The sequence below is a fragment of the Camelus ferus genome, chromosome 29 (assembly GCF_009834535.1).
Source record: "Camelus ferus isolate YT-003-E chromosome 29, BCGSAC_Cfer_1.0, whole genome shotgun sequence".
Lineage (NCBI taxonomy): Eukaryota > Metazoa > Chordata > Mammalia > Artiodactyla > Camelidae > Camelus > Camelus ferus.
Genome location: NC_045724.1, coordinates 8,927,774 through 9,071,952, shown reverse-complemented (window position 1 = coordinate 9,071,952; position 144,179 = coordinate 8,927,774).

Below are 144,179 nucleotides of genomic sequence, written 5' to 3'. Positions count from 1 at the left end.
ATCCAGCAATCCCACTTCTGTGCATATACCAGGAGAAAAATATAATTCAAAAAGACATATGCACCCAAATGTTCATAGCAGCACTATTCACAATAGACAACACATGGAAACAACTCAAATGTTCATCAATAGATGACTGGATAATGAAGATATATATATATATAGATATATATATATATAGATATATATATATATGCTATATAATAATAGAATGGAATGGAATGCTATATAATAATGGGATATATATGTTATATATTATTCAATACTACTCAGCCATAAAATTCAATACTACTCAGCCATAAAAAAGAATAAAATAATGTCATTGCAGCAACATGGATAGCCCTGGAGATCATCATCAGAAAGAAAAATGCCATATGATATTGCTTCTATATGGAATCTAAAAAAAAAAGGGACACAAATGAACACATCTACAAAATAGAAACAGACTCACAGACAGTGAGAACAAATGTATGGTTACCAGGGAGTAAAGGGGGAGGAAGGGATAAATTGGGAATTAGAAAATTGCACCTCTTGGGCAGTGATGGAAATATTAGCTATCTTGATTGTGACAGTGGTTTCATTGGTGTATACATTCATCAAAATTCATCAAATTGTACATTTGAAATATATATACTTGACTGTACAGAAACCGTACCACAATAAAGGTGCTAGAAATAATAAACACTAGGAATGTTAATGAGGGGAATTTTAGTAGCTGATAAATACAGCTGCAGAGTTGCACGTGAAGGATTTTACTCTTCATTCAGTTTCTTACTCATATTTTTATCATGCCTTTTTCTTGCTATCTGTGAAATACTAATGCCAAATAATTTTTAATTAAATAAACGTTAACAGATTTGTTTTATGTTAATCACAGATTAAAAAAAAAAAGAGTTTGCTGGCAAAGAGTTTGTAATTCACTATTGGTGTTTCAATTATTTCTCTCTGCCTTACAAACCTCCCAAAACTTAGTGCGCAAAACAACTGTTGTTTATTTGCTCATAATTTTGCAGTTTGGCAGAGCCTGTCTGGGCCTCTCCTCTGTGTGGTTTGGTTTAGGGAGTTAAACTAGGGTGGATGATCCACATGGCTTCATTCACATGTGTGGGGTCTCAGATAGGATGCCCACCAGGGCCAGCGGTTGGCTGGCTTCTTATTCCCCCCCTTTGTAATTGCTCATTCTCTTCACATGGCTCTCCCCAGCAAGGCGGTTGGACTTCTTTTCATGACGGCCCTTGTCCATGGTGAGAAAAGTGTACACTGGCAGGTTTCTTAGGTCTAGGCCTAGAACTGGCAAAATATGACTTCCAAGGTATTCTATTGGTCAAAACAAATCACAGGAACAGCCAAGATCCAAGGGGAGGGGAAACAGAGCCCACCCCGTGTGGGAGAGCACCGTCTGCACACAGGGATGGGGGCAGTTTTTTGGCAGCCATGTTGGCACAAGTTCCATCATAATTTGTTAAGAAATAAGTTCATATTCTTTTTCTGTCACCTGTTAGTGGAATGGTTTTGGGTAAATTACTTCACCTTTCTAAACTTCAGAACCTCAACTGCAAAAAGAGCCTACTGTTGATCTTTATTTTGCAATGTTGCTGCAAAAATTAAATGAGATTATGTATATACAACATTAAACACATGACCAGTCACATTGTCCATTTCAGTAAATAGGAATTATTATAAAAAGCATAATGTGCAATTCCCATTAATCTCAAACTCTTTTAATATAATACAGATTGATAGAATTCACTGATTTCAGAAAATAGTTTGGACAAGTAAGATTTAACTAAATCAAAAGTTTTTATTTTTAGCCCTGAAAAAGTCTGTTTACATAATGAATTCCCTCTACATTTTATGTAATATCAATAATAGTAGGGTTTAAAATTGCAGCGTGGAGTTGGCAGAGATATAACTGCTTAAAAATACTTGCCTACATAGTGCTTGACCAGCATAATTGCTAAGTATTAAATTCAACCACAAAACTTTTTTAGATGGGTAACTATAAATAGAAGAGTTAAGAAGACTTTTTTAAAGGATCTCCAGACACTATTGTAAAACAGCATATCAGAGATTATCCTAACACTTTCTTAAACCAACTACTTCTTAATAAACGAAGGTATACAAAGGATATGAAAATTTCCTTCTTACTAGATGTACATTACATTGGAACACTGATGTCCAATAAAGTCAACATGGAAGGATAATCTACTAAAATATACATTTATGTTTTAATCTCAGGAGTTTCTGCTGTTTTTCCCCCAATCGAGAAACCAGACCTTTGTTATTTCTCCTTTGCTCAAGGAAAGTCAAATTAAAAACAAAATCTGCTTCAAAATAATTTCTGTATCTCTGACTGCTAAAAGTCACTTTTATTAAGAATTTTATGTCATATGTCTTGAATGGGATGAGAGAGAAGAGAATAATAGAGTAACATGGGAGAGAGGAAATTTTTAGCCCAGATTGGGAAACAAATGATATCTGGGTTCTTTTCACACTTGCACAGAAACCAAGGAGCAGCCTAAGAGAAGAACTAAGAGATCATGATCCTGACATCATGTAGGTCTGAGTTTTTAGAATATCTGTGATAATCTAAGATGAACTACGCTGTATTATATGAATGAAAAATAACACCAAGTTCCCTTTCGATGAGAATTCACCCTGAAGGAAAAGGGACTGGCTTAGTGATGAGTAAAAATGCATGACTTATATGGTATTAGGGAAACATTGATTCTGGTCCAGTACAGCTGCAGTGTGAAGCACCCTCTAAGCCTGGGGTTGTGTGTTTTGGAATACCAGCCGGGTGTGTGACTGCAGAAGGGAAGATGGGATCTCGGGTTGGAGCACCTTTCAGCTTGTGCAGGGAAATATACCAGAAGAGCGTTACTGTAACGAAAGGCAACACCGAATAGGATTGTGTTGGGCACGTCGCAGCAGAAATATTCAGTGTCTGATCACATTCTCTTTTTCTTTCTGTAGTCTTTCAGAACAGGACCTAAGCCTTAGCACCAAATAAACCAGCTCATTTTTAATATTTTATATTGAATGTATGATTCTGTCAAAACAAAATAACGACTTGATACTAATATGGGCAAGTGGATTCGGAAGCATTACATTGACCATATCAGCTGGCTATGATATACTAATGAAATATAATAATAAAAGTATAATCTAAAATAGGATTATCATATTAAGTGTAACTATTAATTCTTAGACCTATTGATATGCACTAATTTTTATTTTCATTTGAAAGTTGAAGACACAGATACCAAAGTAGTTAGGACGTTACCTCAAGGGAACACACAATGTAGCAAAGTTAAAATGAGAAGCCAGATTTTCAAAACATCACCGTCTATTCACATAGCCACCTTGTAACACTTATTAGAAATTGTATCTGATAATGCTTAGATTTGGAAAAAAATGCTTGATGGCATGTAAAGTGAAAAATGAACAAAGTTTTATATTTTACATTGTCTAAAATAAGTAAATATATATTTACATATGTGTATGCAGTAAGAGTCCAAGCATCTTTTCTATTAGAATCACCTCTTTATCCTTAGGCAGTGGTACATAATAGGCATTCAATAAATATTTAAGTTGTTAAATTATTGTGTGCATGCAATTTTACATTACATATAAATAAATACCCTTCTGGCAGACTGTCAGGAAATATGCAAACATGTTCTTACGAGCGTTTATACTTGGGTTATAGGATTGTGGAAATGTGTTGTTTCCATTTAATTTTGAAAAATTTCTTCAGTGGGTATACCTTTATTTTATCATAAAAATAAATAATTTAAAATATAAATAAAAATACAAATATAACTGATAATAAAATTATCTTATGGAAAGAAAATATTCCTGCAATGCCACTTAAATGACTGATTCTCACTATGCTTAATACTAGAATAACTTACAGTGGCTATGAAATTCTACACGTCTAGTCTGAAATCCCTATTGAAGCATATTCTTAATTAAACAATATTAGGCAAATATTTTAGCCTGTCCATGAAAGATTCTTCACCTGTAAAATGGGAACACTAATGTTGACTGTGCAGGATCTGGGGGAGGATTAGCGCTGTTTGTTTAAAAGGCTGGTTACATTGTCTAGTACAGAGCTAGCACTCAGTAAGTGTTGCCGATTACTGTTATTTAAGACAAAAGGTAACTCTTTATACATATTTGTGTATGTATACATTTACAATCATAATAGATTTGAAGACCTCCATGAAATGTCCCTAGTACTGAGCAAAAGAGCTAATTTTTCATTTCTTTAAATATTGACCCATATGTTATTTCTAAATGTGTGCTAATTACTGATTCAATTTGAAAAAACCACTCAGTGATGAGAGTATAGGAAGAAATCATACTACTTTTTGCTGTAAAATGCCATTAGAAAAATAGATTCCAATTCAAAAGCCAGAAATAAATATTTACAAGAAGGCATGGTCTGTTTGCATCATCACACATGGAACTCAGTGTCTCTATTTCAGTAATTAAAGAGTCAAGTAGCTTCATATGCTTATTTGAATGTTTAGTGCACTTATCTAACTGTGTTATGATTTAAATCAGCTCGTGTGGTGAAATGGTTTATTTTACAAGTGCTTATTTAATTGATTCTGACATTTCACATTCCTATGTATGTAATGCATTGGCTTGGACTATGCGATTAATAAAATGTATCTACTCTTTGCTCTATTTCCTATTCTGTTTTTTAAGGCAGAAAAGGAAATTAAATCCCTCCAAACCTTTTCACCTTTGTGATTTTGCAACTTATGCTTTAGTAAATTTTCTTTTCTTTGTGTTTTAAGTTTAACCTTAGTTTCTAAACTACACGTATCAGCTGCAGCTCATGTATGTGTTAAGGAGTAGAGTGATGTGCTACAGATTAACCAAATGCATATGGAAGGTTCCTGTTTGGGTAGTTCTAAATTGTGAGCGGCAATGCTCTGATTTTGAACTTTTAGATTTCAGGTCCCCAAATTGCAGGGTTCTGTTGCTCTTTTAGTTCAAGCTTCAGAAATAATCAGAGATAATTATATCATAAAAAGAAGACATTCTCTGCTAACAACATTACCAAATTTTGAACAGATCTTATTCATGTCTATACTCTCATGTCCTTGAATACTTACTTAAATTAATGGAATGTTAAAGCAGTTACTTGCTCTTTATATGTGTTTTGATTTCTATAAAGGTCCCTGTAAAGAGTGGCATCTTGATCAGTAACAAGAAGGATCAGATAAGCTCAGTTGGCAGGTGATTCAATTGATGAACTTCAACTGATTAAGAAGCAAATAAATAAACCACAACAGTGACAAAAATCCACAGCAACTAAATATAGTCAATCACAGTTAAACACATGGAAGCAAACACTGAAACGTTAATCTGTTTTGGATAGATGTCCCAATAAAAAGTATATTCTCCAGACAATTGTGTACTATTATGAACATCAAAAGACATCTTGGATTTCTGAAAATGAATCCCTGCTGAGAATAATTTTATTAATTGTGGTTTATAGGATGGGTGATGAAAAATTGATTTCACATGTACCACAGCCACTTCATAAGATTTCAGAATGGTCCAGGCATAGTTAACCAGCTTTACTAGGTGATGAATTCCATCTTACTGGGTTTCCTTGTCTGGTTGTTTCATCATCCTATTCTTCATCCTTCTTGTTAAAATTACTCTACATCTGCAGGGTTTTCCTCAATTATACTAACATTTGACCACTTCTTCTGGAATTTTTTAACTTTTATTACACACATGCTGTCTGGCATATTGTTCAGACTCTATGTTTCCTGAAGTGAAAATGAACAAATACGCTTTTGGAATATAGGAAGAAAGTTATGTTTTGCAAAGTGATAATGTGGCCTTGCTCCATAACTATTGATAACTGTCATGTGACACTTATAACGGGCACTTGAAAAAACCCAATGTCAGTTTTGCAGTTTTTCTACCAAAAATGCATGCCTCAAATCTAACGATGAAAAATCTCAGACAAATGAAAATTGAGGAACATTCTAGGAAATAAATGGCTTTACTCTTCAAAATGGTCAATGTCATGAAAGACAAAATGCACAGATTAATGGAAAAACTAAGAAACTCTATCAGATTAAAGAATGTTAATGAGACTTGAAAATTAAATGTATCTAATGCCTCTGGACTGAAGCACAGATCAGAAAAACAAATTTTTTTTCTAGAGAGAAAAATGGAGACTGATACTTGAATAATGTACATCACTTAGACAACAGCATTATGTCAATGCCAATTTCCTGACTTTATTTATTATAATGTGGTTCCATAAGAGAATATCACAGTTTTTATAAACAAGCATTGAAGGATTTAGGGATAAAGACTCATCACATATACAATTTAGTCTCAAATTGTTCAGGAAAAAAGTGTCAGGGTGGAGAGTGTGTAGAAATAGAGACAGTGACAGAGACAAAGAGAGTTTGTTAACTTTGAGATCTGGGTAGAGGGTATATATGAATACTTTAAATGAGTTTTTCAATTTTCACCAAGCTTAAAATTAAATAAACAAATTTAAGTAAACATTGGTAAAAGCAAGCTGTTTTCTATTCCGCTTTCCTACTTAACAGATATGACAAAGACATAAATTTTTCTTAAGCCATCTTGACCACTGTGATGTCAGTCCTCCACTGTACCCACCCACAGTCACGTTTACAAAGAAAGGATAAAGAAAAGAAGGGGAATGATTGATTTCACACAAGTAAGGCAGACATTTAAAGGGTCAAAGACAATTCCAGCCTTCAGAAGAGAAATCATGAATGAAGGGTGTTTGGCAGTCTACCTTGGGTTCCTGTTGAATTGGTCAGTACATCCATTCTTTTACCACCTAGTGATACTCACTGAGGGACCCCACAGGCTGGGCTCTGTGTGTGCACTGGTATTTGTCAATTTTGACATGATTTTATGTCTGTCACCAAGTTGTTCAATTTGAGTGTCATTGTATAAAACACGGTATTTAATGCTGTGTGATGATGATTATTGCTTCAAGGCACAGGTTGGATATCTTCTAGAAACCTATATTGCTTAAAGGAAGATTATCTTTGATTTGGTTCAGTAGATCTAGCTCAATACTGGCTGCTCTTCTAATGGCTAGGACACCTTTGATTTAATATTTGTTTACAAGGAAGTATAGATTTCTATATTTCCTAAAAGCATGTAAGCAAACATCATTCAATCAAGGAGCCCTTTAAGATTTTAAGGGCTAATATTGCACAGAAATTTTATTTTTGGAATATTTAATTTTTATGTTGTCGATTTTTTTAAAACCTGCATTTTGAATAGCTTTGTCTTTTTACATAGATATATTTTCAATAATAGGTTTCATGTATTAGTTGCCACTTGGGATAAATACAACATTTTAATCTCAAGTAACCTATTTTAATTATTGTCCAGATTTTTATTTCTGCACCTCTCCAGTTTTTCTAGATACAATGTAAAACTCATAACAAAATGTTGGCAAAATCCACCTTATAGTATATTCTCATTTTAAAAAGATCAATCTTTGAAAAGAATTCTTCTTACAACGTTTAAAAGAACTCACTTCCCAAAGCCACAGTCTTACAGTGGATAAGATTCAGAAGTGCAAGTTCTTCAAACACATAAACTTAGTAAACACTTAATAATCTTAATAAACACCACTGATTTTCATTTGAACAGTTCATATGATTTGATTTTATAAAGCCTTTGTTTCCATAATAATTTCCTTTTAGAATATGAAATAAATTCTACCTGCTGAATAAATTCGTTTGTTTGGAGGGATCAGAATAATGGAGAATATTCAACTATTTCACCCCCAAATTATTCAAGAAATAGTTATGGCAGGACCACCTGTAACACTAGGGGTAAAGCAGTGAATAAAACAGCCAAACACCTCTGCCACTGTAACATTTACATCCCTGTGGGGGGAAAAAAAAACAAATAAAGAAATTAATGATAAATAACCATGTTGAGTGGAGAACAATGATATAAAAGTTTGGAGGAAAAAGTGAGAAGTTCAGTTTTGGTCATTTTAATATTGAAAGAATTAGATACCCACATAGGGACATCAAGTAGGCAATTAGTTACAACTCAAGAGATAATCACACCCTGGATATAAGTTTGAGAGTTTTCAGGTCTCCAATTACTTAAAGTGATGAGGCAAAATGAGACCACCAATTAATTAACAGATAAAATAGCGAATAAGGCAAAGGACTCAAATCCTGGAGCATTCCAGTACAGAGTGAGAAACCAGTTAAGCAGTCTGAGTAGAAAACAAGAAGAAAACCTGAAACTGAAGGCTGCCCCAAAACCAATGGAATAAAACGTTTCTAGGAAAGGAGTATGCTAAACCTAATGGTAAAAGTCAGAAATGAGAGTTGTCCATTTAACAACATGAACATCACTGATGACCTTGTCAGAACAATCTGGGTGCAGGGTTAGGGGAGACCTGGAGAATGGGAAAGAATGGGAAGGGAGGAAATGAGGACAGGGAGTGTTAAAAATGTATTCTAAAACATTTTCCTGTGAATGGAAACAAACGGGCCTGGATAAATCAATAAACCTGTGTGTGTTTATTAGCGGCTGAAATTGAACATGTTGGTTTCCCAGAGTTAAGCTGGAGACAAAGTCGTATATGGCATTGCTTTATTAGACAGAACAGTCCTGGAAAGGTAAAGTGGGGAAAATCAGAACTGAGCAGGGATGGAGGGAAATTGGGGTAGCTGTTGACTTGACAACCTCTTGGGATCAAACATGACTCACAGCTTAATTCCTTGGTACTTTCCTTCCAGAAGCCAAATGAACTGCTATTTCTCAGGGCTTTCTACTCAGGGGAGCAAGGAAGATTTTATCTGCCAGTTCCTTTTTTCCATTAGTAAAATTGTCTCTGAGGTGTTAATTTCTCTGTCTTGTGTTGTTAGTGCTTAGTATTTAGAGTATCTTATGGTGTCCCACATGTCAGCTTATAAAGGGACAACCTGGAGTGAGGGGGGTAGTGTTATGTGGAAGATGAAGTTGGTTGTAATCCATGCAGCTTGTGAACCCAGTGGCAGCTGAAATAGGAATGAATAGCCAAAATCTTGAGATGGTAGAAGCCAAGAGTATCTAGCACATAAGATAATGTTAGTTTAATTAGTATCATAAATAATATTCTTATGCGATTTGTATCCTGATAGCAAGGAATCCTCTAACAAGGAGACATTTGAAGATGCAAAAGAAAGTGGGGGAAATTGTTGGAGTTATGTGTGTGGAATGATGGAACACTTGAGAGAATGAGAAGTGAGTAATTTGAATAGCTCCTAATGGGAACATAGAAACTCGCTCAGAATGTATAGGCCAAAATGCAGTTAGGGAAGTGGATATAATTTTGAGAGTATTGGCTTTAACCTTCTGGTTGCTTGCATCTTCTTTCTGAAGACACTTTTAACCACTAAATCATGATAAAAGTGTTTTTGTATTTTCCATATTTCATCTCCTAGAATTAGATGAAATGTTGCCAGGAATCATATTTATCTTTTTCATAAAATATCTTAATCTTTTAAAGTTTCTAGGGCCCTTAGAAGTTTGTGCTACTCTAGAAAGTAAGTCTGTATTTTTTAAATCCAATGGAGCGATGAAACATCTCTCCAGAAATTATGCAAAATTTAATTCAAACAATTCTGCCCCTTAATTAAGATTCAAACATGTTGGTAGAAAAAATTAGGTAGACAGATAAAATCAATCTTAGCTATACCACCACTTTTAAAAATTTGACTGTCTAGTCATAGGACATGTTATTATGAAAGTGTTTAATATTTCTCTCCGGATTATGCCTTCAATAGGTTCACTGTATCCTCTTGACTTAGTATTGGTGGCTCTGATTCCATCTTCTCTCCTAATAATATACGTGGTGCATAAAACATTTCTAACACAGAAGGGTGAAGTGGAAAATTAAAGCTGTGATCTAGAGTGTTTTGATCAAAATTTTCTAACTACCTAAATTATCTAGATAAGTGAGGCAAATAATCTCTTCTTCTATTTTCTTCTTAACTAAAATTCTGCTCCTATTGGTATTGTCCCTTCAGTAAAGAGTACACATGATGGGGGCTGGGCCAGGCTGGCAGAGTAGTAGGACGCCTAGCTCATCCTGTCCACAAATACAGCAAAATCTACATCTGCATACGGACACATCACACAGAATACCTGCTCAACTTTGGCCAAATATCTCTTACATCAGAAATGCAAGGAAATCGCCACAAAACTGGTAGGAACAAAAAAAAAAAAGAAAAAGAAAAGAATAATGACAACTTTTATTGTCCTATGCTTCTAATCTGGTTACCAAAACTATTTCCTAATAATTAAACTATTTTGTATTTGCATTCTACAGCAATAGATAATTAAGTTTTACTTGCTTCAATAAAGATACTATTAAATAAGTGCACATGAGTTCCAGGGACACTAAACCCACCTAAGCTCATTGATGATCTGTATTCTGTATTTTTGACATAGTATGGGCTAACATTTTAGTTGCATCTTTAATAAAAGTATATTAACAGAAGGAAATATATAAAGCTACATGTCTGTCATTATACATTATATAATCAATCTTTGCTCTCCTCTTTTGCCAGGATTCATGAGGAAATAATCCTCTCCTATTGTCTTTCTAAGGCGTGATAACTCAGACTACATCAATCTCAAGGTAACTTGACAGAACCAGAGAAGCAAGAATTTCTTCTTGATTTTTCATTCATCAATTTGAGATAGCTTCCTCTGCAGTGTTTTAAATGTATATTCACCTTAGAATTATTTGTTACTTTTCAATATTTTTTTCATACATTCCCCCTCTCAATTTTTATAGCTTGAAGGCCTCAATGGTTTTATGGTTAATGGTTCATGTAACTGGAAATACAGGTATTTTTGTTTCCCTAGGATTTTTTTTACATTTAATAGTGTCCTTTAATCTTCCCTTGTTTGGATAATATTATAGCTGAAACAGTACTTAAAGTTATAGGACAGAGTTTCAAATTTTAAAACAAAATTATCTATGAAAATTCAAAGTTTATGATTCATAGTTAACATTGTTACATTTCATATGCCCATTAAGTTGAACATTTAAAAAAATTACTATAAAATTAAAATAAAATGATAAAATACAAGTCAATATTACTTATAATAAAGGTTTTAATTTAATATAATAAAATATAATAAAGTATACATTATATAGCTACCTGGCTAATATTTTATTGCTAGATGTTATATGTATATTGTGATATTTAAAATTGGATTTAGATGCATTCACACACAGACACAGACACATTACAATATACATATGCTGTAAATGAGATGACTTCAATTTTTAGACTTGCTATAAACAAAAGACTTCAATCTCTGTATTAAAATTAAACAGAAAATGTATCCAAGCACTCGTAACTCTATCCAACTTCTGCTTTTTCTTAATAATATGTGTTCTCATCAATTTAAATTTTATGAAGTTAACCAAAAGGAAATTATGTCTTGATTGTATTAAAATAATTAGAAGAAGAACAAGATGGTGCACCTCTCTCCCGTGGAAACACAAACTTGACAATAATACATGGAACAATCCTCTTTGTGAGGAATCTAGACACCAGTTTAGGGACTCTTGCACCCAACACAAGCATAAAACCAGCTGCATCAAAGCTGGTAGGAGAATTTGTCCTTCCCACTGGCATAATACCACCTAATTCAGAGGAAACTCCCAGCTTGCCCCTGGAGAGAAAGAGAAGATCAGACAAAATGTCCAACATTCTAACATTTTGGGGGCTACCTGAGAGGCTGGTTTCTGTCCCACGTGTCTCAGAGGACTCTCTAGATGGCTGGGGGCTGCTGAGAACAGAAGAGCCCAGAGGCACGCTGCCCCACAGGGTGTGCAGTGTGGTAGATGGAGCTGATGCAGCTCAGTGGCCTCTCACTCAGAAAGAAAGAGGAAAGCAGAGCATACATCCAACTTTCCAGTTTTTCAGGGGTCTGTTCGTGGGGCTGGCTTCTGTCTTGCTTGTCTCCAAGTGCAGAGAGGATGCTGCGTGCTCTAGATGCTTGAAAGACGATGCTATAGACTCAATGTTTGTATATCCCCAAAGTTCATAGATTGAAACCTAATCCACGTGGTGATGATATTTGGAGGTGGGGCCTTTGGGAGGTGATTAGGTAGTGAAGGTAGAGCTCTCATGAATGCCATTAGTGCCCTTACAAAAGATCCTCAGAAAGATTCCTCACACCTTCCTCCATGTGAGGATATAGCAAGTAGATGGCCATCAGTGAACCATCAGCAGATACAAAATCTGCCAGTGCCTCAATCTGGGACTTCCCAGCCTCCAGAACTGTGAAAAATAAATTTTATTGTACAAGCCACCCAATCTCTGGTAGTTTTGTTATAGCAACTTGAATGGACTAAACGGTGCTGAGGACAAAAGATAAGCTGGATGGCATGCTGCTGCTTCAGAGGATCTGTGGTATAGCACGCAGTCACGATGGAAACAAGAGATTACAAGCTCCTGGAAAAAAGAAACTGGCAAATCTCTCTAAATATCAATCTACAAAGAATAAGAATATACTGCCATAGGAAAGTTTGGGAGGGCCCCCAAATGCCTAGCCAGGCTGACTTTTGAAGGTCTTTCCCTGCATAAAAACAGTCTATAAAGACTGGAAGAGCTGGTTGTTTTTTTTTCCCAAATGTATGAATACTAACACAAAACCAGAGGAATACAAAAACAAGAAAAACCCAGTTAAAGGAACAAAATAAATCTCTAGTAACTGGTTCAAAAGAAATAGAGGTATATGACTTACCTGAAAAAATTATTCAAAATAAAAGTCAAAAAAATAATCAATCAGCTCATGAAATTAATGCATAAATAAAGTTAAGAATTTCAACAAAGAGTTAGAAAATATTTAAAGGAACCAAATGGAAATTTGGGGGCTGAAGGCTGCAAGAACTGAACTACAAAAGGTCACTAGAGGCATTCTACAACACATGTTACCAAGTAAAAGAAATCAGCAAATCTGAAGACAGTCATTTGAAATTATCCAGGAAGAGGAGCAAAAAGAAAAAAAAAATGAAAAAGAAGAAGAATTATGGGAGTCACAATGGGAGAAGAGAGATAAAGGAGAAGAAAGTATATTTAAAGAAATAATGGCTAAGATTTCCCAAGTTTTGGGATGAAAAAAAAATCTAGATTCAAAAAGCCTAGTATCCATTGAATAGGAAAAAAACAAGTCCACACTGAGATATATACAAGGAAATTTTCAAATGTCAAAAACAGAGAAAAAATTTTAAAAGCAACAAGAGGAAAAGTGACTCATAGTACATGAAAGAACTGTCCTCCCCACCCTCCTCCACTGTGCCCCTTTAAGACTATCAGTGGAATTCTCAGCAGAAACTTTGCAGGCCAAGATGAAGTGAGATGATATGTACAAAATGCTTAAAGAAAGAAAAAACTGCCAACCAAGAATATTATTTCCAGTAACTATCCTTCAAAAATGAAGGTGAGATAAAGACTTTCCCAGATATACAAGATATAAAAGAATTTACCACTAGACCTGCCTTATAAGAAATGCTAAAGAGAGCACTTTAAATTGAAACAGAAATATGTTAAACAGCAGCACAAAAGCCTGTGAAAATATAAAGCTTGCTTTTAAAAGCAATTATATAGATAGATACAGAATACTGTGGTACCGTTAAGGAAAATTTGTAAATCACTTTTAATCCTGGTATAGAAGTTAAAAAATAAAAGTATAAATGTAACTATAACTATAAAAATTCGTTAATGGATGTACAATATAAAAAGATACAATTTGTGATGTCAATACCATAAAGTGTATCAGGGAGAGAAGCAGTAGTTTTTATAGGTAACTGAACTTAAGTTGTTATCGGCTTAAAATAAATTGTTACAAGTATACGATGTTTTATTTAAGCCCATGGTAACCAAAAAGAAAATACTTACAATTGATATACAAATCGAAAACAAAATAAAAAGAAATCAAAGCACTTCACTACATAATAATCAATGAAACACAAAGAAGACAGCAAGAGAGGGAAAAAGACAAAAAAGCTACTAGAGAGGCAGAAAACAACTAATAAAATGGTCATAGTGAGTCACTGCCTATCAATAATTACTTTAAATGTAAATGGATTAAACTTAGCAATGGAAAGACAGAGTGGCTGAATAGATTTACAAAAAAAAAAAAGGAAAAATGTTCCAACTATATGCTCTCTACAAGAGACCTACTTTAGGTTTAAGGATATACAAGGGCTGGAAGTGGAAAGATATTCCACACAAATGGTAATCAGAAGAGCAAGGATGGCCATACTCATATTAGATAAAATAAGCTCTAAGTCAAACACTGCCACAAGACAAAAAAGGACATTATATAATGATAAAAGGGTCAATTCACCTGCAAGAAAAAATGGTTATATAAATACATGCACCTCAAATTAGAAAGCCCCCAAATATATGAAAGAAACATTAGTAGAACTGAAGGAGAAAAAGAGATGGCAACACAATAATGGGACATTTCAATACCCCCTTTCAAAATGGATAGAACTTCTAGATGGAAGGTAATGATATAGAGGAATTAAATAATAGACTAAATGATTCTAACCGATATATACATGATATTCTACCCAAGAGCAGCAGAATAGATACTATTCTCAAGTACATAGAGAATATTCTCCAGCATAGATCACATGTTAGGTAACAAACAAATGTTGACAAATTTAGGAATATTGAAATCATACCAAGTATCTTCCCAACCACAATGGAATAAAACTAGAAACCAGTTAATAGATGGAAAGCTAGATAATTCATAAATATGTGAACAAAAACCCAACATACTTTTGAATAATTAATGGGACAAAGAAAAATCAAAAGCTTAATTATAAGATATCCTAAGACAAATGAAAATAAAAACAGTATAGCAAAACTTATAGGATGCAGTAAAAGCAGTAGCACTAAGAGGGAAGTTTATAGCAATAAATGTCTACATTAATAAAGAAGAAAGATCTCAAATAAACAACCCAAAAATACACCTCAAGGAACAAGAAGAAGAACAACAAAGTAAGCCCTTAGTCAGCAGAAGGAAGGGAATAATAAATATTACAGTATAAATCAATGAAACAAAGAATAGAAAAACAATAGATAAAAACATAAAACTGAGTTGAATTTTTGGAAAGGTCAAAAAATTGGCAAAACTTTAGCTAGACTAACTAAGGAAAAATATACGGATCAAATTTAAAAAAATCAGAAATTAAAGAGGAGACAATACAACTAATGCTACAGAAATTTTAAAATAATCAAATAATTATGAACAATTATATGCCAATAAATTGCATAACTTAGAAGAAATGGAGAAATTTCTAGAGACATACAACCTAATAAGACCATATCATGAAGAAAGAGAAAATATTTGCAAACCATATATCTGATAAGGAGTCAATACCCCAAATATATAAGAAATTCATACAACTCAATAGCAAAAACAAAATAAAATAACAATAAATACATGCAAAAAAGCAAATAATTAAAAAGTGGGCAAAGAACTTAAATTGACATTTCTCAAAAGAAGTCATACAAATGGCCAACAGTTTTATGAAAAGATGCTCAACATCTCTAATTATCAGGGAAATGTAAATCAAAACTGTAATATATCATGTTACATTTTTAGGAAAATCCATTATAAAAACAAAGAAAAACAAAACAAAAAACTGAAAATATCAACTGTTGGTTAAGATGTTAAGAAGATGAAACCATTGTGCACTGTTGGTGGGAATGTAAAATGGTGCAGTTACTATGGAAAAGAATACAGAGGCCCCTCAAAAATAGAGTTACTATATGGTCCCCACAATCCTACATCTGGGTATTTATCCAAAGGAACTGAAATCAGAATCTCGAAGAGATATTTTCACTCTCATGTTCATTGTAGTATCATTCACAATGGTTAAGATGTGAAAACAACCTAAGTGTTCATCTATGGATGAATGAATTAAAAATGTGTTATATCAGGCAATGGAATATTATTCAGCCTAAAAAAGAAGGAAATTTTGTCATTTGCTACAACATAAATGAACCTTGAGTTGTGTTAAGTGAAATAAGACAGACACAAAAGGACAAATATTACATAGTTCCACTTAAATGGGGTATTTAAAATAGTCAAACTCATCAAAGCAGAAATTAGAACTGTGGTTGCCAGGTGTCAGAGATTTACGGAAATTGTGCGTTGGTATTCCACGGGTGACAGTTTCATCATGCAAGATGAAAAAGTTCTGGAGATCTGTTGTATAACTTTGTGCTTATAGTTAACAATACTGCACTAGTCACTTCAAAATTTGTTAAGAAGGTGATCTCATTTTATGTGTTCTTTTCCACAATTAAAAAAAAAAAAACACGTTAATTAGTTGTCAGCAGATAGGTTAGTTGTTGGTCATGTTTTGGAAAGAATAAGATTGAAAGGTGAGTGATGAGGAAGTCCAGGGGAGAGGATTTTGAATAATCATCTCAGAATGGCAATAAAAGTAATTAGAAGGAAATAAGTTACACAAATTATGACAACTACATCAAGTATAAATGAATCTTTCCATGGTGCTTGCAAATCTTTGATGTTCAAAATTCTTCATAGTATCATCCCAATATCATTGTTAATCAACCTAAATAGAAAATTGTTCCAAATAAATATACATGAAGAATTAGAACATTATATCTGTCATTGAATTGAGCATCTTACCTTTTAAAAATACTCTTTAATGTCACTATGATACTGTCCTCTCAAAAAGGAGATTGGCATAATGCATGTCTAGTTTGGAACCCAATTTGCAGGCTTTAAAAAAAGGCATCAACAGAAACTCATTTTAACATAATCTACACATAAAATAACTTTGTAGAATAGAACTTCCGAATATTGGTGCTGACAATCATGGTTCTGGTTGGTCTCAGTAAATGCTTGTCCTCTCTATTAAAGTAAGAACCAGTTTACAGTATATGAGAATCACTGCCCCGAGTCAGGTGACCACGTTGCCAGTATCTTTTCCCTTATCCCTGCTCCTTCTCCTCCTGCATGGGCTTCACCTCTTCTCTCCCACCGCTTCACCCTTATGAAACAGGAATAGAGAAGCCCTTGGGCTTGTTGTCACTGCCTCTGATGGAGGCAATGGTGAATCCACAGCTTCCCTAACCACATTTCCATTCCTAGTTCTCTAGTCTTGTTGTTCAGTCATATTCCAACCACTTTCGCCCCCTCTCCTAACCTGAGACTACTCTCATAGCCAAAGTGGAGCTGTTGCTTGAACCATATAATTTAAGTTTCCTTAGCACTTTGTGTATTGCCATAATCACCATTTGCATCAAGTTATAACTTACCTTTCCCCCAGATCTCCAGTGGAAGAAATCAGCTTTTAGTGTGCTGTGTGTGTGTGTGTGTGTATTGTGCACGTGTCTAATGGGAGAAGTAGGGCTGGCACTTATGTCTTAATAAATTATACCATGCTAGTCTCAAACTCCTAAATATTTTGCTCCTTTCACATAAGGATTTGTAAAACATTTCTAATGCTCTTAATGAAAATCAAAATGTTTTTCATTCAGAGTTTATTCCTTAAAGTTTTAAGAACTAAGAACTGATTTATAGCTTTTAGTAAGGACTGAAAATTTTGGCACAATCATACGAGGCAATGATTTCATCAGAAATAGGCACCATTTGCATTATGAAAGCTGGGTTTGGAGTGACCTGGAAAGCCTTTCTTCTCGTTATATTCCCTGGAAACTGCCAGATCTGTTCAGGGTATGTCACTGGACATGGAAATAGGAAACCTACCACTTCTAGCTCCTTGAGAAGGTAAAAATACAGTAACGGACATTGTATTTTTCAGTAGGAAAGTTGTATAATTCAATACAAGTAATTCCAAATAACTTTGATTTCAGCATCTGAATGAGTTTGTGTGGGAACAGTGATCTACGTGAGCTACACATGAGAAAATCACGCTGGGAAAAGGTAGGGTGGCCCTCCTGACAACACAGTCAGGGAAATGAGACTTTTTTAAAACTTTTTATCTGTTCTGAAAATATTAACATTAGAATCAGCTTAGAAAGCCAGCAAAGGGTTATTGCTTTTCTTCAAGGGCAGGAGAATACTGTGTGAAAGTATTCTCTGTCTCAATAATCCAAACAGAAGAAAAATCCTGATTGAAAGTAATTATCTGATAGAAAAAAGGGAAGAATCAATCCTTAGTCTGATTAAAAATGATTGAAAAGGAGGGAATGCAAATATGAAAATATCTCTCAGTTAAGTGGGGATAATGATAACAGAGTTTGAGATGGTCCACACATTAATACTGAATATTGAATACTTCACATTGAAAAAAAATTCTATAGGTACTTATATGAGGCAACTACAAATACAGGAATAAATACCAATTGGCACATTAAGGTTCTTTAATTAAAAGAAAGCTGTGTTTTTTGGCTAAATTTGGAGATGTTTTAATTCCTCCCAACTGGAAAGACTCTGTTTATCAGTTGCCAGCAGGCAGTGTCACAGGCAAAGCAATTCATTGCAAAGAATTTATTACACACACACAGGCTGTGTGTTCTCTGCAATAGTTTAGATAACAGTGGATAGTGAGAAACTTCATTTTTACTGATAAACCACAAAATACCTAAGCTTGTATGTGTGCTAAGGAAAAACACAATTTGATGATCCACAGTTTATAAGTATAGGAAGATATCTGATGATGAAATTTGCATGTTACAAACCATCTTGTTTCTGTATCAATTACACATAGATTTTCTTTGAGCTCCGTTCTCAGTTCTCATCCCTCCTAGTCACGATCCATGTTGTACTCAAATGCTACTTAAATACAAGTTTTAATTTCCTTATTAACACATTCTTGGTACATTCTCTGTGCACCATATGCCTACAGGGAGTCCCTATTGTCTTTTACCATCTGGGCTGCTGAATTTCAGAGTCTCTGCTCTCCTTTCTTTTTAAGAAACTATAAACTATCTTTTAAAAGCAATGGACTTAGAATATCACTGGGTACGCTACCAGCTGCTTTGTTTCCACTTTGGGCTTTTGCCCTATGTGAGGCTTGCTCATTGTTAAAGCACTGTTTATGACAAAGCATGCATTAAACCTATTCCTGGTGATTTTGAGAAAATTGGAATTTTAAAACCTGTATTAAAACTCAAAGTAAAATTTAAGAATTGAAGCTAGTTATATGGCATATACTGCTTTATGGGGGGAAAAAAAGCCTCAAACATTTTTATATGGTCAGTGTGCCTTCTACAGTTCTTCTTCCTCAGCCTCTTGGTACGTCCATCAAAATATTTAGAAGGTGTGGTGAGACAGCCTGCCAAAACATGCCCTAGGATGATGCTGAAATTAACCACCCAAATGGTGCTTCTAGTCTAGACCAGGTTTTACAAGTCATTGGCTAGAGGCAGGCTATGCTAACTGAGGTCCCATCATTGCTGTGATTTAAAAATCAAATCAAAAAACAGCACAACACAACACACATGCACACACAAAACCTTTATCAGCTCAAATCTGATATGAATATCAGAATATTATGAATATCAAAAATCTTAAGGTCCCGTGAATTGCTGCTAACCAAGCTAAGGCATTCTGTGTTTTGAGAAGGAAAGACTGAACTTCTCCAACTGATATTAGAAAGAAGCCTCCAGTGCTCACAGCAGGCAACTGTCCAAGCTATTGTGGTTTTAGCAAGGACGTGTAGCAGCCCCACCTCTCTCACTGCTGTTTGAAAAATGCAGGGTGACAACTATACCTTCTCCACCCATTTTGAATCACTTTAAAAAAAAGCATTTTGTGAACTTTTACATTTTTTAACGTTGCTTCTTCTAAACCCACACTCTTCACAACTCCCAAGGTAGAGTATTTCTTATTTCTATACCTCTGCATACCTAACTGATACTGTATATCTTTGCTTAGAAGCTATGGCTTCTATTAAATTTAATTACTTACCCCTGTGGCTTTAAATTGAGGGTGGCTATAAAACAAAGACGGCTTCTATTAAATTTAATTACTTTCCCCTGCGGCTTGCATAGGAAGGGTGGCTTCTATTAAAAACTGCATGGTATAGGTGTGGCTGATAATCAAGGATGCTTCTAAATGAAGATATACGGTCTGTGTAATAATTAATCAAAGGAGAGGATGTTAGGTATTGAAACAGGATTGCATGATAGATGCCAATTCTGAAACTTATTAAAGTAACCTTAGGTCTAAAAGACTTTTTCGTTATTTATGTTGTTCTGATTTTCTTAATAAAAAAATATAGGTTACATCTGCACATATTATATAGGATATATTAATGCTCTATTGAGGAAGGTAAATATTTTTAAACATCGCACACTATCAGATAAAGAGTAGGGCTCTGTGATGCTTTTAACCGATTTTTCCCCTTTTGATAGTAGCTGAATAAAGAAAATGGCTTACAGATTTAGCTATGTATATAGTTTGAAAGTAACAACTGAAAAATGATGTTCATAATCTGAATTGCAATGAAACCAATTATCTGTACTGTGGTTGTTCACATGGGAATTCTCCTAAAGGTTTAGTATTTCTTAAAAGAAATTAAAAACAGCTGTAAAAATACCATAAAACAAAAATAGCAGCTGCAAAAGAGATTAACATTCCTAAATTTCATTTGAACCTGATATGTTATTTTTCCAACAGCAACGTATATATTCTGATTTTTAAATCTATCTTTATGAAATTTTACCTTAATAAAAAAAACAGGACAGGACTACTGAATACATCCTTGATATTACCAGTGTTTAATATTCACATGAATTTTATACATTTTATCCCTTAAGTTCTTGTTGTTATAATTCTTTTTCAGTAATCCTCAAGTACGAACTCTGTAAAATAATCTGAAGTCATTTAAGATTTAAACAATACTGAGTAAACAAATTACAGCAAACTCTGTGCCGCTCCCTCTCTCTCTCTCTTTTATTTTTTTCATTATTTAAAGCTGTCAACTGCCTCTCATACTGAACCAAGAAGACCAAGGGCCTTTTTAAAATTTTATATAGTGTCTGCTTTCAAATTAAGCAATCATAAATAATAGTATAGCTGATTTTTTTTAATATACATATCTACATATAGCTACATACATCTATGCATATATATTAAAACAAAATACAATTTATAAAACAAATCTGGCAGTGGTGACAGTATAAAACAGTTAGTTTTGCTGTGCTGTTCAAAACATATGGCAACAACTTTTCTAGACTTGTGCCAGATGGAGGGAGGCCTTTAATCGATCCGGTCTGTTATACCGTATGTTCTTTCTCCATTAAGAGGGGTTCCTCCTTCCCAATTTAGAAATAAATCGCTAAATTTTTAAGTGTGAGAAGCAGCACTTTGCAACTTAGAAACAAGAAACTGAGAATCTTTATTTATTTAAAAGACAACAAAATAATCAGATCAAAAATCATCTGAACATCATATTTGCATTCTTTTAGCAAAATTTTTGTCAGCTGCTCAGATGTAACACACATTCAGCATACTGTGTGTATCTTATTTGTTTGGGTTTTGTTGGTTTAGTAGCCAAATACTTTCAGACAAGAGCATCACACTTGACTAAGCCTCTAGTAAATATTGCCAGTATTACCGGCATCAGTGAAATCCTTAAACTTGGTAAAACTTCAGTAATTACTTTGAGTTTTCACAGGTAAAAGTCACTTTTCAATTGGATTTCATATTAAAAGTTTTCCGAATTTTCTATACAATTTAAAATCATTTTCCCCAAATGAATATTTACATCAGCCTCATCGCCACTTAAAAAAAAATATGAAGAAACACTGACCCAGGTATAAGGTAAAAAGATTTTATGTGTATTAATACGTGAAAGGTAAATTTAAAAGAAAGATACTGTTGTCACAACAGACAAATAATTATAGTTTCTTTTATCTTGAATATGTTAGTAGAGCTAACTCGCACCCACATGTGTAATTTAAAAAACATGTGAGGAGCTGAGAAATAAGAATGTAACATTTTGGAATAGTTTACTGCTATTGTTCTTTTGTTATAAGTATCATTTGTGACATAGGTTCAGATTTTGAAGTAAACTAAGATGTATGCATAACAGAAATCAAATGAAAGCAACTCGTCTCTAGAGAAATATGCAATCCTTTTTTAGAACCCAGCTTTAATGTAGACCAGTACTTAACATATTCACAGCTTATAACAACTTATGAAATGGGTGAATGTTGAAACAAAATATCAACCAGATCTATTCTCTTTAGCATGTTTATTTATGACTACTTTCTTTTGAAAGAAACCAGGAGTATGATAATGGTCGCACACAGACTAAATAGGCTGTGTTTTCATGAGCAGTAATCCCATACAAGCACAAGAGAGAAAAGCCGTATTTTTCCAATATAATACTACAAGGGCAAATGACAGCCTTACCTGATGTCTGATATCTTTTATAGTACAACTGTGACATATTTTATGCATCACAAAGAATGATCAAAGATGTCCCTGGAGGCTCTCTGTCATGGAATGTGGCCCCACAGCCCCTGTCTGCCTTTAAATCAGCCAATAATGCACCTTTAAAATAAGTCGGGCATGCTTTTCAGAGGGATGCTTACTTTGGAATATATGTGAGCGTGATTTTGATTTCTCTTTCAGTGATGTGATTTCTAAAATTATATGCATGTTTCATTTGGTTGTGAAATGAAAAGTGACTAAAATAAACAGGAGACTGTATATTTTTAAAAGTCCATGTTTAACATAGAGTTCTGCTTGTTTTTACTGCTTTTGTGATATAATGTAGTTTGGAGAAGAAAATGCAATTCAGAAACTCACATAACCATGCCCACTTGTTTCCTATTAAAACATATTAATAAAATAACGTCAGTGTACTTTTGTTCTTAGGTAGAAAATGTTGCATTGCAGCTGTTTTTTAAATCAAACTTAAATGACTATTTTGATTTTTCTCTACAAATTGAAAATAAAATGGACAATCATGGCCATCACCCATTTAATTTTAGTACACACACATACCGATCTCATAATTCCTGGATAATTTCCAAAAATATTGTTTTCCTAAATATCTTGAAAGGTTTTGACAAAAACATCTTGTTACTCTGACTCCTCTAGATAATTAAATTCTCTTCTGTCTTTGGAGTTTGTCTCCACAAATAACCAAAGACCAAAAAAAGAGATGTTTCAATTATATTAAACCCTGCTAGATATTCATAGTATTTTGCCAGGATTGGATTCTTTTCAACAAATCAACAAATAAATAATGTCTTATTATGATTATTGGTTAATGATCTTTTTTAATGAGAAAGGCCATCAGCTGCAAAAATCAGCCAACTGCATTTTGTGGTGCTGGTAGACTTATATTTGCAAAGAAACGTCACTGGCCACATGACAGTACTTTCATTGAGACTTTCATTTAATGATAGCTCTTGGGTGCTGAAAAATTTTAAGTCTGTGTTCAATGGCTCTTTGACATCTCTTCAAAACAATACGGGGCCAGCTAAGAGATCATAAGCTCAGTTAATCATTCTTATTGGCAAAACCACCTAAAACATTTGCCCTACAGAGAGTGAATATTTAAAGACAGTTTTTTTTCCCTAACAAACACTTATACACAACTGTAAGTGGGCTTTGTAGTCTATTTCTAGCTGAAGTGTTATTTATCATATTACTTTTGTTGCCTTCAAGAACGATTTATAATTACAGTAAAATTAAAATTATATTCACTCAGCTCAGTTAGATATACAGTACACATTTAAATTTGTTGTCATGTTTGTTGGCATATTTCTAATCTTATATAAAGGTAGTTTTCTTAAAAGTAATTATTTATGAAATAAATATGAAAATGAACTGTAATTTTCAATATTATATACTTTTTAACTATTCCCCACTGCACCTGAAACCAATAAAATGCCATAAAAAAAGGTAATAGCAAAAATGTATTTTTGAAAGAAATGTTATTCCTTTGGCTTTTCAGAGTCATGAAATGTACATAGGTTCTTGATTTTGTAAGATTATCAGCTTAAGTGTCCTGACTTTTCTGAGATTTAACTTATTTTAAAGTTAATATTTATAACTTAATGTTTTATTTTGAACAGATCAGTAATATGCCATTATTTACAGTATAACTAAAATGCTTTGAAACTATAAAAATTAAAGATATATATAATTATTTGCATTCAGCTATCATAAAAATACTCTCTTACACACACATACAACTAATACTTCAGCACTGTATAACATCTTTTTCCTGGTCATCTTTCAAAGTTCTATTAAAATGAAAAAAGCTCAAAATAATAATTATAAAATGCTGGCTTGCAAAGTGAACATTTTCAGAATCAATTTTTTTTTTTTAAAATTACATCATAGATGTTCTGTTTACAAAGAGTCCAGAAGAACATTATAGAAAAATGGTAAAATATTTTTAGCAAAGTTTTAGGCTTCAAACTCTTTTTAAGGGCAAGGCAAAGAAGACAAAATAATTTACTTCTAGGATCTTCTTGGCCATTAGCTAGTGTACATATAATTTGATATCTGTTGTTTCCATAATTTGTATATCTTTAGATGTAACAAATGTTATCATATAACACTTATGAAATTAAATTTGATAAAATATTTGTGTGATCTTTTCCAGCTCTAGAATTGGGAGGGCTTTAATTTAAGAAGGAAATCTAGAGTTCACTTAGCCTTTAACATCTCAAACAATACAGTAGTCCCCTTATCAAAATAGAAAAATATTATATTTATGCATATTTACAGATCACAAAATTTTTTAACATGTATTAACTTAGATCATTCATACAATAGCTCCCTATCCCCTCACCAAAAAAATAAGGTCCTATTATAAGACAATGACAGAACTTCAACTTAATGAATCACTTTTCTCTTAAACAATCACCAGGAAGTGCCCAAGCAGGGAAATAGAAGCCAAATATATTTCAAATGTTATATTCTGTGTTGCCTTCTATAGGATTACTTAAATACTCTTGAAAAGTAATAATTCATCATCTGAAAGACAAGGAGCTCATTACAGTATAAGTCAGCCTATTTTTTAAGACCGTCTTGTAGTAAAATGATATAATAGTTAATAATGACTTAATGTTGATCCCAGTATAGCTCCTTGCCATCTGCAGCCGCTATTCTGCTTCTATAACTGCAGATCGTACTGTGATCTTCTTGGAGGAGGGTTCGTGATTTGTGTCTCTGCACTTTCAGCCACAAGCACAGTGATTGCAACATAGTAGATGCTCGATACATATTTGCTGAATATATTGCTCCAGATTTTTGAAAGTGATCTTGTTCAAAAACTGTTATAAATTTGTGAACTTTATATGTGTGCAGGTGAAACTTTTCCAGCCATTTCCACATAGATTCAAACAGCTTTGTTCACAGATATGTCATCAACATCGAGAACAGTATCTGAACATAGTTGGCAAGCAACTATATACACGCACTATATAAAGGCGGGAAATAAATAAACCATAACTAATAAAACTGTTTTCAGACAATTTGTCACATTAGATCACTCTTCTCAGAGTACATTCAAACTTGTTAGTCCTGTTGAAAACATGCCATGCAATACTAAACATATGAATCACCATGTGTCATACAACCTCTCTAAGAATCGCTGAAGGAAGTGATTTTACTTGGTACATGAATTTTGATTCTCGGTGGTCTAGTCAGAAAGTATGTTTACTTATGAAACCCATCTACATAAATTCAGGACAAGTCTATGTAAGAATATGATCAAATAAATTTGTAATCGAACAAAAACCACTAGGAAACACAGGAATTTGACAATTAAAAACAAATTAATTAAGAGAATAGATATATATGTATATTTAGTGCATATACTTTTGTTTTAATTGTGCTGAAGTTTCAAAGTAGCAATCAAAATAATTTTATTTGGTTAATTAAATGACATATAATCTAAGAGGTTAAAGTTCAAAGTAATAACACTATTCAATGTCACACAATAATTCATCTGATTCATACCTACTTTCTTTAAAATTCTTGTATATGAAATTATTATAGTAATTTTACTTTAACATTATACTTGGAATTAGCCTGCTTAGTTAAATTTTTTCTAATAATGGATATATTATTCTCATTTCACTGTCAAAGTAAAATATTTCCCACTCAGTGGCTGATATCAAAAATAAATACTTCTCTCTTAGTCTTATAATAGGCCTATAAATGCACTTTTACATAATTTGTTTCTAAAAATTCAAAAATATCTATTCATAATATGGAATAGTAGCCCTTAAGGAGTCTTTTTAACCATAGAATCAATGCTTAAAAGAAACAGGAAATCCTAAATAAATCCAAAATTAATACTTAAAGGCAAATTCAAACTACTCCTTTTAAATAGTGAATCAAAATATTATAGCATCATCAACAATTCCTACATTTAAGATCATTAAAAGGTAGAACTGAAGAATTAAAAAGAAGTTTTAAAGTTAAGAAGAAAAAGTAAACCTTAAATATTAGGTGTAACTATTGCAAAACTCTGAGTCCAAGTACTTAAATCAAGGCTCAGAATTATGGTCACCTGTGCTGGAAAGAAGAGTCTAAATTTAATTTTTCCTACCTGAAACTTTCCCTGTGTTTAGCCAAGTCAAATGAGAAATGGAGACAATTGGCAAGGTAATTCAATAAAAAGCAAGCAAGTAAACAACTATATAAAATTGTGTTGAAATAGTTACAAAATTTAGGAGGAATCTATTTTGTCCTTGTGTTTAAAAGAGCATGTTTGCATTCAGTAAAATAAAACAGACTATAGGGATGCACACATAAAAGAGGTGAAGGAGAAAAATTTATAAAAAGAAATACAGATTGGCTTTACAAACTGTATTCAAATTAGTGTTTGAGGATATATTTTTTTGGTCTTCTTACAGTAATTTTTCCAGACTCAGTGGTCCAAGTTGAGTGATTAGCATCAGAGACAAGCATCTTGTCTTTACCCTGACAACCCTTCTGACACCTTCCCTAGAGAAGTCATGTGTGCATATATATGTATGGATATATGTATTTTTATAAAATTTTAACAAAAACAGAAGAATGATGCTTACCCATAATATTTGTTTTTTTAGTATCATACAGATGACTGTAAACAAATAGAAGAAAAAACAAGTCAAATTTGACAAAATGCTCAACTAGTGAGACTTCAGAGAAACAGGAACTTGCATGTATTGCTAATGAGCTACAGTAATTTGAGTGGATATCAAAGATGCTATGCTGTGAAAAAGAGGCCAATTTCAAAAGGTTATGTATTGTGTAACTTCATTCATAGGACATTCTTAAAAGATAAACTTATAGTTTGGGAATACAGAGCAATAATTTTCAGGCGTTAGAGATAGAGAATCGGAGTGCACAGGAGTAGCCTGAAGGTTCTTGTGGGTGATGTGACTCAGTTGTATTCTGAATTTGGAGGTGGCTTCACAAATTTACACTTCTGTTAAAACTTACAGAACTTTACAGCTAAAAATGTTAAACTGTACTGGTTTTCAATAAGAATATATTTATGTTGTTCTCTATCTAGTCACATGTTTATATATTCTTTATTTAAACGTGGAAAAGGCAAGATGCTATATCAGAAACTAATGACATTAATAAGCCTTGGTAGGTGGGAATCATTTGGATCAAGACAGGAGACAAACTGAAAATCTTAATTTCTATCTTTTAGTATTGCTTTGATTTTGAGTCGTGTGATTGAATTACCAATTTGTAAAATACAGTTCAATTCCAAATAAAAAAAAAAGCAGATCCTTGGTACGTTGCTTCTGTTTTTTTCCCTCAAGGGTCATCAATTATTTGCTTAATACTTTTTTAATTCAGTAGGTGCAGTAAAAGGTAAATGTAGACACACTCCATTGGATTCATTTCTTGAACAACAGTTTTCTTTCTGCCCTTTGGGTAGAACCTCTGGCTCGTAGGTATTCACAGATCTTTCTACTAGAAACAATTCCTTTCATGATTGACTTAGCTGTTTTGAAATAAAACTTGGAAAACAAATGGGAATCTATTTCTTTATTGAAACACTAACAGCCACGATCATATGTTTTAGATTATTCTGTAATTGAATTTCTATTTGTTCTTTTGTAAATTCTTCTGTGTTTTGTAGTATGTGATGCTAACAGGTTACAGAATGCAATGATAGCAATTAAGCTGCTGTATCTAGACAATGGGAAATAACTGGTTATTTTCTACTCACTGGACCTAGTTGATTGCTTTAGGCTTGCCGAAACTATCCACATGTGAAACTTAAAAGAACCTGTTCATTTCCATTGGCATTCATCTTTTGGTGTCTTCACTGAGAATTAAATAAGCTAACATCAGAACTCAGACCATGAAGAACTTAAGTTTCCCTATATACATTCATAATTGACACCACTAACTGTATACATATTATTACTTGCTCCTTCAATTGTTAAAACACAAAATTTTTGATTGATTTTTTTAGCCAAGGTATTGTTTGAAAGGACCTGTTGATTTCCATTGTCAATCTTTTTTTTTTTTTTTTTTTTTTTGGTCCCAATTCCTTCTGGAGGAGGAACAACCTTTCTCTCCATTTTGAAGGAAGACTGTCCATTCTTTCAAATAACAATGTAAAAGCAAAGGAGATCAGAGACCTGAACTACAATTTCCAATTTTGAGGACTGTGGTACTTCAAATAAAGAACAACTTAGTTAAGGAAATCAGTTAAGTTTACTGATTTCCATAAAGCTAATTGCTTGAGGGCTGCAGCTACATTATTATTTTAGGTTTTGTTCTTCAAGCTTTCCAAAAATACTCTGAAAAAAAATCCAGTTTGGGACCATGGCTTTTCTCTTGCATACTGAAGATTTGTAAAAATCAACACAACACAACTGATGCCCCTCTGGAGAGGAAAAAAAGGTGTGAATCCAGTTGCCAGAGTCCAAATTTGCTGCCACTTAAAATCATGTTTGAAGGCCCTCCTCAAAAAACAAGTACAATCTTAAATAAACAACCTAACCTACCACCTAAAAGAATTAAAATCATGTTTTCAAAACATGTTATATTAATTTATCCTTCATCATCTTAGACAAACAACTCCCACAATACTCTTCATGACTGAGAACAGAGAGCTGTGGAATTTTTGCTATGATTTTGCACTCTGTGGCATTGTCTTAATTAATAGCAATCCCTTCAACATATTAACAAATCAGAGGAGGCAAAGAGAACACTAAAAGAGTGATAGGCAAATAACTCATCAGTATTTTATTAGACCAGATCTTGACTCATAAAGCCCATGCTGTCTTTCTCCCTAGGCAGAAAGATAGCCATGTGCTAGATTGTGTATGAGGTCTTATTACAGAGATGTCAGTTTTAGTTTGAAACATAAATATATTTTTATTCCTACATTACTACTTATAGTGATCAATGATAGTGTATCTAGTATACTAGAATTTGTTTTTGATCAGTAGAAAAGCAATTATTCATAAAACTCAAAATAGAGGCAAAGTTGTGAAAGAAAAGGAAAGAATTATAGGTTCCTTACCGAGAAGGTAATTTTAATATAGACGAGATTGGTCCAAGTTCTGCCATTTGGATTGATAGATCTATCATTTCAATAATCTCAATGACAGTAGAGCACTGGATACCTGGTACAGTATTATAAATTAAATTTACTGCAAATGTTATTGCAGAGAATATGGAAAGAGATCTATTATTTGTGTTTGTGAAAGTTTAGATAGGAAAAAATTTAAGATTCTTTGACAAATCATAACCAAATTGATCTATATGATAAGGCTATATTGCCAGTTGTCAGAAATTTCACTTTAGCCATTACTTCTTCATCAGGATCCTTGAATTATAGTGACATGATTCCACTTGTGAGAAAAAAAATATTATATTAATCAAGTTGAATGTTACCCCTGTAAGGTGGTGCTTTGCAGTGTTTGGCAATGTTGGATACAGTTAACATTTTAGAGAAATGTATTAGCTTTTATTTATTTTTTCTAATATTGAGAACCTGTAGTTGGTACAACATAAGATTGTTGGTAATCCCTGCTGTAATATAAGACTGTAATTATACTGATAGAATTTATTGTATTATAACAGTGTAATTATAGCAGATGGAATTTATTATATCAATGCTTAGCAATTTTAACATGGGTGCATATATATTAACTTATCAAATACTCTTTTCATATCTCAAAAACTACCTGTAATATAACTGAAATATAATTTTATATCTATTTATCTATCAATCATCTATCATCAGTCTTCATTCTTGATTACCTAATTAACTTTATCTACAATAAAATTAGAATCAATGTGTATTTTTCTGGTTTAATTTTTGCCATGAAAACATTCATCTGATATCATCATTATTAAATTCTATCTATCTTATCTGCTGGTCTGTAAGTCCCATAAGAGGCAAGTACCCTGAGAATGCAACACACTGAAACACAAGGGAATAAATCAGAGATTGTCAAACTATCAATTTCACCTCCCTCTGCACCTCCTATTGGATGTTTTGGCACATCCCCGTCACAAACCATCTTTTCTGCTAGGTACTGAAGCAGCAAAAGGCCACAACCACACCACAGCAAATGCTAAGTTCTCATCATGTTGAGAACCTATGACATGCCTGGCCCTCTTTCAAGAGCGTTCATCTTTTTAACAACCCTATTGGTAGATACTGTGTTAAAATGAGGAAACTGAGACACAGAGACTAAAAAATGTATCCCGGTTAACCTAGCTAGCTAGATGAGTCAGTATTCAAAAACTGAATTTTGAAGGGATAAGCTGGGAAAGTTGAGAGTTAACTCTTTGCATCTTAGTTTCTAAGCATATGAAAGCAAACAGATGTCAGGCCATAACATCCTTAGGACCTCTCCCAGGTGTTGCTTCTGAGAATTGGCTGTGTGTGTGTGCACATTATTGATGCTACAAAATGGTTTTCTAGTAGCTGCTAATATATCTGACATTTTAAGATGCTGTGTACTTAAATCCTATGGTAGACTTCAAAACTTAGAACCCTCCAAATATATCAGAGCCATCACACTGGAAGGTTATTTCAGTCAAATCTTCCTTTTATCATTGTGATGTTTTCAGATGTCAGGCTTTTACTCCTAAATGAGTTGTCTCCAAGCTTATTAAACTTCTTAAATTTTCAGGGCTTTATCTTTGAATTGTGATGCTGTATAATTTTCCTTTGATAACCTGCCTTAATTCAATCACCTATGAATCAACTTGAGTCTTTTAACTTTATAATTTTCATGTGTATACGTTCTTTGGATCAACCCTTAAAAATTACTACATTTGCTAAGAATTCCTTTTATTCCTTTTATCATGAATTACACCCCTTCTCATTTTTGGGTGCTAATAAATGGATTCATACATTGTTCTCATCTTTGAGAATTTTACAGACTTCCACTCTCTTTCCATCTAATCTTAATCTTTTCAGGAAGGACTACCTACAACCAGCATCAGACTAGAGACCAAGCTATCTTAAATTAAAAAGTGACATTTGGAGGAAGCAACTATATTACTCAGGTTCCTAATAATAGTGGAATCATAAAAAGGAAAAAAATGATGAAAATCTTCAAAACAATTACAGTTTTACATTATTTTTATTAAATTATTCTATCCCCACCAGATATTTTAATTATACTTTTGATATACATTTTATGCTTTTGATAAATGGTCACTATAAACCATTTTCTAATTTTCTAAACTTCAATTTAAATTTGAACTTAATGTTCACATATTCATGTATGTGTGTGTGTTTGTGTTCGTGTGTGTGTGTTCTTATCTAATAGTGCTGAAAAAGATGAGCATGATTAGAGTGATAAATTTTATAATTTCTGGAGCTTACAATTTGATTATGAATTAAAATTTCCCATTTCTTTTAATAAAAAATTTTAAGGAGGTGTTTTCTATTGTTTACCTAAAAATGAAAAACTTCATTCATCCTTCCTACCCTGAACACCTAAACATAGCTCTTGTCTATCTCAGTTCTTCAACAGCATATGTTTGGGGTCAGTGCCCAACTAAACAGATGAAATCATACAAGTAAGACTTTGGACCTCAATATACTTATAAACTAGTGTAAGGGATGATTAAACAACAATGTCCATTTAAATAACTTAGCAATTTATATCATATGAAAGTTAATATACATCAATTTCCAAGAACATTTCTCATGTGTAAAAGAACATATTTGCAGCATAAATTAAGATAAACATGATAAATCATATGCTCTTTGACTGTGTAACATGTACAGAGAAGGAACATACAGATCATTATTTCTTAACTCTGACTTTATTATAGATCTTTGAGTATCCAACTATCTCAAGACTTGTAAAATCTCCAAAAATATCTTTGTAAACACATTTCAATTAGAAAAAGATTTATGTTCTAATGAGTAACATGTGGAGATGACATGACATATCACATGAAGATAAAGAAGTGTTAAAACTCCCTAAATATTAGTCACTAGCTTGGACATCACTCTAATTCATAAAATTGGATAGAAAATACATTGTTTAATAAAACGCCAAATAGTTTTATACATAGTGCTCCCACTGTGGATATTAAAATATAACTTGATAGACAAATAATAGAATTTAATTTAGAAAAAAAACCAAAAAATAGTAGTCTGTTTGGAACAAGAATTCAGAAAACAAACTCAAGAAGATTCTTGACTTTCTAGTGAGAATTAAAATAGTCAGAAATTTAAAGAAATAGCATTTGGCTTTTCGAAGTCATGTACTAGTTGGCATATTCCTTTTTCCACAGCCCTTAACTTGGAATATTGTCTGTAATTTCTGTAGGGCAAGGTTATTTATCCTTCTTTAATTTACAAAAGAGAGATACAGAAAATACCATGAATTATTAGACTATATGAGCTGATGGGATTATGATAATACTTTTGTCGGAGGGGCCTTTACTCTTTTATTCTTCTTTTGGTCTTAAGTCTATTTTGTCAAATTTTAACATGGCTCTTCTAGATCACTCTTTTTATTTTTATTTTTTTTTGATTTTAAAGAATTTTTTAATTGAAGTATAGTCAGTTTACAATGTTGTATCAATTTCTGGTGTACAGCATAATGTTTCAGTCATATATATACATACATATATTCATTTTCATACTCTTTCATTATAGGTTACTACAAGACATTGAATGTAGTTTCCTGTGCTGTACAGAAGAAACTTGTTTACCTAGCTTATATATAGTAGTTAGTATCTTTAAATCTTGAGCTCCCAATTTAACCCTTCCCACAGCCTTCCTCTCTTGATAACCTGTTTCTGTTTTGTAAATAAGTTCATTTGTGTCTTTTTTTTTTTTTTTTTTTTAGACTCCACATGAGTGATATCATATGGTATTTTTCTTTCTCTTTCTGGCTTACTTCACTTAGTATGACGATCTCCAGGTCCATCCATGTTGCTGAAATTGGCATTTGTTCTTTTTTATAGCTGAGTATTATTCCATTGTATAAATATACCATGGCTTTAAAGATTTTATTTCGTTCAGTGCAGTTTTAGGTTCATATCAAAATTGAGCAGAAAGTACAAAGATTTCCCAGAGACTCCCTGCTCCCACAAGGGCATAGCCTCCCCTATTGCCAACATCCACCACCAGAGTGGTAACATTTGTTACCATCGATGAACCTATATTGACACATATCAATCACCCCAAATATAGAGTTTACCTTAGGGTTTACTCTTAGTTTTGTACATTTTATGAGTTTGGACACATGAATGCATAATGACATGCATCCATCCTTATAGTATCACACAAAAGAGCTTCACTGCCCTAAAAATCCTCTCTGCTGCCCTTCAGTCAAGAGCTCTTGATAGCAAAGGTCTTGCCCTTGACTGCCAAGAAAGTTCCAGAAGGCACTCATGTAAGTAAGGGAGTGTTATACAGTCCTAAAATTTGGTTTTCAGTTAAAAGTATCAGTTTTAGAAAAATAAATACCAAGTTATATTATAGAAATCTCTACCAGGTGGTAATATTGAAGCATCCGAATTAAAGACTAATTTGTAAAGCTGAAGGTAGAGCCTTCAGGAATATTGACTTTAAGGTATTTAATTAGGAATACAGTATTTGCTCGCATTACAGGCCAGTGAATAAGGACTGCGGAGTTAAATCAATACTAGTGGATCCTAGAATCTGGCAACATTTCTATCATGAATATTCCCTTGGTTTGTGTGTGAACTTAAAAGGAGTAAGTTTTGTCTTTGTTTCTTGGTCCTTTGATTCCGCACAGTGGTAAAGCCCCTTTGTTGTATGGCATGCCTTAATTTAAATGTGGAGCTGTTCTCTTTCTGTGTGACTGCAGGCTCAAATGTCTCTTAAATGCCAATCTTGTTAGAAATCATGGGGAGCCGTTTCTTCTCTTGTTTAGTCCCCAAAGTGGCATCTTTTCAACATTAAAAAGTGATCTATTTATTCACTCCTCAAATATTTATCAAGCATCTTCTCTGTGTTAGGCATGTAGGCAATGCTATAGGTGAGCAAGGTCTCTGCCATCCTCTCTGGTACTTTCACCTCACTCAGCCATCGCTTACAGCTTAACTGCAAACAGACTTCCATTTCTTCACACAAACGCTACTGTCCTGTGTTCAATTACCTTTGCATGAAGTTCTTAGTTCGAGAATGATCCTATTCTGTCCACCCATTGCACTCCCTACACCTCTCTCCTATCCCGGTCCTCCTTCAGATTCAGTTCAAACATCACTTCCTTAGGGAAATCTATTTTTTGTCTTCAAATCACACAGACTCATGCACTTCCTTTTTGGAATCTTGTTTCAGTAGTACATTTATCATAATTTGTGTAATGACTTAATGAACAGCTGTCTCACTAGCCTCTCACTTCACAATGGAAGGAGGTTGTGCCTTTTTCTTGACTTTCACATTCCCAGCACTTCCCACTACGACTTTCACAAACCAAGGCTGCAGAGTTGAAGAGCTGATGGTTAAAACAGAACATTGAAACAGTTCCAAGACCAAAAATAAATATTTATGGGACTTTAAAAAGTTATTCCTTGAATTTTTACCTTTGGTGAATTATATTATGTGGAACACTTTTGTCTGGAATATATTTTGGACTTTCTTGTGCTTTAACAACATTTATTAAGGAATCAGGGATATCTAAAATTATTTTATTGACTTGATCTATTAATATTGTGAATTAAGGTTGTTATCCTCCAACAGAATTTATTCTAGTTCAGCCTAAAACATAATCTCATAAATGGCATTGCTACCTTGTGATCAAAAATTTCTAAGATTTTCCAGGTCAGCCCCAGGTTCTTGAGATGTATCCTTTTTTGCAAAAACTAAATAATTTAAGGTATAATTTAACTTTATTATTTAATATTTTGCCATTAAAGACTATATGAAACACTATAGTTTTCAAAATTTCCTCCACAAATTTGTAAGTTTCAATTTTGGTTCTAAAACTGTGGTTGTTGGAAAACCCAAAAAACATGGCAAATTTAAAATTTATCCTACAGAAGAGAAGTTAAAAGCAATGCTTGTACATAGGGTATTAAGGGATACCTAGAGTTTAAAAGTTTCAGAGAAGTGATGGAGAATAAAACTGAGATAAAGCCACTTTGTTTATCAAGTTACAGGTAGCCTTTCGGAGATCAGCTCTCACATAGATACAGGGATAAAAACAAGATAGCTGGTATTAAGAAAGTTGAGTGTTGAAGAAGTCGCTAAGTGTACATTTCAGGATTTAAGAATTTGGGAAGCAAAAGCAAGCTGAGAATGTGTAGAACTAGAGGCAAGTGGTTTTACTTCAAACAGAGAATTAAAAAAAAAAAACATTAAAAGGAGAGAATTGTCAGCGTAAGATCCTTCACTCAAGGGTGAGGCTTGAAGTTGGAGTACAGTGGAGGGTTTAGTTTTATGAAGGAGGCGAAAGTGTTTCATTCTCCAGATTTGAGGGAGGATAAACTGGTACAAGTGGAAATGTTTATTTGCTAACGTGAGGGCAGAATTCTGTGATTCTTAGCTGCCGTATCATTCACAACTCCCCAGTATGGTTTTATTATCATTCCGAAGTCCATCTAAATCTCCTTTTGCTAACCATTTCCACATATCTTCATGACTGTGGAACCTAATAAACCAAGGTTCCAGAAATAAATTGAGACCCTGTCAAACTATCCCCATTGCATTTGGTTTTGCCTTTTCTTGGCACTCAATTCCACCACATTTGTTTACATACTGCCTGAGACAGCCAACCATGAACTTATTTTTCATCTCCCTTGTACCTAATTTTCTCCCTTTTCTCCATCTTAACAGAAAAATGTATTCTTTCAAGGGATAATCTCTCAACCAGTGTTTTGAACCTCATATCTTGTGTCCTTGTTTATTCTTTTCTTTTCTAAGTATTTGTCTCTCATTAGCTGCATTCTTGCAGTTCGCAAATGTTAAAGCTTCTCCAGTCTTCTCAGCCATGCATGCACACAGGATGATGACTGCAGGCACAACACATGCACTTACACATGTTCTTCTGACTCCTGGAATCCCACTCAGTTGTTCTTTTTCCTTTAAGCCAAGCTCCGTGAACAAGTTGGCCTTTGTTGACTCTACTTCCTCAAGTTCATTTACTTCCTCGTCACTCATAATCTGGGTTCTCTCCCTCTCTGTTGACTAGAACAACTTTTACTAAGGTAATTTGGTATCTTCCAATTTGTCAAACCTATTGAAGACATTTTGATACTTATTTGGATGGATCCCAAAGCAGCACTGGCCTCCTTCTCCCACCATGACAACACTCTTAGGGCTCTCTCTCCTCTACCCCTGTCTCTCTGGGTCCTCCTTTTCATTGCTTAGCTTCCTGCTCTCAGTGCTTCCCATCTGCACCATCTTCCTGACCAGAAACTACAATTATGACCTCTGTAAAGAAGACACCAAGAGTTACAGTCCCAACCTAACTTCTTCTGTTGAACTATAGGCACATCCTTCAGAATGTCTGACAAGTTCTTCAAATGCAACATTGAAAACTGTACTTAGTATCTCACTCTCATCACCCACAGGGAGGCTTCCTTCAGTGTTCTTGGGCCAGATAAATTATATCCCCTTATTCCTTGCCATCAAGCCCAAACCCTCAATTTCATTTTTTATTGCTTTTTTTTTTTTACTTCTCCCACTACTATGTTATTAGTCATAAACCCATCTGACTGTGCATATTAAATATCTTTAGAGTACAATTCCCCTTTTCTACGTATTTGATACTGACAAGCTCTACTCATAATTGATGTCCTCTATGGTTTAATTTTTCCTTTGCTAGTTGCACTGTTTTTAGCCCAGACTTTTAATTATCTGTTACATAGAATATTTTATTAGCTTCTGAAATAATCTCCTTTTCTCCTTAATGGCTCCTCCAAAATATTCTGCTAAAGAAATTGTTCTCATACAAAATTATGATTATGTAATCTGCTGTTTACAGGTCTTTAGAGGATACACTAGAGTTTATTTGTCCAACGTCCTATTGACTGACATTTTTTCCCTATATAATGGACTTCTACATCAGTATTGGATAGAACGTTACAGATTTATACGAACTGAGGTGAACATAGGTTCATGATACATTAACAACACCAAAAAATGGAGGCCACAAAATTATTTACACAACATGATTCTATTTTTTAAATGCATATCTACAAATAGATACAATATGTAAGCTGTGATACATAAATAGGTATTTATATGCATATATAAGTGATATATAGGTATGTAATCTAGCTCATCTAACTCTCTACCTGTCTACTCAGCTTACTCACCTTTTTGTCTACAGCAGGTTCTCTGATGAGTTTGCATATTTTTGTGTCTTTCTCTGATGTGTGCTTTTTCAGCCACGCCTCAAATAACAAAGAAATGCAAGGATGCTTCTTCCATCCCTACCAACATCTAATTTCTCACCAGGTTCTAGTAATTCTGCATTCTAAATATTTTTAAAAAATCAGTCTTTTCCTTTCTATCATAATTTCCAACTTTAACTCTGATAAGCAGTTTTCCTTGCCCTCCAGTCCAAACAGAGACATGTGTTTTCCTGTTCGTTCCCATAAATTTCCAGCTTGTTTTTGTCATTTCACTTGTCACAAAGTTTCTTGTTCTTTTTATTTTGTTTTTCACTTTAACTAGCTTCAAGGAACTTGATGTCATTGGACAATCAGATATGGGGCTAAATTCAGCTTGGTACCTAATACATGAAAAGCATTTAATCATCATTTGTAGAAATATTAATAATAGCACACAATGCTGGGCACATGGCAATTGCTTTTGGTAATTACAGTATGACTGAACATTCTGCTAAATGCTTTGTGCTTGAAGTAAATTCATGAGGTACAATAATTGTTGTGTGCACAAAGCTAAAGCTGTGCTTATTTAATATCCATTGGCAGGAAAAAAGAGAGAGAAAGTATTTGGTATTGTTGCTTCACATAGAGGTTGATTTGAACAGTAAGAAAGTGATTGGTGGAGAAGAAATCTGGCTGCTTCTGCTGAGGAAGAGGATAGAATACAACATCTCAAGTATTTGAGTTACCCAGTGTGAATGATGCCACAGATGGCATAGCTGGAGAGAGACTGCAAACAATATATATTAATGACTCTCAGGGGGGTAACAACAGATGTAAAGGAATCCATATTTTTACCCTCTGAGCATATCTCTTCTCTGTTTCTTTTACTGGCTTCAGCCAATTTGTGTCTCCAGTTTCCAAGTTAATATAAATCCTCCTATTTGGTACTTCAAACAAATAAGTTTCTATTTTTAGGTTGAGTTCTGTAATGAAAAATGCATGCTCATTGCGAAAACCAGATCAAATAAATTGACCACAAAACTAAAAGAAGGGTAGGTGAATAGGACGGCTATCTAGATGGAAATAAATAAAAGAAGGAGTATATTTGTGCCCTAGGCTGATAAAGACCAGACAGTGCCAAGGAGATCAGAGTGACCTTCAGAGATGGTGCAGTGTTTAGGGGATTCTAGGACAGGAACACTCAGCCATCCATTCATTCATGCCATGAGTCTCTAATATGTACTGCACTCTGATAAGTCTGGAGAAGCTAGCAATGAATCAGTCAGGGTCTACATGAATATTAAACTGAAATTTGTGTGACAGGAAGCAGTGGGGTCATTCAAGATTTGCCTCTCCCCGTGTTTAATAATACAGACAAAATTAAAACTACAAATGTGTCTAACCAGTGTGGATCAGATAATGATGATGCTTAAATTATGTTGCTGACATAATTTATGTCAGCATAATTTTTCTTTCATTTAATATATCTATTAAAATGTATCTGTATTAAAAGAGAGAAGGTAGAATAGCGGGAGAATGAATTTCAGATTAGAAAAAGTTATATAGTATGGTCAAATTTTAAGACAATTATAAAACCTATGCATAAAATCTCTCTATATTATATATATTATATTTGTCTAATATGAATTAGAATAAATAATATACAATATATATCATAGCATATGTGCTGTAAATAATAGTTATGTGTAATTATATTTAGGGAAAAGTGTGGAAGATTACATCTCAAAATGTTGCTAAAGATGCTGTTTCTGATTTTTTTCTTATGGTTTATCTGGACTATAATTTTTTAAAAAGTGGACACATATTCCTTGTACAGTAAAGTCATTAAAAAAATAAATCTCCAAGTGACCAAGAAATTTCTGTTAGACCTAGAGTATAAAATTGTATTAATGGAAATGGTGTTGCCTTCAGCATCATTAGAAACTTCTGAAATCAATTTGTAATATCAATCCACAGCACTTATTTCTCATTATGATGCTGAGGATTATAGTTTTTTTAATAAAATACAGTTTGATTAAAAGAGGAATTCATTGGTTTCCATTAATTTAATTTCTAACACTTAGTTCTTCCTTGTTTGCAAATCACGTAATTTTTTTACTTTTTCCCATAATCACACATGTAAGGTAAAAATTGCAATGTTATATTTAAAATTTGTTTATGAGGCTACTATATGGAAGACATGAGGAAATTCCAAAAGTACTGAGTTGCTGAGAAGGAATTGGCTATATAAGTTCAAAGTGTTTCTTCATATATTAGGTGGATTTAAAGGAGGAAAATATGGGTTTGGCACGCTCTCTTGAATAATTGTTCAAATGTCTTGGTTTTGGCAAAGTTAAAACTGCATTTTCTCATTCCCCCTTTTCTCGTAATTTATAAACCCATGTATACTTCAAGGGAAACTTAATCCATATGTTCTGATTCATTTGCACTTAACCTGTCATAATGTTGTTCATGAAAGTCATCTCGTGTCCAAGAAAGTTTGTGAGATTATTTTTAATAAGTCCCCATCTCCCCTTGTTCTAAGAAGCTGCATTTTGACATTAGGTAGCCAAATGGGAATCATAACAAGGTGAAACTTGAAATCTATGTATTTCAAATGAATTCATACTTGAGCAAAAATATATTTCCAATGTATTTGTGTGTTGTAATAAGGAAGCTCATAGTATTAAGATAAAGACCAAGTGGCAGGACTACACAGCTTTTGTTTTTTTCAAATCAGTTCTTAGGAATATTCTTAAAAGAGTTTCATATTTAATAGATATGTTCTCCCAACTAATAAGAGTGACATCTCCAAAGAGAAAATATTACGTTACTACAAAGAGAAATTAAAGAGCAGATGCTGGATTTATGAGAAACTTTGTCAGAGATCTTTCTTTAGAGTGAAAAGTCAACCACCAATAATGAGCCTAAAGCAAAGGGAGAGAAAACCAAGATTCAAAAAATAACACTTTCTAAAAGCCAGAATCACTTATCCTTTACAGGACTGGTTTCTATGCCTCTCAGATAAGATAAAACTGCAAGGCTGGGAGAGTCTCGAAAGATTTAAAATCAAATTGCACACAAGCATTTGAAAATACTTATGTCAGAATTATTTTGGATATATTATTTTAAATTTAAATAAATTGGTTAAGAACTACTTATTGTCACTTTTATTACCAGTGCTTCTAAGTATTCTTCCAGCTACATAATACAAGACTCGTGCATTGTGGTTGAACGATCCCCAGCACCCCAGGTATTTCAAGGACACATTAGGAATTGTAATGCGAAAAGCAGAATGTATTGCACACTGTTTAGGAGATTGGGATGCCATTAAAATCTCCCCAGGAAGAGTGAACTAAGGTCCAGTGTAAGGCTAAGATTGTGAAAGCTCAAGTTTTAAACCAACCTAAAATTTCAGCCCACATCTAGTTAAATTGATGTCAGATCACCTATCCCCAGGGAGAGTGGATGCGTATTTGCTGTGCTGTGAACTGTTTTAGAGCAGAAGCATTGTACCTTCTCCAGTGAATGTTTATGTGCACATCTGGATAAAGGCAGAAAACTAAGGTAATTAATAGTTGAGGTAAAATAAATTACTGTATTTAAAATATCACTCTTTGATTCTGGGTGAGTGAGTTTGTGGTTACAAAATTAGGGTCTCAATAAGACACATTCCATTCCACAAACCACCCACTCCAGTAATATGTGAGGAATTTAAGCCCTTGGACCAGCTTGAGGCTGTTGATTAATTTCATCTGTCCTGGTATACATATTTCTAAAGGAAGAAACTCATCATGCAGCATCTGAACCTATTTTCAGAATATTGCAGTTATTAGTAATTACAAGAAAGATAATATTTACATACTATATCATTTATATAAACAAATGACTTTCATAGATGGAATAATCGCTAATCTAGCAATAAGTCTTTAGAAAACTTTGTATGACCAACCATTAGTCACTCAACTTCATCTATGTTTCTTTCTTTCTTTCTTTCTTTCTTTCTTTCTTTCTTTCTTTCTTTCTTTCTTTCTTTCTTTCTTTCTTTCTTTCTTTCTTTCTTTCTTTCTTTCTTTCTTTCTTCCTACCATCATTTGAGGGGGACACTAACCTTGCACTGAGAATAATGTTAGACTTTAGGGTGGGATAAGGAGAGGATTCATTTACAGACTAAACAATCCAAATTTGGGGATAATGTTGTTAATTTGTTCTCTGAAAACTCCATTTGAGTTATGTTTGGAGCATTGAATATCTAGACAAATCAAGAACTGACTTTATCCTGGAATGAAGTCCCTGTCACCTAGACTAAACATTGTTGGTTTTGCTTTTTAACAGCCCATTCAGCCCATTCATTATTTTCATACTGAAAAATATACCAGATTAACATTAAACATTATTTTCATAGTTTCATACCAGTAAACTGTGCTGAAAAAAATTTATCCTGGGCTTAACGTTTTACCAAAAGATTTATTTTTTTTTCACGTCTTTCAAAATCTTTTCTCCAAAGCATGGTGTTCAATGGGTAGCTGTCTATATTTTTTGAATAATCTGAAATCTCCTTTTGATTCAAGGCTGAATTTTAGAGGGTTTGGAGTAAAATATGATGCTGATGAGAATCTATGATTAGTGATCATATTAACACATTTTCAGTATTTATTATAGATTGTGTGTAACTGTGTTCATCAAGCTATTATTTTACACCAATGGAATGGTTAGTCTAAAATGCATATGAAAATCATTCCTTTAATCACTGTCTCTTCTGGACCCCTACTTACTATATAAATATTTCTTTTATGATCATTATCACACTGCATTATTGTTAGTCCTTTGCATATTTTTTTAACTAGGAAGACTGTGAGGACAAGTGTCTTATTCAACAGTACTTTGCACTGCTTGGTATAGAGCCTGACCCAAGAGTAGGCTCACTAAATCTTTGTGGACCTAGTCCATTAGCACAAATCATTGGACCTAGTCCATTAGCATGTGCCCTGGATTTCATCTGAAATTGGCATTAACTCTTTTGAACACCTGCTCATCACTCTATCCTGAAAGCAAAAACACACATTCAAAATTAGTGACATCCTAGAAGATCTATGGTTTCCACATTTTGTTTTAACAGTTTAAAATTTAAGTCCCTATTTGCTCAATGTTTGAAATCAATTTGAACAAACTCATAGTAAAAATCTATCAATAAATTCCAGATACTTTACTTCCAGTCTTTGTACAGTGGGTAAATGGTTTCCACATTCTCCTGTTGTATGTCAGTGAATGGACTAAAGATAGAATCATGCTATTAACTTTGAAAAGCCAGACTTATGGTAACTTAAGTCCACAGTTAAAAAGCATGTAAACTTTGTGCTTGAGTGTGTGTATATGTGTGCACATGTAAAGGAACTGTGCCCACTACACAACTGCACACGTAATTCAAGTTCTATGATTTCAATATGAGTTATAGGAATATGACACTGTAAGAATATTTATAGCTCACAGCTTTGGGTGATTTTTTTTTTCTGCCAAAATGTGTTTGCTTATTCAAATTCCTTTCCAGTGAAGAATAAGATTATAAACGTAAAGGCAAGGGAATGGAATTAGTGATGAAATAAGGTTAGAGAAAAAGAGATTTAAAGAAAAATTGCCAGTAGTTTTTTTCTTTTTAACTAGGATTGTGTTTATTTAATAGTCAATATAGACAGAAAAAGAAATGAAGATTTTAGATAATTATTGGATCAATTTGAAATTTTAACAAATTACTGAAGAAAATTATCAGCTATTTTATTTGTTTTTATTTTTCTGCCTGATTTATCAGATTTAACAGCCATTATTTATCATACATTTTTAAATTTAAGATCTGGTGTATTAAAAATTATATCTCTTGCCTCAGAGAGAGCCTGTTTATGTAGAAAACAAAAGAGAAATGAAAAAAATGTATAATTTTAAAAGTAAAAGATACAATGCTAGGGGACTTATATTGGGGGAAAAAAGACTTTATTAAACTAAATCTCTCATTTACCTATAGTTCACACCTAATTGTGTTACAAGTACAAATGATATTTGTAAAGGTTGTGGAACTCTTAACAACATCTACTAAAGTTTAGGGTTGGTATCAAGTAATTATAGAAAGATACTGAAGCAAAATCTGAATGCTAGGTCCTTGAATGCAGGGATTTTTGTCTTTTCACTCATGCACTTTTCACTCAGGTATCTACAATGGTGTGTGGTACATACTAGCACTCAAAAAAGGGTTATTGTTTGGTAAGTTCCACACAGCATTAGGGCTAAAAAGTGCTTGACCATTAGCCTTTGCAATAATATTGAGAATCTATATATTCTTATGTATTTCTTCAATAACGTCATCTTTTTCATTCTTTCAAAACCAAGATAATTACAATAGATTTTATACAACTATGTTTTGCTTCTCTCCTTTTATGGCTTCCACACTTTCCACTGTCTATAAAAAATGCTCTGTGAATGTGAAAAGGCTATAGAAATATTAACAAATAGTCTTCAGAACAACACTGCCCGGTTGCACTTTTTGCATCGATGGGTATATTCTATAAGCTATTTTATCCAGTGGTACAGTCACCAGACACGTGTGGCTGCTGAGTACTTGAAATGTGACCAGTGCAACTGAGGAAATGTATTGTTAATGTCATTTAATTTAAATTAATTTAAATGTAAATAGTGTATCTGAGGCAACTCCATCAAATAGCCCAGCTCTAGAAAAACAACTTAAGAAAAATTATTTGACTTTACTGCTTGTATTTCTGGAATCCAGTAAGTGGGTTACCTTTCTCTTATCTTTCCATTCTCCCAAGATTAATACACATAAGATAATTTGTGCAAAATATTTTTATGTATTCCGATTATACAATGTTTCAGGAAGGTAAGGCTTCCCCATCTCCACTGCTAAACACCTCACTCTACTTATATCCTGCAAAAGTATCTTAATTATTTTAATTTAAATGATATTTAAATATTTAGGCAGAAGTAATAACAGAGTTACAATAGCCATGTCTACCATTATACATATTATACTTTTTCAAATAGATTTTTGTCACTGAAAACAACATATGTGCCATTTTTTAATTATCCAAAATCCTCAATTCTTCAAAAATACCCATAAGAAGTAATTACTTCAGCAACATATACATCAGAAGTTTTTTTTTCTTTGTTTAATGGAAGATTTGGCTCTAGAAAAGAGCATCACAGAAGGTTTAAAAAGTAAGAAGGGAAGACATGCTTTTATTTCTAATGTTCTGTCAATCCTGTTTTGCCATACACATCACTCTGTTCTCAGGGGGAACTTTATGACTGCCATTGCTATAGATAGTTGCAGTTTGAGGGCAAAGGAAAACCGTAAGACAAAAATAGGACTTGTTATAAACAAACTGCCACTTTTCATTGGACAGATTTAATTATTCATAGTCACGATACATAGACTGCATTGTTGAACATTATTGGCTAGCTTCTCCTAGAATTTCAGTCACTGGAGAGCAAGAATATCACCTTGGACAGAGAAGCTTAAACACTTTTACATCTATAAGCACAATGCACTGCCAAGAACACTGGGGTATCTTTCTGTTTTTATTAGCCTGGCTTCTCTAACAGGTCCCCATAAATTCTGTGCCTTTCCAGGGCCACAAAGAACTGGGAAAGAGATTATTTTCAGGGCTGGTGTATCTTTATGTGGGCTTCGTGGAGCAGCTGGGTGATGATTCTTGAATGGGACCCATAGTTTAACAACAGCAGAGATGATATTATAAAGAGTCAATTTACTGCCCAGCTTATAGCTGTCAGTAAATTGGACCTATTTTCTGGGGATAAAACTGATTACTTTGAAAGCTAAATCAGGATATATTCCCCCTGATGTGTTGGTGTATGTAGGATTTCTTTGTATTTTGAAGAGATTTGTGGTTGCTTCTAGTGTAAGCAATATTTATTACATATACATTCAAGCCATTTTTTTTCTGTTTCTTTGTTTTTGTAAATGACATGTTAATAACTGTTACATAAGAGATAAAGATCCACGTTCTGGACAGCTTGTTCACATACTGTTTTGATTAATTTAATAAAGACTACAAATAATTCTAATAGAAAAGGCCAGATTTAATAAAAATCATGTCTAGTTTTCTTATAGAAAAAGTGTTTGCAAGTGTCCTCAAATTCAATTTTTAGAGATTTTTGGGGATTCTTTTGTTGTTGTTGTTGTTAAGTGAAAGTCAGATACTCAGATAATTTTTCCTTACCAAACTTGGTCCTTGCATTGTTTCCTGGTTATTGTTTATAGAAACAAATAGATTCTGAAATGGAGATACCAAAGTCCTTTGGGACTGAGGATAGAATGAGGGAGTTAAGGGGCAAGATAGGGAAAGGAAGAAGAGAGAAAGGAAACAGACTGGCTCACTGTCTTTGCTTTGTAGCCAGAACAATTCTTTCTGATATTGAGTTACTTTGAAAATATAATAGCATTTATCTGAAATATGGTATTATTAGCTCAAAGATATAAGTGACTCGATCTATTTTGTTGCTTACATCTCAGTGGTTAGTAAAAATCTAAGTATTACCAATGAATGACAATATAGTAAATGAAAATTGCATAAGCCATTTACAGCCTTAGAAGCTGACATGTAAGAAGGCCGTACCACCATTTCTCCCTCTTCCAATTCCCAGAAGACTCATCAGGTGTGTCATAGGTCACAAATGAAAAGAGCTTCTCATATTGTCCATATTCTTTCCATGTGGTCTGCTAAGAAAGTACTCTTTCTACTCTTCTGTGTGGTTTTAATCTCATCGATTTTACACCAAAAGGATAAGGAGGACCCAGGCTGCAGATCCACGGTTGGGTGTGATCATTGTCTGCTTCATACAACATACGGACATTTTCTTAACATGATTAGAGGATTCCTGATTTGATTCCCTACTCTGGGAAAATTGACACTGTTGTGACACCATTGTGAGAAGAAAGCTGGATGGAAAACAAAGATTCCTAAGAAATAAATATTTAAAATTTTAAAAAATAAATAAATAAAATAAAATTTATTTTCTGTATGTACATCCACTGACTTTATTGTCCTTTTATATCCCATTAAAGATCCAAAAGAGGCTTATCCACAAACAGAAAAAGAATGAGCTGTGATGTAAGATACTGAACGCTTTAGATTTGGAATAATAATACAGACAGAGAAACATTCAGGAAAACAGGGAGAAGTTCTGTTTCCTAATGAAATATAAACAAGCAGAAGTATGAAAAAGGAATACAATGACTTTCTGGAGTAGAAGAACAATCTTTGTCCTGGTGGAATTGTAACGATGTCATGCTTATTTGGCAGGTGAACTGATAACATTCCATCACCTAAATCTACTTTTTGAAGAAAGAACTAGAGAGAAAATGTAGGTGATGGAATTTCAGTGTGATAACAGGAAACACGCACAGCGATCAGTGTTAAGTACCAACAATCCACCTCTGGTTTTTTACATCATTTCCTCTCTTTGACAATAACTTTTTCCACTAATGCTCACTTTCCTTTCTTGCAACTCCACCTTCTTTCCCCTTTCCTCTGGGTCTGCTTGGCTTTCCCAGGCCACCTGAAGTCTATTAATCAAGTAGAAGAACCTGGCTTCCCATGGATTGCTCTGGAAGGTGAAGAGAAGACTAAAGTGAATTGGGATTTTTTTGTTTTTTCTCATTACTAAACCTCACCTTCTCCTCAAGACCCTCTTCTTCAGAACTGCTAGCCCCTAAATGACATCCAATGGGTTATTTCTAACTTTCAACCTTTATTTTTAGTTTCCTGCTTCCAAATCTCAGTTTCCTTCTGCCATGAAGCTTTAGTGTATGAATCAGATAATTAAACCTTGGGAAGCCTTTCTTTCCATAAGGTAGACAAGAATGAAAAAAATGTAATTGTACTTTAATTTATAATGGAAAATTGATAAGGTCATGTTATTGTTGATATCAGCCATTTCATGCTATTGCAAAAGTAGGGTTTTTTTTTTCTTGGTCTATATCCATTATTCCTGGTATCAGTCTGTTGTTTTCTGTTGTGTGTCTGCACAGTTAAGTTCTTATTTATATTACACATGATCATATATTTGATATTTTGCCTTTAGTCTTTGCTCAGAACAATTCCTTTGTAATGTAATCTCTTATAACTTTCTCAGTCATAAATTATAATAATTTTCCACTTCATTAAGCAGTTTCTCATATTCATTTCCATAATAATCAATCGTATTTACAATTTAAAATATTTATTTGATGTCAACTACTGAGAGCTCAAGTTGTTTCATGATTTCTAGAGCAACAACATAGCTATAAATTTTATTTTATATTTTTGTACATTTTAGTATTTTTAGTTTCAAAATTTTCAGAAAAAAATTCACTTTAACAAAGGTATAAATATAATCTCTCAGTACATGTAATGCAAAATTACAATCTAGAAAACTCTAAAATAATTATGCACATTAATGTATGTATTACCTGCTTATCTGCATCCTAAACCACACAAAAATTTTAACTTTAAAACCTTTTTTGACAGCTTCATATATAAAATGATATTTTTTAATTGTGTTTATGTTTATTGGTAATTTGTTTTATTTTCTTTTCTGTCTTGTATTAATACCCATTGTCTATTTTTGGTTGAGATGTTCAGTTCATTTTATTAATTCATAAAAGCTGCATAGATATTAACCCCTTGTCTGCAATTTTTATGAGTATTTTTACAAGTTTATTCAACCTTATAATTTATTTTGATACTTTCTGAAATAATGAAAATGTACACTTTTGTCAAATTCATCAGTTCTTATTTTTTTTTTGGCAAACAGTCCCCACACTGATACCAGACATTGCTTTATACTTTCTTTATTTTTTTTAATTTAACTTTTGAAATAAATGGATATGACTACTTTAAATGTAAGTTTTAAGATATGGATCTTTGTTAACATAAAGAAATAAACCAGATATCAAGATAAAAGTAAATTATAGTCCCCTGACTGATTTGCATTCTATATTTATAATATGAAAGACATTCATGAATATTAATAAAATACAACTGTTTTCAAATTTTCCAAATTCTTGGTGATTCTTGCGTAGTTATTATTTAAAGTGAACTGTAGAATGATTTTGGTCAAATGAACCAATTTCCATTTCAAACATTTATTTGTAAATTATTTGAAGAAAATAGATACAGGTAAACTGTAGAGATATTCCAGGTCTGCTTCTAGACCACCACAATAATGCAAACATCACAGTAAAGTAATATTTTTGGTTTCCAAGTACACATAAAAGTTATGTTTATACTTCACTCTAGTTTATTAACTGTGCAATAGAATTAAATCTAAAAACAATGTATCTACCTTAATTAAAAATATCTTGCTGCCATAAAACGATAACCATCATCTGAGCTTTCAGCAAGTCATGATGCTTTGCTGGTGGAGAGTTCTGCCATGCTTATTGTTGGTGACTGCTGACTGATCAGGGTGGTGGGTGCTGAAGTTTGGGGTGGCTGTGGCAATTTCATAAAATAAGACAACAATGCAGTTGGCTGCATTGATTGATTCCTTCACATGATTTCTTTATAGCATGCAATGCTGTTTGATAGCATTTTACTTGCAACACATAGAGCTTTCAAAATTGGGGTCAGTTCTTTCAAACCCTGCTACTGCTTAATCAACAAAGTTTGTGTAATATACTAAATCCTTTGTTGTTATTTCAGCCATCTTCATAGCATCTTCACTAGGAATAAAATCCATCTCAAGAAAGCACTTTCTTTGCCAATCCATGAGTCAATTCCTCATCCCATAAAGTTTTATCATGAAATTGCAGCAATTCAGTCATATAATCAGGCTGCACTTCTAATTCTAGTTCTCTTGCTGTTGCTATCACAACTGTAACTACTTCTTCCATGGAAGCCTTGAACCCTTCAAAGTCATCCATGAGAGTTGAAATCAACTTCTTCCAAAGTTAATGTTGGTATTTTGACCTCTTCCCATAAATCACAAAAGCCCGTAATGGCATCTACAACAGTGAATCCTTTCCAGAAGGTTTTTAATTTGCTTTGCCCAGATGCATCAGAGGTCACTATGTATAGCAGCTATAGCCTTATAAAATGTATTTCTTAAATAAGACTTGAAAGCCAAAATTACTCCTTGGTCCATAGACTGCAGAATGGATGCTGTGTTAGCAGGCACGACATCAACATTAATCTCACTGTCCATCTGCATCAGAGCTCTTGGGTGACCAGGTGCATTGTCAATGAGCAGTACTATTTTGAAAGGATTTTTTCTTCCCTCTCTGCAGTAGGTCTCAACAGTGGGCTTAAAATATTCAGTAAACAATATTGTAAATAAGTGCACTTTCGTCTAGGCTTTGTTGTTGCATTCATAGAGCACAGGCAGAGTAGATTGAGCATAATTCTTAAGGGCCCCAGGATTTTCATAATGGTAATTGAGCATTGGCTTCAACTTGTAGTCACAAGCTGCATTAGCCCCTAACAAGAGGGTCAGCCCATCCTTTGAAGCTTTGATCCAGCCATTGACTTCTCCTCTATCACTAAAGGTCCTAGATGACATCTTCTTCCAATAGAAGGCTATTTTGTCTATCTTGAAAATCTGTTGTTTAGTACAACCACCTTCATCAATTATCTTAGCTAGATTTTCTCTATAACTTGCTTCTACATCAGCATATACTACTTCACCTCGCACTTATATGTAATGGAGATGGCCTCGTTCCTTCAATTTCATGAACCAAACTCTGTCACTTCAAACTTATCTTCTCCAGCTTCCTCACCTCTCTCAGCCACCACAGAGTTGAAGAGAGTTAGGGTCTTCCTCTGGATTATGCTTTGGCTTAAGGGAATGTTGCATCTGGTGTGATCTTCTACCCAACTACTACAACTTTCTCGATATCAACAATAAGACTGTTTTGCTTTCTTATCATTCATGTGTTCACAGGAGTAGCATTTTTAATTTCCTTCAAGAATTTTTCCTTTACATTCACAGCTTGGCTACCTGTTTGGTACAAGAAGCTGTACCTCTGTCTGTCTTGGCTTTCAACATGCCTTTCATTCTAAGCTCAATCACTTCTAGTTTTTGATTTAAAGTGAGAGCCATCTCACTCTTCCTCTCGCTTGAACACTGAGAGGCCATTATAAGGTTACTAGAAGAAGACCCAGAATAACTACTATTTTATTTTTATTTGTAATGCTTAAACTTAATTTTCACTTCCAAATTTACTTTTCCCTTTCTGCAGTTTTTTATATTCTTTATTTCTGCAGTGTTGTGTATAGAGGTAAAGCTATGAGATAAATGAATTAGATTTTTTGCCTCCGAACAAAAGAGAACAAAGAATCCTCAACCTAAATGGTGGAAAAGACCAGAACCAGATGGATGGATGCATCTAAGGAGGAACTACAGGTCCAAATTCAAGGAAAAATACAAAAGATAAGAAAGAATTTTCAAGAGATAAAACCAGAATTTGGAAAGTTAACAACAATCAAGGAACATCAGCTTTTGAGCACTTATTTTCAACAATAGCTATTATTTCACAAGATTTATATAATAATACTTTATTATTATTATTAATTATTATTATTATAGCAAAATATATCAATTCTGCTTCAAAATTTGATTCTTGTTAGTTCCTGTAACTAATGACATTATTTAACGTGTTTTAAATTCATTATCGTGATCTCTAACGTATTTAGTTCATTTAAACTGTCTTGGGAAGCAACATTCTTTCACTTGTTTATGCAATCTAATGGTAAAGTATATTATTTTACTTATCTTGTGCTTTCTTAAGTAAAATCTATATGACTTATGTGGGAAGATTTAAGAAAAGTAAATGAACTGGAAAATCTATTGTGCTTATCTGCAAGTATTTTATAATCAAAGAGAATGTGTATTTAATGCTACAATAATTTTATTACAAAGCAATGTATTTCCTTTGTGTTTGTTCCACAAATCGGCTTATGTTTTTAATACAATTCCTGTAAAAAAATGTAAGAAAGCTACTACTGACATTCATCTCATAAAGACGGAGCCATCCTGTCACCATTTTGGTTTGTGTAACAAAAAAGTAAGAGTGGAAATAATTATGCAAGAGCAACAGCTCACGCTCTGCTGGCCTGTGTATTCAAGCTGACGGAAACTTTTGAAGCTGTTTCAGACTAAGCCACCTTGGGAGATTCTTTGAATTTCTGCATCCTCCTGGATGTCACATTCCTTTGATTTCACTTTTGCTTCTTTATCTGTGCATTTTAATCCATTTGTGAATATCCCCATGTTCTCTTTCTGCTACCCGCTCGTACTCTCTCTCTCTTTTTTAAAGCAAATAAATAAATAAAATTTGCCCATAATTTTCATTCTTGGTTAGCACATATATTTTGACCAAATCCCCTGCACAGATAAAGTATATACTCAGGAAGATTTACATTTTGAAATTTTCTTCAATAATTTTCTTGTTTCAGATGTTAGTACAGAGTGACAAGTATGTGCTGGGTGTGAGACTAGAGATTTTCATAGCAGGACCTTGTGGGGAGGTGGGAGGTTTTTGAATAAACAGCCGAGAGCTGGAATCTCTGTTGTCTCCCCAAGGAGTTGTGTGCCCTACAGAGGGTCCTTCAAAATTGTTAAAACTTCACTTTCTAAATACAGAAAGCAAGATTATAATGGTGTATGACTTATGGACTTGCTTTGAGAATTAAGGGGAATCACAGGTAAAGAACTGGCATATCCTGCCTACAGAGAGAGAGCTCCCAACAAATTGCAGTTATTAATATTCACATATTTTAAATGAAAGAATAGGTTAATAGATGTCAAGTAATTTACCAAATGTTACTCAGCTGATTTGAGGTTTTGTCCAGTATCTATCTCTCAGCCACAGGGAAAAAGAGAAACTCACTCTCCTTCCCTAAATCCTAACAGTAATTTCTGGATAAGAAATGTAAGGAATCTAAGCATATCCAGAAGTAAGCGGGTGTTGCAGTCATTGTCTGAATTCTTGAAATACGGGTTTCCATGAAGAAAACTTTTATTAATTAAGTGTATCTTGTGTGTTTGCAGACAGGGGTTAAAACAGTTCATGTTTCTGAAAAATTATCTGAGAATTATTATAGATAGTGGACAGATATCATAAGATAAGTCTGGAAAATATTCAGTGGATTTGGGAATTGCAAGCTTGCAGGGAACCTTAGTGAAAGCATCTTCAATACAATGGAGCAGAAGCACGTGGACAGGAATTCAGTTATCACTTTGAGATGAAGAAGTGAGGGCTGAGAGTATACAAAACAGGCTCTGTGGTGATTAGAAGGTGAAATTATTTTGAGAAAAGTAAATTTATTATTCATAATAGTCTCAGGGCGCCATGTGTGAATTTTTTCTATCCAGAAGACACAGTGTGTGTGTATTGCTATAGAAAAATGATTCTTTACAGAAACTATGCAGATTCCTCATAAGACTTGCCAAATTAAGGACAAAAAAAGAGAGAGATCCCATTTTCTTTTTGTATTAGAATGATAACCTGCCAACATGCTCTTAATTCTGAAGATGAGAATCAAAAGGAAGATTACCTGGTGCAAAGCTTTGGCAAACTTACCATTTTTTAAAATTAATTTTTATAATTGATTGTGTCAATCAGTAAAAATCTAATATGCTTTTTCATACAACATGTAAGTTGCATACAATTTGTAATTTGTAATTTAAATGAATTGTACTTTTCTCCTCCACTGAAGACGTTATGATACTTCAGTGGTTTAGTTAAAATGTGTAAAAATATATAGCCAGGAATATAAAAAATTGAGGGGATGAAGGGTTTGTGTTAACTCTGTTTTTGCTCATTATTTGTTCATTTACAGACTCTGTATTTTAAGTGAGGTAGTTTTTTGGGGATGCCAAGGCACACTGGGAAGGACAAAGAATGAAAAAAAGAGGAAATTTGGTCAAATAAGGTACACAGAAGCTATTTATATTACCCCAAATATTGTTTAGAAAATGTGTGTTTTGAGGCCATGGAGGGAATGAATTAGCAGATGTCTTACTTTTTTATTGCTATAATATCAAACTTCATTGGAATTTTTTATTAAGTGATTTGGTTTCATGTCTGATAAAAGAGTCATACCCTGCACAAAATAGCATTAATGATAAAAGTCTTAGTTTCTTGCAACTTGTCACTAGCAATTGCAACTTCTTCTGTTCATATCCTTATCAATTTGTTATGGAGATAGTCCCCCCCGGGGCCTTGGAATACACCATGAATCTCTCTAAAGTATAGTTTTACTCATTGGTAAATTCAGTGGTTTCACTGAGATCACTGTGAATGATATAACTGGTCAAACCCCAGATAACTAGCAATAAGTCAATATCGGGAAATGGGAAGAAAAAAATTCTTTTTCTTATTACCAACTCCTTGACAATATTAAATTTTTCCTTAAGTAAATAGTTGTAACTCAGTTAGGACTCCATGTACCCTCTATTGGATTTTGCTAACAATTACAGTTTTTCAGACTTTCCTATATATCTGATCAACTGTCTTTCAGGGTTCCATTCCGCTGGGTAGAGAAAAATAAATTCTAGCTCTCAATAATGCTGTTTCCCTTTTTATCTAGCTTAAAATAATCTCTTCTGGTGATCACTCAAGAGTTTTCCGCTTCAGCATTTACCTTCCCAGAGGGTGTTCACATACAGGGAAAAGCATGCATATCTTCCAGGTGCAGTGGACTTTATGCTGGTCACGCTGTACTTCAGGTCCTTACATGGGCTTTTTTTTTTTTTTTTTTTTTTTTTAGTGACTTACATGCTTGGTCAACTGGATACTCTGCTTAACCAGCCCTGAGTTTGAGTCTCCCTGGCACTGCAAGTCCTTTGAAGTTGGCGCCAACGTCCAGTCCTTTTCTATTTTCTTTTTCTTCCCCTCCCCCTCTTTTGGTCCTCCCCATGATGAGGCAGCACAATCCATCAGCACCTGCTATTACAGAATTCAGCACTTAGGACAGATTTCCTATGTTGTAGGAAACGGGAGTCTGACTCAGGCCAAGTATCTGCACACCTCCCTTTGTCATTGCTGCTCCCTGGCAATGGTGCCTCTGCTGGACAGACAGGACTTCTCTAGGCTGTTCATGATTCTTCTAAGCTGCATCTAGGATTCCCGGATTTGGATAATTTTACCACCCTTCCTATCAGTATCAATCTGAGGTTGAGAAGTGGGGTCCAGAGGAATGAGGACTCCTGCATCGAACCTCTTTCCCTTCTCAACTTATTTTCTTTCTTCTCCTTTTTCCCGCTCATTTGCTCCATGATCCATTCCACTCATTTTTATCTTTGATTTGTAATGACTCCCCCTCCTCCTTCACCTTGAACATTCTTCCCCAAATACTTCCTATCTCTTAAAACACTGGCTGTCATCACTATGATCTTGCTATTAATGTTTTTTAAATGCTCATTGGACTCCAAACCAAGAAGTGTGTTTTGTTTTGTTTTGTTCTTCTCTCTGGGGTGATCCATCTCAATCTCACTGACTAGTTTCAGTGGTAGAAAAACTAAAGTGAAAATAAGACTAAATCACTGAGAAGAGAAATAAATATTGTCCCACTGTATACATATATTTTTAAATTATCTGTCTTAACCTGAACGATTTATCTAGACACCCCTCTTACTTTCACCTGCTTGTATTTAGCAGTATAAAAGTATTTTCTAAGACAAAAAAAATTGCTTCAAAACAGGGAATACAAATAGGACCATATGCATGAAAATCATCTGGTATTTTCTCTGCTATGGATATTATTTTAAATTCTGGATTTTCAATGATATTGATATATTTGTGAGAGAGAAAGATGAATTGTCTTTGGAGAATTTTAGGTTGGAAAGGTGGAAAATCTGTAGATTTTAATCAAAACCAAAAGTTATCTAGATAAAATGTTTTTTATTTTTTTTTCAGGCTAAGGCATTGTCAGGTTGTAGTGCAACTGTGCTTTTGAAATATGACTTTTATTACATATGAAAACATACTGAGTCACCATTGAAGAACGATCCTAGACTTGGGGAAATTACAAGATAACTTATAGATTTTCTTTTTGAAGAGATGCAAACAATTGCTCTCTGGTTGGGGGAAAAAAAAAAAAAAACTCTAAACGTATGGTTTATTGCCTTGTAAGAAATTAACCAGTTTTTTTAATCTGTTTTCTTTCACTAGCTTATGACTGACTGACTATATAAAAAAATCCCATTTCTTGAATTCTCTTTTAAATATCTTCCTAATTTTTTAATTAACTAATTAGCCCAATAAATTATTTTATTTATGTTCAGTATATATTTGTATAAGAATAAGGTTTTTAAATTTTGAAAATTAAACTTAAATATACAGTTGGTGCTTGTTATTTGCTATCATTATCATCTACAAGGCTGCTATGAATACTACCTTAACAAACGACACCTCCTAGGGGAAATGTGGGTTAAGTTCCTTGTAAAGCTCTAGTCACATTTTCATCAACCAATCAATACTTGACTTTGTTTTATGTGTATTTTCTGTTTTAAAGACACTTTATTTAATATATATTATTGATTCATTAACGTTGAGCTCTTGTCCAACAGAACTATAACTCATGGCTGAGAGAAACTTATCTAACAAGTGCATTTTCTGTGTGAGTCACAGCACAGCCTTCTGGTGCTTAGAGACATCAGCCAGCACATCAGGATGACTGTGAGGAGCCCCTTAAACAGTGAGATCACCAACAAAAGACACAAAAATGAGAAAAAAAAAAAAACATGGCACTAAATATACTGTGAAAAGGACACTTGTTTACAACATGAGATCTCAAACAAAACAGAGCATCTCCGTGTTTGACCTGAGCTGGCAATGTGCTCCAGAGCAACTCAGATTTTTTGCTGCTCTGTTCATGTCTGTAAACAACCCCAGAAGCACAAGAAATATTGATTTGGAGTTACCAATAAAATTTAGTAAGTAGGAGAATTCACAAATACTGAATCTACACATGATGAAGATCAGCTATAAGGGCATGTACTCATATAAACTAATAGGGATCATATTCAATAAAATCACATTTATTCCAAAAGAACAGCAAAGTAATGAAAAAATTCTTAAGCACTTATACAGGCTAGGTCTTCCCAACCAAAACAAGAAGCCAATGTTCAAAGAAATTATTTATCTTAAGATAAATTTTAATTTTTTTCATCTTGTTCAAAAACTTCCACCTCTAAAAGACAAATTGCAAACATTTCTCCCTACTTATTTTAACAATAAAACACAACTACTATGAAATGAATAATGCAGTACTCTGAGTCCTTTTATCAGCTTGATTCTCAAATAAAGTAAGTTCAGCAGTGCTGATGTGTAATGTTGAAATGGAAATGCTTTGGTTTTGTTGGTCCTGAGTTTGAAGTATTATTTTTCTGAGAGACACAAGAATTATTCTGTTTCTGACTATGACACCTATATAAAAGTAGAATGCTTTTTGTAACTTAATTTCTTTCATTCAGATTCATTCAAAACTTTTGTTTTTGTAGGTATTAACTGATCAACTACTGATATTGTTTTAATTGTTTCATGATAACTTTATTTTAATATTCAACTGCAGAGTTTATCAAGAGCTTTTAATGCTGTTAAAAACCAAAGAGCCATCTGAAATTTAAAGAATCCCCCCTGTTTTCTGTGTCACTAAGCTGTCTCAATATTTTTCCTTTATATTTCTTGCCTGAGAATATTGGTCAATCTCAAGTTTCCAAACATGCCATCCTCGTTTCACTCAATGACATGACTGACAAAAGCTTAATTTCCAGAATATATAAACAGCTCATACAACTTAATAAGAAAAAAACAAACAACCCAATCCAAAAATGGGCAGAAGACCTAAACAAGCATTTCTCTAATGAAGCCATACAAATGGCCAATAGACATGTGAAAAAAATGCTGAGTATCATTAATTATCAGAGAAATCAAAACTACGAGGTGTCACCTCACACCAGTCAGAATGGCTGTCATTCAAAATTCCACAGATGTTAAATGCTGGAGAGGGTGTGGAGAAAGGGGAGCCCTCCTACACTGCTGGTCGGAATGTAGTTTGGTGCAGCCGTTATGGAAAACAGTATGGAGATTCTTCAAAATACTAAAAATAGGCTTACCATATGATCCAGCAATCCTACTCCTGAGCATGTATCTGGAGGGAGTTCTAATTCAAAATGATACATACACCCCAATGTTCATAGAAGCACTATTTACAAAAGCCAAGACATGGAAACAACCTAAATGTCCATTGACAGATGATTGGATAAAGCAGTTTTGGTATATTTATATAATGGAATAGTACTCAGCCATAGAAAAGAATAAAATTATGCCATTTCCAGCAAATAAATGGACCTGGAAATCATCATACTAAATACAGTAAGCCAGAAACAGAGAGAAAAATACCATATGATATCTCTTATATGTGGAATCTAAAAAAAGGACACAGATTAACTTATTTACAAAACAGAGATAGGCTGACAGACATAGAAAACAAACTTATGGTTATTGTGGGGGGAGGAGGTGGGAAGGGATAAATTAGGGGTTTGAGATTTGTAGATAATAATTACCATATATAAAATAGATAAACAAGTTTATACTGTATAGCAGAGGGAACTATTCAATATCTTATAATAACCTATAATGAAAAAGAATATGAAAACAAATATATGTATATATATATATATGTATAACTGAACTAATTATGTGATACACCAGAAATTGACACAAAATTGTAAACTGACTATACTTCAGTTGAAAAAAAGTAAGTGAACAGAAATTGTGTTTCACAGTTTACAGATCTCTTATGGAAAATTTTAATTTATAGCCCCAAAGAGAGAGAAGAAACTGACTAACCTAAATAGGAAACTTCTGTTTCATTTGGATCTGGTCTTCCTGTGTAGACACAAACACTGAACTGCTTTTCTCATGTTTTGTTTTTACCACCATCACTTGACATTCCACCAATGACAAGCAAGTCAATAAATGACCTGTCTGCAACCAGATTGCAGATGTTTCACACTGTGTCCTTACCATTGACTTGAATACAGAATTTAGAACTATCTCCACAGACCTGAGAAGCATAATACTTGTCAATTTTATTAAAAGTTTGCAAGCATCCCACAGGCTTGCCAGCCCTCACCTCTGGCAAGTCCTTCTTGACTAGAGATTGTTGGCAGAGGGAATGAAGGCAGCAAAGATATTTTTATAGTTTCTCATATTATCTTTCCTTGATGGACAGATGTGTTTTAAAAGTGAGAAATTTATATTGAAAGACAAAAGATGCTGGTTAATTGGTTTAAATAATTTTTTTTTTTTGGTAAAATTTTTGTCATGACCATCATTCTGATAATACTTTTCTCAGCATGAGGGTATCTGAAGGAATAGAAGCCTGAAGCTCTAAGTTTTCCAGTATAAAAACTAAGCTAAGAATATTTTAACTGGGCCTAATTGGCCCTAATTGATATGCTATGTAAAAAAAATACACCAGGAAAGCAAGATTTTTCCTCCTTTGCATGAAAAATAAAATGCTCACCTAAAACATTTTAACAAAGCCTCTGCATCCACTGGGATGTGAGCCCATCACTTAATTTCACATTTTTATACTGATTTGTGAAATATTTCTGAGCTAGCAATATTAATGAAGAGTAACATGGATTCAATGCAGGTGTTTTTAATACAAAGTGTTTTTGAAGGAAATTTCCCAAACCACAATATTCTTGACCACCCAAGCTGACTATGTAACCAACAAGTCATACCTGACCCCTTACCATACGGCATAGCAGGTTTCCCATAACACTGGTTTTGAATGAGCAACTAGAGAATTATATTGAGACAGAATTTGAAAAAAATGAAAAGACGACAAGCAACAATTAGTCTGGCATGGCGGAAATAGATTTTTCCTTTGCTCATTGTTGGGCCACATCCTAAAAGTGTGCTAAGCCTAGTGAAATTGAAATATGCCCTCCGAGACCACAGAACACTTGAGGAGAGGCGGCAGAGTTACCCATGTGTGAAGTTTTGAGGAATTTTTCAGATTTTATAGTTTCCCATAGAAAACAATAAAGTTGTTATTGAAGTCCAAATGTGTAGATGGAAGTCCAGCGAGAGTTGTCTATTTTGTTCCCAAGATGGCTGTGCTGAGTGCAAGGTGTTAAAGAAGTTCTCTGGGTCCTTGGTTGTCCCTTAGGAAAAAGGGCTCCCATGCAGGTGTACGTGCTTCCTTATCTTTCCAACCCTGGTGCACAGAAGATGAGTTTGCAGTACACAAGATGCTACTCCTTCTCTACACAACCTTCTTGTTGAGTTTGTGTATCAATTAGAAGCATGAAGTGAAACAGAATAAAGCCACTCTTTGTTTGAACACTTCAGTATTTAGCTCTTCCATTGCCCTAAGCAAGGTTTGACCAAGGCACATAAAAACAAAGCAACAAAGCAGTTTAGGATCATACGTAAGCAAAGTTTAGGTAAGTAATGTAAGCTAATATCACTATCTTTTAAAAGACAAAACCAAACAAAAACATACATTTTGCAATTCTAATTTTATGCAGTAATGTCACGTGCTGTATTCCTTGGGACTTTTTAAGGGGAGATTTGTATATATCTGTAAACATTTTATATCTGCTTTCTCTCCTTCCAAATTTACAGTGTAAGCTGGAGCAGGCGAGAGAGAGGAAGATAAAGAGAGAGAGACAGGGAGAAAGAGTGACATATATCACACTTACAATCAGTGGAGTAAAAAAGAAGAGATAGTGAGAGAGATCAAAACATTGTTTTATCTTTAAAAAAGTGTTTAATGAGAGATGAAGCTCCAAAATTCTTATTTGTGAGTATTAGTGATTTTTCTCTATTATTTTCTTTCTCTCTCTTTCCTCTTCTCTTTCATATAGACACACAGCAGTGGATTAGCGTATTCTTCCCAAATTTTACTGTCACAGAAAAATTAAAATTTGACAAAGTACTCAAATTATCAAGTTAGTATTTAAAAGTTATTACAGTATTGGAAAACATACCTATGTGGGAAAGTTCAAATTTCAAGTTACCATAGAGATGGAAAAGATGAGAGTAACTCCATAACTTTATGAATTGTTCATTTTAGGTTAATGGCTAAGATTTTCTCAATTTTGATGGTGGCATCACAAAGGAAAATGTCTAAAGATTTGACTCATCAGTCGTGAGTACTGGGGAGGCAGATTGAAACATTCATCTTTTTATAAAAAATATGAACATTCATCTCACTGTGACTCTTATTCTTTATCTTTGCAAGAAAAGCTACGTACAAATGCCCTTCTTGCTCTTACTCATCTGCCTTTTCCCCTTTCTACTGTGTCCTTTCTCTGTCTTTTCCTCGTTTGCATTCTGGGGATTGGGGTATTTGGTATATATTTATGAATTAGTTATGCTAATCCAACTTTTGAAGAAAGAAGAATAATTTTTTTCCATTAACAATAGCAATCCACCAAAAATTAACTGGGATTTCGCTGAGGAGAGTCACAAGAATCAGCTAGAATTGAGAAGCTGGGATGGTGGGGAGGGAGGACTTGAGCCTGGAGTTGGTCCCTGAAGGGGATTCACTTCTCCCAGGGTGGACAGTGAGTACACAAGGAGACCTCGTTACACTTCTGAAACCTTAGTTGATCACAGTACTCACCACTCAAAAGCCTTTTGTTGAGTGGAACATGACTTCATCCTCACCTCGAGATTTCAAAGAAGCTTTCCTTTTTTTTTTTTCCCTCAAGTTTTTTTCTGTCTGGTAGAAACTGACTCTCAGGGACACTGTAGCCTTTCCTGTATCTTCATTATCCCACCTCCACCTAGCTCCTGAGCTGAACTGTGTGCCGTGCTTGTCAGAACAACAGCAGGGTTGCACTGAGCAGATTAGAACACACAAAGTTCACTGGGGAGGGATGGAAACGACTGGGTTAATATTCAGACAATACAATAAACTATGAAGGAAGCCTCAACGACATCTCTTCTGCAAATTTTTCATGTAAGAAATCAAACTTGCACCTATTAGTATAAACTTAACACATTTCAACTCTCCCTCCACTCTAATTTGGAATCTAAATGCGAACCACTCTTTAGAAATGTTCAGTGTCACCCGAGTCATCTAGAACATTTGTCTCCATTTGTCTATGATGATAAGGAAAAACTTTCTTCTTTCCATCAAATAAAGGGAAACTCTTTCCTCCACTCTCAACACTTCTAATACCTTATTTACCTATTACCTATTTATTATAAAGTTTACAACGCAGGAGCCGCCAAATGGAAGAGATGCTTAGAGCAACATAGTGAGGTACAAGGCTTCCGCTCCCTCCCCGGACATGCAGCTCTCCCTGCACCAGCATGTGTTCACTGACCTGGAGGCTGTCTAATGCCCTCAGTGAAGGTGTTTATGGAGGCTTTAGTATACAGGCATGATTGATTAAATTATTAACAATTGATTATTAATTCATTCTCCAGGCTTCCTGCCTCTCTCCTCTCCCCATGACTAAGGGTGGACTTAAAAGTTCCAACTCTCTAATCACACAGTTGATTTCTCTGGAAACCAGCCCCCATCCTCCAAAAGTCACCTCTTCAGCACAAACCCAAGAATAGTTGAAAGGGGCTTATTACAAATAACAAAACATGCCTCTCTCACTCCCGTCACTCAGGATACATTTCAGAAGCTGAGCACAAAAATCAAACATTCTAACAAAAGATGCTTCTCTTACTCTTATCTCTTAGGAAATTACAAGGGGTCTGGGGAGCTTTGGCCAGGAGCTGGGGATGAAAACGAAGATTTATATGCCTTATTACATCACAGTATCACAGATGAGTGTGACATGTGTGAGCTTGTCAGGTTGGCCGATTTGCTTACTAATTCCAAAACAATTCCTTAAGCCAGTAAACGTCAAAAGAATGATAACGACAACACTCCCTCACTTTCCTACTAAATTCTGATACACTCTTTGTCCTCTTATATTTGAAATATATAGTTACGGACTTCAGATAGAGGAAGAGGACAGCGTACCAAATGTAAGCAGGTCTAAGAAGTAAATTACAAGCCCTGGGGATGTATTTGAGTAGACAGAGCAGGCTACCCTGGAAATAAGGATATCAGGATTTCCATCACAACTCTGTCACCAGTTACACAAGTGCATACAACCTGGATGTCACTTTCCTTAACAGTGAAAGAAAAAGATTCATCACACTGTGCTCTTTACAAATGTTTTTAGTATAAATTTTAAGGATTAGTTTTTAATTAATTTAATTAAATTTAAAATATTCTTTTATTTATTCCTGAATTATATATATTATTTTCATTCCAACTGGGACTCAGAGTGAGGTTAGGTACTATTGTGGGTCGAGTTGTGTCCCCAAGATATAAGCTGAAGTCCTAATCTCTGATTCTTGTGACTGTGAAGTTATCTGACAATAGGGTCTTTGCCAATGCGATTGAGTTAAGATGAGGTCCTACTGGATTAGAGTGGGCTCTGATTTAATACCCCTGCTGTTCTTATAAGAAAAGGAAACATACACACGAACAGGAGAACACCATGTGAAGATGGAGGCAGAAAGTGGAGTGATGAGTCTCTAATAAAGGAATGCCGAGGGTTTTGGGCCACCACCGAGAGCTAGGAGACAGGCACAAGGCAGATTCTCTCGGAGCTTCCAGGAGGAACCAGCACTGTTGACAGCTGAATCTCAGACTTCTAGCTTCCAGAACTGTGAGAAAATAAATGTCTGTTGTAAGCTAGCCAGTTTGCAGTACTTTGTTACAGCAGTCTTGGGGAACTAACATAGTTATCAATTAACTACAAATGTAAACTGTGAGTTTCCCATGATGTACTGCTTTGTCATCTACCAGAGAGATGATCAATTGAGTACGAATAACACAGTTTGGGGGCAGTCTGTATTTTTGTATACTCGCCTTATAAATAATTCTGGTGTAGATCACAAAGGAGGCACCCAGCTGTACTTACCAAAGATAATTTAGATTAAACCATTTTCTACATTACATATTTAGTTGAAAAGAAAAAAAAAATTCCTGAGTCACTATTTATCTATTGATTTGGTGGCTAATTTAAGGATTTGGAGTTTTTAAACAAAAGTTACCTGGAATATGGCCATTTTAGCTTACAAGCTGTAATCAGCTGAGATTTTAGCTCTTACAAAATTGATTTTATTTTTATTGGCTTTTTTGGTGTTCACTTTTGAGCTCTCCTCTTACATGTAGAGCTTTGAAGAAATGTGTGATGGATGAATGTAAGAGATCTAGTACCAGGTCTGTGTTTTTTCAGATGAGGAAGCTGAAATCCCCAACATAGGAAATTGGAAAAGAGATGAAGCTCTAACTCGGGTTGTCAAGTTTCCCACTGTTTACACCAGCTACACTGCATTGTTCCCACTGGATTTCAAATCTAGGAGGTGGAAGCCTCTCGCGTTACCTGGATTTAACATGTTAGTGTTGATGAATATAATTTGAATGTGAGATCTGAAATTAAGATGAGTATCGATTATAAATTAGAGAAAAGTGAGGTCTTTTAATAAAAATGTATCTGTGTTGTTTTGTGGGTATTCTTTTGTTTGGTTTTAGTATCTGTTTTCCTCCATCCCCTCAAATCAAAGTTTTCTTAAATGAGGGAAAAATTCTCTCCTTTGCTTTATAGGGTCTGGGAAATAAACATTAATCTGTCATTTCAGCCACCACCATTTCTACATTTCTCATTCTTTAAATGAACTGCTGTGCCTAACAGGAATGCAGATGTTATGAGAAGAATAAAAACCTCTAATGAATGAGTTTGGGGCTTTCACAACTTAGGACAGAATCAAGACATCAGTAGGAATTACATCCCTCATGAGAGTTTTTAACGCTTAAAATAAAATTGTTTTTTAAGCCTTAAAAACATCTTCAAAATATGTTTAATGTATATGAGAAATTTACTTCTGTCCATGTTGTTTAACAAAGGCACAGAATTCACACAAGTTCATTTACTTTATTTTCACCAGACATTAGCCAGGGAAAAACTAAGCCACAAAGCTGACAGCTAAAGAAATTCTGCCTATCAGTTTTAAGACCAATTCACATTTCTAGCATGAGGGAGAAAAGCACACAAAACCTCTAACCCATAAGGATTTTGTTTTATATTAGGGACTGTATCTGTGTTTTTAAAGCATGGTATGAATTTTAAAGAAAAAGTACGATGTTGGTGCACTGTTCGATTCCCTAGAAATTGTTTGAGAAAGAATCAAGTGATTTAACAACAAACTTATGATTTCCCCTACAAAGTGCTCTTTGTATATTGGTATTGCTATGAATTTCAAGATTCGTAGTGAATGTCATCAAGATGTTATCATTTTCCCTTACTTAATTTTAAATACCATATTCCTAAGGGGCAGGATCAGAAGAACATCTTGCATTTCTAATCTTAATATTTCATATAAAAGAAACCACTCTAATTCCCCTCAGAGCACTTAACAGAATAACAAAGAGTATCCTGGACCATCTTTTACTATTGCAGTTATATGCAATTTATATACAGATGTGTGGGACAAGGCTTGCAAAAAAAAAGGGGAGGAAATGTGCCAGAATTCTAAAATATCTAGACAAAACACAGTTTTTATTGTACAGAGTCACAACATTTCTTTGTCTAAAAACAGATGATAGGAACAGTCCTTGATAGTGACTGATCATGAAAAGAAACCCCAGGAGTACAGAGACACTATAAAAAGATCTAGAAGGAAGTCATTATGCTATGGAGGGAATAAGAAATTTAAGTCAGAGAGTTGTGAAATGTTCTCATTATAGGTCATCTTGGTGATTATCTGACATCTACAGACGGAGTCACTTCTTAATCAAAAGAATGAATCATTACTGCTATTGATTCAGACCAAGATGTTTGAAATAATGAGTCTGGTAACTCAAGTATAAATTTGGAGGTAATTCCAACAACTTCTTAGCTAAAGTTTTATACTAAATTAAAAAATATATATATATGCTTTTACACTTTTGATGATTATATTAAAATATAGCCATAACTGGGGATAAAATTGCAGTAGTGTAATCTCCTTAATTAAACCTAAAAATAATGGAGGTTGCTAGTATTCACGGTGCCATTGACATGGATTAATTATTAACAAGTAGGACATGGAATTACACTCTCCTAAGAATAATGCAGAAGCTTACTATAGAATACAGAATTTTACTGGGCAGCAGAGTGATTTAATCTTTTTAAACTATTTTCAGAATTAAGAGGCTTGAAGATAGTAGATAACTAGCCAGTTTGGCGAAAGAAATACAACTAAATGCAATTTATATTAACCCCAATTTAACATCAGTTGAGTCCTGACAGGATCCAGAGCTATTATGGACGTAAGGGCACATGTAGTCAAAACAGACGTTAAAGACAAGGAAGAAGAGCCGTAGATGCAACACATCATTAGGAGAATAAAATACCAGTTATTAAACAAAAAAGAGAAAGCTGTAACCAGCAGAGAGTTCCTCTAGGCATGAATCCAACTATGGCAAGTGGCTTTCTTTCCATTATTTCATTGTTGTTGGTGAGAGGAAGGAACTTCTAGAAAATTGAGTGGTATTTCCCCAATCTCTTAGAATTATGTAGTGAATTCAAACAAAATGACTTCAAGGAGTACCTAATAGTATAAGCTGGTAAAGGGGGGCTGGGGGGAGGAGTAAAGAAAAAAGAAAAGAACAAAGCAATACTGTCAGTCTTGTAAAGCAATGAAACTACCTGGGGTTCCACTATGCTCAGGATTCAAATCCAACCTAAGGCTATTGGTTTCATTCTCATAAAGGGACAATTGTCATACTCTCCATTTCCCTCCCATATCAGAGTAGTAAGACCTTGCCTGGGTTCTTGAAGGCCAAATACCTGTGTTGGAATCCTGCCTCTAACAATTATTACATCTGTGACCAGGAAAATTACTTTATCTGTGTCTCAATTATGTCCTTAGTAAAATAGACGTAATTGTGCTTGTGTTTTTTGTGAGTGTTTTTTTTTTTTTCTTTGAAAAGAACAAATGAATTAGGTTTTCAAAAATTTCAGATCATCATCAGTAGACATCATTCACCACTTGTTCATCTGGGAAGCACCTGCTACGCTATATCATGTAAACTTTCTCAAATTATAGATCACAGAATAAATCTCATTTGATTTTTATAGGAAGATAGTAATGAATAATATGTACAATGAATTTAATTTGTTATTTTAGAAAAGAAGTGCCTTTTTGGTTTCCTTATTTCATTGATTAAAGCAGTCATGATCATTTGTTACATAGTTAAAAGTATTCTTTAATGTAACCAATGTATATTTTGTAAATAATCTTGAGATATTTCAGCAAGACATTTTACTTAGTATAGTATCAAATCAGGCATTAGGGAATAAAGAGATGGACCAGAAACACTTCTGGAAATAAATGGAATGTGAGTTTTGTTTTTCACAAACTGGTGCTGATATAGTACCCAAAAGGGCTTTTGCAAATTTTTTGTGACAAAAATGTTTTAACGGGACTTGCATTAGATACAAATTTTCCAAAGAAAGCTGTTATGCTCTATTAAGTAAACAATGTTTAGTTAGTGCTGAAACTACTTGTAAATCACTGCATCCCCTAAGGGCTCTGATTTATTATACAGTAAAGTGTATTTTGTTACCCATCTTTACCTTCTTTTTCACACTGCTTCTTCCATTTTAGGGTTTTTCATGAGCTTGGGTCATTCCAAATCAAAATTATACACCAGGATGAAATTCACAAGCTCAGTTTAATTAACTCGAGAGAGATGATGATCTGAATATTTCCCCAAAATGCCAATGCTCATTGTCTTTTAGATAAAACACTGAAAATATAGAGACCTCTTATTTTTATTAGGATACATCATGCAGGTAGAAATCATCTGGAAATTGGAAACATTAAGAAAATTAAAAGTTTTCTTTAAGGGTTATTTAAGTATCATTTGAGGACAAGGCTTGTACTCTTTCCCTGAATTTATAGAAAATGCAAGATAGCAGGATGAGATACCTCATAAAAATCTGAAAAGCAAAGAACTTGAAACTAGCTTTGAAATGACATATTTCACAGGTACAATAATACAAATTTAAAGCTAGAGTGCATGATTATTACACTGCTGTACCCCTAGGGCAGAAGAGGAGAGGGTTTAAGACTGTGAACACATGAGCTTTTATCCCTTCCCAGGGAAGTATATGCTAGTTACAGAGAGATCTATGTCCAAAATTTTACCTTAAATTACTTACAAGCGACTGCTAGGGTTTCTGAGTTTCTGTCTGCTTAAACCAGATGCAGTTGGACAGCCAAGATGAGTCTTAAACCCAGAATCTGTGCAGAATAATGTTTTCTCTGACTTTGCCATCACCCTTAAGTTTTTAATTTTCACTTGAAGTATTTCACTTAAAATTCTCTGTATTTTGCCATCTTCCTAATAGTATCAAAAGAGGTAGATACAATGTTGTTGAAAAGCAGAGTCTTTGTAGTGAGCAGGGCTGGAATCTGACCCTAGCATTACTAGGTTCACATTGTGGAAAGTTTATTGGGCAAGTTAATACCTCTTTGCAGAAGTTCCATAACCTAAGAATACGAAGATAGATATATGTATGTTCATGTATGACTGAAACATTATGCTGTACACCAGAAATTGATGTAACATTGTAAACTGACTATATTTCAATTTATATATATATATATATATATATATATATATATACACACACACACACACACACACAAAGCTCCATATCCTAAAATGGGGATGTTAATTTTTTATTCATAGGTTTTTTTAGAATTTTCAAATAACTTTCTAGATTTCTGGTTTTGAATCCAATGTTTATTTGATGAGTTGCTGGAGGTTCAGTGTAGACTAGCTTAAGAGTTATAAAATCTGTAGGGGCACCATCAAACATGCCAACAGTCCAATAATGGGAATGTCAGAAGGAAAGGAAAAAGAAAAAAGAGCAAAAAGAATATTTGATACACATTGGACAAAAACTTCCCAAATTTGAAGAAACTCTAACACATTTAAGAAACACAACAAACTTAGAAGTTGTAAAAATTCAATAAAATGAATGTGTACGATAATATAGCCAAGCTTTCAAATACCAAATACAGAGATAATCCAGCAAACACTAAGAGAAACGGAATTTGTCATGTAGAAGGGAGCCTCAACATGATTAACAAGTGACTGCTCATCAGTAAGCATGGAGGCCAGAAGGCAATGAGATAATATATTAAAGTGCAGAAAGAACGTGTGTCAGTCATGAATTCTATATTAAACAAAACTATACTTAAAAATTGGGTGGAAGGGCAATACATTCCTGGATAAACAAAAACTGAGAGAATCTGTTGCTGGAAGAAATACAAAATACAAAAATACAAGAAATATTAAAGAGTTTTTCATGCAGAAATGAAAGAATACTGGATATTACAGTCTTCCTTTGGCATCGATGGGGGATTGGTTCCAGGACCCACTGTGAATACCAAAATCCACAGAAGCTCGAGGTCCATAGTTGGCCCTCCATATCTGTGGTTCCGTATCCACAGATTCAACCAACCACAGAATCTGTAATGCTGTATATATTTATTGAAAAAAAATCTTTATATAAGTGGACCTGTGCCGTTCAAACCTGTGTTGTTCAAGGGTCAACTGTAACTGAAGGCCATATAAAAACATAAAGTGCACCAGTAAAAGTAGTTAACTATAAAAGAGTATAAACGTATTTTTTTACAACTGTTTTCTTCTCCTACATAATCCAAGAAATAATTGCATAAACCAATAATTATAAAATGGTGTTGATAGGTTTAGAATGTATGAACATGTAATTTGTATGGCAATAGTAATAAAATGAAATGGGTATGTCTTTCTAAAATTCAATTTACCAATCCCATAAAAGCTGTAATTTGGTAGGAACAATTTCATGTTGAAGAAAAAAAATCGAGGTTTTTCCTAAACAAATTTTTTTTTAGAGACAGGGAGCTACATTTTCATTAAAAAAAAAAAAACTATAAACATAACATATAGGAATTAATAAGATATTAGACACCACAAGGCTTGAGCAGGGTTTTTTGGCAAAAGTACATTTTTCAATCTCTCCTTTATTAATGGCTTCCCTCAAATAAATACCTGAAAATAATCCGTATCCATTTTATTTATAAACCAGTGCCTTATCTGTTGACCAAAAGCCTATTTTTTTTTTTGATTTTTAGTCAGTGAGAGCAAAGTTAGAGAATGCATTTGATATGTTTATTTTAAAGTCCTGTATGTCTTTAGATTTATCAACTAGAAATCTTCAATAGGAATCTTTTGATTTATCTTCATTCTTTTTTTCTTTTTTATATATTTTTATTATAGTTTAGTCCGTTTACAATGCTGTGTCAATTTCTGGTGAACAACATAATGCTTCAGTCACACATGAACATACATATGTTAATTTTCATGTTCCTTTTCACCCCAAGTTGCTACCAGATATTGAATATAGTTCCCTGTGCTATACAGTATGAACTTGTTGTGTATCTATTTTATATCTATTAATTAGGATAAATTGGGAGTTTGAGATCTTTATACATTTTAAGTGTCTATCTTTCTTAGAAGATTTTAAAAATTCATTTGGCAAACATTTACTGTCAACTGTATACATGTACTCCTGTGCACTTGCAATATGAACATGTATAAGACATTGAATGTGCTCACAGAAAATAACATGCACAGATGTTTGCAGTGTTTAAGACAAAATTGGAACCCTCTAATAAGCTTCTGCTTCTGTCTGAGAGATCAGGGAATACAAACCTAGCACATTTTAAATAATAAGTGGGAATTTTTTCTTTATAGAGTTTATGTTAAGCCAAGAAAAGCAATAGAAATGAAAGCAAGTTTTTACGTATAACTAGTAAAGATGCACTATAGTTTTGGTGACTTTCCTGTTTTATAATTTGAGTATTAATTGTGTGCAAGCTGGCAAACTAAGTTTATTGAACAATTGCTATATGCTAGTTTGTTCAAGACATTTCCAAATAAACAAATGGATAAACAAATGGCATCATTTTATTTAATTCATGAGATAAATATTATCAGCTCCAAGCCAGTTCTCTTTCCATTAAATCAGGGTGATTCATATAGGGCTGAAGAAAGACATATTCAATCAAGAGCAATAAATAAGTGATTTCCCGAAGCAGTGTCTAGACTGTTTAGAGGAATAGGTTGGGGATAAAGACAATATAATCAGGTTTCCTGTAAGTAAATTCTGACTTCTCTTGTGTAATTATTTTTCTATGCTGTATAACAAATTGCCACACACTAGTGGCTTAAAACAACACACATCAATTAGCTCATAGTTCTGTACATCAGAAGACCTAGGACAGCATGACTGGGTTCTCAATTCAGCTTCTTTTCAGCCTGGAATCAGATGTTGGCTGTACTTAGTTTTTTTGCCTGAAGGCTTTTAGGACAAATTCACTTTCAAGTTCTTTCAGGTTTTTTGCCAAATCCAGTTCCTTGTGGTTGTAGGGCTGAGGTCCCCATTCACTTGCTGGCTATGGGCTACTCTCAGTTCATTGAGGCCACCCTGAGAACCCTGCCACATGACACTGTCTATCTTCAAAGCCAAAAAAAGAATGACTTTCTCTCCTGTCAAATCTCTGTGATGCTTTCAGTCTCTCTGATTTTGAATCGTTGGCTTCAGTAAGACACAAGTCCTTTGTCAAGAAACACCTGATTAGGTCAGCCTTACTGAAGATAATCTCCCTTTATTAAAATGAACTGTGCCAAATAACAACCTAATCCCAGGAGTGAAATCCATCATGTTCACAGATCCAGGGATTAGACCATGTACGTACTCCAAGGCATGGGGATCTTGGAGGTCATATTAAAATTCTGCTGACCACGTCCTGTGACTTTTTGCAAGTCATTTAAGCTCATAAAACTAATTTCCCTGTAAATATAATGGGACGACTTACTTCATATGATGATTGGGAGGGCTCCCAAGAGTAATATACGAAAGTACTTAACATGTTATTTGGAAAATAATAAGCATTCAGTAAATGTTAAGAATTATATTAGTTTGAGTGTTCTTTTAATTAGCAAATTAATAATGGAATGTTTTATTATGTATTGTTATTATTATATAGCAATATTATTATATAGCAATGAGAGTTAATCTAAATGTCATTACACATATTTTGTGAGTTAAAGAGAAAAAAAAGTTGATGCAACTGGCAACTTCAATTTAAAAATAATATACACGATTTAATAGTTCTTACATGTTTCTAAAAATGAAGCCTTTTGATCGAAATGCAAAATAAATTTTAAAAAATAAAAATTTCCACACCTACTTTAATCACTCTATTAATGCTCATGAGATTCCAGTCTAAATGTAATTCCATTCATTTTAATTCCTCATTAAACCAAATAGTGCTCTATCTGTGGCATAATTGAACATATTCTTAATGGGAAAGTAGTAATCACTGAACTCACCATTTACACACTGAATTGGATATTATTCTTCATTTTGCCTGCTACTACTGTTGGGTTGGCTACTACTGAGAAATTTTGTAGCTGATTTCAAACAAGTGAAAAAATAACATCTACTAAAATGTCCATATGCTTGTTAATAGTGGAAGGAGGAGCATCTGGTAGAAATCCTATTTAGTAAGAAGAAGATAAAGGGGGAAGGTGTAACTCAGGAGGTAGAGTGCATGCTCAGCATGCACAAGGACCTGAGTTCAATCCCCAGGGCCTCCCCTAAAAATAAATAAAACTAATTACCCCCCCACACACACACAAAAAAAAACAAAGAAAAAGATACCAATTTTTACATGAGACTGATATATGGATACAGTTTCAGAAGATTTGGACACAACAACAGACATTCCAACACTAAAATATGCTCCTAGTGCTAAAAGCTTTATATTTTAATGATGTGGGATAGAGAAAAAGGATATCTGAAATGTTATAAATAAACAGATGATCATTTCTTTATAAAGTCAAATAGCTTAAAAAATTCAACAATTCTGAAAGGAGGATTTTAAATGAGCTAAAAGTACAACGCAAAATAATTTGGGAATCTGCAACTGCTCTTTGATATTTTCAGAAGTCAGTTTGTTACTTCTGAAATGGAAATAACATATGCATTTCTCTGCTCTATTCTTTATGGAGAAGTGGGTTTTCAGGCTTCTTGAGGTAGCATCTACAAGGATTTAAAAACTGCTTAGAATAAAATTACTTGTAAACAAAAATTGTATAGTATATACATTCCTGTGACAAATCAAATACATTATTTGAGGTTTATTTGAATTTTTAAAAAAATGGGTTCCAAATGTTGAGAGCATAGTACATCTTCAAGGCCTGAGAAGGGCTCCCCTGAACAGAGGTCCTGCCAGACTGTAACTGTAGCAATTTGACAAGTCCCATATTTTCTTGGGGTTTCATTTTTCACATTTACAAATTAGTAGTATATTTATTCTTATGCTTTCTTCTCTAGATAGGTGAGGACCAACATGAGATCACAGCTATGAAAAGACATTAAAGACTACTATATATTAAAAAATGAAATGACTAGTATGAAAATATTACCAGCACAAAACTGATGATTCTTACAGACAGACTAGATCTGACCCATGAGTAATAAGAGTCAGAGGTAATTACTCTGCATTTCATCTTCAATAGCTTTAACATAATATGATTATAATGTGTATGTCATAAATATTGTTCCCTTTTTACTTTTTTCCTGTTGGCCTCCTGCTTCCTACTGGAATCAAGTTATAAGAAACATAGATGGTTTTAATTTTTCTCAAATGTTTCCAAAAACTGTAGTTTGAGAGGAAGTACGTGTGAATGGGAACTTTTATTGCTGTAGAGAGCATGATTCAAGCATCTTTCAGAGAACTCAAAAAAAAAAAAAAAAAAGAAAAACAAAGAAACCCAATGCCAAACAAATTAACACTCACACTCGAGCCTCATCTTCCTCCTCATCTAACAAAATGCTGTGTCCCTCATACGCTCATTGAAAATTCAAAATATATAATTACTTAAATTCTACTGGAACAAACATGGCTGATTTGGAAAATGTAAACAGACACGCTAGATACTACATAATAGTAGTATTAGCTCATATATTATAAAAAACACATTTTTTTTGTTAGTGGAGATAAACATTTTAAATGAATTAAAATGAAACAAGACTGAGGATTAAAGAAAGATAAACATGTAACTTTAGAATGAGAAATTGGTGATACCTTAATCATAACCCTACCCCCAAATGACTAAAGATTATTTTCAAGTATGGCAAGAGATATCATTGACCTCAAGAACCTGCAACGTAAACATCTTGACTTAAAAAAGAATCTTTTTTTTTTATTTGGTGAACAGAATAGGTTTCTATATGATAGTTCTTAATTAAATGGGCTGTGGAACAGATCTGTACTGTCACCAGGTTGTCAGACTTTTGGTTAAAAGAGGAGATGGTATTTCATTAAATACCTAAGATTAATCTCGCCATCACGTTGTATCTAATGTTGAAGCTCTTACACTAATTACCCCATCTAAGTTGATCTGCCTGTAGGACCACTTTGAAAGTATGTGCAAAGAAAAAGAGATTAGTTTTTCCTGATGGGTTTTGCTGCTCTTCGCAAATTGCCTCTGTTCTTCCTTCCTGATGGGAAGCATTACTTGAAATTTTATTCTACAGTGTCCTGAACAAAAATGTCCAGGAAACAAAGTTTGCCTTTAGTTCTCTCCTCTCTTAGTAGTGGCTCCTGTATCTTCTTAGAAGACACGATGGGAGCTACCCAAAGACTACTTGGATACAGCAAAAACAGCATGTGCCCTGAACTCAGACATAACTGATTCCCAGTATCTGTATGTTTTGTGCCTCTAATTTTGGCAAGTGACTTAAACCCTTGGAGCCTCAGTTTCCTTATCTACTATATTACATAACTTGTAAAATTATTGAGCAGATTACATAAGATACTATATACTTTTGAGACATAGTAAGTGGTCATTAAATGACAGCTACTATAAGAAATCATCTTAGGCTGCTCTCGTATTCTTTTATCTTTCTTTGGTTCCCTGCTAGAGAAACACAGACAAGTTTGTTGTCATGAATTTTTGCTAGCCCTGATAACTTTCATGAAGTTATACCAAAAGCACTCTGTTATTCTGCTTCAAGCTAATCAATTAATTGGAAAGATTAAGAAAGTTATTTCCAAGTGATCCAAATGAAATTCAGCAGTTTCTTTCTGGAGATAATCCTCCCACCTTGGTAGGCAATGCAAATATAACACAAACATCTACAGTTGATGGCTTGATTAGTGTGTCCCATGCCTAAGGCTTTGAGTACATTGTTTCATTCAGCCCTAAAATCAACTCTGAGAAGTGGCTGTCATTTTCCTACTTACAGAGGACAAATTGGAGACTCATGGAGGCAAAATAGATTCTCCCAAGTTGTACAACTGGTGAGAAATATATCCAATGTTAAGACTTGTTCTTAACAATCAGTAGTCCTTGAATAAAAGATTAAAATGACCGAAATGGCAGTCTCTGTAGGAGTGAACTGTCGTATGTCTGCACTTGGGGACAATTGGAGACTTTGTCGACTTACAGACCACCATTTCCCACAGTGTGGTCTCAGCTACAGGGTATACGAGATTATTTATAGTTGGATTATCAACAACATTTTAATGTATATTAGTGCATAACTATATCTATAGATGTATGTATAGTACATCAAATTCATGATTCAAAGTCAGTACTACTTCAGACTAGGCTAAGTGAAAATGCATATGACTGAAAATATTAAATAAATTCTAGCACAGGAGATCAACAAACACTCAAATATTACAAAGTTTTAAAGATAACACAGAAATTTCTAAAATGTAGGTATTCCTTCCCCAATCCACTGCACTGTATAGTACTGGGATAGGCATTAGCAGAAATGTTTAGTTGCAGATTTGGTTTTAAACTACTTTTCCTCTTTTCTAATTGTGCTAGTAAAGAAACTCTATTCAGGGTCATAGTAGTAATAGTATTCATCCATATTTTCTCATAAAACTTTAGTCCCCTGTTCTTATCTGCCTTATATGAGGATGGTATTCCTTTAAAAGATCTTAATCTAAATTTGTAGCCTCTCAGCCATGAAACTCCCTACAAATTGTTCAAAATAAATTCAGCTTAATTTATCTAGCTTTTCATCTATCGAAACAAAATTAATATTTCTAATTCTCTCTTCTCACAGGTCTCAGAAAACACTCCCATTTTATCGCTTCCTGCATTATGTTAGCTACATATCCTCAGGTCTCTCCTGCAATCATGTGCCCACCACTGAAAGCTTTCTCAAAGCCAATATTGTCTTTCTAATATTTTAATTCTTAGGCCTCTTACAGGGCCTGATACATATCAAGTTTCTTATCAGAGGAAACAGAGTGGGAGATTCCAGCTTAGTCTTGGTGGCCCTGATACACATGCTTGCCTCCTGGGTAGGGAAGAACTAGCCTCTAGCGTAAAGTTCATGATCAGGAAGAGGAAGGTACAAGAGATAAATTCTAGAGTTACTCAACATCAAGGCCAATGAGATTTGTCTGTCTAGAGGAGTTTGGAAGATGGGAAAATATAAAGCAATGGGAAGAAAAATGGGGAAAGCAGAACCAAAAGTAGGTCTGGAGTGGAAGATAGCAAAAGGGACCTGAGCTGGAAATATGGCCCCACATGTTTTCTGTTGGGACTTTACCTCTTCACATTGTATCAGTGATGGATCCGTTAAGTGCTCCAACAGTCTAGCATTATAGATGTTCCCTGAAGTGAATTTATCTGGCATACTCAATTTCACTAATGTGTACACAATAGAAGGGGCAATCTTGCTTGATGATTTATGGGCTGCCCAGAAAAGTTGTGAACACTGGCATACACTTTTGATGATATGCTAAAGACTGTGTCATTTACTCCAGCGGTAAGACTTAAGAACAGTGCAAGGAAAGGCATATATCATTCCATTTCTTCCCGGACAGATTTCCTGTTGGGTCTGCTCCTGATTGGAGAGAACGAATAAGGAATTAGTCAAGTGGAATCGCAGGGTAGCTGTCTAAACCAGAAATTGAGAGCTAAGAGGATTGGAAGTTAGTAAAAGTCAGTATCTGGTTGATTGGCCTTGGGTTGTAAGAATAAAATAAGTATAGGATATTCCCAGTGCTAGAAAACTGCTGGACTTCTGCAGCCCATTAAAGTCAAGATAACAGTAACAACAAGTGTGCAGCAAACAGAGGCCTCCTAATCTGTCTTTTTAATGCCAGTAAGAAAAATTACTTTCCAATAGTGATGTTATAGGGTGGGGGGTGTAGTGGGCAATGCTTTGTTGCACAGAGTGAGCTCTGTGAACTGAGCTCATGAGCAAACTTTTACCTTCTTTCCAGGATCTTAATGTTAGTAAAAATTCACGTTGTCTTTTGCTAACTGTGACAGTGAAGCTACCTAGGAAGCCAACAGAGAAATCCACCGTAGACTTGGCCTTAAAGCTAAGAATAAACTTGGACAGGAAACCTTATACATAGTCTGAATCTTGAACTTAGTTAGCTCACCTTGTAAAGAACATGCTTGACTTCATTGTTCATTTTTCTAATTTTAGTTTCATCATTTGAAATCATGCATTTTTTTTTTAAGAAGAGTTTGCCGTTCCTTTGCAGAAACTGTTCACCACTTTTCTATTTAGATTTTTCTATTTGAGGGTTTTTCTATTTAGATTTCAATCTTTGGGGCTCTATTAACCTTTAAACATTGGCTACACAGATTTATTTTGTAGTCATGATAGACACTTTCCAAAGCCCTTAATCCCTTGCATTTATCTGCATAGCATCTTTCAGTTTTCAGCATGCCTTCTAATTCACTGTTGCATATTGTCTTCACAATAATCTGTGTTGTAAGTAGAGGAGTTATGGTAATCCCCATTCTACTGATGAGGAAACTGAGGTTCCATGAGGTCAATTAGCTGGTTATTATCAAAAGCAGGTTTTGAACCAAAACAATTTCACTTCTTGTCCATCCCTCATACCCTTTGTCTTCTATGCATTGTGAGAGAATAAATTCCTGTTACTTTAAGGCACAGACATTACAGTAATTTGATATGGCAGTCCTTATAAATTAACACAGTGGGCAAAAATGTTATGGACAAGTTACCTTCCTTCTGGTTTCTGGTTTTATGTAGGGATCTCATGTCTAGACCACTATGATAAATGGGATTCCCATGCTTTGTATGGCCATTAAAAGTCCAAACATAGATGTATCTGGTCATACATTTCCTATTAATGTTTTGATTTCAACTCATTCTCACTACTTTAGGCTTCAGGTCCTCCTTATATTTGGCATCTGCCAGTTTCATTTCTTTGATTTGAGACTAGCAATATATTTCCTTTTTTCTTGGTCATATTCTATCCAGGAATTCTTTATGTTCATATGCTGGGCTGTGAGGTACAGGCAAAACTTCTGTCAACCCCCTGCCCTGACTTTGTCTTCCAATAATCAGGTATCCTGGCTAGATAGCTCTAAGGTTAAAAAACAAAACAAAACAAACAAACAAACAAAAAGACAAAAACTCCCACCTTAGGCAAGGGGCTAGACAGAATGAAGTTAGTAGAGGTATGTGACTTAATCTTTGCTTGGATGACAATAAAAAGCTACTTTCTTGAAAGTCTCTTGGTGACCTAAAATGATTTTCTTTTGCAATAAAATTTCTTAATTTTCACAATGTCCTAAAACAAATCTGAAGTATGTTTTGCAAAGGTACAGCTCAGAGTCTCTTAAAAAAGTCCTTATCTGAGAACCCTGGGTGGCAACATCCCAGCGGTGATGCTAAAATTTATGCTATTTGTGTCTTTAGTGTCTATTCTGTACATTTTTTTAAAGCACAAGTCTTAGTTCTTCTACTTTTGATTTTGTGAATTAGAGAAGGGATTTTTTGGATTTACTATTTCATTCCTTTTTCTTTTCCAAGTCACTTGTCTGTGGGAAGCCAATAAAGAATTATTTGAACTAAATATTATAGAGCAGCTGTGTTAATGAAAGCATTTGTTTTCATTTATTTTATGTGCACATACCTAACAAGTTATGCAACAGCTATACATTCATATATCCAATGAATGGATATTATAAATAAACACAGGAATAGACTTCAGTTAGAAACCAGAATTTGCAGTTAAATAAATTATATAAACTACACAAATAGACAGGAAATTCGAGCTCTGTAAAATTTATTGGGGCAACAGTATATCATCACTTACTTTTAGTTTGACATCATTTTCTACTTAATGTCTTATACTTGAACTTTTATGCAATTTGGACTAGTATAATATTGAGTTTATTGATGCTGGTGGAGTTAAAACATGGTCCATTGAACTATATGAATTGGAGCTGAAAATGCCAATTTAAAAATGTTATGATATGGTCGCATTTATTTAACTTGTGCAAAGGAGTTAATAAAGTATAAACAACCCTTCATAATATTCCTTGGGAATAGTGAAAATACACAGATAGTAGAACCAATGCTAATAATTTTGAATAGAACATACTCCAAAATTTCATCTCCTAAGATAATTTTTATTTTGATATTTTACAAAATTCAAAATGTTAAGCATGAACTTCCAGTTTCAGCTCTGACAAGTAAAGAGCTTTGAACTACCCTCTTTACAACAAGACAAAATTAACTAACTGAAGAGCAGTGAATTTTCTCAGACCCATCAGAAAACAGAGGTTGCAGGGCAAATTGCTTCCCCTTAAATTTAAAGAGATTTGTGAATCCAGTGAGTCACAACTGAGCTCTATGTACCTAGAGCAGAAGTCCCTGGTGTCATAGAAACTGATGAGAACACTTAAATTTTGACAAATTGACAAACTGGTGGAGACTGAGTGTGAACTACCATGAGAGTGACACATGCATGGAGGCTGCAGTCTAACAGAGATCCCTACACTTGTATGGGGTTTACCTACACTCACCCTCATCAGGTTCTTAAAGATTCAGGAAAGATCTCCTCATGGCTTTAGTCAGGAGCAACTACTAATCATTATGAAATACAACCAGAGCATTCTTCCTAAGAAGAGCCAATTCTCCAAGAAAAATACCACACCAGAGTCTTATGCTAGCTTGCAAAAGCGTACTCCACCACTTGCCTTCCTGTCTTAGAAAAGAGTGGAGGAAATGCTGTGCCACTGGAGACACATTTGTGGATGTCAATGTCTGGAAACACAGGCTGATTAAAAGGCAGATTTAATTTTAATATTACACATCTGTCCGTCTCCCCACACCTCAGCACCATCCCAGCAGGACTCTAACATGAAAAAGTAGATATAAAGACACAGATAACAGAAGGGGTGGCTCAGTTTCTTACTACGATAGCACCAGAGTTCCTACTTCTGAAATTGTCTAGGCATTAAAAGTCCAGATGTAGACATGTCTGGCCACACAGCTCCCATGAGTTATTTTTGGCATCAACTCACTCATTCCTCTAAGTTTGAAGTTCTTCTTCCTCATTTCTGGCACCTGCAAGCTTTATGTCTTTGTTCTGAGACAAGAAATACATGCATATTTTTTGTAATATTCTAACAAAGCCAAACTCAAAGGAGACAAAAATAAAAACACTAAAGGAAATTAAAGTCTGGTATCTACAGCTACAGAAAAAATAAAATACAACATAGCTTCTAGCTAGGTTAACATGAAAAAGTATTGGGTTTAAAAAAAAAAAAAAAAAAGAAAGAAAGAAACAGAACTGGACATCCAGCAATTGTGGGATAATTCCACAAGATATAACATGTGCCCAAGAATGTTCTAAAATTAATCACAGACACAAAACCACAGATCCAGGACAGTGGTAGGACACCAAACAGGATAAAAACTAAAAACAACCTCAGCATATATAACAACCTTCAGAAAACCAAAGACAAAGAGATAATCATGAAAAAAACTAAGTGGGGAGTTATGTTCTCAGATAACAATGCAATTAAGCTAAAAATCAATAAAGCAAAAATTGGTGGAAAGTACCCAAATATTTGGAATTCAGACAATATGCTTATTCACAACTCAAAAAAAATTCTCAAGAAAATATCAAAATTATTTTGAACTAAATAAAACAAAAATATAACATTAAAATTTGTGAAAAGCAACAGAAACAGTGCTTAGAGGGGACTTTATAGTATTAAAGTCATACAATAGAAAAGATAAAGTAATCTGAAATCAAAGCTTAAGCTTCTACCTTAGGAAACTACAAAAAGAAGAGTGATATAATCCTAAAGCAAGAGGAAAAAAATAAATAATCTAAAAGCAAAAATCAATGAAACTGAAAACAAATAAATAAGAGGAAAACAAACAAAAGTTAGTTCTTTAAAAAGATTAGTAAAATTAATAACTTTTTATCCAGGCTAACCAAAAAAATAAGAAAATAAAAAGGAGAGTAAAACCAATTGCTAATATCAGAAATAAAGAAGGGAACATCACTATTGCTTCCACGGACATCAAAAGAATAATAAAATGTTCAGAGACTGAGTGTGTTCAGTGGGTTACAGTTTCAGTCCTAGACTTCCAATGCCTACTTCATGCTTATCCAAGCAAATTCAGGCATTGACAAGGAAATGGGGAAGTGGTCTAGCAGAAGTCAGTTCAGAATGGGTGATGAAGAGCCTCCCAGAAAGGGAGATATTCTCAAGGAAGATAGAATAATGATTTAAATCAATAATGAAGTTACAGTTCTGAGAATAAAAGTAGTTTCCTTAGTACAGTTTTGGATTCTGTTAAATACAACTCTCCTGAACACATGTCTTTATCCTAGAGATTAAAAAAGAGAGCGAGAAAGAGGAATAAAGTGGAAGAAGAAAGTAGGGGGAAGGAAGACAGGTGAAAGAGATGAGAGGAGAGGAAAGGATAAATGTATGAGTCAAAATGCTATAGATCTATGTTGTTAAACCCCAACCATTGGGGCATGAGGAACAGGCTCGAGAAAGTGTAGAGAGTAAAGCAAAGGCATAGGAATAATGATCTCTAATACAGCCACATGGTTTTGATACCACAAAGCAAACAATTCCTGTGGGGGAGAAAGGAAATGGTAACTCACTCTTACAATATGGATGTTGATATGGATTAATGTATCACTTCAGCTGAAAAGCTCACTATTTCTACCTCCCACTCTCTTCTCAACCACTGAAACCACTCTTGACATTGTTGCCAACAACAACCTTCATCTTGCCAAATCCACTATTTTAGTCTCAGTATTCTTATTTCATTCTGCAGGAGCAATTGATGAAATTGATCACATCGCCTTTCTCAAACCCCAACTTTGCATGACTTTCAGGATATTATATTTACTTGGATTTTATTCTACCTCGAGCTATGCCTTTCTCACCTTCGTTTAGTAATTTTCATATTTTCCCTACTTTTCTCCTGAGCTTTGACCTAATATATCCAGCTAGGTGTTTAACATAATTCTACTTGGAGGTTTAAAAGGAATCTCAAATATAATGTGTCTGAAACATGATTTCATCTCCTCGCTCCTTTCTCCATCTCAGCAGATGGCATCATCATTGGCTCAGTCACTAAGGCCAAAAACTCTATGACTATTACTGGTTTTTATCCTTTATCATCTGCAAATTCTATCAACTCCACTTTTAGAAGAGATCCAAAATGCAGCAAGTTCTTGTCACCTCTATTGGCCCATTTTTTGTCCAAGCCACCTTATCTCTCCCTTGGTGAGGCAGTAATCTTCTTACTCTATGCTTTTGCTTCCGGTAGCCAACTGTATCATCTCCGAAGAGCAGTAAGATGAACTTTTAGAACATAAGAAGAGACTATGTCTCTTCTCTCTACAAAATTCTCCAGTGGGGCTTCTGGAAAAAGCTGGAAAAGCACCACTCCATTCTAACCACAAGTAAAAGCTGAACAGACCGAAAAGCCACCAACTCTTCTTGGATTCATAAGAAAGTGAGGGACGCAGGACAAACCGCTGCCCCGAAGAGTGGGGAGAAAGACGGGCAAACACAAAGTACCAGTGCTTATTGGAAAAGGGATTCAGGAGCAGGAACTGCCTTGAGAACCAGCACCAAGGAAAGGAAACCTGAACTGTAATAAGCAAATTGCTAAAGGCTCAGCTTGAGCAGCTCAGTGTTAAAAACTGCAAGAGGAACCAGTCATAAAGGAACTTCTACAATATTGTGAGATTTACCTCCAGGATCTTAACCAGATTCTCACAGTAAATATTGGAGAAAAATCCCTACTTGTTTCTGGAAGAAGAGGAAAAGAACCATTTTGAAATAAGCCATAGCACTCTGTTTTTAACAAGGCCTGCTCTTAGGGGAAACTAGCCAACCACATGTAAACTGTTGGGGTATTATCGCAGGCTAACTGGCTTGGGGGAAGGAAAATAGCTACTCCTGTTACTTGGAGCCATCCTGTTCCATCTAAAGGGAGAACAAAACAAAAACAAGTAACTCTTGGGAAGTTCATAGTCCAGAGGCATAAGCTCACTTAAAAGACTAAAATCTAATCGTGGAACCATAGACTGCTTCCCTTTTCCCAAAATTTGCCACCACATTACTATTTACATAAGTTTCTTTTACCCAGTACATCATGTCCACTTTTCAAAAAAAAAAAGTTCCAAGGCACAAAAGGCAGTAAACACAATTTTAAGAGAAAGAACAGGCACCAGTACCAGGCATGTTAGGGATTTTGGAATCATCAGATGGAGAATTTAAAACAATTATGACTAACATGCAAGGATTGTAATGGCTAAAGTACACAGCAAGCAAAAACTGATGAGCAATGTAAGCAGAGAGATGGCAACCCCAAGAAAAACTAAAAAAGAAATGCTTGAGATAAAAAATGTTGTAAAAGAAATGAAGAACCCCTTTAAAGGGCTTGTTAGTAGACGGGATATGACTGTGGAAAATATCTCAGAGCTAGACAATATATTAACAGAATTCCTGAAAATTAAAAAATCAAAGAGAACAAAAAAAAACAAACAAAAAACAAAAGCAAAAAAGCCCAGAATATTCAAGGAGTGTGGGACAAATTCAAAAGGTGTAACATATATGTAATGAGAATATTAGAAGGAGAAGAAAGAGAAAAAGGAACAGAAGAAATACTTGAAACTAGACTGGCAGAGAATTTCCCCAAATTAATGTCAGACAGCAAACTACAGATCCAGGAAGCTCAGAAACATAAATCAGGATAAATACAAATAAATAAAAATAAAACAATCAAACAAACACAAAAACAAAAACAAAATAACAAGAAAAAACTCTACACATAGGCATATTATTTTCAAAGCACAGAGATAAGAAAAAACCTAACGGACATAGTTATAAATTACACCCACCTTCTCTAAAAACATGGTAGCAAGAAGAGAGTCAAGTGAAATATCTGAAGTGTTGAGAGATAAAATGAACAACCTAGAATTCTATATCCTGGGAGATTACCTTCCAAGAGTGAAGGAGAAATTAAGATTTTCTAAGGTCACCAAAAATTGAGGAAATTTGTTGCCAGTAGACCTATCTTGCAAGAAATGTTGAAAGAAGTTCTTGAGAGAGAAGAATAATAATATAGGTCAGAAATTCAGATCTACATTATGTAAGAAGAGCCGTGAAGAAGGAATAAATGTAAATAAAATAAAAACTTCAATTGATCTAACAGATAATAGTTTGTTCAAATAATACCAACAATACATTCAATTATGTATGCTTTATATATCATCTACCTACCTATGTATCTTTGTTTATATGTGCTTATATGTAAGTGAAATAAATGACAGAAATAATACAAAAGACAGGAGAGAGAAATTAGGATTATTTTGTTAATATAAAGCACTCATACTTTCTGTAAAGTAGTACAATATTATTTGAAAGTAGACTTAGATTAGCTATATATATCAAAATATTGGGCAATGAAAAAAAGTTAAAAAATATGTAACCAATATGCTAAGAAAAGAGAAAATGGAATCATATAAAATGCTCAGTTAAAATCACAAAAAGGAAGTAAAAGAGTGGAAGATAAAAGAGGAACAAAAAATATAGCAACAAACAGAAAATAGTGAATGTGATATTATCAATAAAATGATATCAATAATTACTATGAATATCAATTGTCTAAATGTGCCAATTAAAAGATAGATTGTCACAGTGGATAAAAATCAATAGCCAACTATACATATTGTCTATATGAAAACTAATTAAAAAACACATATAGATTAAAATTATATGGATCAATGAAAAGTTACTATGCTAACACTAACTGAAAGACAGCAGGAGTGTGTATATTAATTTCAGACAGAATAGATTTAAAAGCAAGGAAAGTTATAAGTGATTAAAGGCATAACATAATGATAAAGGGGTTACTCCTGCAACAGACAGAACAATTTTTGATCTGTATGTACCTCACAAACACAGTGAAACAAAAGTAATAGAATTGCAAAAAGATATGAATGAATCTACTATCATATTTGGAGACTTCAACACCTCTATCAGAAATGGACAAATCCAGCAGGAAGAAAATCATTAAGAATACAGTTGAATTCAAAAACATTATCGATCAACTGGTTATAATTGATATCAATGACAGACTTCATGTAACAACAGCAGAATACAGACACTACTCAACCTCACATGGAACACTCAACCGCGATAGACCACATTCTGGACCATAAAACACACTTTAAAAAATTTAAAAGAAAACATATCATACACTGTATGTTTTCAGACCACAATGGAATTAATCTAGAAATTAATAATAAAAAGATAATCGGAGAATTTCAAACTATGTGAAGATTAAACAACACATTTATAAATAACACATTAGCCAAAGAATAAATCTCAAGAGAAATTTTTAAATATTATGAACTAAATGAAAATGAAAACACAACTTATCAAATTTGGGGGATGTAGCAAAGCATTATTGAAAAGGAAAATTATGCCATTGAATACATATATTAGAAAAGAAAAATGATCTAAAACCAATAAACTAAGTTTCTACCTTAGGAAATTAGAAAACAAAAAAACAAGTTAAATCTAAAATTAGCATATGAAGATGAATCATGAAAATTAGAGCAGAAATCTATGAAATTGAACACAGGAAAGAAACCAAAGGAAAATCTCAATGAAACCCAAAGGTGATCTTTGAAAAGATGAATAAAATCAATAAACCTCTATTACTTTAATCAATAAGCCAGAATTACTTCAAAAAAAAGAGAGAAGACACAAATTACTAATAACAGGTGTGAAAAAGAGAACATTACTACACATCCCATAGGCATTACAAGGATAATAAAAGAATATTTTAAACAATTCTATGCCAACCATATTCCATGTTTATGGATAGGAAGATTCAAGGTGTCATTTCTACCCAATTTGATCAACATAATGAATGCAATGCCAACCAAAACTCCAGAAATTTTGTGGATACTGACAAACTGATTCTAAAGTTTGTATGGAGGAGCAAATGACCCATAATAGCCAACACTATTGAAAGAGAACAAAGTAGGAGCATTGATATGACCTGATTTCAAGAATTATTATAGAGCGTCAGTAACCAATACAATGTGGTACTGGCAAAAGCACAAGCAGATGAATGGAACAGAATAGAGAGGCCAGGAGTAGACTCATATAAATATAGTGAATTGATTTTGACAAAGGAACGAAAGCGGTACACTGAAGCAAAGACAGTCTTCAAAAAATGATGTTAGAACATCTGGACATCCGTATGCAAAAAAAAAAAAAAAAAGATAAAAAAGAATCTAGACAGGGACTTTACATTTTTACATAAAATAACTCAAAAATGGATCACACACCTAAATGTAAAATACTAAACCATAAAATTCCTAGAAAATAATAAGAGAAAACCTAGATGACCTTGGGGATGATAGTGAATTTTCAGATCCAACACCAAAGGCAAGATCCATGAAAGAAAGACTGATCAGCTGAAATCACAGGCAAAATCTTTTGCTTTGCTAAAGAGTCAGGAAAATGAAAAGAAAATCCACAGACTGGGAGAAAATATTTGCAAAAGACACATTTGATAAAGAACTGTTATCCAAAATATGCAAAGGACACTTAAAATTCAACAATAAGAAAACAAACAATCTAATTTTAAAAAATGGGCCAATGATATTAACAGACACTTCACCAAAGTAGTTATACAGATGGCAGGTAAGCATTTGAAACGTTGCACCATGTTATATGTCATCAAAGAAATGCAAATTTAGACAATAAGATACCACTACACATCATTAGAAACATTCAACAGAACGAAGAGACAACCTATAAAATGGGAGAACATATTTGCAAATTATATTTTTGATAAGGGCTTAATGTCCAAAATATACAAGAAACTCAAACAACTCAATAGCAAGAAAACAAATAACTTGATTTAAAAATGGGCAAAGGAATTGAGCAAACTCATAGCAAAAGAGATGGGATATGTGATTTCCAGAATCAAGGGGTGGAGTGAGAGGGAATTGGATAAATCCGTTCTAAAGTACAAACTTCCAGTTATAAGATAAATGAGTACTAGAGATGTAATGTAAACGTGATTAGTGGAATTAACACAGCTGTAAGTTATCTACAAACGTAGTTACAAGACTAAATCCTAAAAGTTCTAATCATAAGGAAATTTTTTTTTCTTTTTCTTCTATTTTGTATTTATATGAGATCATGGATGTTCGCTAAGTTTATGGAGGGGATCACTTCAGTGCTGTTTGTCAATTACATCTCAGTAGATCTGGAAGTAAAAAAAAAAAACTGAATGAACACTGATGAAGTTCATAAAAACAAACAAAATATATACAGATAAGTAATATATTACAGACCATTTTCCCATACCCGGGTGGAATACTTTCCCCATGTCCTCATTATATATTATAACCTCATTTTGAGAAATTTGCTAACTTTCAGATAAATGACATTATGCTAGTTAATAGTGAACACCATAAATTATATATGTACTAATATTCATCTTTTAATATCTTTGACTCTGGGTAAAATTATAATCCATGCACTTTTATAATATTGCTAAAAGTATAACCATGCAATTTTTTTTTCTTAAGGAAAATTAACTAACAATTGATGAAGTAGTCATAACTGAAATACATTTAATATAGGCACAAAATGTTATGTTGTCATTTCTTTATGGCTATTTAGATTTGCATACACAAAACCAATGTTTTGGTTATAGCACCAAGTGTTTCATATGTAAGACATTATTCACAGTATGTTTCCTGTTATTCTGCATAGCATTATTCTTTGTGAAAATAACGTTTTGGCCTCAGGAGGAATATTGCAATTGGATGCACAGCAATATATTTTTGGTATGGAGCCATGGTACTATGGTTAAATTTTTTTTTTTTAATTGCCTTTGTAGTCAAGTCAATGAGCTAAGGTAAGAGTCAGAGAGACAGACAGACAGGGGCAGAAACAGAGAGGTAAAAAAGGAGTGAGGGGAATAAATTATAGAGAACGTGAACATTTTATCTTTAAAATCTGAGGCAGTTTATTAATAGATATAAAAAATTAGCTTTTTAAAATTATTACTTGCTCTTCTAAGTAGTATGTTTCTTTTACACAAATTACCTATAGTTTTTATAGATTTAAGTGATAGAGTAAGCTATAAAATGAATGATGAAAATAAAATGATTGCCTTTTGTGAGATAATTCCACCTTTGTGATCTATCTTGTGAATCTAATGATAAGAACTACAGAACTTCTATTAGCACTTTTCAAATTTTAGTTTGTCTTAATAGCAAAAAGCTGCCAACATCAATATAAAAATTACAGATTACTATATTTTCTTTTTCCAATCCCCATACATGTACATTGTTTTTCATATATAAATATTTACACTATGTGTATGTACATGTCAGTACTGTATAACTCTTCATAATTATCTTTCCGTCCTCCTAGTTGTCATGTTTTTCTGCTCATAACCTTTGGAAAATTGCCTTGTGTTTAGTAATGATGAAATAATTGAATATGTATTTGTTTAATGAATGTGTACTGAGCCAAAGAGTCAAAATCCTTTAACTAAATGGCTTAAACTTCACAATATTTTAAATATGTCTGATTGAGCATGCGTATAGAAAGTTGGCAAAATGATTTTTAATAAAAATTTTAAATGTCTCAAAATCTTGATATATTTCAACAAGTAAGCAGTGTACATAATTCTACTTTTGCTTTATGTCAGAGTGATGCAGGTACATTGGCTTATGGTAAAGACAAATCGTGCCTGAACGCGTTTTTGTAAAATTTGCAATAACCATTTCAACTGGTTTACGAAAGGACACATTTCCAGGATGGACTTTCTATACATTTTCAAACACTCACTGAATATATATTCTACCTCCTCTCCCGATATATTTGCTGTATTTGCATTTTCTATGGGTTCAGTTCTTAACCCGGTCCTATTTCTTGCATGTGAAATCTCTTCTTTGAAGTCAGTGGAAGCGCTGCATGTGGGAAAGATTCATGTTGTGTGGAGAGAGATGTGAATTGCAAATGCAGTTCTGAAACATCATAAAAAACATACTTATTCAAAAATTTGAACAACTAAGCTTAGAGTTGATATATAATGTCAATGCATTCATATTCCAAAACCTCAAACATGACTTGATTCTTTGTTTTGCTTGGGGTTATTTTTTTAATATCTTTAAAGTATGAAACCGTAAATGCCAACAACAACGTCAAAGTCCTCCTGATTTACAAGACCGCACAAGCAGCAATATTTTAGGTTCATAACACATACTTCAATCCTGTTATACCTCCAAATATCTAAGGATTTCTTTTTTACCCCTCAATTTTTCCTCTCTACCATTGTGTTCTGTTATTGCATCTATCCTGAACACTCCGCTCTTGCCCTTCTTAACAGCTACTCTTCTGTCTGCCTAGTTTTTACAGAAAATCTCCTTGTAGGTGTTAGTAATCCCTAACTCTGAAACTTCTCACATTTTCTTGAACCCACTCCAATCAGACTGTCATCCCCAGCAATCCACTTATTAACAAGGTGCCCAGTGAAGTCCCTGATACTAAGTCCTCATTTAATTAACATTACTTGACCTGGTTCATCATCCACTCTTCCCTGAAACACTTTCTTATTTGGCTTTTCTTTTCAACATTTTTTCACCATGCTTTGGTCGTTCTGTGCCCCCTTCCCTGTGCCGTTTCATCCTCACCTCCCTGATCTCTACATATTGTGCCCCAGGGCTCAGTCCTTAGTTTTCCTTTTCTTCTTCTTTTTTTTCTTTCTATCCGTACTTATTCTCTGATGGATCTCATACTGTCTTCCAACTTTAAACATTGCTTGAGGAAGATGAATCCCAAATTTTAGTTCTGGCCCCAATCCCTCCCATTACCTCCAGGTTGGTATAACCAACTATCATGTAGTTATCTCAAACTGAACAACTCAAAACCCAACTCCTGGCCTTCCTCTTAACCACCTCTTAATGACCTTGCACCACTTCTGTTTTTTTCCATCTCAGGTAGAAGAACACCACCATTCTTCCACATGATCCAGCCCCAAATCTTAAGAACCATAATGAGCTCATCCTACCCATGAACAAGATCAGAGCTCGACCTTCACAAAATATCCATAAACTGACTATTTTCAAACCACCACCATAGCTACCACTCTGCTCCAAACCATCACTGTCTCTTGCTTTGATTTTTATCTTTGCCTCCTCATTGTTCTTTCCAATCCCATGATTGCCACCCTTCAGTCTATTCTCACACAGTCATCAGAATGACCCTATTAAAATTTTTTGAAAGCATGTCATTCTTCTCATCACAATCTTCCAATGCTTGGTGTCCTTAAAAGGCTTCACCATAATCTAGCTATCCAGGTACCTCCAAGACCTGACACCTTATCATTCTTGTCTTTGCTCACTCCCACCAGTCAATCTGCTCCTCCTCTCTGCCCCCACCTCCATAGCTTGCTGAACATAAAGGTCAAATACCTGCCTTAGAATGTTTGGACTTCCTCTCTCCTCTGCCTGGAATGGTTTCATTCAAGATATGTACACACTTCAATTCCTCACTTCTTTAGTGTTTATTTATTTAAATATCACCTCCTCAGCAATGCCCTTTTCAACACCCTATTTAAATTTCAATTCCTCCCCTCCCTCCCTCCCACCATCATGTCTCAACATTGCCCTTTCCTGTTTTGCTTTTCCTTAGCACTTACTTAACAACATTTACACTACATATATATTCATGTATGTATACATGAGATTTAATGAATAGTATACACTTAATTATGATAAAGTATATACGTATCTTTTTGATTCACAGTCTACCCACAACAGATTTAAGTTATCTAAAAGCATGCAGACATTTTTGCCTGTTTTATTCACAGTTATATTCTTACCACATAGAACAGTGCCTAATACATGATATGTTCTCAATATTTATTGAATGAATGAAAAGACTTCCAATTAGATCAAATTCCTCATTACATAACTTTATTTTGTAAACTCCTGGATTGAAAACTACTGAGCAATAAAGATGTTTTGGAAAATTTTCCTTCACTAATCTGCAATTTCAGTCATTTTACCCTTTCTTTTTGACATTTTCCTTAGGTTTGGAATAATATTTTTTTCTTCTCTTTTGTGTCTGTGAGAATGATTTATAGAAACAGCAGCCTTCCCAGACAGTGCTAGGAATGTGGTCTATTAATTCTCCAAAATAGCTCTTTTCATATTCAAAATCCCATATTAAGCCAGAAGTTCTTGGATGATCTAAAAATACTTTTCATTAATTTCGATGAAAATACAAACATCTTTAGGTTTCTGAACCAATTTCTTTTGAACATTTTGCACATTTTATAATTCAAGATTATTTTCTTTTGTATCCTGTTTATAAAACTTTGCTAACTTTAAAATCATAAAGTTTTGCTACTATGATTTACTCCTTAAGCTTTCGTTTTTATTTTACTTATTTATTTTTATTTTTTGCATTCAAATTCAAAATGCATCTGGAGTTACTGTTTTATTTATGATGTGGTGTAGAAATCAAGTTCTTTTTTACTTTTTTCACGTAGGTATTCAATGAGCTCAGAACAAATTATTGTGAAGATTTGAATATTACCTTTTCCATATATCAGATGTCTATACATGTGTGAGTCTGTTTCAGTCCTCTCTTCTGCTCCACTGATCAACCCTTCTACCTTTTAACCAATGTCATCCTCTCCTAATAGCTGGAACATTAAAATAAATCATTATATCAGGTAGAGTCTGTCCTCTGAACTTTGTGGTCTTCTTCAGGAGTGTCTTGACTATTTGTGGCCATATTCATTTCCATGTACCTTTTTTTTCCCCTTTGAGATTCTGGTGCCTGTAGGATATCTATGAACTGTATAAGGGAGGCAGAAGGGTGGTCAAGGCTGTAGCACAGGATATAAACCTAGCCCTTTTTAGAGTAAGACACATCAGCTTTCATATATCCATTGAAACCTGAGACTAGAAAATGAGGTATGGGGAGAGGGAAAAGAAGCAGGAAGGTATAAGAACCCATTGATCACTAATATTTATGGGCAGGAAGAAAAGTCTCAACGTGCATCCAGAGAAGTAGGAGGAAAAGCAGGAGCCAGACTTGTCACTAAAAGCAAAGATGGGAAATATTTCAGGGAGAGAATTGCCACGGTCTCATGTGATAAATATTGATAGTATAATTGGGTCCTTCACAAGAGCAATGCTTGGAATTGCTGGGTTCCAATGGGCAGTTAGTGGCAGAGGATGGCCTGGAGTCAGTAAATCTGAACAAAGGTAACAAACTATGGGGCAGTTAGATGAGATACAACACTCAGTGCTAAGTAGACAGTGGTATATGCAACGTATGTTTTTAGAATGTGTGAAGGGCTTAAGCTTTAAAACATTTTTCTTTAAAAGTCTCTTAATTTTTATAGAAATGAACAGCCTCATCCAAACAATTCTTGGACTTCAGTAAAAATTCTTATCTGATGTTACTGAAGAAAGAGCTAGTCAGTTAGAAAAAGATCGATTAAAGCAGTTAAATGTACAAATAATACATATATAAACATTATGTTATAATTTAAAACATGTAAATATGAATTGATTTGTCAATATTTTGATATGAAGCCAGACTTTTCTTCTAGAATACTTCCACTTATTCTCATTTCTGAGCTGCTGCTCTTGCAAAAACCTACTAACGAACATCAGTTATTAAATATTCAATTAAATTATATAATTAGATACTCAGTAAAACTACCATAAGAAAGATTAAAAAAGAATACGACCAACTTATAGGAAACATTAAGCTTTGGGTTGCCCAGGCAAATAAGTACCGAACATATTATGACCATGAAACACGTCAAGACCATGAGTCATTGTGCACCAAGAGGGAAACAGAATATTTAATGATCTAGTTAGTCTGTCTGAAGGGGGATTGGTTGAAAGACCATTTACTTTAAGTCATTAATATACATCTTTATTGTATGACAGTATATTTTTTTATTCTATTTATTAGAAAAAAGACAACTTCAGTGCACTTCGGTGTAAGACAATAAGATAAGTAAGTTTTCAAAAAAAAAACCCCAAAACCAGGGAATAGGAAAATAATACATCAGAGCTCTGGGCATTCTCTGCACAATGTTTGATGACTAAGTGATAAGGACAACCCAGAACAGATTCAAGAAGTATTCACTGGCACACCAACACACCCAATTCTTCATCTTTTAGTCCTAACTTATCTCTGGAACACCCTACACATATAGTCAACTATGTTTTTCACACTCTTTCTACATGACCTCTAACACATAGCATCAAAACTACTAATGAGATCAAAACAGAACTTCTGATTTATATTCCAAACCTACTGTCTCATAGGGAGTCCTATGGATTCATCTCTTTCCATGCTTTCCTACATCCACCCCTTCACAAACCTCAGTGACTCTAACTTCAAAATGGTTGTAAACCTACTTAGTTCTTATTTTCATCATTACCGCACTAGTTAAAGACCACATTCTATTGCCTAATTTAATGCAGTTGGTTTCTGGTAATCTTATCCTCTACAATCTATTCTTCTGAGTAATAATTTTAGAACATAAATGAGAAGGTATTATTTCCTCTAATGGGCTCCTATCAAAATAAAACCAAACTCAGTACTAGACAAAGAACCTACATGATCTGGCTCTTGACTCTAATCGACTCTAATCTCCTCTTCTTTTCCTCCCTCCCTTGACCAGTATGCTTCAGCCATTTTTGCCTTATATTATGCAGCTATTTTGTTCATTGTATGAATAAGGCACTCATTTTCCACTGGTTAACTAACAAACCAAGTCACTTTCTAAAGTCAATCATTGGAGGGAGGGTATATAGTTCAGTGGTAGAGTGCATGCTTAGCATGCACAGAGTCCTGGGTTAAATCCCCAGTACCACCATCAAAAAGCAAAAGAAAAAAGTAAAGTTTATCACTGAATTCCTATTTACTTTACAAGAGAAGCTGGAACTGAATGGGTGAGGTATTAGGATTGCCACAGAGTCCAAATTGTTCTCTTAGTCTTGATTTCAAAAGGAATATAACTCCATAAGAGTTTATATTTCATGAGCCCTGGAAATAAAATCATTTCTTCCATATAGGAGTCTACTGGGAAATATAAAGTGAGACACTGCTGGGAGATATAAAATAAAAGGTGGGTTCAAAAGTCATACATAGGTTGAGAAACCATATAATTGATCATTTCAACAAGGACATTTGAGGTTGAAAAGGAGGACCATCACTAATTACACAGGTATTAACTAGGATTGTTACAGGCCTACCCGTCTTACACTGTAACTAAGAGAGAGATTGAGAATCTATCACTGATAGCATCAGAAACCATCCAAGTTGTAATCTGGGTTACTTGTGCTAATTATTTGCTTCATATTTTGCCTTTTATAAAAACCTGTGCTTAGGCAGCTCCTTGGAAGAAGATGTGAACTCATGGCATTTGATTTCCAATGGTCACAATCATCCAAGCAAGAAAATCCCGAGGGGAAGCTAAATTTCCAAGGGAACAGAGCAAAAGCTGGCAGGGCAATTAACCTTCCCCTATATGGACACTGTATTTCCAAACCTAAATACTTGAAGATGAATTTATTTTTGTAAATGAGGGTGATAATTCCTTCATGGATCAATTGGGAATAATTGATGAAAACAGATGCATTAAGAAAACTTAACTATCTAGAAATTAAATGCTAAGACTTAAGTTGTGGTACTATTTCTATACCACCAAGCTACATCTATAAAAATATTACTGTACAATTAGGAGAGTTGTATGTTGTTTCTATATAGATGCATAAATCAATGTATATGTAAGTGTTCTCTGTATCATCTACATGGGCAAACATAAGTTAAATTATATACTGACTTACTTTTTGAGATTATTGTCTTACTATTTAATGATATTACTGATGCTTGATGTGTTCAAGAAGAAAGGCTAGGAAAACAGGAAAAGTCGTTTGGGAACTTGCATATAAGGAAAATTACCTATATGAAAATATGAATTTGACAGGGCATCCTTCTGTCTATCTCAGTGTTTCTCAAAGTGTATTTCAAGTGTCACTCACTATAATCAAAATCTTTAGGGAGTAGATCTAGAAACTTGCAGTTTTAACAAGATGATATTTATGCAAAGGAAGTTTAAATATTTTGGTCCAATTGGCCAGGCCCAAGGACTTGACACACTTATATAACACAGAAGACCTTTTGTACAAAATGCATAAAAGAAGTGGTTTTTGCTATGAATGCAATTTGGAATGAAGAATATATTTTACCAGTTAATTTGAATCTTTTTCCATTGTGGGAAAAGCTGGAAAAACTCTTCATCCAATATGGGAGAGAGATGGCTTAACAGAGGTCTGTGTGGAAAAATGGCAAAGGAAAAGTAACCAGTTGAAAAGAAGTTAAGCACTTAAAAAAAAAATTGATGGAATGGAAAGATTTTAATTGAATATGCTAATGTATAAATAATAGAAATGATTTTAATGAATGAAACAATAAACATATGCTTCTGACCTTTTATTTTAGAGTTAATATATTTATTTTAAGTGCCATTCACCTATATTACTTGTGGCAGCAACAATCCTAATGACACTTGGAATATTTCTATACAGCACTAAACAGTTACAAAGAATGGGCTCCATTCATCACAGAGGCAAATTATGAAATTGTGCAATAACAAAACTAGAGAAACATTAAAACACTGACCGTCCAACAACAGTACAGAGAGCAGGTTGTGTCTGCACAAAAAAAATAATGTGTGCTCATCACATATATATAGCATAGTTACTATTATAATAAACACTGTATTGTTACAGAGACCTTAACAAAATTATAAACATAAAGAAAAAAACAAACATTAACACATTAAATTTTTTATTTACATCTTAAGTTTTGGCTTATACGTTTTTTTCCTAACATGTGTTTGAGGGAAAACAACTATCTAGGTTACAAAACAAAAAAATAAAAAAGAAATTGTCTTGAAAATGAGAGAGAAGACTAACGGTAGGTATGTGTATTCTTGGAAAAAAGATTTCAAAGTTACTGGGATGTACTAAAAACAGTCAAAGAAAAGAATGTATCAACTAAAATTTGAGTTAATTTATATACAAATGAGGCTTTTTATGGGCTAAAAAAAAAGAATAGTAAAAAGACATACCCATGAAAAAAAGAGGAAATTTTATACTTTGCATCTAGTTTCTAACTATACCATTCTGTATTAAGTCCCTAAATTATGGCCTTGAACTCTCCTAATACTGAAGAATAAAAACATACATTAGAGATTTTTAAATCTCCATATCAAACTCCCAAAGTATTTGTTCAAGAAATATTTTTTAAAAGCATCGAAGTGATGAAAATGAATTCCATATGGTATGCTTACATATGCTAAAAGCAAACTTTATTTTTCTAATCTCAGGGAACATCTGTACTTTATAACACATTTTTGGGTGTGTGTGATAGTCTGTTTTTCATACAAGATGGTTAGGCTGCCATTATGCTCTTTTTTTCTTCAGTGGCAGGGGTGTGTTTCTAACTATTTTGTTTTAATCAGCCTAAAATTGATAGCTTTGTTTTTTGTTCTTTTCATGTTTATGTCTATTTTTTCCCCCAGTAATACTTGAAGATCAGCATGTATTAATAGCTGCAGGGCAAAGGCAGCTAGAGGAAATTAGCTGTCACCCACAGCCGAGGATTCTGTGGTCTTAAAAGGCAAAAAGGGCTAAGTGTTCTATGGTGATCTGGCATGCAGATCATGTCATTTCTATTAAAAATTAGACATCTTATATATTTTATATTGTTCTGTGTTGATTAAGAAATCCAAATTAATATGCTTTCTGACATTACACAAAACTCCCATTTTAATAAGCAAAGTATGATGAAATGTGAGGAAATCTAAGGATTGTCTTAACTAATTATGCATTTTTGACCTAATTTTGTTTTAGATAATTAATCTTTCACTTTGGTAAATCTTTTCTAATTAAAAGGATTATACATTTTATTGTGCTAATGATGATACTTGTTTTAAAGAATATTTTCTTTAATTGCTGTTGTTGCAGTACCAACATAATGGTTTTTAGAGATGGGTTACAACAGTGTTACTAGAAAAACTCTATACTTTTTTTTTACTTTAATGTTAAGTCCTCAACAAATTTCAGTGAGCACAGGAAGTCTCACAAATGAGAGTCTAGTGTATTACAAAAACATGGTCTTTGCTTCACTAAACAGGATAGAATGGACAAATGCAAGGCGACTTAAAGCTTATCCTGTCCTCTGTGGATGTGGTTGCTTTGCTTTTGGTCTTGGCTGGTTCCCACCAAGTTGTCTCTGGAAGGCAGCCGATCACATTGTCTGTAGTTGGTTTTTCAGAAAATATGTTGGTCAAATTTTAATTTGGATTTATATATGCCTGTTTCAAAACCTTGATCGTGCTTTCTAAGCATTAAAGTTTCATTCACCGATTCAAAAATTGTAAAGAGCAAAATCAGAACCAGAGTTTGCAGCTTGTATTTGCGTGTGTGTCTGCATTTGTAGATGTGAAATAAAGTTCACTGACACCAATGTCTGCCTGTCTGTCTGTTACACACACATTTAAGGCTCACAGATTATACTAGGGGATGGGAGCCAACATGGCCAGGTATCCTAAGTGATTAAGTGTTTCCACTTTATGCAGCAAGCCTCAATCACATCATTACAGTCTACCTTGAGGTTGGGGCACTCACTTTAGGTATGATGAAAATAAGCATTTTTACTTAGCTAATTTTTGCAAGAGGGGAGAGAGGCAACATTTTACACTAAAGAAAAAAAAAAGCAAGCTATTTCCATGATACATTCACTCCCAGGCTATGAGTCATGGCACTGCATTTAATTGTTTTATTGACTTTGACGACAGAATACCGGGACACTTTCTTTTCCTGCTTATCACTTTAGCAGATTGCTAGATTACTTTCCACTGATTAAAAATGGCTATCTCTTCCACAACTTGCTTCTTATAATGTCAGTTGATATTTAAAAGCAATAGGTAATCCATCTCCCTTTCATAGTTTACATAATGTTTGAAAATTTTGCATGATTTTTTCTAGGTAAAAATGTTCTTTCTTTACCTTTCCCTCTTGTTTCCAAGCTTTTATGCAGTACTCATCAGCTGTAAGAGAATAATGTGGAGTCTTCAGCAGAACTTCTTCACCATCAAAGAAACTACTACCTGCTATTCACACTTTTCTCTTCTCTTTTGTTTTTTTTTTTAGGTTTTAAGGTGACTTAATTGGACTCATGACCATTGCCAAGAGACAATAATATGACCCAGGACTACTCTGGCAAATTTACAATTAAATACATCAACTTGAATACAGATGTATTCCTTATACCTGTGATTTTTAGAACATTTTCTTCACTAAAGCTTGGATGTTAAAAGTTTAATTGATTTATAAAATATTGTTTGAATTCTGAATTTCACAGCTTCTGCAGGACAAAATAATGAAAACTGCAAACTCATAATTACATTTCATGAAAAAAAATACATTCACTTCTAAGCATTTTACTCCAAGAGGGATGCATTTCAAATCAAAATTAAATATGATGGTCGACTTTTCTTATGAAAACACATTTTGAGGATTTTGATGACATAGTTACATATAGTTACATAGGAATTCATGCAGTTAACACCTAGACATAAGCAATCAACTCAAGGCCCCAAGACACTGCAGGTTCAGAGAATAAGCCATGGAAGTCTCAGAGAATCATTATTTTAAATTTCTTAAATCATAATTCTTTATAAAACCACTACACTGAAAATGAATATGCTTTAATATGCTTGAGAAGATACTAGTATTAAGAAAAATTTGAAAATACACACTGAGTATGTATGATGAAGGGAAAAGTAAAAAACTGTACATAGGAATAAGCAATATAATATTCACCATCTGATAATCAGAAAGCATGTAGCTCTTCTAAGTCTATGAGAAAACAGGATTCACAAAGGAAATCTAAAGAGCAAGATAAGAAGACATTGACTACAGCACGTACATGCACAGGAAACCCCCTAGGAGTTTAAAAAGAAAAAAAAAAAGCCAGAAGTATATTGAAACTGATTTAGACTTTTGCCATAATGACTTGCTAATTTGGGAAATTTTGCAAAGTTTGGGGAAGATGAGTTTCCATTAGGTCCTTCAGGGAAATACGAAGGATGATTTACCTAAGTGGTGGTGAACTTTAAGGATGAGATATCAACAAAGATGAATGATTCACAGATCTAGATAAAAGCATTCCATGATGGCCCTCTTGAGCAAATGGGTGGTTCAGAGAAGGCTGGGTGACCCAAGGGAACTTCCCTGGGCTGAAGAAATGCCTACAGCCACTGTGATTTTGTAAAATGGCTCATTTACCTTTGATGGAATGCACTGGTTTTCTTGATGTATTTAAAATAATATTGAGGTGAAATTGTTACTGTTTTCATTGTTGTTACACTATATTTACTGTGTACTGTGTATATTTACTGTGTACATTACTTTGAGTATATAGTGCATGATAAGCCATAACACTGATTATTTTAATTAATCCTCACAATAACTCTAAAATTATTTTAAGTAATGAGTTGTGTTAATGAGGAAGATGAGGAGAGACCCAGTGAGGCATTATGAATGGAAGAAAAAAGTGTGCTAAGACAGAGGGTGAATAACAACATGGTCTATAAAGAAAATTCTGATAGATTCAGAAATACTGGATCATAATATAACTGGGGAGTGAGTGGAGGAGAGGGTGGCAGGAGCAAAGGGCAAAGCTTCTGTCTGGGGGTTAAGTAAGGAAGAACACTGTCACCATTCCATAGACATTAATCACTACCCTATACGTCATACAAATCTACTGAAAAATACTGAACAAAACAGAAACATGACCGTATTTACCTTTTATAATGTGAACTCTAATAGAGTATGAGGAGAAATGGAATGGTGGGGATAGAAGCAGACAGAGCAATTAAAATATTATTAAAGTAGTCAAGCTGACTGGATCTTGAATCAAGTTAGTATTGATGTAGGCAGATGGAAGAGAAAAAAGAAGGCATATTTTAAGGAAGGAAATCTGTAAGATTTGGCACATGATTAAATGTGACAGGACAGGGAAAGGTGAGGTCTAGGGTAGCTTCTAGATGCAAAGTCACTTATGAAGACCAAAATCTGGTGATATTATTTGGGCTAAATCTGATACTTTAGAGAGACTTCTGAGTTTTATGTAATATACCCTCCATCCTACAAAAAACAAAAACAAAAACAAAAAAAAAAAAAAACAAAGCAAACAAACAAAATGACCTGCTTTTTCTCAGTTTGATGTGCAGCAAGTGCAGATAAAATGTTAGATGATCCTTAAACTCAAGAGTTTTTAATCAGAATCGGGGTTATTTACTTCTATCCTGCCTCCTCTGTTTCCACTCTAGCAAGAGAATTAACCCTTAGCATTGAAAGGCTAAAGAATAGCATTTGAAATTATGCTATTTCAGAAGCACTAAGAAAGACCATACCTCAGAAGATAATAAACATAGTGGCTTACACCACACAATCATTTTCTTCCCATGGGCCATCATTTTAGTTTAGTAATTCCTTAATGGAGAGGGGAGAGTTGGAGGGGAAGTTGAAGAGATTCTCACCTTGCTTTTGTAAAACTGGACACCGAAGCAGATAGACTCACAGAACGGCATTATCTTACTGCAGCGAGCATCTCCTAAGAACGCTTCCAAGGAGAGTGGAGCTAAACAGAGTGCCCCGTTACAGGAGTCCTGCTCGTTAGACGATGCCTTCACTATGGATGACTACAGGAGAAATGTGTGTATGTGTTATTAATGACCACAGTTAAATGTGTATGTATATATACACTTTGTGTGTTTTGTGTTAAGGGCAAATAGGAGGGTGGCTGGTATTATTTTATAAGGATATGCATAATATTGGGAGTATACAATTATCTAGTCTCTTAAATATTGTTATTCCTACTATGGAGGATCTCCCTTTCTGTTTAATAGCTAAGCAAGGTTACTCAATGTTTAATTCATGACATATCACCTAGAATACAATCGAATTTTGTTTTGAAAACTATTTGAAAACAGATTTTAAAAACAGTGACACCTAAAGTTAAAAATGCATAAATTTGGAAAATATTCCAAACAGTTAGATTATTTTGACTTGGGTTTCAAATAATGTGCAGTAAGTATATAGATAAGAATGAAAGTCTGGTAATAGAATTGAAATAAGTCTAAAGTTGAAAGACTTGAATTCTGTATTCACCACACTTAAATGTGTATGTATTAGAAATATTTTGCTCAAACATAGGCATGAATTGAATTAGAATTCAGCTGTAGCTTTTGGAATATGAGTATTAGTGATGGCATTATATATTTCAGTGAAAGGTTGGAAAGATTCAACAAATCTGGAAATGATTAGACTTCCTTCAGGAACTCACATTTTAAGTTTTTGTGGACTGAGAGAAAACAAGCCTTTTAAGGGCAGGAACTGTGTCTTATTCATATTTAAATTTCCAAATCTGAACACAAGTTCTGACTAAGTTGAAATTTAAAAAAATGAATTGATTAAATGAGAAATATACATATCAGATTATAGAAGAACACATAATTATTGAGCTTCTACTGTGCTTCATGAATTTGCTAGATATTTTTAAATAATAATTTATCACATATTTGCACAGAAAATGTCTTTGCTGTGTTTGTATTAGGTGCTGTAGGGGATATGGGTCTATTTATAAGAGAAAAACAAAGACATGATTCCTGATACCTTACAGCTTACAAATACATTAAAAGAATGACATGAACAATGATGGAAAAGCTAGGGGACAAAATAGTTTGTTGGAAAGCACTGGCAGAGAGAAGTAAATTATATGTGGTAGAGACAGCTAACTGTCCACCACAGTTAATATTCCCTTTCTATTGAAAAATCTGTCATTTATGAACAGCTACAGAGGCACAGAACTATATTAGGTAGCAACTAATTCTTTTAATCTTATATGGACAGAAGTGAATTCATGTCCATTTTGGGCCAAGAAGTTTAAATGTATAAGTAACTTGTGGATATCACTTTTCTGAGTCTAGTTGGTTGGAGTGTAGATGATCACCAGGGCCATATTGTAAGTCCCAAGCTGAAGATGTTGGAACATCTATCAGCATGGATCCCTGATTGATTGTGTGGATAAGGGCTGACTTGAAAACCTGGGCATTTATTCAGTATAGTTATCTGAATAAGATACAAACTTCTACTGACTTTGATCCATTGCACCATATTGGGGCTGTTACAGCAGTTAGATTGCCTTAACATTTGACATTTGCATAATAAATAGATTGATGGTGATAGTAGATAGAGAGATGGATGAACTCATGAAGAAAGCCTTTTGAGATTAAGCAATGACATTAAAGGACAGGAGCACATATTTCATTAGAGAAAAAGAGAAGTTACGGTATCAAAATGGAAAAAAAGATTGTGTGTGTGTGTGTCTGTGTCTGTGTGTGTAACTTTGGTTGGTGGAGGAAGGAGTTCTGCAGGTCCATCATAATTTACTAAGAAAGCATAGTAGAAGAACTTGAACATCAGTCTGGATGGACAGCATGCTGTAGAGTAGAAAGTTTTCATAGCACTTGCAAAGAAGAATTACATGAAGAAAGCAATGTTTTAGGAGGGTTAACTTACTGACACTGTGTCAGAAGATTTGGTATATGACAAAGATAATTCAATGGAGAGGTAAACCTCAATCATAGAGTAAACACTAACAAGAGCACCTTTAAATTTGAGGGTGGCAGGAACTGAAAATTCCTTTAGTGTCCAGGCAAATAATGTAATTGTCCAGAACAGGACAACATATGCTGAATAGGAAACACTGGGAATTATCAACTCAGAGAATATTTGTACTGCTTAAAAATAACTGTAGAATAGATAAACAAGATTGTACTGTGTAGCACAGGGAAATATATACAGGATCTTGTGGTGGCTCACAGCGAAAGAGAATGTGACAATGAATGTATGTATGTTCATGTGCAACTGAAAAATTGTGCTCTACGTTGGAATTTGACACAACATTGTAAAATAGCTACAATTCAATTTAAAAAAAGTTAAAAAAATGGTCTAATAAAATGAAGAAAACTCTGTCTGTAGGGCCCATAATCCAGCAGTTTTGCTACCCACTTTAATAAATATAATTATACATTTTGTGGAGTGGAGAAAGAGAAAGAAAAATCTACTTGTGTCAAAACCTATAGAGTGGGAAACACAACATATATATGTATATATATCATATACACATAATTATTTATTTTGAAGTCTTGATTTTCCATCACAGTCTATGATTTTCATAATTTTCCAAGATTTGAAAATTGAAAAGGCTTTGCTGAAGTTATGCAATAATTAAAGAATAGACAAAGATAATAAAACATATCTCCTTTCTGAAGTCTACTACCACTTTACCTGATATCATGATGATGCTGTGGTTCATGCCACGCACATGTCATTGCCTATTGCAAACTATATGACCGAACTTGATACCAACAGATACGGAAGTGAACTGTCCTTATGATGAACCCATGGTAAAGCAGTTGCAGTGAGGGTTGAACTATTCAGGCCAATTATACAATCTATCACTCCATTTACGCAAAATTATGATTTAGATTAACTCATTGTAACTGACTGTAGTTCAATAAAAAATTAAAAATATATAAAAAACTAAAATAAAAAATAAATTTAAGTAAAATTATTATTTGGAAGTCCAGTAATATTTTATATAGAATGACTTGGAGAATTGGCTAAGAAAATTACTTTATTTCCTATAGACTTAGTTAAAAACATAACTATTTAAACATTGAGAGGTAAATACTTCTCTATTTTAATTAATGAAGATTCTGTTATGTCAAATAGAACATTTTCTCACTCAACTCCATTATCCTTCATTTATTTCACTTTCTTTTTTTTTTTCAGCACTCTTCATTCTTCTTTTCCTCCTTCCTCTCCCAGAAAATGTTTGAGCACTTATTTCATGGACAGTAGTTAAGTGCACAAGCTCGGGTCAGATTAGCCAGGTAAAAATGTACCCAAGAAAAACCCGGTTTAGGGCACATCACTTACTACATCTAAGCCATATGTCCCCTAGCTGCACTATAGTGATAAACACCACCTCACCAAGCTGTTACAAAGAATAACTGAGATCAAGCAAGTAAATTATTTAGCAAAATACCTGGACTATATTAAGCGCTCACTAAAGGTTAATAATGATTGATTGCAGAAAGAAAAAGACTTCAAAAATAAATGCAGAAAGAGTAGGCCTAGATTGTTTTTCCAGAAACAACTTTTCTTTTGGTAAAGAATCGAGTAATTGTCTGTTTCTTAGAGGGGTTATGTCCAGGCATAAATAATTTAACTGAATAAGACTTTTTCCTCTTGTGATGTGAAAATACAGCTAGGCATGTATTTTATTTTTTAGATAGGCAACAAAAATTGTTTTATATTTGTCATGAAAACGAATGCTGCTGCATAATTACACAGGAAGGCTTTTTGTCCATAACAGTCTTCTCCATTCGAAGATCAATTTTGCTATCTCTTGAAACGATCCACAAGTTAAATGAAGTCAAGTGTGACGTACATACTTGAACGTGCTTGAAATACTCTAATTTGAGTATTTATGATATGCTTTTACATATTTATGGTTAAAAATATAACAGTGCCTTTTAATCAAAGCAAAACATCTTATAGATAATGATCTACATTCAAGTGCTTAAAGGCTACGCAAAGTAACAAAGATTCCATTTTTATGTGTAATATTTTATAAAGTGATTGATAGGCTAAAAGCATGAGAAATACTGGCCAGAAAGCTAAGTTCACAAATGTTTTTATTTTATATTAAAAAAAATCTGTAACTAACTTTATTTTTCAGATTCTTGCTAGAAAAGATAGAAGCCAGTACTTCAGTAAGCTGTGGTGGAGAGAAGATCTGGTAAAATCACAGATAATAGCCCCAAAGGAAAAAACAGAAGGACCTATTGTATTGACCTATTTAAATATTTCCCCTAAAATTCAATAGAGTACTAAAAAGATATTAAAAGCCTTGAGTTGGAAGAGTATGATTATATAGAACTGATGTATTTTAACAAATTAAATCTCATATTTTAAAGTGAAAACTAGCATTTTCTCAAAGTTAAATGAAAGTAGCTACTGTGTAATGAACAGCTATGAAAAGGAAAAATTATTTGCAGATAAAAAATCGTATTTTATTCATTGATTATTAGTCTTAGAAAATATAGAATAAAAGCTGTAATTGTTGTATAAAAACTTTTATATGTATAATTATTACTTTATCTCATAAAAATCACTTCCTTGGCCCATTACACCTTTGCTTCCATCCACCTCCTTTGTGCTGTTATTGGCAAGTATATGGCAATTATATTACATTTCTATGTTATAGGTCCAAGAACACATTTTCCATATGTATTTTATAAAATGTATTGTCATATATAGTTATTTATATACAACATATGCACATATATCAACATAAAATGTATTACTGGGTCTAGAGCATATAGAAACATTTGATAAATTTTATAACTTAAATCTTTTTATTAATATAATCTATATGACATGACATGGCTATCACATCTACTTTTATTTCTTTAATTTTTAAATTTGCTTACCTTCTAACCTCCTTCACTTACTTCACTGACAAATATGGAAGAAAAAGACTCTATTTGTACCTATGCCAGAATCCTGCCAAAATATACATATTACAAGGAGATGTCAATGTCCGTCCAATACTCGATCTCAAGCAAGGTTAAGTGGATAAGCCCAGCTGATTCTGGAAATGCCCTGACACCTTTCTCCACCACCCTTACCAGTCTCTCCCTGGTCACTTTTGTGACCTCTGTTTCTTGCCCCACTGTTTGTCTCTTTTCTCCTCCTTCTTTTCACCAAGGTTAGGCTGTACAGACAGATGAACAAGTGAATAAAAACAAATTATTCACTTGTTATCAAGATCCTAGCCTATTTAGGACTGAATAGGAATTCAGAGACAACCAAAATTCAGCTTCCAACCTAACAGGGGAGAATGACTCCTTCAAGACAGAGAGATAAATGCCAAAAGAGAGGTGAGGAGGAATCTCGGGGGGTCAGGCAGGAAACACTGGGGATGTGGCATATTATTTAGCCCTTGAAGAAAAAGTTCCTGCCAAGAAAAGAAAGTGGCATAGCATCTCAGGAAGGAAGAATATTGTACGTAAACAGATGCTGAGTCTGAAACAATGAAATACTCGAGGTGTATAGCATTCAAGCCAGGGAGAAAAGGAAGGCAAGCAGCCCAGGAACCTCCCTAAGACCTGTTCACGTCTTGGACCTTGGATCAATTTGATCTTCAGATTTGCTAAGTATCAGGGGTCACTAGAGTCTTAAATAGGTTCCACTTCTATCATGATGATGCTTGTTCTGTTCCCTTCACAATGTGCTACTGAAATCCCACAAAATTTTGAGACATGCTTGGTCCTGAGGCTGGAGCCAAATGATCCTGCTGAAAATGCCCATCTCCATGCCTCCATCCCAGGCTTGGTTTTAGTATATATACCTACATATAGAAATGCATACATTTAGTGTATAGAATGTTACTTTGTATGAAATAAGTGGCTCTGCCTGTGTGCACATTAAAACCAAGGCAACTTGAAAATGTAAATATTTGCCAAATTACTCCTGGTTGGAAAGAAAGGAATTTATAAAAAGGGGTGAAAGTAAAACTTTAATATCTTTACCAAATATCTACATCACACACACACAAAGAGGGGAAAAATTTCATTTTAAAGTTTCTCTGATCCTGTCATTTTGGTTTAATCTTTTTTCTTTGGGTCCATTTGTTTTAAATATACCCCAGTCACTGGTCTGTATTGACCTTATTCAGCCTTTTGTTGAATAAATACTAGTAGTCTATAAAATACTTAGAATAAATTATTATGTAATAATTAGTAAATCTGTTTTCTCTTTTCTTGTTTTCTAAATTAATATGACATAACTAAAAACATAGATTAATATGATATAACTTTGGCAACACATACCTTCATTTTAGAACAGGTACAATGAACCAGAAAAATGGATTTACAGAATTCTAGTCCCTATCCTTAGAACTGTTCATGAATCAAAGAAATAAATGTGAAGGTGAAGAGAAAATTTATGGTAGATGTTTATGGGATGCAGAGTTCCCCTCAGGGTTTCTGGGTTCTTCAGCTCTGCATTCATATCTGTGCCAGAAACAAAAGATGCAGCTCTTGATGGGTATCAGAGTGGGAGTTCCAGGGGACGGGTGAGTAGCTCTAAAGGGCCAAGAAGATAGGGGTTTATGGGGAGGAAAGAGTGGAAAGAACACACCCAACTTTGGAGAACTTAACATGGGACTTGAACAATGAACCCTGTGTTGATAAGTGCTCAGGTGTAAAACACTATGTCTGGAAGCTGGAATCAGTAAGAATAAAGGGTCAATGGTGGGGATGCACAGGTGCCCTGAGAGGAAGTAATTCCTACTTGAGACCACCTTTTGCAGGTATGTGCATTAAAACGCAGGCTTGAAAGAAACGTGCCCTCATGGAATCTTCCCTCCCCACTCCCGCTACTTGCCAGTCTACCTTCCTGTTTTTTGACTATGAACATTTGTGGCCTTTTATTGGTTTATTTTCCCCTTGGTAAACTCGACCTTTTTAAAGAATTTGGTCTCTGCTAGGAATAGAAATAACTGATGCAGCTATAATCATTGCTATTCATCTCTTGGAAATACTGTGACATAAAAAAAAAAATGTCAGTTGCCTTATTTTACTGAATCGTAACCAAACGGTAATGGTTTTCTCATTTTTACCGATCAGCATAATTTTGGAACACACTAACCTGTATATTATAGGATACATTTTTTGAACTTTTTCCTACTAGCTAATCGACTTTTGACCAATGTGTTAAATTAAAAAGAAATTTGCCACATATTATCTTCAACACTTTATCCCACAGCAGATTTCAGTGTGGCAAAATAGAAGCTGGATAGAGGATGTGGAAGCAAGAACAAAAAAAGAAATAATCAGAATAGGGTTTCTCATATAATCAAAAAGGAGATAAGGGTTTACTCCAAAACTTGTTCCAAAGTCGGGAGTGGCAGATCATAACGTCACTGTATCATTTTTGCACTGTATACTCAGCAGTATTTAGTATATTAAAAAAATGCATGTTATCCAAAGTCACTGACTATGAAGATGCCTGTGCTTTAAGGACCTTGGAAATCATGAGTCATTAGAAACTAAATATTGAAATTTTATTTTAGAAACTAAAAATCAACCACAAAAAAAAAAATCTTTGTTTCTTCAGTGTTCTTTCTATCTGCCACATCATTCACTCCCAAAGAGAGAAGGATTGGTTATTGCAACACACTGAACTGCATAGCACAGGATAGGTTTTACGTTCTATACACTCTTAGCCTTTGTGGAAATATACTTTCCAATTTATAACAGGAAATCCAATTCTATAAAAATCTAATTATTTCATATGGTGGACTCAGCATGACTCTCCCCTCCACGCCTTCCCTGTTACTTGGCTGGGTGATGAGTGTATTTCCTCTAGGGTTTATATTTTTTTTTCAACCCAGCTACATTTTGAGAACACACACGCAAAAAGGGATTTGGCACACGTCTTTTCCCATCTCCTTTCGGTAATTATAGTTAATGAAACGACGTGTGTTTTTTCACTTGTGTGGTCTTCTGGAAAATAAGAGTTTATTTTATTCCAAAAAATGTCATTGCAGTATTTTGGTTGGTTCGTTGTTATTATCTTTTTCAAGGGTAACAAGCAGATTCATTCCAAAAATATGTTAATAATTATGGTATTAACCAAGAAAGAAATTGCTGTACTTTAGAATTAACATTCATCTTCTGCGACTCTGCTCTGCAATAACTGGGTCATCAGTTTGGGTGTGCCTGCTTAACATGCATTTACTATCCATGTGTATTCCCTCACCTAGAGGCCTGATATTTTTAATGAGATTATATCAAAGGATGGAAAGGCTGGCGAGTGGTAACATCATTTTATTGGATAATTCCCAGAACTCTGATCCATTTCAGTGAGGCAATTAAGACTGCTAACTACAATAAATGATACTGAGAGATTATAGAGGTTTTCCTGCATGAGTGCATAGTTTAAAAAATAATTTAGGTTTACTTAACATAAAAAAAAAAAAAAAACCTTCCAGAGAGGAAAATAGTGGGTTTTTTTTTTTTTTCTTTTTTTTTCTTTTCATTTTTCAATTTAGCTGAATGCAAAGGAGCGATTTTCTCTTCCTGGGCCTGTGTGGCACTTTTGTGCACTCTGATGATAAATGATTTCTTTGAGGTATCCTGCTCAAAGAACGGGATTTTAATTGTACGCTTTTCCTACTGATACCTGTAAGGTTCATTAGCATTAAACCCACTATGGTGGGTAGCTGGGGAGGACTATCAAGCCTGCATGGTAGCCCGTGAAAAGCTCCGTGCACTTAGCCTCCTTCTCCCTTGTCGGCTTATTACTGCCAGTGCCTCCAAAGACAATAGGAGAGTTCTTAAAAAACAAACACAGGAAAATCAAAGTTTGTTGTCTTGAAGAGTTAATTCTGACAGAGAGGTGACCTTTATCCCTACCTACTCATCCTTTTATTTTATTTTATTTTATTTATTTTATTTTATTTTATTTTTTTATCAAGCCTCTCCAAAGGGACTCATCATATGCAGGGCTCTATGAAGAGAAAAAGAAGAGCATTGTCCTTATCACCTCCTTCCAGAAAGTGGCAGAGTAATAGGACTTTGTAAGGCGGAATGAAGCCCAGTCTGATGGCTGCTGATTAAAAATTGACTCTGCCACATCAAAGAGGAGTTGAAGGTGAAAATGATGATCACTTCCCTCTCCCAGGGACCCTGCACCATTTCTTTTATTCAACCTTGAAAGGTTCTTTCTGAATAAGATAATATCCCTTGAGTCCATTCTGCCTTGGCAGCATGGAAAAATGTAGATCAGTATGCCTATTCTTTATGGAAAAAAATGGGATTTTGTTAATGACATAGCACTGTAAAGTGATGGCTTGTATGTGGTAAATGCTGAGAAATTAATTATAAAATGCTTCTTAGACTGCAGATGAAATTAATTGCTGAGATGTAGCTACTAAAAGCCCACCGTAAACCTGAACGTCCTTTACTGCCTTTTTCCTGATTATTTTCACTTTTAGCCTGAATATCGTTGCCTACGCTCCTTTTTTATTTTCACATTTGAAAAAACCCTGAATTCTCAGAAAGGTTGTCATCTGTAGTATAATACTCTTCTACATAAAAGCAAAAGTAGCTCTCTTTTTTTTGTCAAAATGTATTATAGGGCTGTATTTCCTGAATGTCTTACACTGCCCATTTGGAAATATAGTCCCCAGAGCATCTAAACATATAAATATACATGTATATATAACTGTAGATACACACAGAGGTATAGTCTAACTAGACTAACACATATATGCATACAGAGTTGAAAGATCTGTAAAGGAAGATTTTACAAAACATTTATGTGTTTATAAACAAATGCAGAATATGCATCTAACACCAAAATGTCAAAGACAGATGAAGAAAACATTTTATGCTACTTGCAAAATACAAAAACAGGCTTATGTACAGAATTCACTGAGATCTGATACATAGGAAAGGTTTTCACACATTCCTTTTAGGTTTTCCTATTAACTCTCACTTGCATTAGGGCAGGCACATTTCCAAGCAGGCTCTCTCTAGCTGCCTCACTTCTGTCTACAGTAGTACAAATCATCGATTTCTCTTGGATTATGATAGAAATTCAAAACACACTATAAAATTGGTGAGTAATTAAAGTTCTTCATAAAGACTTGAACTTAATGTATACATTGAAAATGAATAAGTGGAAGCCATGAATTTGGTAAATGAAATATTTTGAAGCATTAATTTTCTAACTAGTTTTAGGAATCATTTAGGTAACAGACTATGTGATTTATAGGTCCACAGCTATGTATCGCACAAGGTTTACACACAGAAGATAATTTTAAATCTCAGAATGAATTCAGATATATAAGATGATGTACTTTTAAGCCCAGTATATATAATCAAGTTTATTACAGTATTTCTGATATTATCTTCTTGTGACATTTAAATAAAATCCACTTTTTGACATGGTAGAAATTATGATATAAAATTATATTAGAAAACAGCAGGTAAACTACTAATGGCATTAAAATTTAAGAATAGATTTTATTGTCGTTGCTTCAGTGCCAAGCTTAATTCAGTTATTGTTGGAAGTACATTATTCGAGTCAGTGTTTACCTAGAATATCTGTTTATTTGTTTGCTTTTTAATATTTGGTTTCCAAAACTACCTAGGTTTATTTTTAATGGAGATCTCTGATGACAACCACTCCAAATTACAAAATATAAGAAAATGGCCTTCAGAGAAAAATGAAGTTTAATATAATTTTATCACTGGTTTTCATTACACAGCAATATATTTCATATTAAAATGTGACAAGAAATGCAGTCAAGATATTTAAACTTTAATTTATTCTTATTTCTAAACGTTATTATATTAATTATATTTTCTTAGAAGTTATAGAATCATTAGTGTAAAAATATGGTCTTTTAAATGCTTTTCTACTTTCTTACAAAAATTTTTAATATTCCCAATCAAATTAAAATGAATTTTTTGTCTAATATTTATAGCTGCAATCTAGTTTCACCTAAGGCATGTATTCTTTTTCAACAAAACAAGAAATTAAGAGAGAAAGCTACATTAATTTTGTTTTTTGTTTTTTGTTTTAAATAATCCTTATTTTTAAAATTCCATTGGTCCCTAACCTTTGGAAATTAGGGGTCATTTTTGGTTTGTTTTTGTTTACCTAAAATCTTCATTAATGTCTAGTACATAGAGAGTTTTCAAAAGTATTTTTCATGAATAGTCCTAATAAGTAAAAACTTTAAAAATATTAGACTCACAGACGATTAAGTAAAAACTTATGTCAAAATGGTCAGAACAACTTTCATGATGTTAGTCATTCTCTAGTGTGACTATAAACCCAGCTGAATTAAATTCATTTATCAAAGATCTCATCAGCATCTTCAGAAAAGAGATACAATGATTTATATTGGTTATTAGAGTTCATATATGATATACCAACAACTTCATTCTAATTAGAAGGTCTGTTTTGAGATGACAACCCAATCATTCCCCAAGCATACCTGGCTCACGTTGCCCCTCTGAACCATGATGCTGATGCAAAACTCATGGATCTGGGGGAGTTCATAAATTGTTGCTCAAGTCCCAGATTTCTCCACCTTGGCATGATTGATACTTGAGACAAATCGTTTTCTGTTGTGAGGAACTGTCCTGGGGCCTCTCTCCCTATTTGATGGGAGCAGCTTTCCTCCCCCAACCTGTGGCCAGTTGCGAGAGCCATTAATGTCTCCAGACATTACTAAGTGTGCCCTGGACAACATAATTTCTCCCCAATCCACACACCTGGCCACTGAGAACCACTGGTGTCATCCCACAGAGCCAGAGGACCACCTGGTGTTACTACAAGAAGACCAAAAGGAAATCCTAAGAAAATTCTGCTGCTTGAATTTGGTTGGTTTCTGGAGTTTTTAACTGGTCTTTGTGTACTACAACCATGGAATATCTCGTGGCAAACCCTATTCACATTCCTCATTATTCTGCCTAGTAAGTTTTAGAAGTATCTTCAAAGTCATACATCATTGTTTTGGCATATTTCTTATCAACTGAATTGTATGTATTATAACATGGTAGACAGTATCACTATTCTTTGCCACTTAACTCCAATCTCTACTTTCAACTATATTAGATCCGATTTTTCCTCTGGGTCTGGGTGTGATTACGAAGTTTTCACAATTGTTAAGTGAATATACAATCTCATTTCATTAGTTGAAAGTCACTCTACTTTGTTTTAAGGTTTTGGCATCAAACTCAACTCAGAGTGGTCCTCCCCTGTTCTACTACTTCTTGAATTAGAGGTAGAGTGATGTGTTCTGGCTCTAAGATCCCTCCTGGACTCTTCATATTTTTTTTTCAGATGCATTCTCTTCTGGGGTTAGGGATAAGAAAAAAGAATAAAACAATCACAGGTCATCTTCTCTGAATGCCCAGGTGACACTGGTAGGATGAATCTTTGACCTTGTTCTGGCTCAGTCTATTTTTCTTTTCTTGATGCTATGGGCATCTGATAATTTGGTGGTTCCAAGTAAATTGTGTGTATGTGTGTGTGTATGTGTGTTTGCTAGACTGTATTGCACTCTCCAGCCTGTGCAAAAGAATCCTTTCTGAGAGACATCATCTCTTGCCTTCACCCTGCCAGAAGCAGAGGACCCCAACCCTTTATAGGTGTCCCAAGCCCCTCACTTGACTCAGGAACCATCTGCCAAATGCCATTGATCCTGCCTCTTTTCTAGCCTACATTTTCATTCTTGTATGACCACTGGAACAAATGGGGTTCTCTTCTGCTTACTCACGGTGCTGCAGTTTTAGACTGAAATGAGAGTTCCCAAGTATATTGCAACACAATCTCTTCAGGCCATACTGGGATTGGCCACTCTGTAGATTTCTTACTTTCAGCTACCCAAAGACCACATGCAAGCTCCATTTCAGATTTAGAACTTTCCTCAAGTCTCAGAGAATAAAATGTTAATAATGCCACTCATATTCCCCATCATTGGGAAGTAGGATTAAAAATAAACACATTTGATGATTTAGGCTCCCAGAACAATCCCAGAGAACTCCCTTCTCATATATTGTGTTGTGCTGGAGGAAGAAGAGGTGGTTTGAGGGTCTGACAGTACTACAGCTCAGATGGGAGGGGAGTGTCTCCTTATTAATGCCACTAATATTGAGGACTAACCCTGGGATCGCTACTCACTTGGATTCATGGAGAGAACAATTCTCACCTGGAATAAAATACTCTACAACAGACTGACCTCTTTCACTCATGGGTCTCTCTGCAAGCCTTGTGGGGTGGTGACTTGTCCCAGTTGATGAGTGCCTTCTTTGATGGCCATTTTCCTCCACTTAGGATCTTGACTACTTTTTAGGACATAGGGAGAGTCTTCAATATGCTATCCTGTTTTCTGTGCTTGACTGTTGAGTGTGTGTTCTTCCCCTTTAGGATCTATATTAAGGAGGATTGATTTGTTTCTTAATTTGATACTGGCAAGGAAGAAAAACTTGACCTTGTATCTTACACAATTGTGATGGTTAATTTTATGTGTCCACTCGGAGGGTACTTTTGAATGAGATTAACATTTAAACATGTGAACTTTGGGTAAAGAAGTTTTCCCTCTTTTATAGGAATGGTCCTTATCTAATCAGCTGAAGGTCTGAGCAGAACAAAATAACCAGCATCCCTGAGCAAAAGAAATTTCTCCAGTAGATTGCCTTGGGGATTCATCTGCTGGTAGGACCTCCTGAGTCTCTACCAGCCAGCGTTTGGACTGGAAGTGCACCCCTAGCAACTCTCGGTCTTGGCTGCAGAGACCCATACCACTGGCCCACACTGAAGAATTTTGACTTCTTAGCTCCCATAATCGTGTGAGCTAATTCCTTGTAATAAATCATATATATATATATATATATATATATATATATATATATATATATATATCTTATTGGTTCTGTTTCTCTAGAGAACCCTGACTAATACAATAATTAAGAAAAAAGGGGCTCAACTATATTGCATTTTATATTCATTAAAATATACAAAGGATCTAAATTAATTTCCCAGATTAAAATTACTTTCCATTTCCAAACTATACTATAATAGAGTGCTGAAATTCTAATTAGTGCTTCTCTTTAATTGGCAAGGGTGTCAGGGCATAAGTTCAGTTTCTATCTATGCCTTTGACACATGGTAACCTTGGACACCAGCTATCTTTCATATTTTGTAAGGAGTATGTTCTAGTCTTCTTTCTGGAATATATGTATGTGTACATACATGCACATATTCATATATAATATATATATATTCATTCTAGCCTCAGGTCTTAGTTCAGAACTCCATTCCAAGCAAAAAAATCCTTCATAAAGAGTTAACCACTTTTGTTTCAAAAATTCTATTTTTCTGCTGTAAGAATGAAGTTATTAAATTATTATTTGTGATCAGCTCTCTCTCTTGCCTTCCAAGATGGCCCACACTCTGTCTATAGAGTGTGTTTCTACCTTTACTTAACTCCCCTGCCCCACCACTGCTGTACATCTCTTTAAACAAATCTACCTTTACTAAAAAAAAAATTGTTATTAGTGGTAAAAATGTCATCTATGGTTATGCCAAAAACTAAATAGAGAAGTTTCATCATTATGGGACTACTATGGTTGATTTTTTTCATCTATATATTTTTCAGTGTTGTTGTAGTTATTACTATTATTTTTTTCATTTTATTTTCTTTTCAAATCACTCCAGCACACCAAGTGCATTTTTTCTTTGAAACTGATATATAATGCATTTAAATCTGGTAATGGCCTAAGACTTCCACTCTGAGTTGAGTGGTGAATTAAAATTCTTAATAAGTTTTAAGCATTTGTGATTTGCTGGAGTGCTTGATACTTCTCAAGAGAGGGAATGTTTGAAAACAAATATGATAGCAAGATGACACTATATTACAGGATTTTATGCTCCATGTTAAGACAGGAAGGAAGTCCTACCGTATTTTATGGTGATATATTCTAGCCAAATATTTATTACAATATAGAAAGTTAAGTAACTTTAAAAAAATACACAGGTGATTTGTAAATGAAACACAAATTGTTTCTGAGCCATTCCTAGTACTATGTTCATAATCTCTGCCTTTGACTTATCAAAGTTGTATGAGCCAGTTGAAAGAAAATAAGTGAGTTAAATTTGCAGAAGGTATAAGCTGGATATATAGCAATTAATTTTGATGACCAACTAGACTGGTAGGCCAAATCATGCATAAAGGATTATAATAGGAATACAAATAAAAGCCTGAATTTTTTCTACACTTAGAATCAGTATGAGAGAGTAGTTCTTGATTAATCTCCATTGGAAAAGCTATACTGGAGGATTTGTCTTCAGATTTAGGAAATATAAACCCACGTTTGCATGTGTTGTGGGTTGGATTGTGTCCCTCCAAAAGATATGTTCAAGTTTTAATCCCTGGAACCTGTGAATTTGACCTTATTTTCAAATAGGATCTTTGCAGATAAAATATGAAGGGGCCATATTGCATTAGGGCGTACTATACATGTGTCCTTATAAAAAGAGGACCATTTGGATACAGACAGAGACAGACTGGAGAATGCCATGTGAAGATACATAAAGAGAGGAAAACCACGTGAAGATAAAGACAGAGGTTGGAGTGATATTGCTACAAACCAGGGAACACCAATAGTGCCAACAACCATCAGAATCTAAGATGAGGCAAGTAGGAATTCTTTCCTATAACCTTCAGGGAAAGGAGGCCCTACCATCACATTGGTTTTGGACTTCTAGCCCACAGAACTTTGAGAGGATATATTTCTATTGTTTCCAATCGCCTGGTTTGTGGTTATTTGTTATCATAGCCTTAGGAAGCTAATGCAGCATATATGTAAGAAAAAAATGACCAAGATTTTGCTGTGTGGAGCAGATAAACGCCAAGGGAATTTTTAGTCTGGAGAGATGTAACTAAAGACACACGTGGCAAATCTTGAATGAAGGACCATGCATCTTCTAATCATTTCAATAAGTGGAATAAGGATCAATGAACTGTAAATATATGAAGAAAGATTATGGTCCAGCACCAGAATTTATGAATGCTTAGTATCCCATAAAATGGAATAATTCTTCTTAGCAGAAATAAATTTCTAACCATGTGAACTTAGTGAGATTACTAAGTAAGAACGCTTAGTAAAATGATTGGGACCTGTCTGATATTTGAGTTCCCTGCCATTTTTGAAATTTTGTAATTCAGGAAAATGGGATAACAATCTATTATCTTAAATAGGTAGTCATTCATATCACAATCTTGTTTCTACCTTAAACTTTAATCAGCCACTTAGAACATGGTTTTTGAATGTCTCCACACATTGTGCTTTTTTGGTGACTATGTGGGAAAGAAAAGTAGTTATGAAGCCTGCTCACAGGGAGCTTATAGTTAAGATAAAAAGACAGGCATTTAACTAAAGAATTACCATGCATCTGGATAAGTTTTATACTGGAGTAATCTTTATCTACTCTTGGGAGCCCAAAATGAAGAGAACCATTTCTCTTTGTGGAAGAAATCATCCAGAAAATGGTTCGGTTCCATAATTCCACAGGAGTACTGATGTGCACTGAAGTGATAAAAGGAGAAAAGAACATTCTAGGAGAAGAAAAGAAGATTAATTAATGCAGAAAAGTAATAAAGAACATAATAGAATCAGAAGACTGCATTACAGTTTGGGGAGATATTAGGAAGTAAAGTCGGAACAAAGATGACTAGTTTGATTGGGACTCTAAAGTGCATCTCACTAAGGACAGGGAATGTCAGTGGAACAGGTGACAACCCATTTGCTCCCAAGCCTTCCAGATCAAATTGAGCTGAGCATTAAGGAAGCTCCACTGTAAGCAGGAGCAGTCCACAAGATGAGAGTCACTTTCCCACCAGCTTTTAATTAAGGACTGTGGTATTTCACTGGAAGAATCAGGACTCCGATATTTTGTTCTGTTTTGCTTTAATCTTCTGTCCCCAGCTACATTTTGCAGAGGCTAAAAACCCTCCTTAATTTTTTTTTTCTCTAAAAGGGTTCGAGTTTAATTGGAGGAATCAATGTCCCATGGCATTTACAACAACAGTAACAGAGTAAGTCAGCAATTAAAGAAGCCTAGGAGATAGATAGGATACCAAAAGAGGAACACAGCTTGACAGAGATCAGGGAAAGATCCAGTCAAACATAATCTTTTTAAAAACACTGTTATTCCAGGATGACATGAACATGTCCAAGGCTGTGTCCTCTGGGGAGTGACATCAGAGTCTTAACACCGTGAACAAAATATACTTTGCTGAAGTAGCTCAACTGAGTCACTAAAAAATGAAATAAGAAATAAAAAAGAAATAAGAAAAAAAATAAGTTTGGGAAGGAGATCTTTACCTGAACTAGCTATAATAAATTATGAAAAATACCTAGTTTTTGGAATAAAATATTATAAGACATGGAAAGAAACAGGAAAATTTGAAAAGAAATCAATAGAAAATGTCTGTGAAATGTCTAAATACAAGGTTCAACTGACAAAAATGTAAAGCAGTATTTATAAATATGCTCAAAGAAATAAAAAAGACCATGCTGAAAGAAATAAAGGAAGTCTTGATGGCAAGATCTTACCAAATAGAGAATGAACAGAGAGTTAGAAATTATTTGAAAAGATCCCCGAAACCTGGAATTCAAAGCTGCAGATGAATACATCTTGTACTTAGAGGATCCTAAGGATTTCATGAAAAATTACAAAAGCTGGTAAATGAGTTCAGCCAGTTTGCAGGAAAAGATAAATATACAAAAATTAATTACATTTTTGGACAGAAAATATGAAATTTGTAAAAATATATACAAAAGCACAATTTCTATAATGGCCATAAACAATCTCAAAATGCAAATGAGAAAAAAAAGTCTGTTTATAGTAGCATGAAAAACAATAATATATTTAACAAAAGAAATGCAAAACTTATTCTGGAGATCATATTAAAGGCATTGATGGCTTCTAAGAACAGGACTGATGAGATCAGAATCATGTTTAAGAAGATCATTTTGGCTACAAGTGAAGAATTGCTTAGGTCATGAAACTGAAGGTAGATCAATTAGAAGGCAGCAGTACTAATCCATGAGAGATTATGGTGGCCTGAATTAGGATGTTGAAGTGGAACTGGAAAGGATAATCAATAGTCAAGAAATGTCAGTAAGGTCAAACCAGAAACCTTGGTGAAATTGGTTATGACTAGTGAGAAATACGAAGAAATCCACATTATTCACAGGGTTCAGCCAGTATTCATGTCACCAAATGAACAGTGGACCAGATGAACTTGCCAAAGAACCCCAAAGAGGAGCAAATTTAGGGTTAAGACTAAAGGTTTCATTCATATTTCTATCCTTTGAGTTTAAAACACGTGCCAGAAATTAAGTGGGGATGACCCAGGATTTTGGACCAAAGTGTGATCCAACAGCATCAGAATCACATGGGGGTGTTTTAGAACAGTACGATTTCAGACCACCTTCCAGAACAACTGAGTCAGGGTCTGCATTTTTAGAAAGAGCTCCAGTGATTTTTACGCACATTAATATTTGAGAGGTATTGCTCTCATAGACTATTGGATGTGTAAGTCCAAAGCTGAGTAGGGAAGTCTGAGTTGAAACTAAGGACATTATCATAAATAAAACCATAAGTAATGATGAAATGATATGTATCTTTAAAGAATGAAAAGTTGACCATCCATTCCATCATATTATGATAGATTGCATTTTACACAGAACATTTTCTTTTTCAATATTAATAACTCTTAACTGCCTACCACTAATTATCTTTTTAAAAAGTCAATTTCATCAGGAGTAAGTATAATTCTATTTTTTGATGATTGTGTTTCTGTCCCCACAATATATGACATGCTGTATCTAAGCATGCTTTGCTACTGTAACTGCAAAATGGCAGCTCTATTGCATTTTCTATTAGAAGTGAAAAATAAGATGTACAGATTCAGATATATTTTCTAGATTTCTGAAATCTTTATCATCAAGCAATTTTCAAAAGCCAGTGCACTTAAAAACTCTCATTTCCTATAAATCTGATTTAGAACAAATTTATATCTAGAAGATAATTCACACAGAAAGTCAATATTTGGAAAATTTGTAAACTTTATAAGCATAACGTTCCTACAGGCCCAAATTATTCTCTCCTGTAAGTAATTTGCTCCAGTGTGGCTTCACCCTTATATAGCCAATTTGTCAACCAAGACCCCATACCAGGCAGATACACTCAAAAAGCTGTGTCTAAACTTGTCTGCGTTGTGTTTTTCAGCTTGGTTCCAACATTTCAACCCAGGACGCTCACTCTGCCCTGAACAGTGTGAGTGCCTTTAATTACAGTCTGACATGTGTATTCGTGAGATACGAAAGGCTGTGAACTGAGGGTGATGATTAACTGTTCTACCGGATAATTGCTTAAACTACTACTTATATTATGCTGCATTATCTCTTTTGAACAAAGTGATTATTGGCCCTTTGTGTAGTGATTATACAGTGTAAGTGCAATCTTGCTGTTTTAACTCTTGTCAGAGTTTATGTTTAATGTTCTTCCATTACAAGGATGGATGCGACTTTACATGTTCTTTCTTCAGTTGAGAACCTTTCTGGAATCAGTCTCTTATGGCTTGATTTCTTTGCTTGGAATATGCAATATCTTTTTATCTTCTGGGAGAAGGGAATTAAAAGCATAATGATATAGTATTTGGTAGTAAAATAAATATACTCAGGCTTTGTGTATGCATGGCCACAAATGCAAACACCTCCAATTTCACAATTTTGACCAAAAAAAAATCATCAAACTGGTAGGTTCTGAAAAACTCAGAGGATGAAACTGAAGTTCCAAAGAAAAAACAGTTTACTTTTTACATGAACAGTACTGACAAGTCCCAGTCTTTATTCACTTTTGTAAATACATGGTAACTAAACACAAGTAGTTATCATGATGAATCCTTATCTCTGTTATTAGAAAAAAACTCAAAATCCCATCCTTTAAAAGCTTTAATTTATGTTTACGTTGTTATCTGCTTCACAGAACTTGACCCCTTTCCCAAAACTTATCATTCAAGCTCATTATTTCCCGGGAGAAAATTTTCACAATGCCATTGCATTTGGTTGATTTTGATCTGCTCCAAGATCTGGCACGATTGCCATGAGAATGGCCTCTAATGAGATCTGATTACATATTATTTTAAAGTTTTCCTTGAGGTATAGCTGATATAGAATAAGCTGCACATGTATAAAACATACAATTTAGATAAGTTTTTATGTATGTGGACATCCCTGAAGCATCATCACAATTAAGATGAGCATAGCCCTTCCCTGACAAAGTTTGCATGCCTTTTTGTAATCCCTCCCTTTTGCTTTTCCCTGAAATCCTCTGCTCCATCCCCAGACAACCACTGCTCTGTTTTCTGACACTGTAGATTAGTTTCTAGTTTCTATACAGTTAAATGTAAATGGAATGATACTTTGTGTACCTGGCTTCTTTTATGCAACATAATTATTTGGGGATTCGTACATGTTGTGCATGACAATAGTTCATTCCTTTGATTGTGCATGAATGTTCCAATGGATGGATAAACCACATTTGTGTCTATATCATCCATTTCTGGGGCATTTTCTGTTATTTCCAGTTTGTATCTCTTACAAATAAAGCTCTATGAACATTTGCTTGCAAGTTTGTATAGGCACATAATTTCTTTTACCTTAGGTACACATCTAAGACTAAGATGATTGAATCATATGACACATTACATTTTTAAAACTGGCAAACCCATTTTTCACAATATTGTACCATCTTGCAGTCCAGCAGTAGCAATAGGAGAGTCCCAGTTCTTTCACATTCTTGCCAGCTCTTAGCTTGGTCACTCTTTCTGATATTAGTCACTTGAATAGATTACATAGTTCACTGAGGTTTTAATTTGCATTTCTTTAATGGCTAATGATGTAGAGCATCTTTTCATGTGTGATTTGCCATTTGGCTTCTACTCTAATATTTATTATTTATTGCATCCCTCTTATGTCCATTATGTTTAGTTTCTCCTCTTTCTAGTTTCTTCAGGTGGAAGGTTAGTTTACTGATTTGAGATATTTCTTTTTTTAAATTTTGGTATTTATATGTATAAATGCTGATAATTGCTTTTATGGTATATCATTTGTTTTGGTATGCTGTGTTTTTATTTCATTAATCACAGAGTGTTTTTAATTTCTTCTGTGATTTATCCTTTGGCTTAATGGTCAAAAAGGAATGCTTTGTGTATTTCTGACATTTGGGGAATTTCCCAAGTTTCCTTCTGTTACTGCTTTCTAATTTAATTCCATTGTAATCAGAGAATATACTTTGGGTGATTTCAACTGTATTAGATTGATTGTGTCTTTTTTTAATTGGGCTAGTATATCTAGTAAATTATCTATCTCAGAAAACTTTCCTTGTGTACCTCAGAAAAATATGTATTCCCCTGCTGTTGGGTGCAATGCTCTGTAGATATTTTTTGGATTACTAGTGTTGCTCAAGTCTTCTATTTAATTGTTATTTTCATGCATTATTATTCCATCCAGTATTAAAGATTTTAATTATCATGTGTCAAGGTATGAAGCTCTGTGTTTATTCTACATGTACTTTGTTGAGCTTCTTGGATGTGTATATTAACATGTCACATCAAATTTGGAAAAGTTTTAGCCATTATTTCTTCAAATAATCTTCCTTCCCCTTTCCCTCCTCTGTTTCTGGGATTCCCGTTACGCATATGTTGGTATTCTTGATGGTGTCTCATACATCTCTAAGAATCTGTTAATGTTTCTTCATTCTTTTTTTTTTTATTGCTTTTCACATTGGATGTGGAAGCTGCCAAACACATAGATACTAGACTGCTGGGTTGTTTAACAACTGTTATAGCCATAAGGCTGCATGTTTTCAAAGCTAGTTCCTAGCTGTGGAGAAAGGTGTGGTACAGGACAAGTTAAAAACCACAAAACTCACTGTTCTTCCCGAAACTCAGCCATCGTTCTTGAATAAACGCTCCTCAAATTATGGAAAACTGGTTAATTTCTAGAGTTTAAACAAGTTGATTTTGCATTTTTGCACCTGTGTTCTCTGAGAAGTGGATTTTCAGAAGTTTCACTCCACCATTCCAGAAGCCCTTCCTTGCAATCATGTTTGAAAAAATATTTTCACTAGTTATACAGTTATAGGAAGAAAAAATTTCTTTCAGTACTTTAAAGATGTTGTTTGTGCTTATATTGTTTCCAATGAAATATTTGTTGTCATTCAAATGTCTGTCCTTTTATATCAGATCTATTTTCCCTGTATGCTTAAAGATTTTTCTCTTTATCCAAGCTCTAGGAAGTTTGACTGTAATGTGCCTTAGTATGTTTTGTTTTGTTTTGTCTTGTTTTTTTATCTCTCTTGTGCTAGTGGTTTATTTGGCTTCTTGGAACTGGGTGTTTATAGATATCAGCAAATTTGGGGATTTTTCTTATATAATTTCTTCAAATAGATTTTAACCTCTTCCTTATCCTCTGCTTTGGTAACTACATTTATAAATATATTAAACCACTCAAAATTACCCCAAAGTTTACAGTTGCCCCTTTAATTCATTTATTTTTTTGCTATTTGTATATTTCACTTTGTTTAATTAATATTGCTTTGCATTCAAGTCTTCTGATCTTCTTTGCAGTGTCAAATCTACTATCAATTTGTTCTAGTACACATTTTATCTCAAGCATTGTAGTTTGTATCTTCTAGAAGTTCTACTTGTGCCATTTCTTTATATCCTTAATATTTAACTTTTTGAGTCCATGGAATCCAGTTCTAGCAATTGATTTAATGTCTTTGCAAATTTAATGTTTGGGCCAGAGCTGGATCAGTTTTTATTGGCTGATTTTCCTCCTGATTAATTACTGTATTTTCTTGCTTCTTTGTATATATTTAGTAATCTTGATTGGACACCTGACATTGTGAATTTGTATTTGTTGGATGCTAGATATTTTTCTATTTCTGTAATTATTCTTAATAAATGTTTCTGGACTTATGTTACTAGGAAACTGTTAAATCCTTCAGTTCTTACTTTTAAAATTTATTAGGTGTGACAGAACAGCAGTTTATCTAGGTATAATTATCCCCCAATACTGAACCATGGCCTTTCTGAATATTCTACACGATGCCCACAAATTTGGGGATTTCCCAATCCTGCTTGTGGGAGTGGGCGATATTCTCAGCCCTGTGTAAAGGCTAAGCACTGCTATTTTTTAAATTTTTCACATGGCTTTCTCTTACTTCAGATAGTTTCTTCACAAGCATGTGTTGATTACTGTTCTACTGATACTCCAGGGAGACCATCTGCAGATATCAAGGGTTCTCACTTGGCTGTATTCTCTTCTCTGGTTTTCTGTCCTATGAATTCTAGCTTTTTGGTCTCCCCTGCTACTCAGCTCCATCTTCTTAAGTCGGGGATTCTGCTGAGCTGTGCTTGGGTTCATCTTTACTGTAATGAGACTGGAAATTCTTTCAAGTCAGTAGACTCAGACAGTCATAGGCTTACCTCACCCGTTTCCTGTCTCTCAGTGAATACTGTAATTCTTTGCCTTTTCCTGCTGTTCCATGTCTTGAAACTCTTTTTTTTTTTTTAATGTATTTTGTCTATATTTAAAGATATTTTAGCTAGGAGTGTAAATCTGGTCACAGGTACTGTATCTTGGCTGGATGCAAAGAACCAAAGTGCCTACTTTTAATGTTCTTCTTTTTGAGAGTGGAGGGGAGGCCTAGTAGGGAAGAGAATATCATAGAACCAGAAAACACATAAAATTGAAAGAAGGAAAGGCACAATTTATCTATTAATTGCTAAAATAGATTGCTGTAATTGAGGAAATTTAAAGCAATTGTATTGCTTCCCATGTAGGTTTCAGCGAGGCATCACTTAAACTGCTAGATTCACTAGTGAAAAGATTATTGACATTTCTGTAGATTGGCTAAATTTAGCTGTTAATGTGCGAAGTGATTTTTTTTTTGAGTTTCAATAATATAATGTTTAAAATGATGATGTTTATGCAGATTGTATTCAATGTTCTTTTCAGCTCCAAAATTTCTAAATAAGAGTTTAAGCCAAAATGTTAGTAGTATAATAAGACTGAGCCTGGGATTATCTGATTTCCTTGCATTTCCCATATTTGGAGACTGATTTCTATTATAGTTTACTACTTCACTGGGTCATACAAATACCCACCTAGTATTTGCCCACAGTATATTTTACACTGAGGAAACTTTACTATTAATCACCTTCTACATTGCTCAGAAATTATTTTCAAATCAAGAACTACCTCAAGCTTGGTATTTTTTCTGGCTTTTATTCTGTTGCTTTGAACTTCATTTTTATAGTATTTTCACAGTCTGTAAATATTTCACTTTAATTCAGCTGCAGCAAATTTGCAAGCAGAATCTGCCTGTTTTATATCTTGGCCTCGGGTCTGGGCCTAAGATTACAATTCCAAAAAGTGTTATAAACCTTAATTTCTTTTTTTATATGCTATTTTATTTACTTAAAATAATTTTAGACAGATTAAAATTGGTCCTATAAGTCTTTATGCTTATGTCATTCAAAACATATCCATTTTAACTCAAAATATTATTACTTTGATTCATCCATATGAACTTAAATGAATAAATAACAAACTCTTCTTTATATTCCCCAATATACTTGTGACACCTTGAACCAATAATGCTGATTTTCATTTAGCAAATTGGGAAAACTTAAAAATAGAGTGAAACATGATATTCCTATTGAAAGTGATAGTCCTACACGTTCTGTCCACACAGTCAATTAGCATAGAGAGAGAGATGGGGTAGAGGAGGAAGCAAAAAAAAAAAGTCAGCATCAGGCAAAAGATGGCTCAAATAATCTTCTATACAATTGTCCAACCTCTGCAAAGTAGGTAGAATAAGGGTCATAAGGGTCACGATGCATTTGGTAGGGCATTAAAAAAAAAAAAAAAGAAACCTAATGATCTGGTATAACTACAATTCAAGATGACACAGGCAGGATTCTTATATGCTCTCTAACTACTCCCCTGTGCTAAATTTCCCATTATCCCTGGCACTCCTCTCATCTTCTCCACTTATCAAAGCATTGATCTTTCAGTCATATTTGATGTATAGAAATCCTTTGCAACTCATTTGCAATCAATCAGCCAAACCCACTCTTTCTGTTTCCTACTACTGCATATCTCTACATGGTCTCTGCCCAGTTCTTAGAATTGCTGCTAGGCAGGGAGTTCTGAGACCTGGGTTCTAATCTCCACTAGCACAGACTTGGAACAGAATGTGTCTGCTTCTTACCTATTAAATAGGAGTAGTAGACAAGAGAGATCAGACTCCTGGAAGAAAATGAGCATTAGGTATAATTACAGACTGGAAAACCTTGTATATGTCAGGTGTTACCATTATCATCACCACCATGGTGACTTTTCTTTGAGGTAACTTTGCCTTAATTTCTTCAGGCTTTGATGTCTTCATCAGAAAAAAAAGTTTGAAAACCTGCCCTTTTCATTATCCTAAGTCTCAAAGGCAGTAAAGCATGAGGAAATGTTTCCTAAAATGTAGAGCATTTTACGTAAGTGAGCATTGCCAGTTACTTCCAGAACTTGAATGGAAATATGCCATCAATGTTGAAAAAAATAAAGAACACTTTTGAGTAACAATAATTTCTAATGCAGGAGTCTTAAATGGTAACTCTAGTTATGTGTGTGTGTGTGTGTGTTTGCATGTGTGCATGCATGCATTTGCCCATCAAAATATCTGGTTAGGGCTATTTATGATAAATTCAGAGTTTTTCTTGACATTGCAAGTAAATCCATAGAATCTTTTTTATTTATTAAAAATGTATGAATATGTCATTGAAATCACTTTGGGAAGCATTGTGTTGTACAGATTTCATCCTGGCAGGCTATGTTTAAGTGTCCAATTCAGTTTAAGGGTCCTACTTTTAGACCAAACTATGCATTACCAGACAAGCAACATTTGCTATTTCACATAGTAGATGTGTGCCCTGACTTAGTACATTACTAGAGACTGGAAAATCAGAAAGTTTGAGGGTAGAACTGGACTATATTCCAAATTAATATAACTTGGCAGATTAAAAATTAACTCCTATAAATCTTCACTTGTGGATATCTAAATGTAATTTAGAATTAAAATGAAATTAAATAAGAATTTAGTTCCTTGGTCATATGGGGCATATTTCACATACACAGTAGCCACATGAGGCTAGTGGTTACCACAGATATAATTTCCATCAATCCCAAAGGTTTTCCTAAGGAGTGATGTTATGGACAGATATTTGAAATAATTGGGCAACGAGCATCCAGAAAGCTTATTGTATTTGCATATCTCCATGAAACTTCAAGTTTAAGAAAAGAAAGGGAGGATTTTATGTATAATTTTTAATTCTACTGGGAATTTGTCAAATATACTTTGTGTAAGAAAATGTGATGATATCTGTCTCAATCTTTGTTCTTACATATATAATAATATATAAAATGATAAAATATATCTTACAATAGCAAAATCTCACATTTGTATATATCTTATTTTTAACATTTAATTCTACCTTGTGAAGGTAATTTTAAATCACTGCATGTATTTCAATATTTAGATGCAGGTCAGATTATCATCTATGACTAATATTTTGATACCAGACAGATCAAAAGAACATTTACATCTTCATCATTTCTACAGACAAGATAACTAACAAAATTAAAGATAGTAACATACTAAGTACTGCATTTTTACGATCAATATTTCCTGAACAACAACAAAAAAAACATCAAATGTCAATGAAATGCTCCACTGGACATTTTAACCTATTTTTATATCCTTAGAAACATTTAATTCATTGAGTTGTTCACCTGACATTTTTACAGATTGCTTTGATTGTAAAAATGTCATTTTAAAATGACGTTTTTACACTGGCTTGGTCTTAAAAACATCAAATGGGGGATAATTCTTCATTTGAAGTTATTAAACATGGTCATAATCATAAAAATGTCATTTTAAGATAATTCTTCATTTGACCTTTTTTACACTCAGCTGCTCTTTTCTTGTCGTCCTTAAAATTTTGATATTAGAAATGAAAGTTAATAGAATTTGAAGGCTCTACTTAAAAATTCAAATCAGGATTTCACTGCTAATGTTGCCCTGGTCCTAAGGGAGTGGCTTTACTACCAACCTCCTACCCATTACAGTTCTGGGCATTGTTGGTAGAGTACGTATGTGTGTGCATCTAGGTGTGTGTGTGTGTGTGTGTGTGTGTGTGTGTGTGTGTCTGAGCCAAGCATGCTTAGTTGTGTCTTCCCACAAATAATCCATGACTCTTTACAACTTTCAGCTCCACTATTACACTTTCATAGCATATTATTCTCAATAGGAAAATTACACAATAGCCATTTTAGGTTCAGTTATGGTGACTATGACTATGCCTTTGAAGTCATGTAATTGTGACAATTGCTGGAATATGGGATATACTTTTTTGCTAACTTCATGCATTGCTGCACTTTCAATAATTTTTATTCTGTTTATATATATGCTTGTACAGGAAGCACAGAAAGAATGGTGTGACATATTTTTGCTTATTCAATGCCTTTTGAGTGTGAAATAAATATGCTCATATTTTTGCTGAATTGAATAATAATAATAACATTTTGAGCAAATATTTTATGGCAGGCACTGATTTGAGAATTTTGCTTGCATTAATTAATTCTCATAACAAACCTGTCAGGAATATGTTACTGACTTACACCTAAGGACAACAGATCACAAAAAGAGAACAAGAATTTGAAGCCAGGAAGGCAGAAACACTAAGATAAATAAGTTTTCAAGGTTTTCTTTAATCAAATGCTACTTGCATCTATACTATAGGATATGTAGGATTTTTGGAGTTATTATGACAAGAGATTGGTATCAGTGATAGAGATTCTAAGAAGTCATTGAAAAGCATCTTTTGTCTCCTTGTTCTGTTTCAGATACAAGCTAATCTCTTGTAAGACAAGCGGGCACTAGAACAGAGAGGCAGCTAGGTCATAAAGAGTACGACAGAGACAATGATTTCTGGGTTTTTTTTTTTTTTTTTCTGCTTTGAAAACTCTGAGCCTCTGGAAACCAGTAAAAGGGAACACAATGGCAAGGATCTTCCCAGGGAAACTTTTGGCCAATGGACACCAGTGGATTCTCCAAAGAAAGGCGGATATAGAACATTTTAATTGTACTTCTTTTTCATTTCCCAGGAATCAAGGAGGGTCAGAAAAGATAATCTGAGTCTTTTAATCTGAGAGAAGCCAAGAAGCTTCTTCCCAGTATCTGAAGAAGGGACAAATGGCCTGCCTGATATCACACCCCAGTATGTAATACCCTATCTTGGCTCCCTCATCCTTGACAGATTTTATTTCATGTTCCCTAGAAGTTGGATCTGATACCAATGAACTACTGAGAGAAATAACTCTAAAAAAAGAGCTTTATAAGTTAGAGAGAGGAAGAATAAATAAAAATTAGAAAAGTTTCACCAAAAGGAAACCTGCTAGAAGATGGAAGTATAAATCTAAATAACAAAAATGTTAGTAGTATTTAAGAGATTTAAATCAAGCACAAATAAGGGAAAAAAATCTTTGTGGAACTCAAAAAGATTTTTGAGTTTAAAATGTTAATAAAAACTGAAACAATCATCATTGAGATTCAAGTTAGTGTCTTGTGAGACCAATTTAAAGAGGTAAGCAATGAAAAAATTACCCTAAAGAAAATACTCAATCTTCAGACTAAATAATCTTAACAAATTGTATAGTTTTTTTTTTAATTTTTATAATGCTCCTAGGCAAATAGTAGTAAAATTCTTGAACCCCCAAATCAAGAAAATAATTCACAAGCTTTCAAACAGAAATGAAAATTACTTATTCAAGAAAAATAATTAGATCAGCAGAGAAATTCCATCTACAACTCTTACGCTTAAGATGGTGGAGATGACATCTATAAACTAGGGAAAGAATAATTATCGAGCCCAAAATAATAATACCACTCAACTATCAGAAAATTACAAGCAGAAATGCATTATATAAGAACATATATTAACTAGTAAGAAAAATGTACTTACCAAAGTGTGCTAACCAAACCAAAAAACAAAAGGACCAAAAAAGAGATCACAAGCTACAGAAAGCAGAAAAAGAGAGTAATGAAATGATCTTTGACATATTTTCTTATTTTCTTATTTGGAATGTCCTTCTGTTGCATTTCCTCTATTCTTTTCTCTTACTCTTTTCCAACCAGATATCTATACTGTTAAACAAAGATAATTATAAGCTAAACAGATTGTGTAAAATAAGTGTTAATATTGATCCTTGAAATCTAAGATCCAAGATACAGAGAAAATTCTAAGGGTCAGAAGTGAGAGAATTAAACTAAAAAACTTAATATGAAAAAGAGAAAAAGTGGGCAGAAAGATGGGGGAAAAAGTAAGTGAGATGACAGAGGTAAGCACTGGGGAACAGAATGTTTTGATGGGGCAAATAGTATTTTATTTTCATATATTATTCAAGACTAGTATTCTATTATGACCACTAGTATAGAATAAAACCAATACAATAGAAAAATACAGTAGAATTTACAAATTATAACATGAAAAGTAAATAACAACTATCATCAGGTTCAATCAAAAATATAATAAAAATGAAAAGGAAAAGCAAATTTTAAAAATAAAAAATAGAAATAAAATCAAATTGAATATTCCCATTAAAAGAAATATATTGTCATATTCAATTAAGAAGCAAAATTCTATTATATGTTTACTGTAGATTATAAAAATGGTTCAAATTCCTTACTTTTTTTTATTCTCATACCAAAAGGGCATAGTCATTTCCTCATTGCTTGAATCTGTAACTTCCTTTAGATGTACTAGTGTCCCAAGTTCTGAGGCCAGGTCACAAGAGGTGTTGCACGCTGCCCCTTGATTACTATTACATGTCAGCCACAGCCAAGACAACATGCTTGTGGCTGCCCTACTGGAGAATGAGACACATGACACAAGCTGAGTTTCCCTAAGTCGTCCCAACAGGGACCATCCTAGATCAGCCAATAGACAGCAGATCCCTAGGTCAATGAGAAAAAGCAGGCAAAATCTGAAGAAGTCCACTTATATGCAGTTGACTATAGACACATAAACAAATCCAGTTGAGATCAGCCAACTATAGGTCAGAACAGCTGAATCCTACCACAAAATTAGAGAGCTATGAATAAACGATTATTGTTGTAAAGCTCTAGGGTTTTGTGGTTATTATAACATGTTATTGTGCAAATAGAAAGCAGAAAGGTGTTTAGAAGACAATAAAACTACATATATATATATATGTAGTTGGAAATAAAGAGTTGGGCAGGGAGACACTAAGTAAATACAATCATAAATAAAGCAATAAAAGATTAAAAAGAGGAATATAAGGTTAAAAGCATTATCAAGACAGATAGGAATACTGAATAAAAGTAGAAGGTACAATTTATGAAGAAATCATTAACTTGTATGCACAAAAGTAGCTGATAAACTATGTTTAGAATTTCAAAGAAAACTTGATTTAATGTATAATATTAATGGGTATTTCCATATACTTCTTTCCAAACCTAGCATGTGCTCCCAAAAGAAAATAAGTAAGTAAAAATATGGAACATTTAAGTCAATCAGTGGAGTCCTGAACATTAAAAAACATAAAAATTAAAATACTGCTATTTCCAGTTTCTGGTTCTACATATAAGGAATTGGAAGTTGAAACTCTGTCCTAAAACAGGTAAAAAGCAGAGCAGATTGAAAAATCAATTCTTGTTGGATCCATGAGAGAGTTCAGGACACGAGGCAAACTACTGAACCCAAGATCGGAGAGACAGGTGGGTACAGGGAGTCATGTCTTACCAGAGCAGACATTCAGGAGCAGAAATTGCCACAGAGTCAATGTCAGGGTTGGAAAACCTGACTGTAATTGATGAATTGCTGGAGGCTCATTGTGGACAACTCTGAGAGGAAAACACTCCAGGAAGACCCAGCCAGAAGGGGACCTACATACTTCCGTGAGTTAGTTCCAGGATTAGGATCTCTCCATAAATACCAGAGAAAAGTAACATCTCACCCTCGCATCATGGGGAGGGAAGAGTAAATATTTTAAATTATGACCAAGTACTCTGTTTCTCTTAAGAAGGTCCCACCCACCAGGGAAACTATGTAACCAGAGCCTAAACTGCTGGGATATTGTCACATTCTGATTGACTTGGGGAAAGAAAAATATCCAACTGCAGTCAGCTGTAGTCATGTAAGAAGGACAATATGCACCTCCAGCCCACCCTACCCATTTTGTCCCACCTAAGAGGGGAGAACAGAGTTGAGCTCAACAACACCATCAGTCACCTCGATACAGACATCTAGACTTTTTCATCTGACAGCAGAATACACATACTTCTCAAGCTCACATCCTCATGGGCCATGAAACGCACTTTAACAAACGTCCTAAAAAACATTAATCATACAATGTCTATTTTCAGACTACCATGGAAATGAAAATCAATAATAGAAAGACCACTGGAAATGGCATCCAAATTAGAAAACAAGAAGTACAACGATGTCTGGTACAGGAAAAGCCGAATAATGGCCAGACCATTCAATGCAGTGTCCAATGCGGAATAAGAAATCCATGATCTGCAAATTTAACAACTACATGAAAATGTATTCAAACTCGTTGGACAAGGTAAGAAAAATTGAAAATCAAGAAGGTATCACTTTAAAACTATCAGCTTAGCAAAGGAAATAAATGCGATAAAAGGCACTCAAAAAGCCAGTATTTGGAATAGAAGGTTAAAAAATGTTAATCAATCAATTGTTCATGTGAAACATAGAATATATTCTGCATACCTGGCAAAAAAAAAGAAAATGTAACTAAGACCTTAACTTTCACCAGGAGAAGCCCAAGTAATCTTCATGATTGTTACTTTTGGGAGGCTAAAACCAACATGGAAAAGATAAATGCAATGTGACATTAGATTAGGAGTTTGGGCTGAGTATACATGCATACACACACACACACACATACACAGAAAAAGAGAAAGGAAGACACACACAAGATGCTCACACACACCCTAGAACAAAAGAAATATCAGACTTTGAGACAAAGGAAAGATCAGTAGGCTGTAGTCCAAACAAGTAGTCTACGATCATAGATTTTAGCTGGATAACTTAGCTGATAAAAGTCTCAAAATAAATTATTTGATGCATCCCCCTTCTTATAGGTAGGAATGACATGATCTCTGTTTAAAAGACCAAACTGCTGGTGCAGCCACTATGGAAAACAGTGTGGAGATTTCTCAGAAGACTAGGAATAGACTTACCATATGACCCAGGAATCCCACTCCTGGGCTTGTATCCAGAAGGAAATCTACTTCAGGATGACACCTGCACCCCAATGTTCATAGCAGCACTATTTACAATAGCCAAAACATGGAAACAACCTAAATGTCCATCAACAGGTGACTGGATAAAGAAGAGGTGGTATATTTATACAATGGAATACTACTCAGCCATAAAAACCGACAACATAATGCCATTTGCATCAAAATGGATGCTCCTGGAGAATGTCATTCTAAGTGAAGTAAGCCAGAAAGAGAAAGAAAAATACCATATGAGATCGCTCATATGTGAATCTAAGAAACAAAAACAAACAAACAAACAAACAAAAAGTGTAAATAAAGGACAGAAATAGACTCACAGACAGAGAATACAGACTTGTGGTTACCAGGGTGGTGGAGGGTGGGAAGGGATAGACTGGGATTTCAAAATTGTGGAATAGACTACACTGTATAGCACAGGGAAATATACACAAAATGTTGTGATAACTCACAGAGAAAAAAATGTGACAATGATTGTGTATATGTCCATGAATAACTGAAAAATTGTGCTGAACACTGGAATTTGACACAACATTGTAAAATGATTATAAATCAATAAAAAATGTTAAAAACAAAAACAAAAACAAAAAAAAGACCAAACTGCTGACACACAGTGAGTTTAATCAAATTGCCCAAACTTACAAAGCCATGGCCAGTAGATTGGTAGGTCAAGTCCACAGTCACCTTTTGCACCTGTGCAGCACCACGGTTGCACTCATTGAAACTCAACATTGTAAACTAGACATTGTCTTTTTTTTATGTAGTTGTAATTACACCTGTCAGCACTAGTTATATGACCACACAATATTTGCCTGGGTGCCTGCAAAACAGTGACTTCTCTCCTCAAGAAATCTACCCATACATGGAATAATACAAAGATGGCTATTTCCCTGAGGTATTTAAACACAAAGAAACTTTGAACATTAGTAAGGCAAGGGCCTTCTGGTGAGATGAATTTCCTGAAATTAGCATTAATTTTGAGGATCCAAGTTTTCAGATTCTCCAACAACCCACTGGGTGCCAGAGATGTGGGTCAATTAATTGGGCCACCTCCTATCTTTGGCAGTTCTTTCACAGTGATCAAAACTACTAGTTATCAAAATAGAAAGTGGTATAATTTGGAACTTTAAATTCATGGCTTTCCTTGCTTCATTTCTGTATGTAACTTATCTTCTCATATTTGCACAGCAGTATTAATTAATGCTCTGGCAAGTTACAATGTGGAATTACAACTGTAGAATTACAGTTTATATCTACATGAATACTGAAGCAATTGAGTATGATTCATATTCTAACAATGAGTACCGTAGGAATTAATAGTGACTGTGTCACTTACTACAGCACGTTGCCAAACAATTATTACATGTAGTTGATGAGCATTTGAATAAATATCATCATACCCTGTACTCAATTAAAACAACAGCGCTAATAATTAATAGCACCATTATTCATATCAAGTTATGGCTGTGGGCATTGTGTGTTCTAGGAAATGACTGTAGGAATAAATGTTCATTTCAGCTGCATTTATAGCTTGTTTTGAAGTATTAAATTGTAATTTACATGAAATACATGCATCATTCTCAAAGTAAGAAAGTGGCTTTCTCATCTGCTTGTTGATTGAGAAAATAAATGATTTTTTTAAAGAAAAACTAAAAATGCAGAGATGAAGACAAATGCCTCATTTTTTATAACTTGTTTTGTAAAGAAAGCATTTAGTATTGTTTCCTAAGAGATAAATGCAATTTGCAGTCAGTTAGAATGAGTAGTTAATCTACAAAAAAAATGGATTATAGATTATTGGATAAACTAGATTTGTTCACTGTCTAAAACAAAAATTTTATTACATTACTTAGGTTAAGTCATCTAAGGTTCTAGAAATTGTTATCTGGGAAATGTAAACATTAAACTGCTTCTTTCATTAACATATTGTTACCAAGTCCAAACTCGTCCTACTCGTGGAATGACAGGATGATAAATCAGGAAACAAGGTGTTGGGGCAGGAATAATGACTTTATTCAGAAAGCCAGCAGACTGAGAAAGTGAAGGACTAATGTCCTAGAGAACTATCTTCCTCAAGTCAGAATTTAGGCTCCTTTCATACTAAAAAGGGGAGGGGGCGTGGTTGGTTGTTGCAAACTTCCTGGTCAGAATCATTTGTTTTTGCAGCTTCCAGTCACGGTGTCCCTGTAAACCTTCAGTAAGACAAATGTCATTTCCTATTCTGCAACTCTTTATTTTTTATAAATGGGAAAGTGTTATGCCTTTAAAGGTCAGAGCCTTGAGAATAGGCTACCCTGTATATTTTAGGCTACAGATAACATTATTTTACAAAAGGTGCAGAACCATCAGCATGACTAGGCACAGGCAACAGATCACAGGATTAGAGCCAAAGGAATAGCTCTAATATGGAGTCACATTTGTTCTTGCCAACTACAATATTAGTAAATCGAATTACATTGTTATGGGAGCCCTTGACTAAGGGTATGTGGCACAAAACAAGCACATTTTGTTGGTGGGACAGGAAGAAATAGTATATTTGTATTAACAGATTTGGCACACACTCTACAATCCAAAGATGTATTTAGTTTTTTCCAGTCTTACTACCAAAAACATCCCAGTTCTGTTGCAATTCTAGGAGCTTCAAAGATAGCCAGACATTTAACTCTGTTGTTAAAGTGTTTGTGAAAAATCTAAGTATATTGCATCAGTTCACCATCTTCAAACTCAGAAGTGCACCAGCTAGGTGCCCTTTTGGAAACATCTCGACTTCTTTGCAATACCCTACCTATGTTAAGAGTCCTCTGAGTTTTCATGTGTAATATTATATAAATATACAATATAAAATAGGTTTATAATATACCCTAATATATCAATAATTATATGTCAGAAAATGCTAACATATCCATTACTCTATGATTAAAGCCAAAAATGAATTCAGTGGAAGTTTAGCCTACTGGGGAGAAAGGAATTAAAAATAGCTGTCCTATGAAATATTCCACTCTTGACTAGTGGGGAGATGTTTCTGGAGAAAGAAAGAAGGCAGATAACTTGGCTCCTTGTAAACATGCTGATAACTGACCTCTTGGTTTATAGACCAATGGTATTTGCGAGGAGAGTCCCACTGCATGAGCTGCTCTGTGCAGCATGACCCTGGTTCGGGACTGCTCACAATAAGCAAATCTATAATCTATGGATTTATGAGGTATGACTCTCTGGAGATTGTCACGTAAGCTATACAAATCTCTGGGGTATGAAATGGAGATATTTCATAACCCAAATTCATTCTAACGTCTTTGTGAGTGAACCTGGAAACCTCTTTTCTTTTCTTTTCTTCTGCATCTCAGTTATTAATCTAGAATAACTATATACACCGTATAATCACTGGGAGAATAAATACCAAACAATGAAAACTGCTTAGTATATAGTTAACAATACATAACACAAATAACAAAACTTGCTCCGACTTCAGTAATTAAGAACCAGTTTACTTTGTTTGACTTTAACCTGGAAACCTCTTTAGTAACCCAGTGTCCTTCCACTTGGAGAGTATGGGACCCTGACAGGAAAGAAGGACCCAAAGAGCCATGTGGGGTACTCTACACATCCTCCTGCTTCACCTGTATCTCATGATTGTGTGCATCCTTAGTGAAATTTAATGCTGTGTAAGATATTTAGTTTATGTGAAGACTGAATCTTTTCTTACCTACATCTAAATGTCTTTCACCAAAGATCTTGGAATAGGTACAGGGCAAGGATGACATGGACATGTTTTTCAAACTACACACATAAGTCTTGTTACCCAAAGCAAGTTTGTGTGCCCGCTGCACCACGAGGCCAAACAAACTGAAACATCAGAGTTTAGAGCAGAGAAAGGTTTATTGCAGGACCAAGCAAGGAGGACAGGATGGCTCATGTTCAGGAAAACCCCTAACTCTCTGAAGGGTTTCAGCAAAGCATATTTCAGGCACCACAGGTTCCTGCTTGGTTACAATTTCCCCCCTTTGCTTCGATACGTCTCAGTCTTGAGGAGAACAGGTATAGACCAGAAAGGTCTAATGCCTGTCAAATAATGTTTTGGTCAGAGAGGTTAATCACAAACAGCAGAGGAACTCAGTTCCAGGGGGACTCCGTCTAAATCTCCAGTCCTGTCATCCTTCAGTCTTCCCATCTTTCAGGCAAGGGGCCGATAGCCACTCCGACTACTTCCTGCTGAAATGGCGCTCGCCCTGTCTCAGTTTGGGGGATGGACACTGAATGGTAAATATCCCCAGATTTCAAGTCCTGGACCCGAGTCTTGTATGATTAAGATCACAATCTTTAGCCCACCTTTTTGTGCCAACAGACCCAATTAGGAAAAGTTGGAGGAGTGACAACCAGAACTTTAATAGACAAAATAGATCTCGTTGCCGATTACCAGAAAAGCTCAGAAGACTAAGCCTGAAAACCAGTCTGGATCTGTCACTTTAGGCGAGACTTGTAGTCAGTCATCTACTTTTAATCTAAGTACTTTTTAACTTCTGATGTGGTATTTACATGCAATAGGAGCTATTGGCCACGACACGTCTCCTTTTTCTCTGCTAACATCTAAAATAATTTTATTGTCTAAAAATTTAATAGCTACAAGAGGAGACCTTGAAGTCATAAGGTTGCAGCTTCCAGCAGACACTGCTTGGAGAATGGTTGGTGTCCCGAGTATGACAGCTCAGAAAGTCTGAGTTCTCAACCACATAAGAACATGTCTGAAATCACACCCCCAGTGGCCACCTAGTTTTACCTTGAATGTCTGAACCACAGATATTCTGTTTTGACTTTCAAATTCATCCCCTTCGGATTTTGTAAAATGCATGCCCAAAAGGCCATAAGACAGGCCACTTTGGTCAATAAAGTTTAAGTTAAACTGTGTATAAGCCAGAATCACTTCCCTATACCTCAGTTTTTCAAAATATACCCTAGGAGGACTACATATGATGGAACAGAGCTGTGATCATCCACACTTAATCATTCACAGCCGATGTATCAAATATCAAGCAAAACAATTCAAAACAGGCTCTCAGGGTCACAGTTCCCTGGCCCCAAAAGGGAGATGCCAAAGCAAGCCCCATCAGTCCAACAGGGAGAACCCCAACCAGTGCCCCAGAGAAAGGGACCGTCTTGAGCAAAGCTCCACCACAGGTGAGGCCAACACCATAGGGGAGGACACCCTGGTGTTGTCCCACATGAGCCCCGTGACTCAAAGCTGTCTCAACTGACCAATGCAAGTTCTGATACTCACACACAAACAACAAACACGGTCCCCTAAACAAAAGTTCACACAAGATGCGGCCCCCAAATTCCACTTCCACTCACAGACGGAGGCCTCCAACAGATTGGCCCAGCTCTCAAAAGAGAACAGACCCAGAGTGGCTCCCAATGAGCCCAGAACAGCTCACATCCCAGTGGGAATGAGCCCAGGTGGGGTGGAGAGATTTCCCAGCCTGTGTGAGCTGGAGTCACTCACCCCCAGGCAACTCTGAAGTGTGTCTCAGCTCCAAACAGCCTCTTGCTGGGCGGAGCGGGGCGGCTGGTGCTTGTTAGGAAGAACCCCTCCTGGTTCCTGGGAGTGAAGGGATCTCCGGCAGCTGCTGGGACCCAGGGAAGGGGCTACCCCCGGCTGGGGGCGACCTGCCACTGACACAGACTCCTGGTGGCTCACCAAAATTGTCCCCGAAGGCAAGTTCATGTGCCCGCTGCACCCCGAGGCCAAACAAACTGAAACATGGGAGTTTGAGACAAGAAAGGTTTACTGCAGGGCTGAGCAAGGAGGACAGGGTGGCTCATGCCCAAGAAAACCCCAAACTCCCCAAATGGTTTCAGGAAAGTATATTTAGAAGCCAGGTAATGGGGTGGGGTCACAGTTGTGTGATCAGCTGTGCACAGTTCTCTGGTTGGTTGACGTGGAGGTAACAGGGCGGTCAACACCACCAACCCCTAAGTGCCAGAAGGTCTGGGGGCCACGGGCTCTTAATCATCAAGTAGTTAATTTCTTCCCATTGGTGGTGATTTTTAGCATCTGAAAAAACTCAGGAAATATACATGCAATGCTATTACCTGGGTGTTCAGAGAGGAGCTGCAGCAGAGGATATGAGTGAGAAGTCTGACCCCGGAAGGCACCACAGGGTCCTGCTCAGTTACAGCCTCATGGAACCACCATGTAGTCTCCTAGCACAAGACTATGAGCCCAAATTCTCCTCAGATTTTTTTTTTCCCCTCAGTGTCTAGTGTCAATATCACTAATCATAGATAGTTATAAATTCCTTAAGATTTTTGTTTTCACTTTTCTTGTTTTTCCCTTTTTCTTTTCTTGCTTTTTGTTTGTTTGTCTTGTCTTTTTTACTCAAGGGTATACATCTTGTTTGTTTGTTTGTTTTTTCCTTCTGGTGAAAGTTTTACAAAGATTAATGATAGGACAAAGGAAATCAAGTACCAAAGAGTTTAAACTGACAGAACTTTAAGATGTATTTTGCCTGTTTCTTTCTCTGTATTCCATCAAAGAGGATCTCCAGTCCTTACTTTTTCTCCACACAAAACAAAGTAATCACTCTCCACTTAAAAGTCTATCCACTAGTTTATGCCCCATTCAAAAAGTATCTTTTCACTTTATGGATTCTCTTCAGTAGCAAAATTGCATGAACGTAAAATTAGTGCTTAGAGTTTTACTTTGATGTTTCCTTTCACTACTTGTTCTCAACTCTGGCTTCCAGGAATTCCTGCAGAAAGCTCTCAACCTACAGTAACCACTCTCAACTCATATTCTATGTCCAAAGGAGACTCTGTAATGCACAGAAATTCTACAGGTGATTGTGATAAGCATCCTACTCTATACACACACACACACACACACACACATATTCACAAAACACACACTCACTAGGGATATGTGTTCTGAGATAATTCATCTTCACTTTGTAGCATTGTGATATGGTCAACTTAAAGCCAGGATTCTATTTCATGGCCAAGAAATCTAACGAGAAAAGCTATGATCCATAATACTGGTCTCATTATCACTTTGCTTTAATCAGTTGAGCTGATTGACTCTTAAAAAAAGAAGGGAGCTATTAGAATATAATAAAATGGTGAAATGTATAAATCCATTTATAGCCATGCTTTGTTTCATGAGCAGAGATCCTGAATTTAGTACATTTATTAGTGGAATGAAAATGTGCCTTATACTGGAATATACAATGAATTGTGACTCTCAAAATCAAGAAAATGTAGTTGACTCCTCCATTTGTTCGTGAACAATACTTTTGGTACACCATTATCTTTGGGGGAGTCTTTAGTTATTCAGCATGAAGGCTCATTTTCTCAGCCAAAGGTTGGAGTAATAGTATTTATTTGAAATGTAAATGAAGTCTTCTGCCGAGGAATGTATGTTTCATTTTGCATTTGTCTCTAATCAGAATGTCCTATGAATAATGTAGTTTGGCACCAATGTCCTCATTAAGCAAGTTTCCCATTATTGTGTTTCTGATTATAATCTCCTCATTTAACTTCCTTTACTATTCCTGCTGATGATCATTCATATGCTTAGGTCTTCAATATTAATCTGAACACACCACACACACACACACGCACACACACGCACGCACACACACAGACAGCCTCCTGTAGATGAAAATCAAATTATATTGATGTCCAGATGTCCTTTAAATAAAGGGTTGTTATCCATTGTGTGTCCAAGAAATGGCATGGAGTTGAATTGTCAGACTGGGCTAAAAGAGAAAATGAGTTTCAAACTAGTCTCAATTTCTATCCATCTACAAGGCAATTTTACAATTATACTTGATTGACAGCAATGGCCAAGAAAGAAATAGAATGGCAAAAGAAATGGAACTAACTAAAATAGCTTGTTGTTTTGTTTTCTTATTTTTTTCATTTGCTTTGTTAACCACAGAATTATGCAATATTAGAATTTATAAAGGATTGTGAGAGATCCATATTTTAACCATATGTGAACTCAAAAGAAGTCCTTTTCATAACCAAATATCAATTTCAACTTTATAACTCGAGAAAAAAGTACAGAAGAAAAATTCACATTTTATCTCCTTGTAACTTTAACAAGACTAAAGAAATGACAAACTTAAGGAGTGTTGATAATAAAGAGTCAAACCCAAGCTAGAAAGAGAATTCTCATTCCTAGTCACATGCCTTTATTCCTGTGTTTCTACAAACCACATTTTAACCATAGTCAAAGTCCTAGGAAGGAATTTATTAATCAGGGAACATTTGCCAGTATGCTTTTCCTTATTTATTTCAACTATATTTCTGTGGAAATAAAGATGTTCATCATGTCCCGTATAAAAATGAATCAAATATATTTAACATGTATATGTTAAGGGCATGGGAAAAAATATAAACTATATATACAAACTGTAAATAGAGGTTACCTCTGGGGAAAGGATTGATAGATGAAAAAAGACTTTCATAATTTAGTGTGAATATTTCTATACTATTTAATTATTTTATAATGACTTTATATTTGTAATTATAAAAACAGCACATTATTTTCTTCAAATTTTCATATGCTTAAAGTTCCTTAGCTGGCTTTTTATCTAAATTAGCACATTTCCAAAATTTTCTAACAGATGTAATTTTCCACATAACCCATATTAAATCTTTCTGTATATTCTTCTTGAAATCTTTACAATTTTTTAATGTTGTATTTTATTACCATCATCCTGAATTAGACACAGTCCTTTTGTAAGCATTGCACTAATATTGAATTAATAAGACAATTCTGTGTTTCTATGTGGACTTTTTTTTTTTTTTTAATAAAGAAAGTGAAGTATATTTGGGGCAGATTTTCAAAGAAACAAAGTAGACGAGATAGTTTTTCCTTAGTACTTGTTTGGATTAATATACATTTTAAAACCACCTGCCAACATTAAGCAGGATTAGGTTTGGGCAGTGAAAGTACAACCCTATGATTAGAGTATGGGGAGCCTTATATTTTCAGATTTTTACATTTCTAAAATAGTTTCTATTGAAGATCATGAGGGGCATACTCAGTATTTGCCTTGCTGTTATCCTTTTCATCAGAGGTTTAAAATTCAATGCCATTGTAGGAACCTATTATTAATATCCTGACTGTTTTCTTTATGAAAAATATTGGAGAATATTCATTAAAAGTCATGTCAAAAGCATTCACTGAACACCTACCTTATTCAAAGATCAGGCTTAGGAATCTCAGGGAGATAAAAAGGTGTTCCTTCATTAATAAAAACGCTCACCACTTACTGAACCCATGTATTCAGAATGATGCTAAGCTCTTTCTGTGAATTATTTAATCTTTATAATGCTGCTCTAAGATAAGGTGTTGTGTTTATAGATGAGGGAAGAAATCTGGGCTTTGTGAGATTAAATAACTTGCAATCTTAAAGTGGGAGAGTTGTGATTTGCAATTAGATCCTTCTGACTCTAAAATCCATTTTTGCCTTGCATCCAACAGATAACTCATATATTTTCCCGGGTCCATTAATTTGGACGTAGGAAACTGCATTTTAGGAATATTTCCTCAAGTTCTTAATCCACAGAGCACTGTTTCCATAGCCCAATATGTAGACAAAACATAAATAATGTAAAATAGAATATGTTAATGGTCATATTCATGATGCAAGTGTTTTTAAGAGCATAGAGAAGGAGCATTGCTTGTAAAATAAAAGTGGTCATTACAAAATTAAGACTAGGGGGGGTATAGCTCAAGTGGTAGAGTGCATGCTTAGCATGCATGGGGTCCCAGGTTCAATCCCCATTACCTCCATTAAAAAATAATAATAATTAAATAAATAAACCTAATTACCTCCCTTGCCCTCAACTCCCCCCCAAAAAGTTAAGAGTAAATAGTGATTTAAAGTAAAATTAGTTCCTGGAGAAGTAGGGAAGAAAAGAAGAGTTTACAGGAAAAGAAAATGTTATTTATGAACAATTACATGAGGGCAGGAAATGGATGAGAAGTATCTAAAATAGGAATTGACTGCATGTGACATTTTGATAGTAGGTGGAAAATTTGCCTAGAGGTAGGAAAAAGTAAACTATAAATGAAACAAGAAGTTGATTTCCCCAGAAAGAGATTTTGTCTTAGGCCATGTCTCGGGATGTTATAACAAAATATTACCTACTAGGTAGCTGGTAAACAATAGAGATTTCTTTCTCACAGTTCTGGGAGCTAGGAAGTCTAAACTATTGGCACCAGCAGACTCGACGTGGTGGCTCCTGGTGGCCACTTCCTGATTCACATGAAAGCGTCTTCCCTTTATGTCCTAACAGGTCAAAGGAGTTGAAAGATCTCTCTGCAGCCTTTTACTGTAAGAGCACTGATGTCATTCAGGAGGGCTCCTCCCTCATAACCTAATTACCTCCCAGAGGCCCCACTTCCTAATGCCATCACATTGTACATTAGGATTTCAACGTATGAACTTTGAGAATATACAAACTTTCAGACCATAGCAGATTTCAAGACCGAGATTGCATGCAGAAGGTTTGTTAGGAAGAATGTTCTTAGTAAACACACCACTAAGGCACTGAGGATAGGAGGATTGGGCAGACAGGGAAATTAAACTGTGATGCAGTTGCAACTGATACCACAATTCATATCACATATTGC